We start from the raw sequence: 143,706 nt of genomic DNA on the forward strand, positions 1-143,706 counted from the left end.
TTTAAATTTTTATTTAAATGCAATATAATAGTATAATAAGTTATATTTAAAATATTATAGAGGACTGCTAAAACCATCATGGTGCCATTACAACTATTAAAAGTATGTTATTTTAAATAAAGAACTATGTTAAATGAGAGACCTACATAAATTGAGCCTCATTGAGCATTAATGCTGATTGTTATCGGCGTCCTAATATTGATTGAATATTAAGCTCATTGAGTATATTATAAAATTTTATCATAATATAGATATGGTGGTGACAATGTAATCTTTTTCATATTTGTAAGTATTTTTTACCAACGATATAATATTATCAATATTGTTACATATTAAAATTTTGATCTTATTTCATGCTATTTATAATAATTTTTTTATATTAATGTCATGATATACTATCACGGTACAAAATTGCAATGATATATGTATATATATCGATAAAATAAAATTATATTTAATATATATAAATGAAAGCAGAAACTGAAAGAAGATTGATTAGTTATTTAAATTGTTCATATAAGTAGCACGTTATATCCATGAATGTCATTTGGATCAAAATCAATCTGCAATATGTCATGTATTTAGACTTTTCTACCTAACAATTCTTAAAGCATTGAATTAAAGAATAATGTTATTAAAGCCCACTTATGTAATTTAAATGGTGTTCTTAAAGCCTGATATTATAATCTCTTTGCAATAAAAACTTTGTAGTTGAGAATATGAGTGGACATCAACAATTTGGATGGATATTATTTTATTATTTATAAATATTTTTTTTAAAATAATCCGTTATGTGACTTAGAAACCACGCGCAATGCGCAGGCTCAAAATTAGTTTATTATAAAGTAATAAGATCATATAATAATAAATTGAAAGCTATTGCATTTAGAGAATATTAAAATGCAGTATAATGAGATCATTAGTAGTTGTACTTTAATCATGATCATTAAAATATTATACAGATTAATAAAATACTAATATAAATTTAATGACTCGTGCAAGATATGTATAAGTACAATACAAGTGAAAATTTCATTAAGATCACCATACATAAGAAAATATGGTTATTAATAATATTATTAATTAATGTATTAATTTAGCAATACTAACGAAAATTATTTTATTCAACACAATATAATAATTTAATAAGATTCTTAATATAATTTACATATCAAAATATCATATTTTTATAAAGAACCATATTAAATAAAAATCTTAATCATTTCCCAAAATAAGAATTTTTATTACTAACGTCGTTGATATGGGTAACTGCACGTCAAATGGAGAGCTTTGTAAGTCTCTATTTTAATACGTATGTATGTACACACACATACATAAATGTACACACATACATACATATACACACATACTAGCATATAGTTTACATGATGAATACATTTTTATCAATATCTTATATATTAAATAAATATGATTATTAATAATATCATCAATTAGTGTATTAATTTAGTAGTACTAGTGAAAGTTTTTTATTTAATATTGTTTAAGAAACTATTAAGCTTCTTATTAATAATATGATATTATTATGAGCTATTATTTAAAATAAAGTGCTCTAGCAATATCGTTATTAATTAGGGATGGTAATTTTAACCGATGCATCGGATATCCGATCCAAATGGAATGAATTTTATCCGATCCAATTGAAATTCAGAATAAATATAAGTTCTGAAAAAAATATTTAAAGTGGATTTGAGTCAGATATGGATATTAGTGTGTCTTAATCCAAACTCAATTCAATATAATCTTAATATATATCTCTTTTCAAAATTATTATAATTTTATATTGTTTACATGGATCCAATCTAATATACATCTCTACTTAATTTGATTTGAGATGGATATGGATATAAAATTTTTACTTATGGGATGGATACCGATTTGGATCAATCTGATCTATATTTGAACCATTGCCATCCCTATTATTAATATAGATTATGTGGTGAGTGGAGAGTTTTGCACAGGTAAAATATATATGTGTGTGTATTAGATGTTGAATTAATTATCTTCTTGTCAAATAGTTACTTTTAGTTTCCAAAAAATTTTCAAATCAAAAAATATTATTTATATACAGATAATTAGTGTAAATGGTAAATAATGATAATGATAGCAGTTGTTTGAAAGCTAACGTAGAAAATGTAGTGGAATTCTTGCTCATCCAAAAATTAAAATTTATCTGCCCCCCATGTCCACAACGGCTATGAATTTTTTAGGACTCCCTCCAAACCCAGGGGGGCTCCATCAATCGCCTTCTACCTCTTCTCATCCGAAAAGAAAGAATCGCCTGCTACCTCTCCGGGCCCCACCCAGCTACATTACTTCCTCGCCAAGTCCCCCGCCAAGCGCTCTCGGCTACAGCATTCACGGGCCACATCACGCACCGCCTCAGGCCACCCAATTAAATCCAAGCGGACGCACTATTTCGTATTTGTTGTTTTACCCCGCCCGAGGAGGTTCTCGTCAGCACAAAGATTGAGGAAATTTTCGCGCGGCTCCCGGGCTCCAATTTCTCTTTCCGGAATAAACCAGCCAATAGGCGATTCAAATCCCGTCACCTTCCTTTCCGCACCACGTCTCCAAGAAATCCCGTCCCTTCACTATCATGACCAAAATGCCCTTCCATACGTACCCACTACCGACTGCATCTGGCTGCATGGAAGGAGTTCGGCCGTTGAAGATTCCGTGGGTAACGCATCATCCGCTCATTCAATTTCTTCCCGCTCCCTTAGACATGGTAAGTTATCATTCCCAAACTACTTAAAAAGCCGATTCAGCCTCACACAACCAGAAGTAGCTCAAATTTAATTTTTCTTTTCTTTTCTAGTCGCGATGCAAATATTAAGAGGCATGAGTAATGCCCAAAAAATATTGAAAACATCAACCTACTTGTAGCCAAGGTTGCAAGTTCTCGATTTGACTTTTTTTTTTTTGGTAATCAAAGTTCTCGATTTGATTAAAAGAGGACTCCAGGTGCAGAAGTTCAAAAAAACTGTGATACTTATGTAGCACAAATAAGGACCGACTTGAATGTAATTTAATTAACTATAAAAAAATAGTTTAAAAGTCTGAAGTAATGTTAAAAGCTTAGACATAATTGCAAGGGAGACCCCACCCAACCGAGACTCACCAAGAGAGAGATGAGATTTGGTGTTAAAACCTTAAACTAATCTAACAATGGCGATCGAAGGAGGACGGTCCGATGGAGCCGACCTAAGAGGACAGATCTAACAAAGCTGATATGAGGAGATCAATCTGATAAAGATGACCTAAAGAGGCCGATCCAATGGAGCCAATCTAAGGAGGCTAACCTAACAAAGCCGATCCGAAAAAGATGATGTAAAAAGCTGATCTAAGGAGGTCGATCTGACAAAAGCTGACCGAAGGAGACTAAGATAATTAACCAAACTCTTTTGCAGCGCCTGAACGTAAAGTTGGATTAGGCCGAAGATCGCGGATGACTATGAACAAAGAATACCGCTCATCCTAAGACTTGTAGAGTAGAAATCCTTGATCGTCCAAAAAGCGAGGGCTAACGACAGAGGACCCTTAGAGCCTTCAAGCACTCTCGGCCCGAAGATTTCGGATGATCATAAGTGAAGAATGCCACTCATCCCAAGATAAATAGAGCAGAAATCTTTGGTCGCCCAAGAAATGATGGCTAACCATGAAGGACTCTCGAAGCTCACAAATCCAAGTCATCCAGTCCAAAGACCTCGATGACCAAAAAGTGATGGCTAACCTGAAGGACCCTCATTTCTAAAACAAGCTTAGCCAACGAGAAAGCCTTAATCGTGCGAGAAATAAGGGTTAATCATGAAGCACCCTCAAAGCTCATAAATCCTAACCATCTGGTCCAAAGACCTCCACGACAAAAAATGGGGGCTAACTTGAAGGACCCTCGAAGGCCCCTTATTTCTAAATAAGTTGAATTGATGAAAAATCCTTGATCGTGTGAGAAGCGAGAGCTGATCTCGAAGGATACTCAAAGCCCACAAATTCAAGCTATATGGGCTAAAGACCTTGACGATTAAAAAGCGAGGGCTAACCTAAAGGATCCTCGAAGGCTCCTTGTTCATAAAATGAGCTCATCCGATGAAAAAGCTTTGGTCATGCGAGAAATAAGGGCTAACCATGAAGGATCCTCGAAGCCTACAAATCTCAGCAATCTGGACCAAAAACTTAAGCGATCAAAAAGCAAGGACTAACCTGAAAGATCCTCGAAGGCCTCTCATTCCTAAACGAGCTGAGCTAATGAAATATTTTTGATTGTGCGAAAAGTAAGGGTAAACCATGAAAAACCCTCGGAGCCTACAAATGCAAGTCGTTTGAGCCGAAGATCTTGACGATCAAAAAGTGAGGACTAACCTAAAGGATCCTTAGGGGCTTTTTGTTCCTAAAACAAGCTCAGTTGAAGAAAAAATCTTGGTCATGCGAGGAGCGAGGGCTAACCATGAAGGATCCTTGGAGCCTACAAATGCAAGTCATTTGGGCTGAAGAACTCGATAACCAAGAAGCTAGGGTTTAATTGAAAGACTCTTGAAGGCTCCTCATTTCTAAAACGAGCTAAGCTGATAAAAAATCTTAATCATGCGAGAAGCGAAGGCTAATTAGGAAGGACTCTTAAAGCCCACAGTACAAGTCATCCAAGCCAAAGATCTCAGTGATTAAAAAGCAGGGGCTAACCTAAAGGACCCTCGGAGGTCCCTTGTTCCTAAAACGAGCTGAGTCGATGAAAAGCCTTGGTTGTGCGAGATGTGAGGGTTAACCATAAATAACCTTTAGAGCCCACGAATACAAATCATCCAAATCGAAAACTTCGACAATCAAGAAGCGAGGACTAACTTAAAGGACTCTCGAAAGCCTCTCGTCTTAGACGAAAAGAATCTTTGAAAGCTCAAAACATCAGCAATGTCGACCTGACCTAAGAATCTCAAAAGAATAATCACACAAATACTTAAAGCCACCCTGAGAATGAGCCTAGCTAAAGAGTACACTACTTTCGAAAGACTGTCCAAAGAAGGTGCCTAAACACCTCGACTTATGCCATTTGACCTAAGAAAGCATAGGTCGGTTATCCAAATGTGACTTATTTAAAATGATACTACAATCTTCATGCATTGGACGTCTGAATCAGGATTAGCGTCGGCTACTACTTAAAGCTAATATATGATATATTTCCTTCATCCGACCTAATTCTAGTTCAGATTTGAGAGTAGGGGGCATATGATATACTCTCTTCATCCGATCTAATTCTTTTCTCGGTTAAAGCTGATACATAGGGAAGCTAGGTCCGATCCGACCTTGATGATGTCTGACCCAAGTTGATATTTTGAAAAAATATTATATTTGATTTATACTAGTTGAGAAAATCTCAAAATCTGTATGACAATCGGCTGTGAGCGAATAAGAAAAAAAATAATAAATATATCTCTTCAGATAAAATAGGAGAAAATAAATATATCTCGTCTAATAAGATAAAACTAATCACTTGATTCTTTTTTCTCCTCACGACTTCTCAGCAAGCTCACAAGGGACCCTTAATATATATAATTTTTTTTCTCATGCTCATTTTTTTCCATCTGTTCTAAATTTTTGATTTGAATATCAAAAATTTTTTATCGGATCCAACTCTTATAAGAAATTTATTTTACAGATTTAATCCTCAACTCCAGCTAACCCGATCCGAGCTAGAACCTTCAGCAATAGCTCTGAGTTGAACTAGACCGGACCCAACCAATCCCACTTGCAATACGGATTTGACACACGGTCGAGCTGTCAGATCTCAGCCGGATATCCATCCAATTCCCGGTCGATCCAGTGCAACTGCACCAGCCCAACGCCAAATCCGAAACGACCTCGCCCGCGAGTCTCGCCGGCTCGGTTGGGCATGGAGGGGTATTTTAGGCAATAAAACTCACCTCGGGATATCCTCCCAACTTGATCCCTCGTTCCAATTTACCTTTGCCTTTCCCTTTCTGCCCCTCCTCTCGTCGTCACCCCAACGCTCCCCACTTTCCTTTCCCTTCCCAAATTGCTGCCATTAATATCTATATTCTATACAATACATCTACATCTGGGGCGGGTTAATCCTATTCCCTCTCCGCCTCGTTTCTGCTCGCTTCCAGAAACCGTAGACCCTCTCCCTACCAACGATATAAAGCCGGCGCGAACCCTAATTCCCCAATTCATCTCCCGATCTTGGATTTCTCCCATCCCGCCGCTGGAGACCGCTCCCCGAAACCCTTGTTCGTTGGACGGTCCTCGTGGTGATGGCGAACGGCGACGGCCCCTCCGATACCGAGGACTACGTGCTCCGCTCCGGCGTCCGATCCGGCCTTAAGCGGGAGTTCGCCTTCGCGCTCCGCTCCCAGGCCACCCTCCCAGTGTCCCTCGGCCGCACCCGCTCTGGTAAGTCCCTCTCCTTCTCCCCCGCCGCCCTTTCTCGCGATTCCAAGAGGCCCAAGAAGGCCGATGCCCAAGATCTGGCGTCCAAGGCTGCTGGACTGCCGCTAGAGCCGGTGGCGCCGAATCCCGCTCCAAATATTTGCCAGATCGAGGCAGAAGCACCAGTTGTGGTCGATCGTACGGATGAAGCCAAGACAGAGGCCCCAATTGTGGTGGATGCACAGGATGAGGCGATGCCGGATTGCAACCTTCCAGAGAATTGGTCTGTTGTGGAGAATTCTTCTCAGATCGGCGTTCTTGATGAGGTTAAAGTGGATGGTGATACGCCCATTAAAAGTTTTACGGAAGCAGGATTAAAGGTTACATCGGAAGGCTCGCCAGTGCCGGCAGTGGCTTCTTCGCCTCCAATTGAGGCAACTGGATCGGTGATTGATGATAATGGGGTTGAGACCCCAATTGTGATTGACGATTACGTTGCCTGCAAGGCTAATGGTGACCGATTGGAGAATGGTTGTGCCTTGGAGGACCCAATTGTAATCGATGGTCAAGATGGACTGAGGATGGATGGCACGGCACGGGTCACGACGTCCTCATCGAAGGTCACCTTGCAAGAACCAGCGACTCCAACCCCTCTATCAACATTAGATCAGGCTGGTTCTGTGGCGGAGATGCCAATTGTAGTAGACGATCATGATGAATTGAAGAAGCCCGCCAGAAGGTTCACGAGGTCAGCATTGAAGGACCCCCCGATGGAGGATGAAGTCGTTATCCTGGAATTTCCGATGGTGATAAATGCTCATGATGGGTCTAAGGATGAAAATAGTCTCTCAGAGAAGCCTGTCAGGAAGTTTACAAGGCAGACAATTAAGGCTAAAGAGGAAGATTTTGGAGCAGGGGAAACCGTGACTACTAGTAGTGGGTCTGTTGGATCAGAGGACCGGAAGGCTGAGGCAAATATTGAGGATGGATCTTTGAATTCGACGCCCAAGAAGAAGATGGAACTGAAGATGTCCAAGAAAATTGTGCTGACGAAGCTTCCAGCAAATGTTAGGGACTTGCTCTCTACTGGTTTGCTTGAGGGGTTGCCTGTCAAGTACAATACCTCGAATGGCAAGGTATGTGCACCAATTTTGTTGTTCACATTGCATGCTGAAACATCGACACCTTTCCATAAATAGTAGCAATTGGCTTAATGAAGTTCTTCCTTCTAGCCTAGGTGTATAGATTGTTTAGGTTTCCTGCTAGACACCTGATAAGCCTTTTTTTTTTCCCCCAGTCATATTTATTGGCATTGTAATTTTGATCAGGATTTTTTTTTTAATGGTAATGTTATCACAGCAAGCGGTGCTTCAGGGCGTGATAAAGGGAAACTCTATTTTGTGCTCTTGTTCTTCATGCAATGGTTCCAAGGTGAGTGCTTCCTTTTCTTTCTTCACGTTGATATGGGACAGATCCCTGTGTGTGAATATGTTTAGTCATTTGGCATTGTTATGGGCATTGCAGGCTGTTTCAGCTTATCAGTTTGAACTGCATGCTGGTAGCACGAAGAAGCATCCATCAGATTTCATCATTTTGGAAAATGGGAATAGCCTTCGTGATGTTCTAAAAGCATGCACGAGTGCTCCATTAGACATGCTGGAGGCTGCAATCCAGAATGCAATAGGTCAAGCACCTCCAAAGAAACCAGTTACTTGCCAGAAGTGCAAAGGTAAGATTTCATGCTTTTTTTTTTGTTGGTAAGAGACTTCATGCTTTTGACTTTCAATGGTAGATTGTATTTGGGTACGCCTGGACCTGTTCAGATGATTACTTGTATCTGATTATTCACAGAGTCATTTCTTACTTCACTCTCCGGGAAGTTTGCACTGCTGTGTGATTCATGTCTCGATTCAAAGCAGCAACCAAAAACTCCAAGCCCATCACATGGAACTGCTAGTACTGTCAGGTATATCTCCTTCAATTCGTTTTATGCAATACTGATATAAGGACTTCTTCTTTCCTTCTTTCTTTATTATTATTATTATTGTTATTTTTGTTGTTGTTTTTTTCAAAACGATGCCAGTCTAGTTGTGTGTGGCTTTGTTAGAGAGCGAGAGAGAGAGAGAAATTAATTATTGTATTCTTAAATTGTTTAATGACCAAAGAAGAGGTGGGTACATGTATGTTGGTACTACCATATTGTGGGATAGGTAGTTATGTGTCCACTTCTACCTTTGACAAGTATCTCATTTTCCTTCATACACACACACACACATATAGATTTACCTAGGGGTGCAATTAGGCCAAGAAAAGTAAAGCAGCTAGAAGCTAAGCTCAACTTGATTCAAAATACTTAGCCTCAAAGCTTGAGTCAAGATTGATTAAGCCTTAATATCCCAAGCTTGACTCGATGGAAACAAAGGCAGTACTCTAGATCAATTAGACTTTTGGCTTAAATTGCAACGAAGCTATACTCAAGCTTGATTTCGAGACTTAACCTACTCATATTATATATATATATACATACATATATACACACACACACACACACACACACACACACATGCATGCATGCATGCATGTATAAAATAGGTTTGCAATCCTTTGAGCCGAGTATCTTGCTACTCGAGCTTGATTCGGAAAACTATTCGAGCTACTCAAGCTCGATAGTAGTGGAGTCGAGCTCGAGTAGCTTGACTCATTTGCAATCCTAGATTTACCTTTTTTCTTTATTCAGTTTCTCCACTATGATTTCTTGGCTCAATTTCAGTCACATTATCTTTTCTAGCTTTTAACTATGGAATTTTTTCCCTTTTTTTGGTCCATGACTTTATGTACTTTTATCAATAGGTCATTTGAGCCTATTGCTTCATGTGGTTTGATGCTTGGCTGGTTTGCCAATGGTTCTATTTGTGGTGCATAATTAGAAGAGGACAAGATCATCCTAATATAAAACAAGATAATGGGATGGAACATGTGACATTTGATGCTATGTTAGTTGTGTTAGATCTTTGAGTTAAAAAATCATTGGATTTACTGGCTGTGGTGTATTTTTATAGTGATCGCTGAAGAACAAGTTGATGGTAAATTAGCAAGGTAATTATCCAAGCTAAACAAAATGAGAGTAAAAGGGCATATGAAGGCTGTACTATGTACCTTTGTACCTCCAATTCCATGTCATATTTGGCGACGAGATTAGGTAAAAGAAAGCATAATATTTGTTGGCTTAAAGAAAAAGGGGAATAAGAGATTGAGCAAACAAAAGCTCTACAACATTGTTTTCCTCTTATTAACAATTGTAAACATAAAATTTTTACAACTAAACATATGGAGTCTAGAATTTTTCCAGTGTTAACCCTATAAATAACTTGAAAAAAATATTTTGAAGTTACATTATATATATGAAAATAATGTAATATATGGTAGAAGTGTCTTGCACGTTATCTGACTGATGTTTATGATAGTTGTGGAGAAAACTGAAACATTGCACTGCATCCTTGAGTTGAACATCTTACATGTTTTGTTTTTTCAATATTATTTTGTTGGAGTTAAAATTCTTTTCTTGATGCATTCTTACTTTATGATCTATATTCCATTCCACGAGGGATGCCCCTTTTTCTTCTGCCTTGGATGTATTTTTCTTCTTTTTCTTTACAATATGGTAGCAGATGTTCCTTTTATATGGCTTTCATATGATTGTTGTACTTCAGGTCATCAAAGACAGGGTCATTACAGGATCCATCAGATAGCTCAACCAAGAATCTGCCACCAAATAAGAAGAATAGTGGGGGAAAGTTGACCAGAAAGTTGGTATCTGAAGTTCATTTATTAAAGATTTGTTTTGTATAGCTGGTTCTCTGTTTGGGTTTTTTCCCTTATCTTGCCATTTATATCTGTTGTTGAAATATCTTTGTGCCAGGGACTTAGGGTTGCACAAACTGGTTTTTATGAATGACATTTTACCTCAGGGAACTGAAGTGGCCTACTATGTTCGTGGAAAGGTTGTTTTTTAAGATGATTAAATGATTCTTTTTGTGATTAGCAGCCTTTTTTGTGGTTATTTGTTTAATGTGGTTGTCATGGTGATTCGACAGAGATTGCTTCAGGGTTATATAAAAGAGTCTGGGATATACTGTCACTGCTGCAAGACTGTGGTAAAATATGGATTTGTTCAAATTTGTTGATTTTTGAATATTCCATTTGAAGGTTTTGACTTTCTTAATTCTAAATTGCAGGTGAGTCCTTCACAGTTTGAAGCTCATGCTGGTCGGGCTTCACGACGCAAACCGTGAGTTGATGATTAAAAATAATCTATAACTTGTTGCATGCTTCCAGACATCTTAAAATCCTTATTACTTTTACTTTTGTTCTGATTTTCCAGTTACAATAACATCTATACTTCCAATGGAGTTTCGCTTCATGAATTATCTGTGTTGCTATCTAATGGCCGAAAGTTGTCAACGAGTGAAAATGATGATCTCTGCAGCATTTGTGCAGATGGTGGGAATCTTCTCCTTTGCGATCTCTGTCCTAGGGCCTTCCACAAAGGTACTTACATTGTCACGAATCTTTCAGTTTAGAACATTAGTTGTCTTGTTTAAAGTTTCATGCATACAGCGATGTGTGAAGGAAATTGCAAGAACCTATTGTGGTGATTATTGGCATCTTTAATGAGTCATTCAGACATGAGATTTTTTTTTTTATCTCTATTTCTGCTTCTGAATCTGTATGCATTTGGGCTCCATATTTGGTGCAGTTTGTTATCCTTCATAAATATCATAAAAATCCAGAGCTCTAGCTCCATTTGATCTCCCTAAGGTTACCAGTCAATGTGTTGCCTTTCAATATTTTACATTTATTTTAATTTAATATTATGGAGGTCATTTTGAATTTATATAGCATAACCTTGCTTTATTTTTTTCCCCTGTTATTCTGGTAATATGCGGCTGGCTTTAAGTGATTATTGATGTTCTGTTCAAGATATTATGCTGCATTATCAGTGTTCTGTATAAGACATTGTTGCATATATTAATTATGGTCAGTGTAATGCTGATGCACAATTCATTAAAAAAGGACAGTGATTTACATTACCATTTCCTCAAGAACAAACATGAAAAAACGTCAGAAAATGTTGTCAATTGAATGGGTCTGATGCAACAACACCCATAATCTCTTTTTTTTCATCAGCTCTTTTGCTATTATCCTTTGAATCTATTAATAGACATGCCTATTGGAAGCATGCGTTCTTACACGAAGTAACAAAATGAGTTTCTTATTTGTGTTACCATACATATATACATACGTTCATACCTACACGCACACACACATACATACATATATACTAGCTTATTACCTCATGTGATGCATGGGATGCGATTTTTTTAAAGCAATATTTGACTTTATTTATCTATTTTATTATATCTATTCTGTATGCATTTTAAAAATAGTTAAAATAATTAAAAAAAACTATATTTTGTGCATAGCATGCATTATAATCTATCGGATAAATCTTGTGAAGATTCGACGATCCTAATTCCATGAAGCTTCTTCCTAAACCCATCATTTTTTATTATTTTTATCTTTAACCATTTTTAAACCCTTCCATCTCTCCTTCCTCTTCTCCTTCAATCCTCTCCTCTCATTACCTCCAACTCTCCCAATGGTAGTGCGGACAATGTTGCCCATCGATCAGCATTACCACTAATGGCAGTAGCATTTTTGAGCTCGGGATGGAGAGAATATACTAATGTACGAGAGTTGATCGCAAAAATATCTTCGACAATCATATTTCAGTCTCTTGTAGTAAGAGGTAGCGATATGTGGCGGCCTTGTGAGATCCCAATCAGAAATTGATTAGTGAGTGTATTTCTAACCGATGACTTGCAAGAGATCTCAACTTTAGAAATCAATGAATTTTTTTTTTCGGTATTGGAATTTTGAAGATCGAAACTTTAAAAATCTTTCTTTTTTTTTATAAAAAAGTTTGGAGATCTAAATTTAAAATTTTTTTTTCCATCTCTCCTACTTCTCTTTCGATGAGTCTTGGTCGGACTTATCCTTCTATCATTTTTTTTTGAAATATGGATTTTTTTTTGAGGAGGATTTTTTTTTTCCAAGTAATTTGTGATTTACAAAAACCTCAAATGACGATGGCGAGGAATTCCAAATCTATTTCCAAGTAATTTGCAATTCACAAAAACCTCGGATGAAGGTATCGAGGGATTCCAAATCCAGGATGGAAATGATTCTTCTACAGTGGCTCTTCGTTGGGAGTCATTTGTTGAGCAAACACATAAAAAGTCTGCCATGGTCTTTCCATGGTCTCTTCTCGATCTTGCTTAACGTGCCTAGCTGGTGCAATTTATTGATGAACGGTGGGGATTGAAAAGCGTAGGGAGCATATTGTTTGGCAGGGTGCCAGGGGCATATTTTTTCAAGTAATTTACGAAGATGAGTCTATTGTATTTTATTTTTTTGAAATAAGGATTTTTTTCTTGAGGACACGGCGAATGGAGGCTCTACCAACGCAGATGCCTCCGTTTATACATACATACATACATTACATTACATATATGTATATATATTATACATGCATTACATTGCATTACATAATGTATATGTATATATATATATATATATATATATATATATATATATGTTTATAGTTAAACTGCCCCTGTATGTACATCAAATACAGTTTATAACAATCTAGCATGAACAAAAAAAAAACTAGTGATTTAGGTTTTCAGATTGTACATGTTTACAGATATCATGCCAGACTGCAGAATACCTGTTACCCAATGAAGGCTCAATCTATAGTTCCTTTTAGTATGTCAATTTTGTAATATATGTTTTTAATATGGCATCTGAGACCATTTGAGATGCAGAATGTGTCGGTTTATTGAGCATACCCAGAGGGGACTGGCACTGTCGATATTGTCAGAATCTCCGTCAAAGAGATAGGAGTGTGGCACATAATGATAATGCTATTGCTGCTGGGAGGGTTGCTGGAGTTGACCCTATGGAGCAGATATCCAAGCGACAAATCCGTATTGTCTCAACGCTCAATGCTGATATCGGTGGCTGTGTCCTGTGCAGGTTAGCATTCTATCTATTCATGAACTTTGTGTACCAGTAAATGCTTTTAATTCCTAACAATTCAGCTAACTTGTTATGCACTATTATTCATTCATCAAACTTGTTTGCTAAGTTAATGTTTATGCTTCTTTGCGTGCATTGAACCCATGTAAGCTATGTGCTCAATTTGAAATTTTGTTTACCATAGACCTAGTTGCTAAAATAATTTTTGTTCTCTGCTGATCTGGCTGAAGTAGACATGCTGTTATTTATCGGTTTGCTTTGGCTCCATGGAACTATTCTGTCCTCTAACATCTTGTTTAACCTAGAGGACTCGCTGCCTTTTCGCATGTGTTGTTTTTGCTTCTTACTTTGTGTAACACACAGCTTTCAAGTAAAAATTGTGCATCTCTGCCCAAAAGTTTGTGCATGTCAGTTGGTCTGATGATTTGATTCATTGTTGGTTTTGGACTTTGGGTGCTCTAATGATTTTTCCTTCTGGGGATCCTAAATATGTCGCAGGTGCCATGACTTTTGTAAGTCAGGATTTGATGACCGCACTGTCATGCTCTGTGACCAGGTATGTTTTTGATTCTCGCTAGTTAAGCTTCTTTTGTTTAGTAAGTTGCATCCATTCTCCAACTTATACAGTTATTAGTAGATATTAAAGCTGATGTTCCCATTTCTTTTTACTCACTGAATTTTGTGTTTGTTGCAGTGCGAGAGGGAGTACCATGTGGGGTGTCTCAGAGAACACAAGATGGCTGATTTGAAGGTAACTACTTCTAAATCCTGTTATCCTTTCAATAGGTAGTTGCGTTATGAAGTCTTTTAGTTTGTTCAAGCCATTTTTCCCTTGTAAGTGGTGTCAGTGTGCCTATGATATGGAAATTTCTGAACAGACCATGACAGAGTGAATCTGAGGTTGAAAATCTTCTTAAAGTCTGACGCATGTACCCACCCTCTTAACCACATTACTCATTCACAGTTTTGAGCTTAACTATTAACATGGGTACAGGAGTTGCCCGAGGGAGAGTGGTTCTGCACTTCTGATTGCACTAGGATTCGTACTGCTTTGCATAAGTTGCTTCTTCGTGGAGCGCAGCCACTCCCTGTATTAGATGCAGATGTGATAAAGAAGAAGCGTGAGAGCAAAGGTTTCGACAAGGATGCCGATATCGACATAAGATGGCGTCTTTTAAGTGGCAAAACTGCTGATGCAGAAAGTAAATTATTGCTTTCAAAGGCTGTTGCTATCTTCCATGTGAGTGCTCATCGATCTGAAGTTTTCTGTTATCAGTTTGTTTTTGTAAAACCATTTTAGTGGCAAATAGTTTTACTCACAATTATCAGTAAATTGTATGTTGAGTAGCTACTTGCTTCATGTATTATAAGATTAATTAATTAAATTGCTTGTCAGAATCAGACTATGATGGGCAGGCATCTAGGAAGCATGAATATTTAAAATCACATGCAGTGTCTTTTTTTATCATAGTGTCTTTTTTTTTTATCATAGAGATGAGGTCATCCATAACATCAATGATTAACAATTTTAAAGCAGCAAAATAGTAGAAATGGAGTGAATCCATAGTGTATAAGGATCTATAGAAAGCATTGTGGAACTAAAGCGTATGCAGCTATTAGCTATTCAATTACTATAAGGAGAGGTGATCATAAATATAAAGAATGCATATAGGAGTTACAGATGCATGCATACAGCTACTAGGTTTGTAGGGTAAAAAAAATAAAAAAATAAATAAAAAACATCTATTGTTTGAAGAAATACTGCAAGTAATATCCTCGTCCAGGTGTCCGAGGCTACCTGGATGTAATGAATACTAAGTATTGCTTCATTACCCAATCAGGCTCTCTTAAATCTTGAGCCCGGAAAATCCTTGGCCCATGTAGGGCTTACTGTCAAATAGCCTCAGAAAGCCGAGGGTTACCGAGTGTCTCCTGAGAAGGGAAAGACGCAGAGAGAGGCTCGATTATGCGCCGTTCCATCAACCAAGGAGAGAAGGCAATCCCCAGAAATCAGCAAATTCTACTTTACAACTACAACAGTCCAAGATCCTCTCTGTAACTTGACCTAGATTTCTTGAAATGAGACTGATTTGTGATTAACATAAGATAACATGCACATCAAGTCTTAGTTCTTGAATCACGACTGGTTTATATCATAGAGGCATGATACGTGTGAAACCTAATTCTTGACTCGCAACGAATCTAAATCACACAGACATGAAACTCTACTTTCTTGAATCACACAGACATGAAACTCTACTTTCTTGAATCACATTTTATCTGAATCATAAACGAGAACCTGATCCAATGACAACCGATGTGAAACTCCAGCTAGATCGGAATCATGGCCTTCTTGAATCCCCTTCTCTGATCCGAAGAAATGATTCCAAGGCTTCTCTTGCTTTCTTTCCACGATGCCGGAGCTACTTCAACTGATGATCCCATTCCCAACCCATTGTTAATACCAAGAAATAGATCTAATCCCTCTACCAAGAAACCGAAGAGCAAAGAGGATAGCGAAAAGAAAAGCCAATTTTATTGGGATCGAAAAGAAAAGCCAATTTTTTGTAAAACCATTTTAGTGGCAAATAGTTTTACTCACAATTATCAGTAAATTGTATGTTGAGTAGCTACTTGCTTCATGTATTATAAGATTAATTAATTAAATTGCTTGTCAGAATCAGACTATGATGGGCAGGCATCTAGGAAGCATGAATATTTAAAATCACATGCAGTGTCTTTTTTTATCATAGTGGATGCCTGTACTCGTTGGACACTTCTTGGAAATGTGTCCTATATTTGTGTTAAAGTATTCTATTTTTCAAAATTTAAAAAACAGGTCATATACTGGATTCATTTGAGATACTATCTTGATACCGCCAAAATTGATGGGTAGGTTCATTTTTTTGTTTATGATATCAATTTTAGAATACAAAGTATCGATTGTAATCTAATAATGACTAAAAGAGGATCTTTCAAAAGTTAATGCTACCATGTATAGTATGGATTATGTTATCTTGAAACCTAACATGCTTTATGGGTGCCTTTTTTATAAACATGCATACACGCATAGCCATACATTCCTGCATGCATGTAAAGTTTTTAGCTTATATATACATGTATACGTTTTAGTGAATTCTACTCATTTCATGTCCTACCTTTTCAGAAATTTCCATATTGGTGCATGTGTAGTGTTCTATCTGTATCCTGTACCCATGCTTCATAGGTGGACATGGTGGCGCGTAGCTTAGATTACTTATTGGAGAAAATAATCTATTTCCACTGAAAGAGTTGCCTCTGAGATTTGTTTTTTTGAGAATAACATCATTAATTGTGTGTAAGTTCTTTCTGTAAGTGTCACAGGTTTGGCAGTATAGATATGATGTGTAGAATTGATTTTTCTTGTAACCATGTTTTGCTTGGATAACTGAGTTAATAATTATAGTTTCTTCATGTGAGGTATGAGTTTTGTTCTTTGTCATCTCTAAGATGTGCAAAGTTGTCTGTGGGTTGAAACTTCGAAAATTCTGTTTGTTTGAGGTTCATGATTTTGCTAGTGAAACATTGTATTTGACTAATGAGTTGTTTATAGAGAGTCATCATGGTGGTTAGCTTTTGTATGAATTATTAGTAGAGGATGGCTGGGCGGTCATTTTCTTCAGTTGATGTCGCTATAGAATTTGACTGTGTTATTGAGTGTCGATCTGTTCACATTTTGAAGATAAGATATGCATATACAGTATGTACATGCTCTCCAAAGATATATTAACAGATGTGTAGGTGCGTGGTTACATATATGTAATTATGTAAATATATGCATACATATATCATCGTGTGCAAGGATGATTTAGGTCTGTAGCTAGTGAGGTGTTGGCACAAGGCATGCTGGCTGGCATGCTGCGGGCATTATGTAAAGTTAATGTTTGCACTATTACAAGAAGTGATGTAGGTAACCTTTGCCTGGTTTTCAGAATAATGCGTTTTTCTTGTGGTTTGCTGTCTGTGAGAACACATATATCTTGCTAATTGCTGAACTGGGTCTCATTTTCTAGTCTGAATTTATGGTGGCTTACTTTAAGCCTAAATTTAGTGCTAAAGCCTTTTCCAGCTGTGCTTTGTTCTTGCTTTAAAATATACTGTTGGTTAGAGCCGTCAGTGAGCCAGGGCTAGTTTGAATAACTAGAAATGGTTGTGACCATATTAATTGCAATATTGAGAAGTTGAGCATGATGGCCATATATTATCGAGGAAGAGGAGATTTTGATGTGAATAAATATATTCTTCTAGCTTGCCTTTGTTCTTTAGTCTGTTGCGTCTTGACATACATCAGACATCTGATGGTGGCAATTGTAAGTAAGTTGAAAAGGAACATATACCATGCATGCCATCTTAAGTAAATGATACAAGAGGGATGGCATTCGCATGGTAATGTTCCTTGTGCTTGCAATTGTAGTAAAAACCAATATCCAAGGCATGGATGATTCTTTTAGAGTTAGGACACCAATACAAGATGAGTCATGGAAATTCTGGTGACGTGTTGATACGTGTCAGCCTGATGACTGCATTTTGCTTGTCCTTATTTTTTGAAGCTTTATTATTTTCTCTAATGATATATTCTCTGTTAAACTTTTGTTGTAAAATTATGGTTTTTTTTTTTTAAAGAAAAAAAAATATTGTTGCTTTGCAGGAGTCCTTTGACCCAATTGTTGATGCCGTAACTGGCAGGGACCTTATTCCTACAATGGTTTATGGGTGAGAAAATCATTTAGTCTGTCTTCACTATATTCTTTTTTCAGTTCCTCAAAATTTACTCTTTATTTATTTTTTACTTTCTGAATGAATTTTCTTTGCTATTCTATGACAGGAGGACTGTGAGAGACCAAGATTATGGAGGGATGTACTGTATATTATTAACCGTGGGGTAAGAGTTAATTGATACATGGGAGCTTATAATTGCTGTTAATTGTCTGAATAGTGTTGCAATGTCCCTGAATTTGGTTCCATTGCAGTACATCTGTGGTATGTGCGGGGATTTTACGTGTTCTGGGAAGTGAAATTGCTGAACTACCGCTAGTTGCAACAAGCAGAGAACATCAAGGGCAGGTGAGTTCACAAGAGCTAGTTCAGATATCTTTCCCATAGTGCTACTTATTGTGCATGCGTTCAGGAACATAAAAGTGGATGCAGTTAAGCTGGCTGGCTTTTACATATCTAGGTTTGTCAAGGTTTTTCTGTTGGTGACATTGAACTCATTTTTCCCCACTAATTAATTTTTGGGATTACTGGAACATAAGTAACCATAATAAGTTAATTATATTTTTAAGATGGTAGACTGAATTTGTTGTAGTTTGTCAGCGCTGTAATCTCAATTAGCTCCAGTTCAAGGAAACCACATTGTATGTAATTTGATTTGTTATGGAGTCTGACAGTATGTTTGTCATCAATTGATCTTTTTTTCTCTAAAAGAAATCTTCATTCGTGTTAATGGTTTTCTGAGTGGTTAGTTTTGTATGTGCGTGGCATGGAGTTTATGCAAATAAATTTCTATGTTATCAGCATGAACTATGGATTTACTTCAAGAAATAGTTATGATCATTTGTATTTCAAGAAACAGGAATTACTATAGAAGTCATTTTTGGAGCAACTTTTCTGTATGCTAGTCCTGTTCTCAGGACACTGGGTTTTAGACAGATGCCTTGTATTCAGGTGGAAGGTGTGCCTAAGATGGTGATTTAGCTGACAGTATCTTTGTGCTGGGGTTCTAATCTTATTTTTCAGGATATTAGGTTTTACCTTGTATTTTGATGGTAGGGCTGGTTAGGATTGTTGTGATCTTGCTGAAGGTTTCCTTTTGTGCCATCATTCTGTTCTAGTTTTATGGCCATTCATCATTTCATTGCTGATTGATATATTTCTTCTTTTTTTTTTTTAATCAGGGATACTTCCAGTCTCTCTTTTCTTGCATAGAAAGACTGCTGGTAACTTTGAAAGTCAATCATTTTGTGCTTCCGGCAGCTGATGAAGCTGAATCCATCTGGACAAAGAAATTTGGTTTTACAAAAATAACTTCAGATGAGGTAGGTACTGTGCATTTGAGTCAACTGGTGTATGGTAGTGTATAAAGGTAGAGGATTAATGAAAATTTATCTTTCAGTTGCAAAAGTATTTGAAGGGTGCCCGAACAACAGTATTCGAAGGGACATCGACACTCCATAAGCCAGTTACGGTTCCTCAGGCTTCTGGTCAAGGAAGGCAAGGGAGCAGATGAAATTTATTGTCTTTTGTTCGGTCATGTTAGAAGAGCCACCTTTTGCAACGCTTTTTCCATGACATGTACATAGGAGGATAGGGAATGTACAGGAATCAGTTGCCTCAAGCTGTTTTTGTGGCTAGCGGATCGTGAAGCCCAAAAGTTCGGGAGGGAACATAGGAATTGCTAAAATGTTATCGAAGTCCTGGAAGATAGAAACAAAAAAAAAAAATGAAATCAGCAAATTTTGAGTTAATGGTTGTCTTTTTTTGGTGTTTTATTGTTTGCTTTGTGATTCTGCTAAATTTAGAAAACAGCTTGTATGGCCAATATTTTGATTTTCAGCTTGATGCATTTTTGATGAGTTATGGAACTGTCACTATTTTTTTCGTGAGGCCTCTAGTTTGGATAAACATTAGCCAGAGCCAGCAAGTTCACCGTCAACATTTATGCATTTGCAGCTTTTTATATTATTGTCATATAAAGTTGTTCAGGTTCAGACTGTGGATTAGCTATTGGTTTTTGGGCCTTGCACATTACTATTGCTGGTTCATAGTGTTGCTTGCAGATGAATAGAACTGACCTATCGTTATAAAAAGGGCTGTATTCCCTCCAGCACTTTATCATCATCATCAACCCAAACTTGCAAATTAAAATTTAAAAATGGTGAATTATGTAGGAGTCTATAATGACAAAAGTTATCCAACTTGCACCATTGGAGTTGTGATCTTACCAATCCTATGGACTGGTAACTAATTTTAGGTATGATCAAACATTACTTAGAGAGAAAGAAACTAAAATGGTGGAATAAAATATTGTAGAGGGACAAATTTGTCAAAAGAAAAGAACGGTCAAAACAATGGTTTGTTTCTTTTCACAAAATTTCTCATGAAATCTTCCAACTCTAATTAGCATTACTCTCTCCTTTTAATAAAATCATACACTCTCTTCCATTATAAGACAAAACTTTTATCATTTCTTACTGAAAGATAAACATCACCATCCAACATCAACTAAAAATAAACTCAAATGTATAGCTAATATTCAGCCTAATTTATCATAGATCTCAATCCGGAAGTTATTAAAATTAATGACAAGTTAAACAAAAATCCTCATAAGAATCCAACACCCACTCCTGATGGCATCATGAAGGTGAATTTCAATGTATCATGAAAGGATGGTGGGGTTGGTGGTACGATTATCATTAGAGATCACATTGGCCGAATATTATATGCAAGATCGAGTCTTCCATACTCATACAGTGCTAGAAGCAGAGATGGGGGGGGTCTTATAATTGCCACCTTGAGATTTTACTAGTGGAATTCCACCATCCGACCCTCTTCCATTGGTGGGCATATGTACTCCCAAACAATCCTAGGTCAGAGATAGGAGCATGGATCCTTGCAGTGTGCATATACCTACGGATGGCCATCCTTATAGGATGAACAGCCATCAAACAATACATATGGCGTATATTGCACAGCTTGCACTTGTATGTGGCCGTCCATTCCATGATGAACACCATTCATTGGTGCACCACATCCTGCGGTGCCATGTGCGCATCGCACCGGATCCTTGCTCTAGAGCTAGAGCAAGGGATGAAAGCCACAGATGAGAGCAACCAGCTACAATTGTACTCTAACGTGCCAACCAACCAAAGGAGCTGCATGTAAATCACACGTATAACCCGCAAACCAATCTTTTCACGCACCTACTCAAACAGCTACAATAGCAGTAAGTGGAAATGAACGTAAATTATACGCATATGTATGCACACTCCACCCCCACGATCTTGCCTCCTCACACACTTACACAAACAACTACTCTATACTCTATAGCGGGCAGTGGCTGCCAGATAAACAAGAAGACTTACCAACTATAGCCCACAACGGAGCCCTTTATTTATAATTAATACACCGAGAAGAACGATATATCCTGCAATAACTTCTCAAGAACCCCGATCACCATGAGAGGATCGGAGTTATCTTCAGAGATGGAAATGCCAAAGGTATAAAGTTGCCCTGCAGGAGAGACCACTCTCCCTTTATTGGAAGCAGCCCATTATAATGGATGCCATTCCTTCCCCTTCGCATTACAGCGAAAATGCACCTGTGAACTAGGAAGCTGCAACGCCACCGATGAAATCAGCATCGTTGCATAGTTCCACCGAATGACTTCGTCTTGCAGCAATGCGTGCCTCTAAGGAGAGAATAATTAAGCCACCAGGAGAATTAGGAAGATCGATTGGCTTGCAAAGCCCCCACACTGTCTGATGGTCGTTGGCCATTGGTGAAGGGGGTGGCCAAGATGCCTCTCGGCGGGTCACATGATGGGATACTAGCGTAGCTGCGGAGTGGGGGAGAGGATGGAATGGGGAGGTCTATTTCAGTACTTATACGTGGTGGTAGTGCAGGAATCAGGGAAGGAGGAGAGGAAGGTCAGTTTCAGAGCTATAGGTGGTCATGGCTGCAATAAAGGTAGGGTGTGACTAGCTTGAAGCAATATGGTGGGTGTTCCCCCTTTTAAAGTGTGTGGAAAAGTTGGACGTGAGATGGACCTGGCGGATGGCATCTTCTCAGGATATGCGCTTCCACCACGCTCCTTTTTCACAACTTCTCTCTCGATTCCTTGGCATCTTTGGGATATACTACCGATGCTACTTGAGGGCTGGTGCATTTCTTTTTCTTTGTACCCTCCTCTTTCCGAAAGGAAAAGGGTTATGGATCTTCCCGGATGCCACTCGCCGTGCTTTTTCTTCGTGGAAACTCTAAATGTTCACGTGGTGTTCCTACTTTGTAGTGACAAGTCATTTGGGTCCACGGTCGAGGGTTTAGGTTTTATTCTATCAGTGGGCGGTTAAGAAATGGGAAATTGAGTGATTTTCTTTTCTTTCTTTTTCTGTTTCCCGAGGGAAAAGGAAAAACGATTGGATTGAATTAGCAAGCAAGCTTTAACATATGTTATTACCAAAGTGGTTGTCCAAAGGAATATGAGTAAATTGATGGGGCAATGCATGTCATCTGTAGAATGGTTAGATAGAATCATGCCCTAGTTGCATAGGAGTAACTTTTTAGAGGCTCTTAGAGGATATGGGCTGAACAGGTCAATAGGCCAGATACCTGCAGGATTACCTAAACAGGTCCTTGATTGTAGGAAATTCCTGACTTCATTTTACCCAGAAGACATTCCATGGCATAGAACTTGAGCTAATGGTCTTGCAGTTCTCATTTCTATAGAATTTTCTGCATTTGCAGTTGAGATTGCATGCAGAACTAGATCAAATTTCATAAGTTTTTGTAAGGACAGATTTTGATCATGTTTGAAGTAAGATGGATGATTCATTACTTTCATTTGTTTTTCCCCTTCAACAGAAACCTGAACCACAGTGGGCTCTTTTGCTAAACAGAGAATATATAAAAGAGATGATCAGATGGTGGAATTGGGGCTAGGGAGTTTGCATAGTAATAGTAAATATGATGCAGTCTATGAGTGGAAATGAACCAAAGAAAGTAAACAGAGATTTGATGCAAATATCAGAAAAATGGCTACAAATGAAAGCTTCTCCTCATCTCATTAATCTCATATATAAGCTCAGCTACAGACCACAAAAAGTTTTAATAGGACTCCCGGTGGCAATTCACAAGTTTCAAATGCGACTATAGAACTCATCAACATAGTAAGTAGGCATATACTAACAAAGCTTTTTGAGTAGTAAACCAGCCTATCTGTGTGACACCATCCATGTGAGCAAAAAGATGTGAAGAAACAGGGAAGGTTGAAGTGGACGGGTTGTAGGTGATGAAAATAAGAGATTACCTTTGACCCTAATCCTTACGTGAGCAACCACCTCTGCCTATTCCTCTTCTATCTTCCTTTTTCTACTCATTGCAACATAAGAGAAATCTAAAGAATAGGTTGACTAGGCGTCCAAACGGAAACAAAAATATCAGACAGACGTTTGCAATTTGTAGCTCTGTAAGCCTCAAAGAATAGTATGTCTAAGCATAGTTGTGAATATGCCTAAAATTACAAGCTGGTGTCAAAGAACAGCATCAATAGATTGAGTGATTGGATCTAAATTAAACCAAATGTGTTGTTTAAGTAATTAACATGTGTTGAGATACCAAGAAATGTGATACGATAAAGAAGACTTGCATAGAGATGAGGTCATCCATAACATCAATGATTAACAATTTTAAAGCAGCAAAATAGTAGAAATGGAGTGAATCCATAGTGTATAAGGATCTATAGAAAGCATTGTGGAACTAAAGCGTATGCAGCTATTAGCTATTCAATTACTATAAGGAGAGGTGATCATAAATATAAAGAATGCATATAGGAGTTACAGATGCATGCATACAGCTACTAGGTTTGTAGGGTAAAAAAAATAAAAAAATAAATAAAAAACATCTATTGTTTGAAGAAATACTGCAAGTAATATCCTCGTCCAGGTGTCCGAGGCTACCTGGATGTAATGAATACTAAGTATTGCTTCATTACCCAATCAGGCTCTCTTAAATCTTGAGCCCGGAAAATCCTTGGCCCATGTAGGGCTTACTGTCAAATAGCCTCAGAAAGCCGAGGGTTACCGAGTGTCTCCTGAGAAGGGAAAGACGCAGAGAGAGGCTCGATTATGCGCCGTTCCATCAACCAAGGAGAGAAGGCAATCCCCAGAAATCAGCAAATTCTACTTTACAACTACAACAGTCCAAGATCCTCTCTGTAACTTGACCTAGATTTCTTGAAATGAGACTGATTTGTGATTAACATAAGATAACATGCACATCAAGTCTTAGTTCTTGAATCACGACTGGTTTATATCATAGAGGCATGATACGTGTGAAACCTAATTCTTGACTCGCAACGAATCTAAATCACACAGACATGAAACTCTACTTTCTTGAATCACACAGACATGAAACTCTACTTTCTTGAATCACATTTTATCTGAATCATAAACGAGAACCTGATCCAATGACAACCGATGTGAAACTCCAGCTAGATCGGAATCATGGCCTTCTTGAATCCCCTTCTCTGATCCGAAGAAATGATTCCAAGGCTTCTCTTGCTTTCTTTCCACGATGCCGGAGCTACTTCAACTGATGATCCCATTCCCAACCCATTGTTAATACCAAGAAATAGATCTAATCCCTCTACCAAGAAACCGAAGAGCAAAGAGGATAGCGAAAAGAAAAGCCAATTTTATTGGGATCGAAAAGCTTACCTTGGTGGCGATCATGGAGATCGGAATCGGACCGCCCTTCGACGTCATGAGTTCTCGAAGCGAAAGGCGATGGGGAGAAGGGCTATTTATAGGGCGGGAGGGGAACACCCCAGTGTCGCCGAAGGGCGGGTATTTTCGAACCATTGAATTCAAATTCCGTTAATTATTACGTCGTGGGCTGAAATATTACGTGGATCGATTATTAATACTAACGTTCTTCAAAGGTTTAAATGAAAATAACTACCGTCCGGAAATATTTTCCCATAGGCCCCTACAAATGAGCAGATCCCTTTGCTAACCAGCCCATATATCTGCAAGAAAAAATTACACTGACCCCTCTTGATGTTTGAGATAATTACGTGATCCCATCCAATGTTTCAAAAATCCCATCCAATGTTTCAAAAATATACGCATAACTTCGTGATCAAATATAAAAAATTAAAAAAATTAAAATTATCAAAATAAAAAATATAAGATGCTTTAAGATTCAAATAAATTAGATAATAATGATGTTAATAAAATTATAAATTTATTTAACTGAAAGATATTTGTATGAATTTACGTATCATGTGTATGGCAAAAAATATATAGCAGAATGTATATTTTCAAAATATTGGATGAAAATCTATAATTACCTCAAACTTCGAGGGAGGTCATTATAATTTACTCTATCCACAAAATCTGTGTACTGGAGTTAAAGTTTTACTTCTACATATAAGACCCTGTCGTAGATTATAATCACATAAGAGTGCGTTGTGCTATAAACTATAGCCTGGACAGCGGTTTGTTCTTGCTCCCTCTACAGACAAATAAGAGGAACAGGCAAGCCAACACATCAGTGCAGTTATCAAGCATGGAGATTTTTGTAAGATTCCCGCAGCCATTGAGTGGTTACAGCTGTGCCATCTCAATACATTATGAAGAGTTACGACAAATGGATGGCAATAACTCCAAGAACAAGCTTGTCTGACGTTAATTGTTCCACAGACCACATACACGTCTATGAATCCTCTAGCACAGTTTATAACATAATAGCTGCCTATAAAGAAAATGACTCCTAGTAGAACAACCAGCAAAAATGAATGAGACGCAACTTATGAAGTTTTGACATGGGGGGAAGAAAAGGGAGATCCAGCAGGAGCAATGAGCCCAAGGTATCGCATTATCCTTAGACGGCGCACTCTTCTTTGTGGTTTCTCTGGAAAGCTCAACTCCTGAAAAGATGGAGGGTGGATTTAAATGCTAACGAGATATCGGACAAGGAATGACAATTTCTCTTTAAAACAAGACCGGTAGTCTTATTGCAATTAAAGGAAGCCAATAACCAAAACCTTCTGGCTGCCAAATATTAAGGGCCTGTCTGGGAACAAGCCACAGGATCCGGTAAGATCAGGATGGAAGAGAGGCCGGAGGGGGAGAGAGAAGGTAAAGAGAGAAGAGAGGAGGATACTGGCAAGTCATGAACCCTATCTGCAGCCTCCTCTTCCCCTCTGGCACTCTCTTCCCCTCTCAATCTCGCCAGATCTGGAATCATTTCCAAACAGATCCAACATAACATTTCAATCCCCTAGAACTATATCTGAAATTTACTATTTCTTCCAATCAAGAACAATAGGTATCAAGGTTCCACTTACATCAAAGTGAAGTTTCATTTTTCTTTTCCTTTTACCCCTCCCTTCTTCAATGAAGTCATCCTTTGTTCTACTTGAATTTGAAGGATTCTGTGCATCTGGTAGAGAATGTTGCATACACATCAAATAATGAGGTTTGGAGGTGGAAGATGAAAAATGAAATAAAATTAAATTGCCAGTTTTGTAAAGAAAAGAATTGTAGGAAAAAGAAAAGTACCACATGCGCCATTTTGGCTCGTACTCTTCACCTCATCAGAACATCTCAATAATGCTAGTGATTTTGTATGCACATGGTTAAGCAAGGCCTGAGAAGAGGAAAGATTTAACCAGGACAGTGATATCTAACCATGAAATAAGAAAGCTCTAATTCCAGGACGTAGTTACCTGCTTAAGAGCATCTTGAAACGCTTCTAAAGGATTTTTGCTCCTCTCTTCAAAGCACTGCACATCATTAAATACAACAATTTAGATGCATTCAAGAACTAGCTTCACTCAATCCTAAACATAAGTAATTAGTTGAAGGCAAGAAGGGCACATTCAATAAAACTTGGAAAAAAATATAAACCATGCAGACTATAATTTTAGAAAAGGAGATACCTCCACGAGTGCATGACCTTACAGAGAAGTTAATAAAAAGAAAAAAAATGCAAGAAGACAATCTATCCCAGTCAAAGCCTTCAAGAAGTTCCATCAACCATTTACAGTACTGGTTAGACAAGTCTTCCTTCACAGGTCTTTGAATATGTATAACATGGATGGCAAATAATTCTTCCCTCCTTTCCTTCTTGAGTAAGGGAAAAAGGATACCAAAGAAAGACAGTGAACTAGTTGTGTTAGATTTAGAGATCATTAAACACTTAAAAATTAAGGTTACATTTGCCCGCGACAAATTGGATAAGAACAACTTGGAGTTCTAGGTAGAAACTATAACTCATCATAGAAGAGGCTTGGTTCTAATGAAGAAAATCACCAGAAATATAATACAAAGACTGCAGTCTTCAGTGGGAAAGCTTTTGAAATCCATGTTAGTAGACTATGCTTCAACATCCAGAGCAGAGAAACATCTCATGGGCAAGCCAAGGTCTTCAAAGAACATGCTTTTGGAGTTTCTTGCAGACCAGACCAAGTGGATCCAATGATCCAGCTCAGTTCACTTTGTGCACTGGATGTTTCACGATCTATCATGATTAATATTTCACTTCTGAAAAAAATAATAATAAAGGCCTTCTACATTCCGCCTCCAAAAGGAGGTGCCTTTCTATAATCAACTCCCGGTTTATAAACATATAAAATGAATCGGTTCATAGAATTACTAACTAAGCTAGAGATGTTATGGTTTAGAATAACACCTTTCACAATGTAGTCTATAAATATAACTACAACAAAAGGCTAAAGATTTTCTACTAATTGCATCACAATATTGCCAAGATTAGTAGCTGGACAAAACTACTCACAACCATGAACTCAATTTCAAAAAACAAGGCAGCTTTGGGCAAAACAGGCAGCTCATTAACTCTTTCCTAACAAGAGTGGTGGCAAAACACCTAATAAAATGTGTTCACCAACCTGGATAGACACCTGATATTCATTGACAAAAGGGTTAATAGCATATGACACTCACAGGCACCAAACTAGCATAAAACTTCAAAGTAACCCACGATAAGAAGAAAATCATATCAGTGTAGGAAGAAAAAGAAATCCAAAAAGGAAACCACTCTTTCTATGACCAAATTCTCTAACAGCCATCAAATTGGGTTGTCCCATAACAGGCAATTCACGGAAAAGTTGTTGACCCTAGAAGAGATATCACACTAGTCTAATGCCAAAAGTATGTAGGATTTATAAACACAAGCATATAATAATAAAAACCCAAAGTGGGTATAACAGAAGTTCTACGGAATTGTATTACTCACATAATCAAATTGTGACAGGTCTTTGACTGGATCAAGCCACGCACTGCATAGTGGAAAAATAGGCTTATTTCAGTTTCAGCAGCAACAGGTCAGACAAAGTATAAGCAATTACAATCTTCAAAAATAAAAAACTGCACATATCGAAAAACATTGTACTCACGGTTCATGGTTCCCATAGAGCTGCACCAACACATGGCTAACGTGGTGATTGCTGGTGCAATCTAGGATATCTCTCACATCCATGACCTTAATAAGTTCATAGATCAGAGTAAGCATGGAAAAAATTATGCTGACATTTGAATTCAATGAAGAAGAAGAAAACGGTATGTATGTAAAGTCATTCAGAAAAGCAACAAGGCAACTGTCTCTGTAAATCACCTCTGCAGGCCACCACTCATGGGAAGGAGTTTTAGCCCATACAACATTTCCAGGAGCCAACCAAGATTCCATGTTTCCAGCAACTGGAAACAAAGATTTATCTGCTGTACTTGGTGATGGTCCTGCAGACAAGTGGGTACTAACACGATCAGTTAGATATGATCCATCATCCCTGCATAAAAAAACCAAAAACAATCATGTTTCAGAGTCTAAATAATTAAATTAATGACCAGTAATGATGAAGAATTCTCATTCAGATTCAGCCCCTAGCAAGCAACAATGAAGAATTCTCATGCAGATGCAGGTGTGAATACATGCACAGACATGCAGACATGGACACAAGCACACACTGTCAGACACTGTTATGACTACTCTTTGTGGACAACAGTTTCAGATGTGGATCACATAAACCAGTACAAGACAATAAGGAGGAAAATTTAATGCAGATTTTTATGGAAAATACCAGTAATTATGCTGTCATGCACTTGAAGGATCTAAACAAATGCATTTTTTTAGCATATTGCATTTACAGTTATACCATGTTGCATAAGAAGTTCCGTTTTTGCAAGAATCCATTGAAGAAATTTTAGTTACTGTTTCAACTTCAAGGGCTGGTACTTCTCCAGCATTCAAGAAAATCCTTTTGCCGTCTTCATTCCAAGACAGATTAGACTTAAACAAAGGAAACACTGACATATCTTCTCCATCTTCCAAAAAAGGTTCATAATTGCCTTGATCTGTGCTGGTGGTTGTGGTGCTGGAAGAACAATCTTTACAGACAGAGAACGGAGAAAAAGAACCTGTTAACCAAAATTAAATCAAAATATAGACTTTTCTCAAATTTTCTTCTAAGAATTGGAGGTAGAAAATTGATAACAGATTAAATGGTGAGCATGAAAGTCATCACTGTCTTGGCAAAATACATGCTCCATACAATTATAAACTTGAAAACAGAAATTGCAAAATACACTGCAGAAACTACAAGAAGTAAAACTCTAGGAGAAAAACAATGAACTAGTAAAAAATAAAAAAAGAATATACATCAAACATAAGTATCTATTCATGACAATAATAGGAGTATGAGGAGGGTTTCGACTATATCCACGTACCTATTCAAGTATCGTCTTACGCCTATCAGCAATGCAATCAAAACAGAGATTAAACATAATATTTACGAAAAGTGTTGCATCAAAAAAAGGTATTTACAAAAAGTGTGGTGTCGTTAATTGGACTCATTAATACAAGATTTAATTAGGGTCAAGATTATAAAACACTTTGCTTCAAGCATTAATAAAGACAATGTGGGTGAGGGGCTAAGAAATCTGACCACAGAAGTATGGAGATTGGAGGCCGCTTATTTTTTGAAAATCTGAACATGATATCGTTTCCCTTCTTCTTTTTCATCAGTTTTTATTTATTAACATAAATCTACAATTGAGGTATGAATTATGAACCAGTATTCATACCGCACCCAAAAAGAAAAAAAACGATGAGAAAGAAAATTTTCTATTCGCTCAAAAAATTCTGAAACTAATGTAAGAATGAGTCAACAAGTTGAAAATTTCATCAAAATCGAATAATAAAGTCCCACAAGGAATCCATCCGTAAGCAATAAGAATAGCCAAATTGCACACCGAATCGAAGCAATCAAGGTCCCCCTGGGGAAGGGAAGGAAGAGAGGGAGGGGGCGTGAGAGAAAGAACCTTTAAGGGGAGGATGGTGAGCCCTGCGGCTCCTTGGTTGCTGGCAGCACTTGGGTATATGAGGCGGGTGAAGCATCAGGCATCGCCCCTTCATGGGAGGAGGGAGGCGCGGGGGTTGTGAGGGGGGGTTGGGGGGCGCGGTGGCGGGGCGGATGTGGGGTTGGCGGAGGGAGGAAAGGAAGGGGAGAAAGAAAGACCTTGGATTAAAGCGGCATGCGAGAAACCCTGATCCGTAAGAATTGGGACGAGCAGGACACGCGAAGAGAGAGAGGTGGGGCAGATTTAATTTCCTCAAGAGGGAGCATCCACTACCAACTACCATGGCGGGTAGTAACGCAATCCGTCGATGGCCATACAGGTACCGAGTATAGAGCCCTGCATTCCCAAAATTTCCGTCTTACGATTTTCATGTTTATAATATTTTTTTATTTCCCCTTGAGATACTGTTGGATAGAGGGTGATATTTTACAAATATGAGTTAGGTGATATGATTATATTGTTTGATGTTATAAAATTTTATTTAATGATAAAAAAATTTAATAATAAATTAAATGATAGCATTGTTATATCGTATCGTGATACTATCATCATACTAGTATATCACTAAGTATTGATGATGTGCTGAAATTATTTTGAGATAAAGATATCTCTAGTCACTAAATTGAAGAGAAAAAAAAATTCTGCTCATCTCTTTCTTTCTCTTTGACTTTTTATTTTCGATAACATCAAATTGGTTTGCTTTTTTTTTATCTTTCATCTTCAATAACATTCTTTTATTTATCTACTAGACGTCTATTTTATTTTTATTTATAGGTTTAGTTAAATAGCATGGATGCCTTTCATTTATTTATTGGATGCCTATTTTATTTTTATAGATAGGTATAGTTAATTGGCATGAATGGATTATATTAAACCTTAATGCTTTTTTTTTATTTTATTTTGATGGACTAAATCATTTCTAACGGACAGCCCTGATATTGATGGTCAAATTGATTGCGTCTAGCCAAACTCGATTATATATAATATTATTATAATATCATTTCAATAATCTCATCAAAATGGATACCTATAATACTAATAATAATAATAAATATTATTATTATTATTACTATTACTACTATATTTTTTTGTGAGAAATTATGAATAAAAAATATTTAATCAAATTGTAGAGTAATTATTATATACTAATGTATAAGGCTATTTATGGTATTTTATATATTATCACTATCATTATTTGATGATATACCAAATATAGTAAAATTCTATTCCCAATAATATTTCAATGATATATTAAACACAATGATCATACATCATCTTAGTACCTGCACATCATCTCAGTGCTCACATTATCTTGATGCTCACATCACCGTAATAATCATATCACTGGTGACATACCAAATAGTACCTAAAGTGACACAATTACACAGCTCCAGTAATATTATCTAATCGAGTAGGTATTGTATGAGCTAAAGTCCAAAATGACTTAACTTGGGTGTTCAGCAACATGAGTACTCACTTTTGTACTATTTCTATTTAGTGATACTACCACTAAATATGTAGTTATTTTATACCAAAAAAAATATGTAGCTATTAATAGATAATTATTTTATTTAGTGGCACCATTGTTTTAATATGGAGTTATTAATTATAGGTGCATGGATTTAGCTTCTTTCGTGTTTGAACAGATTTAACACCACTTTATATATATATATATATATATATATATATATATATATATATATATATATATATATATATATATATATATATATATATATATATATATATAATTATTACTATTAGGGAAAAATCATGTATAAGTGGCAGGTTTTATAGGTTTTGTGACTTTATGATTCAAATATCTTTAGATATTTGAACTTTCTTATGATTAGATGGCACTTTTAAAATTGCAACACTATCAAAATAAAAATAAAAATAAAAATAATGATCAAGATATCTCAAATTTCATTGTTTTTCTTTATCAAAATCTCAGATCCCAAAATTACCACTCAAATCTTAGATAGGATTCCCTCCCCTCCCCTCTAACATATGTGCTTTCTCCTCCCTTTGTCCACCCTTCTCAAGTAAAATGTTGAATACTGGTCTTTTTTTTTTTGGCTGGAGCTAGAAGCTTTCATTCCATAAAACCAGAAACATGATACACATATAAATCTGCATGTTTGAGTTTACTATCTAATTATAGCTTTACATCTCAACTATTTAGCAAAGAAAAACACATAGAAACTCCCCACCTTGCGGTAACCCAAGCAGCAAGAATGCAGTCCATAACCACTGATTTCTAGATATTAACAACCCATCTATCTTCCAGCCAAGATTACCCAAAACAAAACAGAGTCAGGTTAAGAACCTAATACCCAACCATCTGACCATTAACTGGCTTCAATCAGAATCCATATCCCTGATAACGATAAGCTAAACGTAACACTGTAGGGCCAACCAGCTGTTGATCTTAAGTGGCTACTGTTTTATTCTATAAGCCATGCCCACCCTATCTCCCTGCAAAATAGAAGCCAGGTCATAGTGAATAAAATCATTTGCATTCCAATACTGGTCATATTTAATGATCAATTGTTCTTAAGATTGGTGAGACCATCCATCAGCTTGGTAGCCCTGCTATGGTTATCCAAGCACCCCATGTGTGGAAAGCATGACATAAAGAAACATTAGTTGATCTTGTAGTGTTCCATATGGTATCTTTTAAACATTCCTTGTGGATTGTAAATTAATTAATCTATCTGATTGACGAATGGAACATGCTTTGGTGAGTTCGTCCCCTAGTTGATGTATTAGACTATCAATACTCTCTATCTCCTGCTCTATCCAAGTGAAAACCAAGATGAAATAATATATGGACTGCTGAACATAATGCAGTCCTCTATTAGCGAAAATTCTTACTGAATTGAACATTGGTTGGTCAGTGTATCCGAACCCCATCGACCAATACTTGGACATAAGCTTTGGTCAATTCTAAAGTTCAAATAAACAGAAGTATTATTTAGCATATGACAATTTCTAATAAAAACAATATGCACTATGATCCAAACTTAGACATGCATAAATTAGTCGATTATTTAATGAGCAGCAAGAAAGCCAAGTATTGGAGTTGCCTTATAATGATTTGGCCAGCTAACGGAAAAAAGATAATCTAAGCTAACCATCAAATATTGCTTTTATTGATTCGAATGGTACCATCTCTTGTTAATCAAAGCAGGGATTGGGTTTGACATCCATGGAAGGGGAGAGAGAGGACTTCCTGGGAGACTTAGGAACAATGATGGAGGAGGGTTTTGGAGGAGGTTTTTTTTAATAGATAAAACAGACCATTCATACAGTTCTTATATGAATATATCCAAAACAATTAGAAAATAAAATATCCTTGAATGGATTAAGGATCTCATCTATATTTGTCTATAGTGATGGATCGGAGTGCTCCACAACAAAAGCCACCATCCAATCAACTGCTGAGTTCATCTTCCAAAAAGTATGTCTGATAGTGATGCTCGCACAGTCGGTCAGTAAGATTGTTGTGTCTCAAAAGAGGAGATGGATGACATCATCCTGTACATATCCCTAAATCCAAATTACAACTATGATAGAGTCATCCTCAACAAAGAGGAGGTTTTTCAGTGGAATTGTTTGCCGCTAAATCCTCAACAAATTTGAGGATGGATCGTTGCTGCCAGATGATGGGTACGACAATGATGTTGTTTATATCAAGAGTCTATGATCACGAAGAGCTAATATAATAGACAAAAATCTTAAAAATTTCGACCATCTGAATTTGATCGAGTGATGCGGGATCCATGCACCAATTTGTTTCTAGTGGACACAAATGGGCACACTCATAAAATTCTTATGTATAAACAATACTGCATGCAAAGTAATATTGAGGACGTCCTTATTAGAGGTCTAAGTAGAATTAATAAGCAATATAGAACTCACCTATGGACACAAGCATATATTATTTATGCCAAGAAAAAAAAAAAAAAACTATATAGAGGGGAACTTATTGACTAGTCTCTCAATAGACAGAAATAAAGAATTCCTCCCAACCTTTTATTTTAGCACCCGATCTATTTGACTTGTTTTTTAATTTTTGATCCCTCACCATATTATACGATGTGCGATGACAGCATAGGACAAGGATCACGAATTAAAGGGCTGGTCCATAGCCCTTTTTCCTTGCGAGTCCATTGGGGGATCACGTGTTAAGATGCACCGTAAAATTTAAGTATGTATATATCCGTGCGGACGGGCGTATAAACTATCCACGCAGAAGCAAAGCCGCATAGAACCATCTATGCAGACATCCGTAAAAGTTGTACGTATTCTAGGGTTCGTCTCCGTCACCCTGTTCCTCTTCTTAGCTACTCTCCATCGCTCTCTCCCGTCTCCTTGGCCTTCGGTCCCTTCCTCACTCCCTCCGCCTCTCATTCTCCGGCGGCGAACGAAGCTTCTGTCGCCGGCCCAAACTCTTTTTGGGGCTCGAGTCCACTATCGAGCACTCCATTGCCTCCCTTGCCCGCGGCCTTCGATTACTTGGATCCAGGGGAAGAAAGAGGAGGGTGGAGGCGCCCCACGTAACGGTCGCCCGGTGCGGCGCCGTTAAGTAGCTTCCCAACTCCTCTCACGTGCGTTCTGCTTTGAGATCCGTAAAAAAACGCTGACGTGGTGTTGTCGTAGAGGGCTCCATATTTGGAACACCCTTCATAGAATTTTTATTCGACCCAACCTCAAATCTCACTCTGTCCGTCATCATCTCTCCGTCCGTCCCCCGGTGGTTGAGGGCGGCTACCGGCGACCATTGTCGTAAGTATTTCTCTCCTTCTAAACCCTTTTCCATGGTTCCGAGAACCACAGAAATCTAGGGTTAGGTTTTCTTCCCTATTGAAGAAGATTACGACCGAACAACCTAGGGTTCGAGATTGCGGCGACGTCCGAACCGTGCCCGAACGCGACAGCGGTTCGGATCGGGTTATCGGATTAGGGATCCGAATCTTTAACCGTGTGATAACGGCTAGATTGATGCTAATCTCTTACAAACTTTTGAATGCCCAAAATACCCACTTTTCGTTCTAATTACCAAAATGCCCTCATCTCCTAGCTGCGAATTGGGGGAATCCCCCGGAAACCTAGGAAGAAAAGCCTAAGCGGAGAGAGAAAGAGAGCGATGGCGATTGCAAGAACGGGGGTTTTCGTGGACGATTATTTGGAGTGTAAGTTTTTTTAAAAAAAATTTCTTGATTTTTCTCGATGTTGATTGGTAGGTTTTTGTTTCTCATATTTTTGTTTGTTTGATTGGGCATCGAAGATTCGAGCACGTTGGCAGCGGAGCTGCAGCGGCTTCTCAACACGATGAGAGAACTCGACGATAGAGCCCAAGGTATGCTTGTTTCATTCTTGGAATGCCCCTTGTTGTAATGGCCATACGATGATTATTTTGAACTTTTCAATGGCAAACTTCTATTTCTAGTTTTTTTTAAAGATCGTAATATTACTTTACCTGTTGGATTATATGGTGATCTGATTATTTAATTTCCTTTCCTAAGTTTGATTATGTGTGGTGTTTTAAAGGTAGTTTATCCTCTTGTAGAATCTATAATGTATTTCTACCAGAAAGAAAAGAAAGAAGTATTATTCTTGGAGGTAAGACGTTCATAACGAAGCAAACCAGCTCCTCTAAGTGCTAGAATGGATGATGCTATTACATTAGTATTCTAAAATTACTAGCATTTGGCACATGCGATGTACATGACAGGACATATGGATTGCCGTGATTTGCTAGAAAAAGAAGGAGATCAATAACCAGAATGACTCTGACCTATGGTGATTAGCCTGGGCGGGTGGGAGGTCATTTTTCTATTGATTAATGTGGCACATATGATGCTGTGCATGGCCAGAATCCATCCTTTTGTGGTTGCTTGTAAGTATTGATACTGTGTTTCATGCAGAGGAAGCTAATTATAGACATAGAAACAGTTCAAAGAAGGAAAAATGAAAAATTTCCATAAAAGGGACAGCTGCAGAGCACACGTATAGTGGCACGGGGTTGGAGGATCATGGGATTGGGAAGTCCTAGCAACAAAAGAAAAGGCATTTCTTCATTTTGCTTCAACCATATTATCAATTATCATGAAGGAATTTTCCATATATGCTCTCTCCCAATTAGGAGACCTAATTAACTCATTCATTACACTGCAAAATCAAATAAACTTTTAGGCAACCGTATCTAGAGGATATTGCAACTTCCTATTTGGTTTTCCAGAGGCAAATCTCTTTGTATAAGAATAAATAGCTACAATACTAGATATTTATATGGAAACGTTTATTGCTCTTGTCTTTCTTATCAAGCTAGCAGTATTCAATTTCATCATTATGCTATCAATTAGTTTGTTTGTAATGTTTCTTGTTGAGTGTTTTCTAGACCTTGGGCTGAGCCATACTTTCACTAGGTTTGTAGGGTCAGATACAAGGCCTGCATCGGGCACGAGACTTGGGAAATGCCATATGAGGTAGAGCTACAAAAGTCGTAGGATCCTATAACATGGATGGTTATGTAGCATAAATAATGTTCACCTGGACAAGAGTATCAAGTAAAATGTGGGATAATTGAGATAGGGAGATATACGTGGGAAAAGGGGTGAAGGAATGGATGATATGTGCTTGCGATATGGAGAAATTTTAAGAGCTAGGTTAATGAAGAGCACCCTCTTGAGAATCCAATTTCCATCGGGCACCTTTTTTAAGCATTTAGCACTAGTGCCCATTCATTTCATTAATGGGGAATTGGGTAATCATCTTAACAGATGTGTCAAGGTCATTTATCAGCATGCACTATCACTAAAAGAGTTTCTTGTGAATTCCCTACCACTAAAAGAGTTTTTTGTGATAACCTATATGAGTGTAGAAAAGATATTGTAGAATATATGGTAGATGAGATAATGTTTTATAATAATGCACTATAATGCACATGCTGGTTGGAGTCACCTCATTTATTTTTGACTAAATGGATAAGCAATGATCACAAGGTACGCTCCATAATTTGATTTTGTATATAATACATATGAGAAAGATAAAAAATATATTATATTTTGAGAATGGTAAAAAGAACCTAAACAACTTGAGGTATTTGATGGAACATGTAAGATCAGCAAATATTTTGATTTTTTATAAAGATATTTAATGTACATTGGAACTGATTTTTTGCAATGTTCTCAATTTTGGTATAGGTGCTGTACCAGTACGTTACTATTTTGGTATCGTACAGTCAATATGGTATGGACTGTATGGTATGCACCCTATACTTATCGCTTCCAGCCCCTTTTTTTGTCACTTCTTATCATGATACTGCTTGAAACTAGGTGTACGGATCAATACTGAGCAGAACTGGATGATTCTGCTCAATTTGGATCGGTACGGACCAATTTCCATATCGAACCAGCAAACCGACCAGGTTCCACATGGTTTGGTATGTTTTCACCCCCAACTGGGTGCTTTTGGTTGGTTTTGCAATCCTTATTTATTGTATGAAGCGGATATAATTAATTTGCACATTTAAAATGGAAGGAGCAGTTTAGAAGGCAATAAACACATAAACATTTTGTTTCTCAACATGCAAATGATAGGTAGTGATGGTTTCGACATTCCACCCAGAGGAAAACAATTTTGTTTGAAATTGCTCCCAAGTAAAACAATCTTATGCATCTCTAAGAAGATCCGGTATTAAGGATAATACCAAATTATCTTTAGAGATAAGGACACTTCAAATGGGAAATGGTGAATAAAGATATTTTCTCGAGGGACAGCTGGCTCAGTTGTGCTAAGAGAGGAGGATAAGGAAAATCAAACCTGCACTAGATAGGCTGCAAGTATAATATGACTTCTGTTGTTGATTCCTTACTATATCCTTGTAGTTCTATGGCTTTGTTCATGATGCTGTATCTTTTTGTAATTCATTTGCTTAATGAATTGTATTAGACTTAGTCAAATCTTTTTCCTGAAAATAAAAAGGAATGGTATCAACTTAAGCAAAGTTTTCAAAAGCAAAAAGTGCCCTTGAGGCTATAGGACCCCTATATCGCCTAGGCACTGAAAAAGGCACTTGCTTGAAGAAAGCAAGGCGCTCATTTAAGAAAAGCTCAATAGATGTATTAGAAAAAGAACCATATATATTTATAATACAAGCACTATAAGATTAGTTATTTAAATTTTTAACATCAAAAAATATAGTTGTCTTGCATGTTAAATATCGTGTTTCGAATTTTTAGAAACATCACATTGAAATACTACTTTCATATCACGTTTTTAAGCAAAAGTCAGTAAAAATAAATCGTTACGCATCCTTTAGTAGCAAAATTTAAACATGATAGCCAAACACCCCCTCTCAAAACATATTTCATATTTCTAAACAAGACATATCATAAAAAAAGCAAATGATTAAAACTCTTAGAGTAGTCCTTTTATTTACAAGAACTCCAAGAGACCAAGAAGACCCTCAAAGTAAAGATTACAAAGCTACTAAAGAAGGGACAAAAAGGGATAGGGAGAATATTGTAGGACATTGGATAAATGCATGCCTGAATGCCTCTTGCATTATTCCAATTGCTCGCCTTGGTGCCACCTTAATAAACTTGCCTCCCCTAGGGATTAATAAGGCATCCATGGGCCTTTTCACCTCGCCTTAGTGCCTAGGTGAGTGCCTGGAGTGCCTTTGACAACACTGACTAAAAGAAATTATTTAAAGAATGATAGTTTTTACCATTTTATATGGACTTCATATATAATTTATTTTGTATGGATGCATGAATATATTTTGAGATATGCAGAATGTTATGTAGTTTCCTGGGTAAGATATCTTTTATGCTTACCAAGACTGGAAGCACTATATGTAGCTGCAGTTTGTAGACATAAAAAAGAAGAATTAAAGTTATGACAATGATAATGTTGGCTTCATGTTGATCAATGAGCCTGGTCTCTCTTCAAGTAACCAGGACTACTCTTTCTTTCTTAAAGGAAAAAGAAATTACTAGAGTGCATGTCTTGCAAGCAAACTTTCTGAAAAAGCTACCATGTTCAAATGCTTTCCCGTTCACCTGTTGTTTTTACCATCTTCTGTGAATTATGTGGGATCCAAACCAGTCCAAGTACCCTGGGCTTTTTTGTTATGTACAATACATAGATAATCTGCTAGTATGTTTGTTTTCTTGACAAACATTTAATCTCTTCCAACTCATCCTTTTAATTTATACTCAATTTGTTCCTTCGGTCAATTTTATCATAAGCTTTAAAATAAACCTATTTCATGTGTCTGTTTAAACAAATGCAGAATAAGCCATAACAGTTGAAGGCTTAGTACCAATTGCACATTTGATTTTGTGTTGTAAACATATAGAGATTACCATCTAAGGCACCTTTCTGTTGATATGTCATAATACGTCTTAATCCTGAACAAACTCTGAAATATGATCTCAAACAAAATTATAAGTACATTTTTTTTTCAATTAGTCAAGTTGCCTTTTATGTGCATTTTTTGTATCTTTATTTTTTTTTGCTTTAATTTAAACACAGGTATAATCAACCAGACAAAGGAACAGACAAAGTACTGCTTAGGTATGCCTCATAGCTCAAAAAAGGTTGGGCATGAAGATGAAGAAGCTGCATTTGAGAAGATGAAGAAGGAGATTGAAGCTAGCCAGGAAAGTGCATTGAGCCTTTGTACTGAGAAAGTTTTGCTAGCACGACAAGCGTATGATCTGGTAAGCTTATTTTTGCAATATTGTGATAGCTTAAAGAAAATATCCCTGGCAATAAAAATGTAGCAGTGTAAGACAATAGATGGATTGCAACTTTCAGTTGGGATATTTTTGAATGGTTATAAGTCACATGATTCCATCAAACTAGATGCCTTTCCTCTAGGAATTTTCTGAGTGTGGCATAGTTTGGGAATGCTGATGACCCATTCACATTCTCCAGTGTCCTTTCTCCTGGGGCAAATTCAGGCATTACTAGACTCAGCAGGGTGCCGTAGAGGAACTGCATTTGCATTCTCCATAGGGATATTTTAAAATGAACCATTATCATCATTCGGTTTCTTGATATAAAATGACTAAACTAACTTGGCTCTGACATTTATCTCTTCAGATTCAATGTCTGCATCGATTTTTTGTGACATGTCATTTACCTTCCATGGTGTTCAGGGAGGCATTTTATTTGGAAGTTTTAAGATATATAAGGCTTATTGAATTGCACTTTAATAATTGTGAAAGTCAATGCTAATACCCATAGCCATATTACTTTTACATTTGGAACTCTCTAATCAACAGATTTTCTATGCCAGATGGTGAACTAACATGAATTGTCTTAACTGAGATTTTTCTATATAGGCAACCATTATGATTGTCTGCTTAATCTTGGGTATTCATGGTCATTGATTCAAGTTTGGGCTATAATTTCATTATGTTCAAAAATTTTCTGCAGTTGACACTGTTCTAAAGCGGATGGTCATTGATTCAAGTTTGGGCTATCATTTCATTATGTTCACAGATTTGCTGCAGTTGACACTGTACTAAAGCATATGATCATTGATTCAATTTTGGGCTATAATTTCATTTTGTTCACAAATTTGCTGCCATTGATGCTGTACTAAAGCGTACATGTTCTATGCCAGACAACCATTATGATTGTCTGCATAATCTTGGGTATTCATGGTCATTGATTCAAGTTTGGGCTATGATTTTCATTATGTTCATAAATTTGCTGCAGTTGATACTGTACTAAAGCGTACTTTTGGAGCTTTTTGCAAGTAGCTTCCTTTCTTCTAAAACTTATGTTTATTTAAAGAACTCAATCATCCAATGTAATCAAAAAATTCTTTTCTTTAAACTTGTCAGATGGGTTATGGAATATTACAAGTTTATATTCTGCTCTTGAAAATTGCTCTCTCTAATGGGTTTTAAATGTTGGCAGGAAAAGTTAGTCTCAATATTTTAAAAGACTATAGATAATACTAGTACACTGGTGGCTGGTGAGCCCCTAGCACCTAGGGGCTAGGCAGGCACCTAGAGTTCAGCCACCTCTGATATAATTTGCCTGTCAAGCAGCAACTGTCAAAAGTGATGCACTGCAGTAGCAACTACTGCAGTGCATGTAGCTAGCTGTAGCAGCAGTTGCCACTGGCCATGATGGTCACTGCTGGGGCAGTGGCTGTTTGTGGCCATTAGCAACTACTACACTTTTCTGATGGATGCTTCTGCATCAGCTGCTTTAATTAGTGGTTGTTGTTTTTTGCTGTCATCATGGTAGTGCTAGATGCAGTCCTCTCATTCTCTTACATCTCTCTCGCATACATCCCATGATTTGGAGAGGAAGGGGATGAAGGTGGAGTGAGAAGGGCTAAAAGTACAATTGTTAGGTCTTGAATGGGTACCTGACTTGCCTGAACCATGCTATTCAATATGGCAACTACATGTTCTGGATCAGTAGGGCACTTGCTTAAGGCTAAGTGAGTCACTTAAGGGCCCACCTAAAGTCTAGGCCATCTACATAGGATGCTTAGGCCCTTGGCAAGCTGTATATGTGGCTGCCCTGTCTAAGATGTTTGCATGAATGCCTGCCTGAGATACTTGTGAAAGCATTCATTAGACTTAAGTTTGTCTAATGATCATCCTGTTGGACTGTAAGGCCCCATTCTGTTGTTTTTATTGTTGATATCTCCTGACAAAATATTGAACAAAATTGAACCATGCTAGGTCTTGAATGGGTACCTGACTTGCCTGAACCATGCTATTCAATATGGCAGCTACATGTTCTGGATCAGTAGGGCACTTGCTTAAGGCTAAGTGAGTCACTTAAGGGCCCACCTAAAGTCTAGGCCATCTACATAGGATGCTTAGGCCCTTGGCAAGCTGTATATGTGGCTGCCCTGTCTAAGATGTTTGCATGAATGCCTGCCTGAGATACTTGTGAAAGCATTCATTAGACTTAAGTTTGTCTGATGATCATCCTGTTGGACTGTAAGGCCCCATTCTGTTGTTTTTATTGTTGATATCTCCTGACAAAATATTGAACAAAATTGAATTTTTCTTTGAAACTTTATGGATCTCTGTGCACGGTGGCTCGAGTTATAACACTCCTGCCATAGTTTTGCTTGGATCCTCCTTGCTACTACTTTGAATTTCTCCTGCTTACTCCTGCCATGAATCTTAATTGTGATGGCTCATGGAATACAAACAAAAGTTGAAAAGGCTCCATGCAAGGACCACACAGACTTTTTACAACCTGACATCATCATCTTCTAATTATATCTCAAGTACATTAGTAGCTATTATCTGTACTGTGGTTAATGGCATCAGTCATATTCATTCATCAGAAACAGGAATAAAGGGCCATCTTAATATATCACAGTTGTTTTATTGCTTCAGATGTTTTGTAGTCTGAAGTGTTTATTCCTAATTATTTAAGAGTACTTTGCTGAATGATGGACTACTATCTTAATTTACAGAGGTTTTTTAGAGAAAAGAATATTAACTTCCAGAAGTTTAAATGTTGATGTATTATGATAACTAATCATGGAATTTGAACTTCTCTTTTCCCTCTTAATCATCTGTGGCTTGTCTTTCTTCTGTTCTTCCCTTTCCTTCTAAACCAATTGGGATACCATGCAGATAGAGAGCCATGTGAAAAGGCTTGATGAGGACTTGAACCAGTTTGCGGAAGATCTAAAGCAAGGTATGGATAATTACCTTGAAGTTTGGGTTAGAAAAAGTTTTACTTCAGCAACTTGTTAACTATTTAGAAACCTGCTTTTTGAAAATATTTGTTCAGTAACGATTTTTATTCTCATAGCTTTCCGTCTTGGAAAGTGGATTTCTGATGCAACTGGATCATGTTTTATGGTTGTGTAGAAGGAAAAATACCACCAGATGAGCCAGCAATCCTTCCGCCACTACCTATAGTCACCAGGGATGAAAAACGCAAGGCAGGTTATATAACACCTCAATCAAAACGGTTGAAAGAAAAGGATTGGGAGAGAGAGCGAGATATGGATCTTGAGCTGATGCCTCCTCCTGGCAGTCATAAGAAAAATATTCCTGCATCTGTTGATGTTGATCAACCAATTGATCCGAATGAACCAACATACTGTATCTGCCATCAGGTTGCAGATCAATCTTTTCTTTAACTTTCTTGGTTTCTACTCCCCATAATCATGTGCATTTGACTTTCAAGACTGGCACCATATTGTTGTCATGTCTAAAAATCCTCATTCTCTCTCTATATTCAGGTGTCTTTTGGAGATATGATCGCATGTGACAATGAGAATGTAAGTTTCTTTTAACATTTTTAGTATTGTATTCCTAGCAGTTATCCATGGTGCTTTGCCATGCAGCAGTATTTGATATATTGTTGCGCTGCTTCTGTGATAAATTTTTCATGCTTTGTATATTTTTTAACTGCATTTTCCGTGTGCTCCCAAGATTCTCCAAACCATTTGAATGATCATATCAGAGATTTCTTTTGAGAAAAGAATATTCTTGTGCTAAGTGGCTTTAGAATCACATGTATCCTTTCATTCCTATATGCAATATGCTCTAGGCTGAGTACTATTTAAATTCTCATCTTACTGCTGCCACTTCGGTCTTTTTATGTCTTCCCTCCAGTATTATAGACTCGAGGGACTTTTTCCAAGCCTCTCATTTTTAATAGAGCATTCTCTAGCTTGTTTTACACAAATCATCTTAGAGGGTCATTGTCTCATCTAATGGTTGGAAGTTAACAGTCTAACTGTGCTATTTTCGCTATATGCTACCACGGAGTTTGAATTATATAAAACATAATCTCTGAGGTCCCAATGGCACGTACACAGTGCAAAAAGTAACTCTTCAGTTCATCTGTCTGCTCTCATTATAATTGTTTCAAAGCCATCGGTTTTGACAACAGTTTTCTAATCTGTTAGTTGAAGAAACCTACATGTAACTTGGATGCGCTTGTGATTATTTATTTTGATCGCTTTGCTTCTTGTTGACACCTTTTCCAAGTATTTCGTATTTGATTTGGACAAAGAACAAGCAAGTACTCTAGAAAAACTCGTGCTTGCTAGCTTTACCTCCGTGCACTTTTGAGTATTTAAAAAAAAAAAGCCTTCTGTGAAGCTACATTGCGATCTTCTTTATCATACAAAATTTTGATCCCTCATTTGATCATTCTATTTTTGTTTGACAGTGTGAAGGAGGTGAATGGTTCCACTATTCATGTGTTGGCCTCACCCCTGAGACTAGATTTAAGGGCAAATGGTTTTGCCCAACATGCAGGAATCAACAATAGTGGTTTGATGTAGCTCCAGCCTAGGTGCAAGGTTCTGCCTTCCTGCAATCAGCATGGCCACTGCATATGAGCAATACTATAGTTCTTTTCTGTTCTAAATTTTAAGCAGGTTGGAACATTTCGGTTGATGTATATTACGTGATAAAAAAGGTTGGAACATTTCTGTTGATGTATATTACCTGATAAAAGAAGTGCCTTCTTGTGTAATTACTTTTCTGAACGACGAGTGCATATGCCAGTCTTATCACAAAAGTCAAGGAGGGTTTGTGGGTCTATTGTTGTCTACAGAAATGCAGTGCAGGGTGGTTTCAATTTCTTCTTCAGTTGTCTCCTAAATGTGCCTCTATGCGCCTAATAAGCATTGTGATCTTGTTCGATGGTTGTTGAGTGGTTGTCTGATCTTACAAAGAACAGTATTATATCAGTCGTAGTCAGGATGCCTAGGTTACGACGATTGTCTATGGCTTTAAAGAGCTTCTTAGATGTTTTTACTTTATTAAAAAATAAAAAATATAGCACTACAAGGTTTTGACCCTGCTTATAGTCATGTCCTTTTCCCATCTCGTCTTCCTTTTGTCACCAGTGGAAGGAACGCTTCGCTAAAGTATATTTAACTTTTTTTCTATATATCATATTTTATGCTTGGTCTTCACGCATGGTGTTTCAATGCCCCAATACAAGAATAACATTCCTGCAAGGCCCTAGGGCTGTTGGTGTGGGTTAGTCTGCAGTGCAATTGGAACCAAATTTATACGTTACGGCAGATGTGATGCATGGTAGACTCTGTGATTCTTATTTTGCTAGCGCTCACTTCCGAGAGCGAATGTGACGAGACAGCAAGGATTGCTCACATCTTTGAAAGCATGGCACTAAATCAAAAGCAATATGGAATATGAACAGGTAAATCAGAAAATTGGAGCTTTTATATTATCTCAATGGGGAATACATCAAATAGATCATGCCTTCTCCGTTGCATGCCAACTATGTAATTCTCTCTACTATGTTATATCATGTCAGCAAGCCCATAACATTAACCACTGTATAGACCATAAGGCATCCATTTCGCATTACATATCTGCACTGGTTTCACGGCTGTTACTAGGATCATCTATCGATGATTGATAGGTTTTGATGAGTTCTCTGTAGCGACCATGATCACATGGATTAGACCAACCACTGCAATAAGGAGGGAGCACCCACTCGCTACCATCAATGTATGAAATGTCCATGAACTGAGCTGCTTCGCACTGGTCCAATTGTCTAGCATACGCTGTTCTTAATGTGTAGTTGGCTCCTGGTCCCATGCACTCATACTCGCCGAAGTACACCGACCTGCAAGATGCAAAAGCACATGCTCACAATAGCACCTTTCCATGCTTTAGGCTTAACCTCAAGGCCTATAGAAACTTTATACCACAAAAAAGGGCCTATAGAAACTATAATCATTCACTTGGAAGATGACTACGGAATGTTTTGTTGATCTCATCATTTGATAGATGAAAGAAGTTTAAATTATTTTCAGAAAAGAGGCATTACAAACCTATAAAAGAGTACTGAGGATATGATGATTATTATACTGTTTGGATTCCAGCAAAAAGTTTAAAAAGATGGACAAATGACTCCTATTCTTGGACTTCTTTTTGTACTATTTAATCCATGGGAGGTGCATTTGCACATGCCCTTAACTTTGTACTTCACAGCTATAGCCACCTCTGTGGTATGTTCCAAAAGTAACATCCATTGAGAAAATGATAGGTTGGGATTGGCTTTACCTTGCGTGGGGCTTTTTTGGGGGAATATGGATTATGAATTATTACGATTATTATATATTCTGTTAGCAGGTTTAATTAAGCCTAAGGCTTTTTTTTAATAATCTGCCCATCGTTAGTACTCAATAGTCCAGCTGGCGTTTGGAAACAAAGGAGGAGGCTAGTAAGAGTAAGTGGTAGCAAGGATCAACCACAGACTGGTCTCTGGAAGGATCATTCCAGTCATTCCATCCTTCAGGAGCTACGATGCTGGATATGTATGTCCTCGAGAAGACCACGGTCGCATACGGTCCCCATGCACGGCCGAGCCACACCGTCCCTGTTCCGCTGATGCTGCAATCGACGAAGGAAAACCCTGTCTTCTCGTTGGCCGATTGCCTTCCATGGGCTGTGATGCATCCACTGATGGATCCCACGCCATCAGGCACTTGCTTTGCTATCGAATTAATAGTGCAATCCTGACGACCAAAGTGCATAGAAACACAAGCTTTATTACCGTTTCATGCTACTATCAATGTACCTAGTGATGCTCAGTCTCTGTACCTCATAGATAGACCTGGCGTTGCCGAAGATGAAGTCAATGGACCCCTCGATGAAGCATTGTCGAAAGTAATGCCTCCCATGGTCATCGAGCAGAGTGTCTTGTGCCCCGTAGAATCCACAGCCATAGAAGGCTGCTTGGTCTCCGGAAATTCTAAGTGCAACTGCTTGTCCACCGACATCCCCAGGTGATGCCGGAGGGGCTGTGTTCTGCGTATGTTCCACCAATAACGATATAGAAACCACAATTAAGTTAGAGGTTCTTTACATTAAACCTGGAAACAGATTAAAGTAAGAACACACACACCATGTGTAGCCTAGACAAGAAAAATGTGATCATATGGGTCGTTTAGTCATGAAGTTCTTGCCTGAAAGCTGATATTGTAGGCTTTGAAATTGAAAGCCAAGATGGAAGTACTAGCACTATAAACTGTCCCTCCACTGGAGTTGGCGGTGGCATTCCAAGCAATGGCTGTGTTGAGGTAACCTTGGCCTTGCATTGTGATGTTGGTCTTGTTTGCCCATACAACCACCTTTTCCCTGCAATGCACACGCATGCCAAAACCCAATCACAAAGCTAGTTCAAATCAGCAACCTAGAAATAGAAAAATAGCATTGCGAATAACTAAGACAATCGAACCATGATAGGTATTAGGAAGAGTAAGTGGAACTGATGACCTATATACACCAGAATCAATGATGATGAGAGTCCTACTAGGACTGTAGTCTGGGACAGCATCGACCGCCTTCTGCACACTGCTGAAGTTTGCGCAACTCTTGAGATCAACAGTTAAGATAAGGGCCACGTTCGGATCAGATGCAATTGGAGACACCCATTTTGACTTGTCACAGTCTGTCTTATGCTTTTTCCGGTGGTGGTGGTGGTGGTGGCCGCGGCCTCTCCACAGAAAAATAAGTTTGTCAATGATGGTTGAACCTGGGCTTGCTACTCTTTTGACAATGTCATGCACAAGGCTAGCACTAGTAGTCTCAGAAGGGGTGTTGGTAGTAGGAGGAAGGGTGTTGAGAGCTATTAGAATGGAGATGAACGCAATGAAAATAGCTGAAGTCCAGAGCATGGGCTTGTTAAGTCTCATAGTGGTGTTGGTAGGTTGGTCCGTGCTGCTTTTGAATAGGTTAAGGGAAGGTGGGCTATTTATATTTGCAGGGGGGATGTGGAGGCTTGGAGGGTAAGGAAGCCGTGTTTGTATGATGACAATGGAAGCTTTCCAGATAGTGGAGGTTGGAGGATGCCTACGCTAAGGCCTTTGGCAACAAGAATAGTGCCACTGTGATGATAGAAATGGCTGATGTTCGGAGCAGTTGTCAGAAAGTAGGACTTTTTTTTTTTTTTTTTCCCCTTTTCGAGGGAATGAAATGGGCTTCAGCGGTGGCCAACGGCAATGCGGGGTTCGGCACGAGAAGGTCCAAAACCAAATGGGCCGGGCCTGATATGGAACGTTAGGTTAAGCTATTGCCACCCACCTCCGCGGCACCACCCAAGACGCGTGTATATATATAGCACGGCCCAGACATGTTTAGGTACGTGCGTGCCTAGGTCATGCCAAGCCTGTCAGATCCATTTTCAATTTTTTATTTAATATTAAGTTTTTTAAAAAAATTATATTAATTTTTATTTTTTTAGATTTAAGAATTATTATTGATTAATTGAAATATTAAAGACTAAGTGGTAAGTGTAGAGGTGGGCAATAGGTCGGGTCGGGCCTGGTCCGACCCGTAATGAATAGTAACGGGCCGAGCTAGGTTTGGGGTTCGCGAGCGCACGTCCGACACGATTGGAGCTGTTACGGGCTTATCCATGCTCCTAATGTTAACATAACGAGCAAATTTTTTTTTTGAATTTTAAATGGTAAAATTTTAGGAAAATATCATTTTTACCCTCCCCAACAGCCATATAACAGCTATATTTGAGGATAGGGAGATTATTTGATAATTTACATAATTTTTTGAAAAAAAAAATTTCAAAAGATCAATATACCTCCTATAACGGTCATAAATGACTAGTTTGTGAGGGTATTTTGGGAAGCGTGAAAGTTTTTAACAACTATAAATAGAGATTCATTTTCACCATTTCCACCATACCAAATCCAATCTATTCTCTCAATACTTTCTTACTCTTAATCTTCTTCTCTGTACAAGCTTTTCCTATTTACTTGCTTACAGCCAATTTTACTCAAGCTACTAGCATCGACTATCAAGCTCTCTCATCCTCTATCTTCGGTGAAGAATATATTGTTCTCAACATAATCTTTTTATTTTTACTTCTTTTTATTAGTATAAATGGATTCTTATTATGAAAGCAACTCTAGTATGACCCCTGACGAGGAGACGAATACTTTTGAAGAAACCACTAGCGCTCAAGTACGTAGGACTAGAAAGAAAACTGTGAGGTATGGAGAGATTTTGATGAATCTACAAATATCCAGGGTGAACCTATGATAGTTTGCAAGAAATACAAGGCTGTCTTGATCGCTAAATCATCTAGTGGCACTGGCCACTTGAAACGCCACATAGAACAATATAGGACATATGATGCAAAAATCCAAGCCCAGTTGAATTTAGCTGGGGGCAGTCTTAGTTTTTGAAAATATTGTCAAAAAATACAATATAGAGAGCTTGCTAGATGGATAATTCATGAGGAAGAACCGTTTATAAGAGTTGAGTCAGAAAAATTGGAGTGATATATCCAACGGGGTCTACAACCCCAATATAAATGAATTAGTAGAAAAATAATTCGTAGAGAATCAATGAAGCAATATATTGAAGTGAGAATTGAGCTTCAAAAATTATTAGAATCCTTAAATTATAGAATGTCAATGACCTATGATATTTGGATTGTTAATTATCAATGTGCAATTATATTTGTTGCACTGTACATTTTATAGACGATAAATAGAACATAAATAAAAAAATTCTGAATTTTAAACTACTTAAATTTTCACACACTGTATCTATAATTTTGAATATTATAATGACAACTACAACATATTATGACATTCAAAATAAGATATTATCTATTGCTTTTGATAATGCATCTAATAATACTGCTGTTATTTCTTTACTGAAACAATCATTAAATCTAATTTTGGATGATGAGTGTTTACATATTAGATGTGTATGCCATATATTTAACTTTTGTGTGCAAGATAGATTAGGTATTTTAAATTGCTCGATCACTCGAATTAGAAATGCCATCCGATTTATCAAGCATTCTTCTTCGAGAAAATAAGATTTCAAGCAACTACGTAACTCTCATGATAAGACAAACAAAAAAATTAAAATTGATATTGTGCATAGGTGGAATTCTACATATCTTATGTTAAGTAGTGCATTTGAATATTCTGAGTTGATAAATGCTTTTGTAAATTTTTGATTGTCTTTTGAGGAATCTCTAACTTCTAAGGATTGACGTATTGCCAAAATTTTATAAGATTTTTTAAAAATATTTTTTAATATAATATTTTTTTTTGGTGTATATTATTCCACTTTCTGTAAATTTTTGACATATATTATTCAAATTGTTGAAATTTTTTTTTATATAGAAATGATGAAACTTTGGCCCCTTTAGTTCACGCAATGGAGGCCAAGTGGAGAGAATATTAGCCTAGGTTAAGTATTATACACTCTATTATTGTTATTTTTGATCCTATAATTAAATTGAATGGTGTTCTTTATTTACTTGATGAATATCATGAGTATATATTGACCAATTCAACTGGTGATAAAGAAACAATTGAACATTATTTGTATACCATGTATAGTTTGTATGATATCAGGTTTGAAGGCAGTAGAGCTGGTGAAACCACATCTAGACAAGCAAGTATAAGTAGCAGCGAGAAGCACAATGTATTGCAGTGGATAGTCCAATGGCTACGGCAATTGGGCAGTAGTTTGTCTTCATCGTCCCTATCGTCGGAATTAAATTTCTACCTCACCAATGACATCACTGCTGCCCTCAATTCCAATTAGCTGGATAATTTTGATATACTGCAATCATGAAAATCACAGTAAAATATCTTTTTGGTGCTTGCTACTATGTCACGAGTTATTCTGACTGTGTCAATATCTACTGTCGCTTCAGAGTCTGTATTCAACACTGATAAATGAGTCTTAAATGAGAAGAGAAGTAGAATGAATGAAGAATCTGTACAGATGTGTGTCTATTTCAAAGATTGGCTAGATGTGGAGAACCGACTCTAAGATATTGGAGGATATCTAATAAGTTTCGAAGACGATATGAATACAATCATCACTAACGAATCCACAACCTCTGTTATCGAGATAGGATTTCAATAATTGTAATTTGTAAACATATCAAGTCTCATTTTTCAATATGAATAAAAATTATGATATATTTTTTTTAATTATTCTTTTTTGAATCTTTGCATTCTCTATAATTTGAACAACAAGCAATTCAATTATCAATAAAAATTTTAAAATATTTTTTCATAATCTTTTCATAACATATTGGCATAGGATGTTATAATTTTTTTAGAAAGAGAGGGGTATTTTCATCATTCAAAATTTTAAATAAAAAAGTGGAATGTGAGCATTAAATATGCGTTAAAAAGTGATGGCTACATGATCTAATCAGACGAGATGGTGTGCTCCATGTCGGATTTTCTACACTACGGGCGGTGTACAAAGCATTTCTCATCATTGTTATGGTGAGTATTGTATTTAGAGGGCCTCTCTTTGGGCTCGGCCCGTAGGGTCTTCAGCCCACCGAGAGGGGTGTGCAGCTTGAAGAGTGGTCCCATCCTCCCAGCAAAAAACTCCAGATATTGAACACGTAGGCAAATGGATTGCCTTGCATCATTCTGCTCAGACTTCTCTCCCTGACCCCAAGCCTTAAAATGGTAGCCTCCTCCTCAATCAAATGAGCCGGCCTTGATTCGTTATAGCCGAACATGCTATGCCCAACATGTCATGTCCTTGGCCCATAAAGGGATTTAGATGAGAAGAGAAGTAGAATGAATGAAGAATTTGTAGAGATGTGTGTCTGTTTCAAGGATTGGCTAGATGCGAAGAACCGACTCTAAGACATTGATGGATATCTAACAAGTTTCAAAGACGATACGAACACAATCACCACTAATGAATCCACAACCTCTATTATTGAGATAGGATTTCAATAATTATAATTTGTAAACATATCAAGTCTCATTTTTCAATGTGAATAAAAATTATGATATATTTTTTTAATTATTCTTTTTTGAATCTTTGCATTCTCTGTAATTTGAAGAACAAGCAATTCAATTATCAATAAAAATTTTAAGATATTTTTTCATAATCTTTTCTATATGTATATTTCAATAATAATTTTTTTTAAAAATTTTTTTCGAACCAAAGGCTAAAAAATTAAACATTGATCTTAAAAGTTAAAAATCTTATTTTTTTAATAATTTAATATTAAATAAAAAAATAAAAATAAACTTGACGGGCTTAGCACGGCCCAGGCCCCCACGGGCCTAGACAGGCCCGGGTCAGGCCTAAAAGGGTATTTTACTAAACGAGCCAGGGCAAGCCCAGTATATTTATTTCTGGGCCTTCCCATGGCCCAACTGGTTCGTTGGCTATGTCTAGGTAAGTGACATGAAACATATTGTGAATTAAAAAAAATCAATAATTAAAAAGAAGAAGAAATAAGTTAGTTATTTAAGTTTCATAACTTATTATTGTTTTAATGTTCATTTTTGGCTGGCATCAGGTCGCCCATAGATGGCCCGACCCGTTGGCCATCTCTATGGGTTTATAGTCCTAGTTGGTTAGACACGGAGGCCCCGATACATCTGGTAGAAGCAAGCTGAGCATAAGGGCTTAGTCTTTTTTTCTTTTCTTTTCTTTTTTTGGTACAAGCGGCCACACTGCTTTAGTATGAGGACAAATCATGAAATCAAGATACAAAAGATCCCACAGGTCTGGCAGGCATAGGTCACCCTATCTCCAGATCTAGTCTCCAGAGTGATCCGTCACATAAGAAGCAACCCCATCAGTTGTATTATTCATCTTTCGATAAACATATTGGATCATCAACATAATAGAATGATGCAGAGAAATCCAAATATCACGGAGGAGGGCTTAGTCTTTCTTCGAAGCAACTCTAATACCAATATATGATTAGCAGTATTAAAGATATATTTGGTTGGAGAAGTTAGACTTAAAATAGAAATGAAAATGAGTGGCTCCTATTTCAGTCATTTGATTGGAAGAAATCCCGTTCTCATTTCGATTTCAGCATGGATGGAGGGGAATACTCCTATTCTCTAAAATCAAATTTCTATTCTTTTTTAATATCTAAATTTTATTCCAACTCTAATTTTAATTTCAGTCACGAACCAAACACATCAGGAGATATAGCCATTCCAATTTTTATTCTAATTTATTTTGAGTTCGATTTCAGTCGCGAACTAAATGCACCCTAAATAAATTTAATATATGATACAAGGATGTGGATAGGCTTATGAATGTAACTTCCATGACCTTGGTAATTAATGATAGGTGTGGCACTTGCTCTATCAGCCAAAGGAAAAAGCTCTATTGAATGTCAAAGGCAAAGTACTTTATAAAGAAAAAATCTAAATTATTGTATTATAATTTACTATGTATGATGTATGTATATATATCAGGTGAGGTTATAATCCAAAATGGGTGTAGAGGAAACACTTCACACTCGTTACCAGCTTGACAGTTAGTGATGAAAACCAGAAATATAAACCACTAGATATGATCTAGAAGGTCTAAAATATATATGTATAATAAAAATCATATGTTTTAAAGATCCCTAGCTAATGTACTAAGTCATTCCAAAATCAACATGCTACATCATTCCACTATGACTATCTACTTGGAATAACATGATGCATAGGCTAGAGTTTTCTAATAAATACAATTTTTTGTATGTAGATATTTTAGGCTATGTAGATCACATCCTATGCTTTAGATTTTCATATTTTAACTAGAAACATTGAATTTGGTGATAGGCATAAACTCTTCTCTTTACACCCTTATGTGTAATATGACCACATCCTTCATAGTATGGAAGCATATATATGTTCCTAACAAAAAGAGATCAGGTGTTTGCATCTCTCTAGTTTAAAACTAAGACTAGAATATTTAAATCAAAAAATTCATACTATTGTTCGTGATTTGTACCATTAAAATATACCATAAACTAAATATTTGATTTTTTTTTACTAGTCTCTAATCTATACATGATATAAAAATATATGATTTTTCTTGTGTTGGTATGCTATAATATATAATAAAGCATTGAATTCATCTTATAGTTCATAATCCACACATGTTAAAAATCTCGATTGGAAATAAATATATTTCAATTTAATACTTGTATATAACAAAATGTGGTCTTATATAATTTAAAATTCTTATTTTTGCACATATTTGATGCATAGGTTAGAGACTTCAAAATACATAAATTTTTGTTTTTAGCATTTTTGGTGCTATAGATCATGATTAATTAATAATGTGGATTTTTATTTTGTGATCCATTATTGATTTTGAAAAATATGCATAGTCTCTCCTTTCAAGAGGAGAGAGGTCCATCTCATACATATATATATATATATATATATATATATATATATATATATATATATATATATATATATATATATATATGTGTGTGTGTGTGTGTGTGTGTGTGTGTGTGTGTGTGTGTGTGTGTGTGTGTGTATATGTATATATATATGTATATATATATATGTGTGTATATATATATATATGTATATATATATATATGTATATATATATATATGTATATATATATATATGTATATATATATATATATATATGTATATATATATATATGTATATATATATGTATATATATATATATATATGTATATATATATATATGTATATATATATATATATATATATATATATATATATATATATATATATATGTATGTATGTATATATATATATATGTATATATATATATGTATGTATATATATATATATATGTATATATATATATATGTGTGTGTGTGTGTGTGTGTGTGTGTGTGTGTGTGTGTGTCCATATATAGGTATTAATTTGTGATGTATATCATAAAAATTTATTATCTTTCCATTTAGTTTTAAGTTGATCGACAAGATAGACATCAAGTGTCATTACCTTGTCATTAAGTTTTTATTACATGAATAGATTAAGAGATCAAGTTTAACGTAAAGAATGTGTCTGGGTTGCATGCACCTGTAGCGTATCTTAGGAAAAAAAGAGGAGAAACAAGAGAAAATATTTTATTTAATAACTAAAATGTTTAAGATGATAATTTATGTTGTTTTACTTTTTATTTCATAATTTGTCTTGAAGCACATATTAGAACAATGCAAAGAAACTATTTGCCTAAAATATAAATTGTTGAAATAAATAGAAAAATTAAAACAAGATCTAAAATTACTCAATATTTTTAGAAAAAACAGTAATAAAAAGACACCATTAGTGTCTATAGAATATGAAATATATCGAAAAAGATTTTTAAAGAATTTAGCTAGATGTTCGCTGATGAAAACTTTGCTTGCTATTATTTGTAGAGGAAGAGAAGAGGTGAAAATAGAGGAGAGAAAATAGCGAGAAAAGAAGAAGAGGAAGGAAATAGTTGGAGCTTACCATTTTACAAAGCAACCATCCTCCTTTTGCTTTTGAGTCCATAAGTATTGCCTTTTGGATCCCTTGGATAGATTAGATTCTTTCTCTTCATTATTTTGCTGCTTTCTCTTATTGGATCATCCAATTCTCTATAATATTTGTCAAGTTCTGCATTAGAGTGGATGAGTAACTGAGTGAGAAACCAGTATAAGATCAGTGACTTTTAGTTCTATTTATTATTCAACCATGATTTCTTCTTTTCGGATTCGAATTGGGCTGGGTCATTGAGTTCTAAACACTGATTCAATTTTCTCAAGATTTTAACAAAGTAGTAATTAAAACTTCAATTGAGAAGGTCAAGGAGAAAACATCTAAATAGAGGTAAAATATAAAACCCATGCTTTTACGAGGGTTTCCAACTTAATTTCCCTATTAAATTTAAGAAGGCCAAAGTGGATCTCTCTCTTCTTTTCATGATATTTTCATATGCAAGGTTAACTATCATGATATGTTCTTAGCCTCTAGTTATGTAGGGACAAGACGATGCTTCAGAATTAGTTATATCCTTTAGGCTCATGTCATGAGTTTAAGACTTGACCGATTGATTTAGGTGATCCCAATTCAATTGTGAGGAGCATTTTAATTTTGATGTTTGTTATTCCTCCAATGTTTTTCATTTCTTACTTGAGGTGGTTACTAGTTGGTTTCTTGTATTGTTAAGGTGGAGCATGAGCTAATTCTATCTTCATTTGTTCTGATAAGGGTGAAAGCCAACAAAGCTATGAGTTTTTTCTCCTTGGAAACTAATCGTACAACTAAGAGCTTGTTTGGATATTCTAAAAGACTGGGCTAAAAATTATATAGGATTCATGATCTGAGTTGTCCATTTAAAAATGGTTCTATTTACCAGGCATCTTTCATCCCAAATCCTATACCTTTTGCAGCCTAAAGGCTAAGATTTTGTTTGGGATTTAGGCAAGCCCTTGGAATAGGCAAGTTAGATGGGCTACAAGCTCGATTCTTATAGGATTTTCAGTCCAATCTTATAGGAATATCTAAATAAGCCCCAAATCATGTGACAAATAGGGTTCTCAAGATGGACTTTATAATTCAGATCTTGAAAGTTAATTACAACTAATCTATTCAGCATATTTTAATGGAAATATTTTGAACTACCCATCAATGTATGTGGTATACTGGACTTGGCAACTCACTTGACATCTGGATACTCAACTACCTCTATATATTATATAATGCAGCAAATAATGCTCAACCCCTCTATGCCATATGATGATATGAACCTTTGGATGCGCAAAACAGATGCATTAATCAATCTTGATCCATCATAAATTTTTTTTAAAAAAAAATCTTATCATTTTAACCTACAAGTAGAGATGCAAATAATTTTTTCTTTCAAAAATCTAATGCAGGCAATATAAGAGTTAGTTCATAGCTAGTCCATTTTAATCCTTGAAAACAAGCTTTTACCGAAGAAAAATGCTTTAGGATGCTTGTTATGTACCCATAAGAAATTCAGCAGATTGAAAAAATGTTAAATCTATTTGTTATCTTGAAGCTATGTGCATTGGCAAAAGAATTGTTTGTGTGCATATAAAAGGAGCCATGTAGCATTATTCTTTAGTGAATTTGGATAAGACCTAGGGGTCTTTACAACTAATAAAAATATATTATGTATAATACTTGGAGGAGTTACCTAATGTTAATGTTTAGGACACTTCCGATACAAATACTAATAATTCATTGGATCTATGTATGCTAGCTTGCTAATTTCATATTTAGCTATGCATCACAATGATTATTAAAATTAAAAAAACAACATGTGGCAAGATAACTTTTGATATGTACAGTATGAAATAGTGAAACATCAATGGAAGAGTGAAAATTTGATTTGTTATAGGATCGAACTCAAGTAAGACTGCAGTCATGTACCACATGGAGGTTGGTTGTATGGGCCTCATACATATAGAACAATGTACTGCATGAAGCCATGTAGGGTCTCCCACGATCGCACCATCGTGTGATGCATAGATAGCCATAATGATGGTTGCAAGGCTTGTCATTTTCGGTTTGAGTATTCAATCTCGCACCATTAGGAAACCTAATTAGCTGGTATTAATTCGAACACATGGATACACCCATGCGCTCATCCGCATGGTGGTATCTGAATTGTGTCCTTTGTAGGGCCCAAAGGGGTGGAAGAAGGAAGTTGGTTTCCTCTCCGGGTCAGCCTTACGGGTCTCCTAATTGCAGTCAGGATTGGAAGGACGCTGTGTATGCGATACACAAAGAACAATATCGCAACGGGCCCCGGTCGCGACTACCTCTCCCTTTTTCTCATGACACGAAACCTAAGGTGGAGAAGGATGGTTCGAACTCCTTGCCGTTCGCCAACAGCTTGAGAGACGCTCTTCGCTTCTCCTCCTCTCTCTCGCCCTCGCTTCCGCCGCCGAACTCCGCCGCCGCCGTCATGGAATCCCCCGACTCGCCCTACGCTTCCTCCCCTGAGGCCGCTCCCAAGCGATCGCAGCACCCCAAATCTCCAGCCCCCGGTGAGATCAGACGATGCCGATCCTGTCCTCGTCTTTCTCTACTGTTACCTCGCTGTTTTCTTTTCAATGGTTGTCGTTCTCGTTGCTTGGTAGATCAATAGAGGAGATCTGGCTTCTATTCGCCATTAATTAGCTGTTGTTTAGTTGATTTGGTTTCTAACGGAAGGACGACTGCAGTGGTGAAATTGATAACTCTAGTCTTGTTTTGGTGTCTGAAAAAATGTGGTTGTATCGTGTGGTAGATTAGGCGGAGACTTGTGTGGTTTATTTGTGTTTTGGATAATTATTCTGGGAGAAAATAGGATTCTGTGTGCTGTGAAGAGCCTGAATGGCTGAATGTGGGTTCTTTCGAGATCTTTCAAGATCATGGTTATGAACTTGTAGAAATTCATAATTTCATGTCTTCTTACCTTTTCTATTTTTTTTAAAAATAAAAACTTTAGGTTCCAAGCACTTTAGATGAACGTTGTGGAGATGTGAGTGTTGTCAAACATATCTAAAGAGGAAGTGCTGCACCGGCATTATTGACAGCAAGGCAGTAACAAGTCTATTGCAATCCTTGCCTCGTTTAATAGCAATACTGCTCATCCTTGCATACTTGTGTCAACATGATATATGATACACGAGCCTTGATTTTGTCAAGAAAATTCTTGAGTTAAAATCTTGGAAATATATGCTCCTTCTCAAACTTTATCTCATTTATCTTGTGCAAAAGACCTACAAGATGGTGTAAACATTAAGGGAAAATTTGTTTTATGTGATTTGGAGGAAATATATGAAAATTCTTTTGCATATTTTGTTTTTACTAGGTCAATTTGTGCTCACGTTACTAAATTTTGTTTGAAAGTAGCAAAACATCGCATCAACTTGTTTAAGTAGAGTAACTTGGAGCAAGAAATGGAGGGTTAAAGCAGAAAAATAAGTAGTCCTCCTTTTTCAACAGAGTAGATTCATTCCTTATTGTATGGGTTAACTAGCTTAGAAGAGAAGGAAAAAAAAATCAAGTGAAAAATGCACACTGATTTTTGTGAAATACCTTCTCTGCCTCTCAATTTAAGTCCTTTAACCCGAGCATCTTTTGGTGGGTTAGTGGGTTTTATCACCGCCTAACTCCAAAACCAAGCACAAGCTAAGAAGCTGGCTTGTTCCTCCCAATGACATATGACAATACTGGGTAATCTGGGAAAAAGAAAAAAAAAAAAATACAAGACACTACTTGCTGAATCTTGGGAGTCTTGGAAAGCAGTCTTCGAACAGTTAACATCACGCCTGGATCCTTAGGCCATCTTTGGATGCCTGACAATAAGCTTGTCTTTCGATGAGAAAGCTGAGGTTAAAAAACATGCTGGAAATGGGGTCTGCAGGGGAGATTGTGGCAGCTGGCAACACAATTAATCCATGCTTTCAAGGATAAGTAAGTCCTTTTCCAAGGTGGCTTATCTTATCCCTTTAAAAAAAGGGATAGATTGTGTCGTGGCTGCCCTGTTCTCTTTTGACAGTCCAACTCCCAATGGATCTTTAAAATAGCTGAAGCACGAGGAAGATCTTATTGGGCCGATAGATCTTGTGGTGTCCAAACAAGCGCCCCAATGAGCACCTTATACATCTTAATTCGCTTGAGTGTCATCTAAACTAAGCACCTTTCCAAATTTTTTGGTAACTAAAGCTGGTAAGTTCTTTCTTAGTGGTGAAACTTGATTCAACCAGATGATTGATATCTAGGTGCAAGATATGGGCTTTACAGTTGACTTTCATTTTGGTTATTAATTTATCTAATTTTGAGAAGATTTAGTCTCCATCTTTGAGACGATGAACATACATTCATAGATATGTTGTTGTTTTACTTGCTTGTCTGCACTTCTATGGAAATAATGAATTTACCAGAAAGCACCAGCATGTGGTGCGAAATACTTGTTATAGTACAATATTTTACTTGTTCTTGGTTGTTCTTGTCGAGGAACTTAGCATAATCAGTTGCCAACCAATGTAGTCTTCCTGAGCTTGAATCAATCAGCTAGAATTAACCTGTTGATGAAATTTGACGACAATAAGGAATAAGTGGCTGTGAGTAACAGGAGGAAATATATTTTTATTACCATATCTAATGGTACAATTGAAAACCATATTTGGTGGAAGGAAGAAGTATATGCCTAATGGGGTTGGTATATATTCCTTTTGTAGCACTAAAAACTTCATATAACAACTATTTTGGACAAAAATTCCTGACACCATTTTGTCTTTTGCTTACTGAGGTTTAATTAAGGACCATCAGCCAATTTATTGTATATCTGAAACATGATTCAATGAGGCAGGAGATGGACACTAGAAGTGCTTTTTTACATCCTTATCATTAATGGCTCCAACAAACCTGAGAAAATAGTTGACAGAGCTCTTATGGAAGATGTTTTGGAAAGAGCATAACCTTTGTCTGATTATGAGTTCTGGCATATTGATAGTATCGACTTGCTATGTGGCTGTTAGAATGAATTATTATTGACATCAGGTTGGCAAATGGATGGGATACAAATATTAACCAGATGCTAAACTTCATATCCATATTTGTTTTAAACAGACACAGCTATATATATATATATATATATATATATATATATATATATATATATATATATATATCAGCTTTTCTTTGATGAACATGAATATGTATACAGAAGTTAGTTAGAATAATAAAATTTGTATCCATATCCATAAAAATTTGGATATGGAAACAGATCCTGACAGATAATGTCTGATCCATTTTCACCCAATGGACATGTAATGGTTTTGATCTAGTCTAGTTAGAATCCTCTTAACTTAAGTTCATGATAGATCATGTCACTTTTTTTTTCTGCCTTTTGCCATTTATACTTCATGGAGATCATTTTATTCCCCCTTTGTAAATTCCGCCAATCATATTTGTGCCTCTTTGGTAATCTAACTCTTTTTGTGGGTGCGTGCATTATCATTCTTGTTATCAGATGGTAAGGGGAAGCCGACACACATTAGGTTTCTTGTGTCAAATACTGCAGCTGGCTGTATTATTGGAAAGGGTGGATCAACAATTACTGAATTTCAGTCACTGTCTGGAGCTCGTATTCAGTTATCACGTAGTCATGAATTTTTTCCAGGAACATCTGATAGAATAATCATGATTTCTGGAATGCTTAGCGAAGTAATAAAGGCAATGGAATTGATCTTTGAAAAATTGCTGACCGAGGTATACTTTGTCTGTGCTTAATTTTGTATCTTTTTGCACTTTCATACCTTATCTGACATTTGTTCTTCTTGCATAAACAGGCAGAAGAGAGTAATGATCTTGAAAGTGCACCAAAAGTGAGGCTTGTTGTTCCAAATGGTTCATGTGGTGGAATAATTGGCAAAGGGGGATCGACAATAAAGTATGTTTTGTCCAGACATATTCATCACTAGTAATATTTTCATTATAATTTTTAATATACTTTCAATTCGGAAACGGTCTTTCTGCAAGTCTTGCTTTGGCCACAAGACTAGAGTAAACTTGGATTAAGGACCAAATGAGAAGCAAGGTTCATAAAGAAAAATTTAGGTTAATGTGATCATTTTTTAATTATGTTCTGTCTGTTCTGCGATTTGGTCAGTCTGAATTGTGTTACATTACATCATTCCACCATGTTTTGCTAAAACATCACTCAATCTGATTGTGGCTTGTCTCCCTCTTGTGTCATGTTGGTAAAGTACAATAATAGCATACAGGCACATGCAGTGCATCTTTGTTGTAAAAAAAGAAAAAAATAACGATAACCATCGATCTTGTCTCAAATTATTTCTTGCTAGCTTTGAGGAACCTTATACCCATAGTGTTCCTATTTAGGGTTACCACCGTACAAATATTCAGTAGTATCAAATGCAAACCTGTTTCTTAGTTTGCATGCTTTTTTGCAATTGGCAATCAACCTAATGTCCCCATCCAATCTTTTTCATATGGGCTCAGAACCAACATTGGTGGTGTTATACAGGAAAAAAGCTACTCTAAAGATGCTAGCGAAAATTTTCAATATAGAATATATGAGTAAGAGAAATAAATTGAAAATTTAAGCAAAGTCTTTGATTAGAGATAAAAGGTTCATGATATACTATCTATTTTTTGCTTAACCCTTTTTTTGTACTTTTTAATAGAAATAAGTTACAATTGTTAGATATGGGATCTTTAAATATCTTCCTAGTTAAGATAAGAGATGTATTTGGAAAGAGTTGATCTACTGTAGAGTTCACATTCAACATATATATCTTTTCTAACAACTCAAGTATGCACATGGGAGAGTGAGGGAGAGAGGTCCCGATCACATCTTAGCAGACAGATGTAATGGTCTGGGAATATAAAGGCATGCAAATCTCTTTTTTTTTTTTTTGTCCAAAACTACCTATACCACATACTGTCATACAGCAAAATGACTAGTGCTAAGCAATTTTTTTTCCCAAGGACAAATTACCTGTCAAAAGACTCAATGTGCTTTTTTTTTCCCTTTGTTTTCAATTTAGCATAGATACTTAGAATTTTTTCATTTGATGATTTATTTTCTGAGATGTACTGATGGGTTTAATCATGCATTTATGCAGGTCATTTATTGAAGATTCCCGGGCTGGCATTAAGATATCACCTCAGGATCATACTTATGTTGGGTTGAATGATAGGCTAGTTACATTGACTGGGTCTTTTGAGGAACAGATGCGAGCTGTCTATCTTATATTATCGAAGTTAATAGAAGATGCTCATTATCCACAAACTTTAAATTCACCATTTCCATATGCAGGTGTGTCTTCAAAAAGTTGATGCTCAATTTGCTAATTTCTTGCTTTGACAGCCAGTTTGGCATGCATTTACTTCGTGTGATTTATGTTGTCTAATCTTAATTCTTTTTATATTCCATGAAGTTATCCACCTAATAATTGTGAAAAGTTTCTTTACCTTTTGTCTGCAACTGGTGCCTTAGAATTTTTAAATATGATTTTGTGTATTTTATGTTTTTCGGTTCTAAATATCTAAGGGCTAACTTAGTTGAAAGAACATAAGATGGATGCCAATTCTTTGTTCTTTGTTGGTTTACAGCATTATTGTGCATATTGGTTGTTGTTTCGGTTCTTCCCTTGAAAATGAAAGGGCTGGTGAATGAAATTTGAAATGGGACATGCTGATGGTCATGTTTGAGGGTAGGAGAGTACTCTATCAGCTCTTTACAATTTTTTTTTTTCTAAATTTTATATCTTGAATGGATTCTAAGATAAGCTGCAAGCAAGAACAACTGACCTAACTTTATGGATTCATGCATGAACAAATATATGTACATATAATCTTATTAGTAGCTATTAATCTTGCTTTCAATGATCAATTGGATATATCGGAGTCACTTGAAAAGTTATTGGTCATTACTTTGAATGAAGATATTGGATTGTTGGAAGACTGCATTGATTATAGACCGGCCTTGTAGCTGACAATGGTGGTGAAGGATCATTAGTTGCATCTTTGAACTTGATGTCATATATACCCAATGTTCTTGCCTATACCAACTAGTGCACCAGTTAGAGCAACAGGAATTCATGAATGAGAGGCTGATGAGAAAAAGGGAGAAGAAAAGAAGTTGATGGATGGAACCTATGAGTTGTTAAATCTTCTACCAGGTACCAATGAATCAACCTGGTCAATACAGCATTAAGTTCAATAAGGGGATGTTGATATGAAAATTGAAAGAGTGGGCACATACCTTTAGTGCTTGGAGCTCATCCTATTATCTTGCTATCAATTTGCTGCTGTCTTATCTGAATAATATGACAGTCGATCATTAAACATTCATGAACAATGCCCAACTACAACATTGACTTAAAGAATAAGTCTCATCTGTTGTGCAAAAGCATGAGATTTTATGACAGATGTCAAAATCATGATAGGTGACTGAGATCATGCGCCAATCCAACAGTAGTCTGAATCTGAGCTGACGCTATGGGTTGGTGAAGTTTGTTCTGGAGCATGGTAAGAAACTGTAAATGGTGAGGTGGCAGACAGATATTGGATGGACATCAGTTTTTAAATAATGTGTGATGGAGGTTCGATTTGTGGATTTAAGGAACGGCTGTTAGGGTGAATTGTATAAAAGTAATTCTTTTGCTGGCATCATACCCCGATATATATGCATGAAATAGACTCCATACCTTTATTTGCAGTAGATTTGATATACACTTGATGAAAAATTATTTGTGCAGTATACATTTTTTTACAACTATTGCAAACAAGATAGAATAGGTGATCACTGGAACTTTGTATGAAAAGTGGAAAAAGTGTCCAAGTAAGACTTGAATGAGATTGCTGCAGGGAAGCTTCAGGAACTTGATACCAATAGATGTGACTTTAGATCGAATCCAGCAAAGGAGCAGATTTACAGTAGATCTCAAGTAAATGAGGTAAAATTGGTTAGATCTGGTATATTCACATGTTCTGTTAAAGTATCTTTCTTTATGTATGGTTTCATGGAACTTTTTTCAAGTTTTTCAACCATTTAATTTGTTGGAGTAGAGTGAATGTGATGAATGTTAAGGCACAACTTATGTACATCTTGTGGCTTTCTCTACATCATGCTCCTTGCATTCACTCTCTGATATTGCTAGACAGTCAGTACCTCTTTTTTTGAGTTGACGGTGGGAGGAGAGGGGCCAGATTAGTTGAGTTGGGATGGGTATAACAAGGAGAAAGTTAGGAGGAAGGACATTGATCGGTCAAAAATGGTGGGAATGATTGCAGGAGTGGATCAACTTGGGGATGCTACTACAATTGTGGCTAGGTATTGGCAGCCAGCAGAAATGATTAAAAATAAAAAAGTTGGCTATGTTTGGTTGGACAGAAGGGCATGGCATATATTAGAGATGAGTGGAGAAATTGGAGGGTGCTGAATTTGCAGAAACTATTTGTTAACTACATCCTGAATCATACTTCATTTGCTACATTTTTTTTTAATAAGCCATCATATGATGATAAATTTAAGCAATCATAAGCATAAAGAGGAAAATGAATGGAACTACAAAATACCAAACCAAGAAAATGAATCATATATAAAATAGCTATTAGAGATAGCAATAATGATTGTAGTTATGTAAAGTCCATGACATTTTTGAAGTCAACCAACTATATTTTGAAGATACGAGAAGAGGCCAATTGTAACATCTCATGTGGCTGAATATTTATTTCCTATGAAAAATATGGTTCCATGTGTTGGGGTTCACTAGAACTCCTGTTAGATACCCATTTTTCAGAAATAAGAAATGAAAATTCAATATGACATGCAAAAAGGCTAATCTCATTGTTTAGAGTTGAGATATGTTCCGGACTCCACAGTGCTGTTGCTTTTATGTAACTAGGGTTTTTGTTATGTTTTTTCCCTCTCTTTTGGTGGTTTGTTATGATTTAATGTCTGCATGCATATGACTCTTCACATTTATTTTCAAAAAAAAATAAAATTCTTTTTTTTTTTGTCTGAGAAACTTATTTGTTTGTTTCAGTGCCTTTGTTCTTTTCTCTTTTCATTCTATTTTTATAACCTTATGCTCATGACAGCTTAGTGAAGATCTAAGGGCATTAACATTAGGGAATAAAAAATGTTATCTTTTCTAAAGTAAGATTGAGCTAAGGTCACTGGGTTTGCATAGAATCATCTTATATGTTAGTCAGAATTGAAATAATCTGATTGTCATGTTATTTTTTATTTATGCAAGTCTTGAATCTTTTTTCCGGTCATTCTGATTTTACCGTTTGCCATCCAATTGACTAATTACTGATACATGCTGCTGATGCTATCTGGAACATTTGTACATGACATCAGAAGTTCCTTAATTTTACCTTCTACCCTTCATCCCCCCCACCCCCAGCCCATCCTTATCTCTCTCTCTCTCTCTCTCTCTCTCTCTCTCTATATATATATATATATATATATATATATATAATTGGTGATGGTAATTCTATAGTCAGTTAATCAGTTCATTTGTTGACACCACTGCATCTGTTTCTTCTCTTACACTTGTATGCATCTTGTATGCATGTGGATTATAACACATGTTTAATGTACATCTAATTCCTATGTTTTCACCCTCTCTTTTGAACTTTCAGGTGCTAATTTTCCAGGTTATCCCAGTGTACCTGTGGGCTATGTGATCCCTTCAGTAGCATACAACACAAATTATGGACCAAATGGACTGGGGGGAAAATACCCAAATAACAAGGTTAGAAATTATATCAGTGCATGTGTAAGTTCCTGACAATGGCAGGAAAGTCTGTTCCATAGTTGTTCTTTGTGCACCTACCCATCTGTTTAAGATGGAATACTAATATTTCCTCTGTTAATTGTAAAATTTCTACCATATGAAAGTGTATGGTTATTGAATATCGGTCATGGTATTGATATTAGGATGCAAGTTCCCTATATTGATCATACTTGTGGTGCACTAAAATCAACCAAAAGTATTTTGAAAGTTACTTTTAGTTAGAAACATTTACTTGATAAATATGTCATGATATGGATCTAGACCCGTTGAAGACAACAAGCATTATGAGAAACTGAAACTGCATCAAAAACCACTGTAATATATTCTGATTGTTTGTTGCTTGTCATTGTCAAGTATGTAATTTCTTTAAATTGTTATGGATGCAGAAACTCTAAACTCTATGAATTTAAGATTTTCTATCTTTTCTGCAAATGCAGTTCCAATTTTTTTTCTTTTCTTTTAAGCACGATCCTATTTGGACACTGGTATCAATCATGGTTGCTTACAGAACCCAGTGATTCAAGGGAAGACATTTAAAATATTAATCGGCCCTAGAGTGTCCCATATAACATTGATGACCAATCCTACAAAAGAAGAGAACATTTTTGGTGCATCCAGATTCCTTTGTATGGAGCTTTTAGATTTATGGGTAAAGAAATCAAAGAAATTGTTTGTATGTATTTATTGTGAATTTCAACATAATGATCAACTACATCTGCTCAAGAAACTTCTGTGGCCATGTTTTGTTAGCTATATTTGCCAACCCCTTCCAGCTCATCTCCACTACTTCCTTCTATGGTTCTACCTCTCCATCTTGAACCACCTCTAACCACTTCTCATTTGTTAAGTTCCATATATGAGTTGTGTCAGTTTTGGGCATAAGTTTAATTGATGTTTGGTATATTGTGTTTCTGCAATCAAAACTTATGAATGTGCATGAGCCTGTCAGGCCACACTTAAAAGATACCATGTCATTTTTTGGTGTTCCCTTTTTGAAGTCCCATTTTATGATCTCGTTCTTTTTACCCTATTTTTTGGTTTATGGTAAACACAATCAAGAAGCCTTATCTGGTATAATAATGTTGGTTACTATCTGTTTTATGATGCTTTTGGGTTGTATATTTTCAGAGTATGATGCCACAAGCAATTCCCACAAGGCCACCTGTGGGGTCTCATGAAGGCCAAAGCAGCTCAGTCACAATTGGTGTTGCTGATGAGCATATTGGTGCTGTTGTTGGTCGTGGGGGAAGGAACATAACGGAGATCAGTCAGGTTTATAATACATCCAGTCCCTCCATTTGCTCTCATCTTTAATGCATCGATGCAAGTAATCAGTCCACATAAACTGGTCCTCTTGTATGAATGAGCTGGTAGAAAGGGAAAATTTGACCCTAGATAAAATGATGGTTTCTCTGCTTTCATTCATTTGTGAGTTCTTTTGTAAAGAAAGGAACTTGTCACATCATAGAGAATAGTTATTCAGATATAGAAAAATGTCATCAACTCCTTTCATTTACAATTGACAATGAGACTTTTTGAATAGAAAAAACATCTTGACATGAATTTGTGGGAAAAGTCTGATTGAGGCTATCAAACTGCATTATGAATATTGAAATCTTAATCTGTCGCCGTTCCAAAAGATCTGAAGATGGTGACACTTCGTTGCTAAAACTGCCATGTTGTGAGTTATCTATGTTTGTCATTCTTAGTATGTGGGAATTATTGATTGAATATTATCACTGATAAAGATTTCAATTATGCAGGTTAGTGGAGCTAGAATTAAGATATCAGATAGAGGTGATTTCCTTCCTGGCACCTCGGATAGGTATTACAACTCTTTCATCCTCTTGCCTGTTTCTTTTCCCTGTGTCCGGGCATGTTGTTTTCTAATTCCTTTTTCAATGTGACACGCAGGAAAGTAACAATCAGTGGATCACTGGAAGCAATTCGGGCTGCTGAGGCTATGATTAGGCAAAAGGTTTCATCTAATTCTGAGAGGTGATACATGTTGACCAATAAGTTCTGTGCAATTCAGGTGGTTGCTGCAATTGCACCCATGCTAGATCTGTACATCAATTATTCTGCTGGATTAGATTCGTTAGACTAATGTTGTGGTAGAGTTTTTCTGGGTACAAAGGTGTTTACAAGGCCTGTAGTTAATGATACAAAGGGAAAGATAAAGTGTATGTTTCTGATAGCCCAGGATGAGTGCCTTCTGCACAACAGTTTTGTTGGGCATCTGCAAAGAAAAGGAAAAGTGGCTTTCCGAAACAGAAGTTACATTTTGGTGTCTGTGGCCGGATTCAACTGTAACATACTGTCTTGACCATTTTGATTAACAGAGGTGTAGTTGATATGCTCTTCCATGCAGCATGAATTCTTTATCAGATGACCCTTGCAAATTCTCATGCACAAACATACCGATGCTGCTGTGTTGAAAATGTGAGAATAAATTTCAAGTATCTGGTTCCAGGACTCTTCAAAAAAATATATATTTCTTGGGTGAATTGTTGAATAATTTATACCGGTAGTGTTGTTCTTCCGTCTATACCAGATCCTCGATATTCTGGACAGCTGCTCTGGCTGCGGGCTGGGAATGAATTCCGTGGATAGGATTGCTTTCGTTATTGGACCTTTCATGTGCTGGACTAGTTCACCCACACCAACCGGCCGGCCATTAGAGCCGAGGCGAGTGGGATGTGCATTCAGCCTAATTTCATTGGATATTTTATGATTGTTCGGTTCCCCCAGGATACAAGTATTGTCAATGCAGATACTACGTAGTTCGTTCTATCCTTTAGATATTACTGAGTGTAATGGAAGCATTTATTGATAAAGGAATCATCTTAAGATGAGAATGAATCGAGCTAATGGTTTTAATTCTCAAATTTTTTTTGGCCTTGCTTTTATGGAATCAAGATCGAAAGGATTGAAAAAGTGAATAATTTGTGGAGGATTTTTTGGAAAAGTTAAGGATTAATAAATTATTTTTTAGAAATCGAATAGATACAGTCTTTTATATATATATATATAAGATAATTAAAAAAAAAGAAAGGAGATGAGTTCTTCTTTCTTTGAGAGCTGTACAAGCTGAGAGTCTCGTGCATAATTTTAAATGAGAGAAAAAAAAAAAATGAGGAATTTCTTTTTGACTTTTGACTCTCCTACTCCCTTACTTGTATAACCTGCATCAAGGAAATCCTGCCAAAAAGAAATCGCTGGTTTTGCAAAGAACCTACAACAAATCATTGGTTTTGCAAAGAAATCGAGGTTCCCGCTTAAACCTCTTCAAACGCTTCCCTCATCATTGAGATCATACTAGTGTAGCGCGCTGCAATTCTATATGAAAAATCTTGACTCGCAAATAAATAATGGTCTGGTCCATAAATTCACATCCCACGACGGCATTATTTTTACCAAAATCTTTTTTCCTTGCAAATCAATAATCTCTCGAGACGGCAAGCAGAATCTGCGCTTGCACTTTCATGCATGCTTGGTGTGGGCATCATTCAACATCCACATATCCAGCAAATCAAGAAGCATTTGCAGCGTGGACTCAAACAAAAGAATTATAAATATTAATTAGATTTTTAATATTCAATATACAGATGGTAATATCACAAACAGAAAAAATATAAGGTGTTATCATATAAGTATTTTGATCAACAACCGTTTGCTTATTCCTCTTTCTAGGCCTGTTAGAGTTAAGGGAAGCAAGATATTGAGGACAATTTTTCTTTCAGTATCCCAGATTCTTACAAAAAAGTATTCTGTCCGACTATAGTCTACTTTGGACTACTTGGTCTGAAGTAAGCATTTCGGAGGTGGAATACTCAATTCAATGATGTATTAAATCGTTTGGTTTCATCAAGAACGAGGAGAAACAGTACGTGTTCAAGAAGATCAGTGGGAGGGCTGTCACATTCTCGTATTGCATGTAGATGACATCCTTCTAATTGGGAATGACATTTTCATGATGACTTCGATAAAACTTTGGTTATCCAAAGAATTCTCCACGAAAAATCTTGGAGAAGCATTCTATATTGTAGGAATAAAGGTTTATAGAGATAGATCTAAAAGGATGCCAAGTTTGTTACAACAAATGTACATAGAGAATGTGCTGAACCGCAAAGTACAAAGAGAATAAAAAAAGAGATGCAAGAACTTTATTTCTTATTCAATAAATGAGTAAGAAAAACTATCTTTTCTATAATTTTGGATGCAAACAAATATAAAGATGCATAGAAAATTAAAAAAAAAAGAGTTTCAAGGCTTCGATAAAGTTGTTTCTATTAAGCTTCAATTTTTATAGAGAGATTTTGATAATTTAGTAATGAAAAATCATAAAACAATCAAGACTTTTTTCTCTAGAATTGTTAAAATTATTAATCAAATTAGAAATTATGGTGATACTATTCAAGATAAGAAGATTATTGGGAAAATTTTGAGAAGCTCCACTACCAAATTTGATCATATTGTTGTTGTACTTGAAGAATCAAAAGATTTTTCTATTTTCACATTGCATGAACTAATGGGGTCACTTGAGATGTATGAACAAAGAATGAATAAGTTTTTAGTTCAATTATTAGAGCAAGCATTTCAATCCAAGCTTATTGTTGAAGAAAAGAAATCTTCAAGTACGAAAAGAAAGAGATCATTTTTAAAGAAAAGATCAAAAAAAATGGAAGCAATCTTGTATGGAAATACGAGACAAAGCAAAATGTAGATAGGTTCAATCCAATCAAAGAAATGGTAATACCAATTTCAATGCTTTATTTACAAAAAATCTAGATATGAATCTAAATCTTGTTGTTGTAGATGCAAAAGATGCAAAATTTCAAATCATTGTGAAAAAGATTGTGGATTCAAAGATAAAAAAGAAAAGAATGAAAAGCAAATTTTTTTAAACATGATGATACTGAACAACTATTTTATTCTTACATAAATTTGCAAAAAAAATCACATGATATTTGATATTTGCATGATAGATTTATCAATAAAAGTTATTTCTTGATCATTAAAGAAGTAAAAGATGATGGTACTTTCATTTGTTGAGACTGAATATATTTCAACAATTGATGCAATTGGCTTAAGAGAAGTCTTTTTGATTTATAGTATAATGAATAAGGTTTAACAATTATTCGATATAATAATATGTCCTCCGTCACCATATAATATATTTCAACAATTGATGTAATTGGAGTTTATTAATACTAATGAATAGTTGGCCGATGTCTTTACCAAATCAGTTACAATTAAATATTTTAGCAAGCAAGGAGTATTATAAGAATTATAAACTGATGGAGGTATTAGAAATTAATTTGTAATTAAATTTGTTATTAATATTAGTAAAATCTAAGAGTCATGACTCTAATATTTAATATATTATAGATATCAAAAAGTCAACTTAAATAAACTAAGGTCGTATGGAGATTAAATAGCCACGTTTGCATTCATTAAGGGACACCTTTGTACCTATAAATAGGTGGAGTAGGCCTTTTGACAAGTCAAGCAATTAAAAGACTTTTGTACCATTTTACTATTCATGATTGAAAATACCCCATGCTGTTCATTAAAAAAAATTTTATTTTTTCACTCGGTACATTTTTTCCATTCGGTAACTCTTCGTACAAGGGCCCCAGAAGGTTCTGCTGCTGTCTCCATGAGTTGGTGCCGACTGTATGCCCTTCACGGCCGATTTCGAAACCCTCCTTTGCGTTGCGACGGTAGAGGCGGTCCAACTTGCAGGCCTTTTTAGGGAAAAATTATTGGTTGGACCTGCTACAGTGGACCACGGATAATTTTTCCTTCTTAGGTTCTCACACATATTCCGGGTTGAGCAAAAATAGCAGTCCCTCCGTTGTACCCGTCGGTGAACACCAACCCGTTATGGATTCGCTTTGTGGGCGCGCTAGAGGTGGGCGTCGATCAACCAAGGCTCGTGCATTTGGAGCGCCAAAGTTTGCACACCAACCTGAATCTCTGGACAGTGCTCGCAGGGAGATGCAGTAGAATCTCGGTGATGATGTCGACTGTGACCAAGTTTTGTGCTTCTGCGCATGCTGTTATCATGGTTTGGCGTTCATTTCTTCTCAATCAGAAGAAGGTTGGCCATGCTTTTAGGAAGGGGAGAGAGATGGAGGAAGAGAGGTGTACGTAGCTGAAGAGGGAATTGATAATTATAGAGTTTCTTGAAGAGTTGTATATATGAATATTTAGTCTCTATGCTTCTTCTTTGAAGATGGAGTATGAGTTTGCTGCAAATTTGTACTTTTTGTTGCAACTTCTTATTGCCAGTAGGAAGCTAGAACACTGATAGCACTCTTCTGGTTACCATGCATAAATAAAGGCGAGTAACAGCTCTACCTCTAGCCCAAACAAGACTATAAAGTTTTGCCATGACAACATATGGAGGCATGTTCAATATGTTGTTTCTCGATTCCTTATTTAGTAACATGCATACAAGAAAGTAACAATCATCTATGGTTATGCAAGAGGATTCGTTTAATTCTGAAAGGTGATACAATTAATTGATGGATGAATTTTGTTTGTCTTATTCAAGTGTCTGCTCTTTATCGAAGATACGTACATCAACTAATCTGCTGGATGAGATTCTTTAGGCTAACATTATGGAAACATTAGTTTCTTGGAGGTATAAGATCCTAACAAGGCACGGTTACATAGGTGACAGAATTTAGAGGACTCGCTAATAAGATTTAAATATATCAGGCTCATTTACCACACCAGTAATGTCTTGTGCTATCTAACAGACAGCCACATCCCGACGCTACTTTAAACTTCTGCCACCTGTGCGCTAACCAAAATATATATTGGCCACAACAAAGAGAAGTGCACCCAGCTTGAGAACGAGTCTCGAATGAAGCGGGCTTGTCAATGCAGTGACTAACAACTAGTAACCCCATTTTTACCCAAAAAAAATATATAGTAACCCATATACTATTCCCCATTCTAAAAGACCTCATCTCACTATCCAACAGTCCGAATCTTTTTTTTTTTTGGTTAGAAAGTCCGAATCTAATTTGCTGGAGTATGCCGCGTCCTTAGCACGGCAGTTGCCTGTTCCCACAGAGATCTCGAGCGTACGCCCTTTGGAACGGTCGAACCATGCAATCACCCTGACAAATAAATCAACCTAGGGCCATCATATGAAGTCCAACATGGAAAAGTAGACACATTATGGGCTTTAAAATATTTGAGCTCGGTCATTATTGGAGTATTTTAATGCTTCGCCACTCTAGTTTATTCCAATAGATTTGTCCCATTTGGGCATGGTAGGATTTGAGGGAGGCTCAATTAGGGAAGTTTACATGCGATATCCAGATTGACTTGAAATAAAAGAAAAGAATGCTTGTGCTCAGATCTCACCCTCATCCCAAGCTCCATGTAAGGATATGCATTCTATTGGTGAAGCAAAATTCATCTAGGAGGAGGTTATACTCTTGGACGGGCCTAAATAAAGAAGATGATCCCAGAGCGTACTCCATTGATCCCAGGGGGTACTCCATTCTTCCAGAGCAACGACCCCCGAGGGTTTCAGATGAGCAACGATCCACAAGGGTTTCAGATGTATGAAGGAATCGAAAGCTCGATTCCTTCCTCATCGGCCGGTCTGACCTCCGGTGCTGGTACCTACTCCCAAACTCTCCTGTACAGCTTTTCACTCCTTAGGGACAAGGTCCAAGAGGTGCAGTCCCTTGTTACACTAGTGGTCTCCTCTGATCCAATCCAACAACAACAGTCTGTAGCTGTGGCAGCCTCTGGTGCCGGCGCTATCATTCAGGAGATCATCACCGCAGCCTCCTCGATGATGTATGCCTTCCAGCAGGTGGCAGTTGGTGCAGTACCTGCCAACACCGGCCATGGCAGTGTCTCCCATCCTCATGGCATGAAGGCTTCTTATGATGGCACATCTCGAGGTAATGGAGTAGATGATATAGCTCATGTCCTCAATGACTTCGAAGGTGGTAGGATAGGCATCGTTGGTGCTGTAACTCATCACAGGACCAATACTACTCTTAATCCTTTTGACGGTGCTGAATATGGCCACAGAAATAAGGATAGTAGCAACAAGCTAAAATCCCCTTCATCAACAACAGCAGGTGATATAATCGAATTGGATGCTGGTATATTATTAGCCAAGTATACACACTACTGCCAAGTTTGCGGGAAGGGATTCAAGCGGGATGCGAACGTAAGGATGCACATGAGAGCCCATGGAGATGAGTACAAGACAAACGCAGCGCTTTCTAACCCCATGAAGGGGGGCGGTGATGGTTCCATGAGGCACAAGGAGGACCCTCCCTTTGGCTTGCCAAGGAAGTACTCATGCCCTCAGGAAGGGTGCCGGTGGAACAAGAAGCATGCCAAGTTCCAGCCTCTCAAGTCAATAATATGCGTCAAGAACCACTACAAGAGGACCCACTGTCCGAAGATGTATGTGTGCAATCGGTGCAACCAAAAGCAGTTCTCCGTGCTGTCAGATTTAAGGACACATGAGAAGCACTGCGGGGATCTCAAGTGGATGTGTTCATGCGGGACAACCTTCTCCAGAAAGGATAAGCTCATGAGTCATATAGCATTGTTTGTTGGGCACACTCCTGTGATGAATTGCCTCCCGAAGCAACAAGGGAATTTGAAGTACCAAGCGATGCAAGTTCAAATGGATGGGAGGTAAAAGTATTTAAAACAAGTAATTAAAGTTCCGGGAAGTTAATATGTAGATTAACATACTTCCCTCAAAAAAAATATATATGTAGGCTAGCATGCGTTTTGAGATTATGCACATTATGGACACTAAGCTTCTGGAGTTTTTATAGAAATAATTGAACTACACATGTATGCTAAATTCTATTTTGAGTGTGAAATAAGGAATTTCGTTACTTATTCCCACATTCTCCCTCGTTCTCTTCTTTTGTTCTTTCTCATGAGATTTCTAGATCATCTGCAGTTAGCTTACTGAAAATTAATTTGAAGGTTTGGAGACTGATGCAATAAGGCAATAGTTCCTAACATTTATATTTAAACATTTTATGTGATCATCATCATTTAGGGAATGGTTTCATGGGACACCTTATGTTGATGGGACTCAGCTGATAAAATTGGATGAGATGGCGCCAATGGGCAGAGGGTCAAAGTTAGCGAGCTTTACACGAAGTGGACCCCAAAGGGATGCAGCGTAGGTCTGGATCAAGGCAGGCGTTCACCTAAGAGTGGTTCTGTTTCTCCAGAAATTGGCTTGGGATCAATTACTATGTACAAAGACTTCATCATAAAGGTATTCTTATATCCCCTTATTTGTGAGCAGTGCACCGAGAAATGGAAGAAACAATGAACCATGTGTGCTCTTTGACGGTCCAAAGCAGTTTAAGTTTTGAGTCAGACTTTTAGCTGTACGCCCCAACCCACCCGTCCATGGAATTTGAAGACTTTCATCTAGTCTACTAAATTTGGTAGTCTTATTATGAGAGATGCTGATCAGAGGTATCTGGCTGTGCTATATTGCCTTTCACATATGGTTGGCCAGGTAGTCCTCGAGTTGTTGTTTTGATAGCTTTATTCCATGCCTTAGACTTCATGGGGGCTAAATTATTAGAGAGATTGATGGGTATTAGGAAAATCTGAGGTTTCGCACCTGTAGCTTCTACATCTCATTTGATTTATTTCATTTGGGAATCCGAGCCCCTAATTTTTTTCAAAATCAATTTCGATGATAGCGTGAGGAACATGGGTCAAATTAGTGGACATTTGTGATTCTAGGATAGCCTTGTAGAAGCGTGTGGTTTTCATGCATCTCCTAGATGTGACGGTTCCACTGGCTGAATTGAGGACTGCATTGGAAGGGTTAGTACATGCTATCACTATTCTACAAGTGGATCACATTCCAATTTCATCAAAAAAAAAAAAAGAAAAAAAAAAGAAAAAAGGATCACATCATATTGGAAAGGGATTTAGAACAATCATCTCTTAGATCCCGACAGAAGATCACTGGTAGAGGCCTATTCATCTATTGATGATGGATATTTGGAGACTTTAAATCGATAATCACATCATGTGTGGTCATATTTTTACTTTTTAGAGAGGCAAATAGGACAGCTGACTGAGTGACTTCTTTGTTGCTGATCATTGTGGATCTGAGTTTTGGGATACCTTTCGTTGGCATTATCTGCTTATCTTTGGAACGTTTTGATGGCTGATGCAACTGGTTGCATTTACTCAAGGGCTGTATGAAGCCGCCAACCCAAAAAAAATAGTGCCTAATATAGCTATAGAAGAAATGATGAGTTTCCCATACATATATAGTAAATTGTACGCAGAGAAATATCCCGAAACATGCGAGATGGATCCATGAGCAACAGTTTTGGGAACTACAGAGACATGTGATCAAGTTAAGGAAGCAGCTCCTTTCACAATTTTGTATGACCCTCAGTTTATCTCTTCACTCCTCAACTTCAACTTCCTGAGCTAAAAAACTTTATACCAACTTATGTTTGAGCAAGGCGGAAACCCACCCATCTCATATACCAGGAGAAAAGAAAACAAGCTCTTGATCTCAGAGAAGCAGGATCAAAAGACAACAATTTATATAAACTTAACATAAATATTAGCATATCCATGAACTGCATTGTTAAAACTTCTCGGATTCCCTTTTTCCTTCTTTTGAGAAAAAAGATGGGCACCGTTCTGTTCATTCATGAGGCAATGAAATGAGTACAAAGAGTTACATATCTAGTAAGTTCTTGACATAACATAGATCCAAGAAAGTTTTTGAAGCAGCCAATCTAATCCATTCCGCCCAGTTCCACTGAACATTTTTCATGATGGTTCGAACACAGCCAACTTTTTGAATAGAGATCTTCCTGTTCCCCTCTTTCCATACTAACCACCAAGCTTTCATGACAATCTAATCCGAGTCAGCTTTAAGTTTTTAAAAATAACCCTTCTCTGTCTGCATTCAGACCACACCAAATGCCATAAACATGCTTGAAAGTGCTGAAGAACCTGCATACTTGATTCTCTTTTGAAGGTGCACTGATGGACTATAAGCAAGTTGTCTAGATAGCATTTATTATTGGTTTATTCTATTAAATAGAGATGATTATTGATTTTTCAAGGAAGATCTTAGTTTCTAAACGACTTATCCACTATTCTGGATTTTTTGAGCAAGGACTGCTCTTGATTTATGAAATTGTCCAGCAAAATTCCTGTCAATTTGAAATGCAATAATATAACTAAGCTTCCACAGCTTTCTGGATAATCTAGAAGTTTGCCTTGTAGCTAATGATTCTCTTTTTTTGAAGTTATTTTTCTTCTTAATAGATATCTTGTTCATCTTTATGCATGCCATTGCATGATAAACAATGGTTTGATTCTTAATCATCAATGCTTGAATCCTCATTAGATGTATTTCATTCTTGGAATTCTTTTTTGCTCATGCACTTTGCTTTCTTTATCTCCACCAAGCTTTGATCATCAATTTGATGTTTATACTATCTTAATTTCTATCTTGCGTTATCAAATGATCAACTGCCAAATTGTTGCAAATGTTTGGTACCGAAGTCTTCTGGCTTCTAATAAGAATTCTTGCAGCTTCAACTTTTGCAAAGATACTTGTCAAATGATACAATACAAGCATTGTCATGAGCTTATCCTATCATAACTAATAAACTGTAATATCATATACTAATCCTTTTGCCGAAACATTATCAGCATGCCACATGACATCCCTTGACAAAAGTTGAAATATCATATATAATACATAGCTCTTGACAGACTCAGTAATTCTAGACCACTGCATTTTGAAAGAGGATAGCACTAAGTGATGCACCAGTTATTGGATGACCACTATGTGATAAAGACCCTAGGAACTCTTAATGATGCATCAGTTGAGCATCTTATGGAAGGTTCATTAGAAGTGAACTGACTGATAAAATAGGGAAGCCATTAGGCTCGGCATGAAAATAGTCTCCTTTAACTCAGTAATTAAAGAGATCTTGATATATAGAAAGTAATTTTAGCCTCCAGAGAAACCTAAGGGTGCGTTTGGTTATACTTTTTGATTTTTGATTTTTAAAAAATATTTTTTATTTTTTTTTAATTTTTTAATTAAGTAAAAGCAAAAAAGTAAAAAGTATGTTTGGTAACTAGGATGTTATGAAGCAAAAAGTAACATTTGGGGATAGCGAATGAAGAGCTCGATGAGGGAGAAGGGTTCGAAAAGAGAGGAAAAAAGGGGTGGAGAGGTGAAGAGCTCGACGAGGGAGAAGGATTCAGGTTCTTTACTCATTGGTTTGGCGTTTTAGACGTGAAGAAGCAAAAAAAGTAGAAAAGTAAATTTTGAAAAACAAAAATTTTTTGCTTTGCATATAAAGTAATTATTTTACTTTTTGCTTTTCATGGTGTTATCAAATATTATTTTTTAATTTTTATTTTTTAAAAATTAAAAAATAAAAAAATATTTTTTAATGACTAACCAAACGTACTCTAAATATGCGGTGGTATACATCTCAGCAGTGCCCTGAACTTTATGAGATCAGCCTCCCGGATGTCCGTCTACCAATGATTAAAAGCATTAGATTATTGTGGTCAAAACAAGAAATCTTTGTTCCTACAAACTTTTTCTTGGAACTCAGGTATCATATATTACAATCTTCTCTGCACATTGAAGGCTATCATGTAAGTAATCTTCGTTGGACTCCAGCTCCTAAAAACGATTCAAATTTTCACAATATTGTTGATGCAGAATTGATAGGAATACCAATGGCTTGAGAATTTGAGCGGTTCCTCATAAGTCTTTCTGCTAACCTCAGGGCAATACGTCCATGGAACAAAAATCCCAGAAGCCACGATAAATCAACAACCAACCAAACTCCCCACAGTGGATCTAAGAAATATATCCCTCGTCTTATTCTGATGTTAAAATCCCCATAATAACATGAAGAAATACTCTTTAACTGCAGGGTATTGATTTGCTGCAGATATGAATTGCTATCTTAAGCTAAAATCTCCATTGTTCTGTATGTACCTTAAAGATCCTCTGACTTCTTTTCGTTTCGAATTCTTCGTGAGACAGTACGATAGTTCTAATTCATAGCGGTTTAAATGCAATTATTTTATTAAGCAACTTTGAACTAGTCCCGGGAAGCAGCATGAAGAAACTATTAAAACCTCTTAAAAACATGAGGACTTAGATATAAAGTTGTACCTTTTAGGGTGTTTAATGAAATTTCTCCATCCTGCAAGTTTATAGTAGTGTAGGGCTGAAGTTGGATTAAATAATAGCCATCCGGATCTACTTTCGCATCCGAATAAAAATTTGAGTATCCAACTAATACCTATGTCCTTATTCATTAAAGAAAAATGGATATGAATGTTGATAGACAATTATCTGTTCCATATCCAAAAATATAATTATATTTGTAATCTTATTTAATTTTATATACCACTTATGAATTTTTAAGAGAAATAAATAACTATATTAATATATCTATTAATTTGATGTATCATCTATTTAATAATATCTTTGATTCTATAGTTATAAAATTTAATCATCCAACATATAACAATATTTATATTCATATTTTCAATATTCAAATTATATTTCTATCTATCCAAAATAAATATGAATATTAATTTTTAAATCGGACTAACATCTATATTTATATGTATATTTATTTAATAAAATAAATATGAATATGTATACAGTAGCATTTAGTCATTGTCTATGCCTATAGCTGTGCCTTAATGCGACTTGGCGGGACGTGTTCAGTATGAAACATCTCTTAAAGACAGACCATAAACATTTGGATACTAATTGTAGTTACTCCATTCCACTGATTTGGAGCTGCCATAGCACACAGGATGATGGGCATGATGGGACTCTTATAAACAAAGAATGGGCTTTGTCAAAAAATTGCAAAAAAAAAAAAAAAAAAAAGGAGTTAGACATAATATACCTGATTCATAGTGTGCCTAAATGTAATTATCTAATCCTACAATTAGTGATTAGTCTCCAGTACTAAACATAATAATTCCCTATAAATTGATTTAACTATATAAATGTAATTATAAGCAACTGCAGCTCTGAGCTATTGCCGGCACTAGACTTGCCGAGACTCAGTGTGGTGGGACTTCGGAGCACTACTTACAAACAACACCCTCTACGTATCAAATATTACAAAAGAGTTGCCTGCTATAAGCTTGAAGAAACAGTAGTGAAATTTTTGTGAGAACACACTCGACCATCCTAAGCTAAATCTCCACCGTTCTTCAGTTCTCAGATTTTCTATTATCCAAAATACCTTCAGAGCTAAGCTACCAAAAACTAATCTCTCACAATTAAATGCCATACCAACTCTACCAACCTGCCTTTTGACCATTGAGTGGTTGTAAGGAAACATTTGAATTCAAAACTTGAACTTATCCACATATATTTGCTGTATAATTTTGGTCCAAGTTCTGACGGTCATGCTATCATCTTTAGGGCTAGATCCGCTGCACCAAAATAGATTACTAATAAATAGCTGGTTGATAAGATGGGACTTAATTGTTTAGAAACCAATCGCTGGAACTCCTGTCACAAGGCTTCAGTTAATAAATATATAAAAATTATAAATGCCATGTGGTCGATCTTAATAAAATAAGCATCTCAGATTATGAAAGGCCAACCTTTGGAATGGTCAATAAAGTACGCATATCCACATCGAACGGGCTGTTCCTACCGGGTGCAACATCGCCGTCGGTCACGTCAAATATTATATTGGCTGGTCTTGGCGTGAAGTTTTGGAGTACTATTTTAGAATAATATAAAAAAAAAACTTAAATATCAAAATAATTTAAAAGTCAACTTTTTTTTTTTTTATCAAATTAATGTAAAAAAAAAAACGTCATTTTGAATCGCGTTTTTCCCCCTTTCACGTCACTATTTTTTTCCACGATGGCATCGTTCCAAAAAAAAAAAATAATAAAACGCCAAGTGGAATGGCGTCTTTAAAAACGTCATTTTGAATGGCGTTTTTAAAAACGCCATTCAACATGGCGTTTTCAATTTTTTTCATAAAAAAAAAAAAAGAAAAAAATCGTAAAATAATAAATTTTTTTTTAAAAAAAATTTAAAATTAATAAATAAATAAAAAATTTAATTTTGATTGAAATTTAAAATATAAAGATTTGAATTTGTAATTCATTAAAAAAATAAATTTAGATTTTTTTTTCAATTTTTTTTAAAAAATGTCAAAAAAAATCTTAAGAAATAAAAAAAAATTTATCATAGACAATAAAAAAAAAGAGAAAGAAATATGAAAGAAATAAAAATTTGAAATTTAATTGAAAAACATCATTCCAAATACTTGTCCCAAAAATTTTAAAAAAAATTTAAAAAATAAAAATTTTTAAATAATAAAAAAAAGAATTATAATTTAAAATTTTAAAAAAATAAAATTTTAAAGATTAATTCAAATAAAAATATTATTTCAAATTACTTTCCCAAATTAAAATTAATTTATTTTAAAAAGATTCAAAAAAAATTTAAAAATAGCCTAAAAAAATTTTATAAAAATATAAAGAATTGAAAAAAAATAGAAATTATAATTGTAATTGAAGAACAAAGTTTATAATTTTTAATTTTAAGAAATAAGAATTATAATTGTAATTGAAATTAAAAATTACATTTTAACTAACTAAATTAATTTAAATATAATTTTTTAATAAATATTTTAAATAAAAGAAAAAAATACGTAATAGAATGTCAAAAAGATAAAAATGGAAGAAAACTAAAATACAAATTTAAAATTATAAAAATTATAAATTAGATTAAAAAAATATATCATAAAAGAATAAAATAAAATTAAATTAATTACAATTTTTTAGGGTATTTTTAAATGTGACTTAAAAAAATTTAATTTGAATTAAATTTTGATAAAAAAAGAAATACATTAAAAAGTTAAAAAATGAGGAAAAATATCAAAAAATAAAGTTTGTAAATTGAGCTTTAAAAAAAATATATATTTTTTAATTATTGTAAAAAAATTATCTCAAGAAAAGAAAAAAATATTGTAAAAAAATAAAAAATACCCTAAAAAAGAAAGAAAGGAAAAAAATAGAATTTAAAAAAAATAGGAATTGTAATTGTAATTGAAAAATAAAATTTTTTAATTTTTAATTTTAAAAAATAGAAATGATAATTATAATTGAAATAAAAAATACCATTTTAATAATTAAATTAATTTAAATATAATTATTTAAAAATTATTTCAAGTAAAGGAAAAGAATACGTAATAGAATGCTAAAAAGATAAAAATAGAAGAAAATTGAAATTATAATTTCAAATGATACAAATTTTGAAATAAATTTTAAAAAAATATCATAAAAAAATAAATAAATAAATAGTAATAAAATAGAAATTATAATTATAAATTAATAAATAAATTTAAATTTTAATTTTGATTGAAATTTAAAATATAAAGTTTTGAATTTGTAATTCTAATTAAAAAAATAATTTTAGATATTTTTTTTCAAATTTTTTTTAAAAGAATGTGTAAAAAAAAATTTAAAAAATAAAAATGAGGAAAAAGTTTGAAAAAAAGAAATTTGTAAATTAAATTTCCAAAAAAATAAGAATTTTAATTATAATTCAAATAAAAAATATAATTTCAAATTACGTTGTCCACTTCAAAATACTTTTTAAAAAATAATCTCAAGAAAAGAAAAAAAATATTGTAAATAAATAAAAATATCCTAAAAAAGAAAAAAAGGAAAAAATAGAATTGAAAAAGAATAGAAATTATAATTATAATTTAAGAACAAATTTTATAATTTTTAATTTCAAGAAATAAAAATTATAATTTTAATTGAAATAAAAAATAACATTTTAAATAACTCAATAAATTTGAATATAAATATTTAAAAAATATTTTAAATAAAGGAAAAGAATTATGTACTAGAATGTCAAAAAGATAAAAATGGAAGAAAACTAAAATTATAATTTTAAATTATAAAAATTATAAATTAAATTAAAAAAATATATCATAAAAAAAGTAAATAAAAGAGAAAAAATGGTAATAAAATATAAATTATAATTATAAATAAAAAAATTAACTGTAATTTAAATTAAAAATTATCATTCAAATTACTATCCTCATAAAAAAATTTAATAAATAAAAAAAATAGAAAAAAATAATTAAACAAATTATAAAAAAAAATTAAAAAAATTAAAAAAAAAGAAAAAGCATAAAAAAATGTCGAAGGGAACGGCGTTTTCTCCTTTCCCCCCTTCTTCTCTCCTTCTCCCTCTTCTCCCTTCTCCCTCTTCTCCCTTCTCCGGCGTCTCTCCGACAGCACGGCGGTGAGCTGCCTCCTCTCTCTCCCTCTTCCTCTCTCTCTCCCTCTTTTTCGTTGGCCACCGACGTCAGAAGGTCGGTAAAAAAATATAAAAAATAATTTTTCAACTTACTTTTGTCATTTAAAATTAAAATTTAAAAAAAAAATAAAAAAATTAAATTAAAAAAATAAAAATTACCAGAAAGAAAGCCAAGGGGTCGACTCACAGAGTGTGGCAGCCAAAAATTTTGCGTGCCGTTAAGCCCTTTTAGCCATAAGTCGATTCATGGGGTCGACTCAAAAATATAAATCTATTTTTCTTACAAAATAGGCTTCCAAAAATGTTGAAATTGCCTCCAATAGATTACACATCTTTTGTTCTTGCTTTTGAGACTTCAGAATCATATCTGATAAAATTACGATTTTATCCCTGAAATACAATAAATCTTTTTTCAAGCCAAAATCATTAGTAATCTCCTCAAATGCTTTATAACCATCAAAATTAATTCAAAGAGCAACATTCGATATATTATTATTTACGTTATAATTTTTATAGTCCTTTCAGCATAACTTTTTCTCTCCTAATGTTCTGAGACACGTTCGAGTATGTGTATCCATATGCACAAATCATAATATCCAATCATCTAAAATTAAATAATATAAAATAAAATCAATATTTAATATTATTAAATAGAATAAAAATGTCAAACGTACAAAAAAAAATAGTACAATAAAAATATAAAAATACTAAATACAAATATAACAAAGACTAAGTCCCACAAGGAGTCGCGGCACCCGTGGTCGCTTGGACCTTCTCAGGAAGGTCCTCGCCGGCTGCTCCTGCTGTGATGGCTCCTCCCCTATATCAGTGGAGGAGATCTGCTGATCATGCTGCTCAGGAATAACTGATGCTGTCGGATCATCTACGGACTGAGAGACCCGTTCAACTCTCTCATCTGGATACACGGATGGACCTGAAAAAAAAGTATCATACTCATATGGCCAACTGGTATCCGGTGATGGCATCTGGGGGATGTAGGAAGAAGAAGACGCTGCCATCTATGGATGAAAAGGCGGTGGCATCTGTGCAGCATCAAATGATGACATATGCGGAATATGCGGTGATGGCATATGTGAAACATATGGTGACGGCGTATAACTCATATCTGGCGCCCGAACTGCTCCATACCAAGGCGCACATGTATGTGGATCAACACCAATCGCCACCAATGTTTCGGAACTTATTCTCTCCATCTCCCGCAGTATCTGAATCCGCTCGTCCTCATCAGTCATAGATAAAGCACGACGAGCGTCCAACACGAGATCCGACATAGAATCAGTCTATAAAATAAAAAAAGAACAGTTAGTATAAAACAGTCAGTATAGTGTAAAATATAAAACAGAAATATAACACAAATAACATGAAGTAATTTTCGTAATCTTACCAAAAGACGTACAGTAGAACTCTCACCCTCGTATCCAGAAACTGCATACTGAGACTGTCCAATGACTCGCACCGTAATACTAAAAAATCAAGCCATGTAGTCATCAGTATATGAACGGCCTCTCAAAATAGGATCACCATGAACAATGTGATCTCGACGTGCATCCCAAATATCGATGTACTGTGCATGTCTGATACGCCAGTCAATACGAGCTCTCCCTCGTCGATCAATACGATGAAGTCCCTGGCTGGTATCAAACTGCTCTGGGATGCTCTGAGTCTGACCAAACTGCCACAGGACACGATCGGGAAGATGCCACTCTACCACATCAAAATAAATAAGTGGCACCCTAGCAGTCCATATGTCGTGTCCAACTATACATATCTGCGACAGTATAGCCAATATCCCATATGTATATGGCTCCCACAAAAATTGATATAGCATAGTTAAAATAAAAAAAAATTAGTAAAAAATTCTAATAGATTATGAATACTGTAAATTGATATTTGTAAAAAATTCAAAATTTATCCGTCTAGATGTATCGACTAATGTATCCAACTGGCACCTATAAACCCGTGCCACTCTTGTCGATACGTGATGAACGTTGAATGCAACGTTCCATCTGTTTCACAATGTACTAATATTAAATAAATTTAAAATAATAAATTTTAAATAAAAAAAATAATATTTCAATATCTGTATCCTAATGGTCCGTCTAGTCTGAATGGAACATCAGGATCTCGCTGCTCTGATGGCATCTCGAGCAACTGTCGTCGTAATGGACTGATAGTCGGCATTCGCTCCCATACCCAAATCTGCAAATTTTAAAAATTAAATAAATGATATATCCAATGTAAAATATAATTAAATATTAAAAATAAAAAATTTTAATTCACATACCTGTAATAATACAAGATAACCGCCAATCTCGCTCTGATCAGCATAGGAACCCCGACACATAGCTCGGTATAGACAAGCTAGTACTGCACTGCCCCAACTGAGTCGACGAGCGAAGTCTAAATCCTCTAATAATCGCAAAAACATCAACTTCATCTTATTCGATGAAGTATCAGGTAACAGGACACCACCTAACAACCGCAGCACCTGACCCCTAACATACTGCTGCACCATCTCCTCTGGTGCATCATCCGCAATATGAAAATGGTGATAACGATCATCCAAACACTCAATCCTGAGTCGTGAATGATCGAAAAAATATGCGTCGGGCTCAAACCCTAACAATCGCAAGCACAAAGCCTGCCACTCCGGAATGGTAAGTGTGGGATCAACTCCGGTAACTGGATCTCCATCAACTGGTAGTCTAGTAAGGATGCTGACATCCTGTAAACTGATGGTCGCCTCACCAAATGGAAGATGAAATGTGTGTGTCTCTGGACGCCATCTCTCAAGCAAAGCAGTAATAAGCCCAACGTCCATCTGTATACGACCAATCTGATATACTCCATAAAATCTCAGATATCGTAAATAATCTAACACTCTATCTGGGATGTCCTCTGTCCTCCAGAAATCTGCATCAGATCGTCGTAGACGAAGATGTCTGGGCTCCTGCAATAAAATATAATAATTAGATAACGTACATAATTTTTAAAATGAAAATTTAAAGAGTTGAATGCTGGTTAGCTTTGAAGGTTGAATGCTGTTATTCGGTGCTGGTTAGCTTTAACTTGATCTTCAGTAATTTTAATTGCAACATGAGGAGTAAAAAGATTATTTGGATTCTCCTCTACATATCTCAAGACTTGGGCATGCCTCGTATTGAAATATTTGACAAGACGATAAAATGTCATTTGAACACAAGCTGTAATTGGCACATTTCTAGCTCTTCGTAAAACACTGTTACAAACTTCCGACAAATTTGTAGTTAAAACACCATAGCGTAGGCCATCATCATGTGCCAATGTCCACTTCTCCTTTTCTATCTCGGACAACCAGCTCCAAGCTTCTTCATTCACTGTTCTAATCCTACCCATGATAAAATTGAATTTACGAACTTGATGAGCACTTCCTGCTTGCCATACTGCTCTTTTCAGCTGCATATTTTTAAAATGAGTGTTGAAATTACTGCAGATATGTCTTAAACAGTATCGGTGATAGGCACGTGGTGGACTCTATCCAATAGACTCATCTGCGATGGCATTTAATATACCTGGATGCCTGTCAGAAATTAAGCATATTCCATTTCTATCTTTAACGATATGTGTTCTGAGCTGGAAAAGAAACCAACTCCAACTTGCAGTCGTTTCCTCATCGACAATTGCATATGCTAATGGAAATATCCCATTCTCTGCATCAATGCCTGTTGCAATTAACATCTTACCTTTAAATTTTTCATACAAGTGCGTGCCATCAATGCTAATTACAGGACGGCAGTGCATAAAACCCTGAATAGATGGTTTGAAAGCCCAAAAAATATAATTTAAAATGCGAACATTGGAATTCACAGCTTGAAAAAAATTCCATGAAACAACTGTACCAGAATTTGCATATTGAAGTGCAGCCATATAATAAGGTAATTTAGCATAAGATGGCTCCCATTCTCCATAAATATCAACCAATGCCTTCTGCTTTTCACACCATGCTTTCCTGTATGATACTGTATATTGAAATTGATCATTAACGGCTGCCACAATAGCTTCAACTTTAACACCGGGATCTTTCTCAACAATATGTCGGACGAATGTGCTAATCATCTTTCCACTGACATGTTTGTGGTCTCGACTCAATCCCGTAAACAAACAAGTGTGAGGACCCTCATATTTTGTGATTTGAAAATATCCATGTTTTTTCAATAATGCAGCACGAAGCCTCCATTTACAATGCTGAACATTATCTGATGATGCGCATCGTACGGACCATAATTTCGAATGCGACTGAACTACATTGTATGTCCGATGCTTCATAATGTGATAAAGATCAACAGCTCTCCTTACATAATCTTTACTCTCAAACATTAAACCTTTAGAAAATTCAGTCATCGAAGAGTCCCAAAATTGATTGTCAGAATTCAATCTTCGACCAGCACTAACACAACCACCATCATCTAAATTTATATCATTAAAATATTATGGAGGTTCGTGCAAACGAGGTTGAGATTCTTCCACATTAATATTAGTTTGAACATCTTCATCATCATTCTCATCTTCATCATCATCATCATTACTGCTACTGTCCTCATCCATCCAACTGTCTTCATCTTCATTTTCATCTGACTCAAAACCCAGACTATCAGAATTTATTCCACCGACTACCCAATCATCATTTCCTATATGAGTGTCGTCTCCCGCACTTACCACTACCGGAGCCCATGGACCCCACCGTCATCGCAGCCCATCGCGTCGGGCCCATCGCCACGCGGGGCCCGCCGTCAGGGCACGCGGCCCCCGCCGACCGTCTGTGGCCCACCGCCAAGATGCGGGGCCCACCGCCGGGAGAGGAGGGGGCCGAGGCCCATCGCCGAGATGCGGGGCCCGCCGTCGGGGCGCACAGCCTGCGGCCTGCCGGCGGCAAAGGAGAAGGGAGAGAGAGAGGAAGAGAGAGAGGAGGGGGTCGGGGCCCGCCGTCGGGGCGCGCGGCCCGCCGCCAGCCGTCTGTGGTCGGCGGCCGAGGAGAAGGGAGAGAGAGAAGAAGAGAGAGAGGAGGGGGCCGGGGCCCACCGCCGGGATGCGGGGCCCGCCGCCGGCCGTCTGTGGCCGGCGGCCAAGGAGAAGGGAGAGAGAAAGGAAGAGAGAGAGAGAGAGAGGAAGAGAGAGAGAGGAGGGGGCCGGGGCCCACCGTCGGGATGCGGGGCCCACCACCGGTCGTCTGTCGCCGGCGGCCAAGGAGAAGGGAGAGAGAGAGGAAGAGAGAGAGGAGGGGGCCACGGCCCACCGTCGGGACGTGGGGCCCACCGCCGGCGGCCAAGGAGAAGGGAGAGAGAGAGGAAGAGAGAGAGAGGAAGAGAGAGAGGAGGGGGCCGTGGCCCACCGTCGAGGTCCGCGGGGCCCGCCGCCGGCCGTCTGTGGCCGGTGGCCAAGGAGAAGGGAGAGAGAGAGGAAGAGAGAGAGAGAGAGGAAGAGAGAGAGGAGGGGGCCGGGGGCCACCGTCGGGATGCGGGGCCCGCCGTTGGGACCCGCGGCCCACCGCCGGCCGTCTGTGGCCGACGGTCAAGGAGAAGGGAGAGAGAGAGGAAGAGAGAGAGAGAGAGGAAGAGAGAGAAGAGGGGGTCGGGGGCCACCGTCGGGACGTGGGACCCACCGTCGGGATGCGCGGCTCGCCGCCGGGACGCGCAGCCCGCCGCCGGCATGAGACTAAGAGAAAAAGAGAGAGAGGGGAAGAGGGAGAGAGAAAGAGGAAGAGGGAGAGAGAGGCGGGAAGAGCTCACCGCCGTCGAGACCTCGCCGCCGTGCCGCCGTGCTGCCAGAGAGACGCCGGAGAAGATCGAGAAGGGAGAAGGGAGAAGGGAGAAGGAGAAGAGGGAAAAGGAAGAAGGAGGGGAAAAAAGGATTTGGGGAGGGGAAAACGCCATTCTCTTTGGCGTTTTCTCCTTTTTTTTTAATTTTTTTTAATTTCTTTAATTATCTATTTATAATTTTTTAATAAATAAATTTAATTAAATAATAAAAATAATAATTTAAATGATAATTTTTAATTTAAATTTAAATTAAATTTCTTTAAAATTTATTTTTTCTAAAGTTCAATTTACAAATTTTTTTTTCCACATTTTTTCTCATTTTTTAACTTTTTAATGTATTTATTTTTTGATCAAAATTTAATTCAAATTAAAATTTTTTAAGTCACATTTATAAAATATCCTAAAAAAAATTGTAATTAATTTAATTTCATTTTATTCTTTTATGAAATATTTTTTTTATTTATAATTTTTATAATTTTAATTTTTAATTTTAATTTTCTTCCATTTTTATTTTTTTGACATTCTATTACGTATTTTTTTTTCTTTATTTAAAATATTTTTTAAAAAATTATATTTAAATTAATTTAGTTATTTAAAATATTATTTTTAATTTTAATTATAATTATAATTTTTATTTCTTAAAATTAAAAATTATAAACTTTGTTCTTCAATTACAATTATAATTTCTATTTTTTTTCAATTCTTTATCTTTTTATGAAATTTTTTTAGGCCATTTTTAAATTTTTTTTTGAAACTTTTTTAAATAAATTAATTTTAATTTGAGAAAATAATTTTAAAAAATATTTTTATTTCAATTAATCTTTAAAATTTTATTTTTTAATAATTTTAATTTATAATTCCTATTTTTGGTGATTTTTTAAAAATTTTTATTTTTTAATGCTACATCTTATTTTATAAATTTTTTTTAAAATTTTTTGGACAAGCATTTGAAATGATGTTTTTCAATTAAATTTTAAATTTTTATTTCTTTCATATTTTTTTCTCTTTTTTTTTATTTTCTATGATATTTTTTATTTTTAAATTTCTTATGATTTTTTTTCACATTTTTTAAAAAAAATTGAAAAATAAATATCTAAATTAATTTTTTTTTGAATTACAAATTCAAATCTTTATATTCTAAATTTCAATCAAAATTAAAATTTTAATTTATTTATTAATTTTAAATTTAAATTTTTTTTTTATTATTTCTCGATTTTTTTTCTTTTTTTTTTGGTGGAAAAAATTGAAAATGCCATTTTTAATGGCGTTTTTAAAAACGCCATTCAAAATGGTATTTTTAAAGACGCCATTTCAATTGGTGTTTCTTTTTTTTTTTTTTTCGGATGATACCATCGTGGAAAGCAGGGTGACGTGGAAGAGGAAAAAATGCCATTCAAAATGGTGTTTTTCCATTTTGCATTAGTTTGGTAAAAAAGTTTGATTTTGAATTATTTTGATATTGAAATTTTTTTTTTTGTATTATTCTGGAAAAGAGCTCTGAAGTTTTGGTTGGTGGCGGTGAGAAATCTAGTATTCAAATTACTTTTCAAGCCATGCATCCAGTATGATGGGCCACTAGATTACAATGATGCCAACTCACATCAAGTGGCCCCTGGTTAATTTTCTTCGCCTACGTGTAGTGATTCTCTAAGCCTGAGTTTTTGGCAAGTTTTAAATAGATTAGGATGATGCCAACTCGCATCGATAGGCCTCAGGTTTCCTTCTCCGCGAAGTGATTCTCTGAGCCTTGAGTTTTTGGCAAGTTTTGATGAGGGTGCCTCAGCTTATAAGAATAGATTATTATACTGAAGTTGTATTGAAAGTTCAATGTTGATCTAGTATATTTGAGTCTCTAATCCATCATGAGTCATGACGAGAGACCTGACCTCTATTAATTCTACCAAGGCTTCCTGGGTACTTGTTTGGTATTACTCACTCAACCTTTAATAGGTTAAAAAAATATATATCGTAGCGATCCCTTATTGTAAATTATTATATAATTGAATCCAGATTGTTCATACAAAATTACTCGCTTTAGTTCATTGGGCTGCAAAGGGCCTTCAGGCTCAGACAATCATATAAGTGCTCGACCTCATGACCATCTCGAGCTGAGAACGGCTGTAGATTCGCAGGTTTGGAAAATTACGGTAGCTGAAAGTCGAAACAAGTCTGTATCTATTTTTTTCGAGTTAAATACTAAGCAGACTGCATTTCTTTGCCAGCTAAGCTTTGAGTCGTGGCATGAACGTGGTTAATTATTTTAGTTCAAATGGGCTTTTCATGATCCACTATGTAACACAAAGTGAAGTTGTTCGTGGAACACTTGGTTCTTCTTTGGCTATGGCAAACTGGGAAATGACAATTATTCGGGAGCTAGCTCTGGTGACATCTATGATGGTCGCATTGTTGGTATGTGGATTTGTGAGTTTGCTCTCAACAGTTGATACTATATTGGGCGGGGATTCTAAGGCAGTGATGATAAGGTTGTTGTGTTCAAAACATTAATCCTAGATTTTTATATGCGAGGGAGCACCAGTGGCTCAAGTTATAGCTATGGTAGTGGAATTTGATCGGATTATGTTCTGGAGAAGTTTATGGAAGTGGTGGAGGTAGCAAAGGTGGTGGAGGTGGTAGTAAAGATGGAGATGGCTCTATGTATGGGAGTGGGTCTAGATGTGGTTCTAGCAATTGTGGGCTAACACATGGCATAGCAAGCGACTAATTTTAATTAGATTCATATTTTAGGTTGATCTATATAAGGAAAGCCTAAAGATAGTTCTTCACTTAACGCTAAAGTCTAGAGGCTAAGTTCGATAGGACAAAAACTCTTCATTTATAAAAAGAAGTCCAAGTTACCAAGTCCACACCACAAACATATATACATACCCTCTATTCTCTCTCTAATTTCGAGATTTTCTCCACTATTTTTCAAAGGCCTTGTCTGTTTAAAGCATTGGAGGGCCCCCTGGTTGGATCAGCTCTTGCAACTTGCAATCTTATCTTTATTCCCTATGTGCAAGTCATCTAGTGTAGGATTAGATCTTCTTCTTCACACATAGGTATGCTAGCGGCTGTCCACCTACTAGATCAGATTTTGGTGGCAACAGTTGTGAGATATTAAGAATATTGGAGGCAACCATTGTTCTCCTACCTTTTTCACAAAACAAATTAAACATGGGAGAGGATTGAATGGATAGAAATCAAGAATGCCATTCAATAGTATCATAGTTATATTTAAGTCACCAATTATCAATTTACTTTCAAAAGAGCATGGTTTTCTCAAGCTTCTCTAGCGCAACAAAAATGGGCCAACCCTTTATGAGGAGGTATCTACTTCATATACAGTCTCAAAATTTCTATGTAAATTGATCATGGTTACCTCCTTGGAACATAATTTCTTACAGACCACCGATGTTTAAGTTAGCTGGAACTTGAAAACTATAGAAAAAAAAAGAGAGAGAGTGTGGATCTGTTCTCTTGAAAAAAAACTTGACAGAGAGGACTGTGGTGATAATAAGATGGTAATTTTTAACTTGTTATAGCAACCAGTAGAGGTAGGCTACAAAGATCATTAAATTATGTAGAGTTGTAGTTCTTGATTATATTTGTTAGCCATGTGGTGCCTTTCTAAATTATAAGTAGCTGCATAAAAGCATTTAGAGGACTCAAAAAAGATTTGTAAGCGAGGCATTAGGCATCTCACAATTAAAGGCAAATTGCTTTGATTTCATTATTAGAGGCTTGCAAGCTAGCATACAACAAAGTCGTGAGAAATATTTGAGTATCCTCTGTAGTGTGCAGTTTGCATGTAGAGTGATATACACCACTCGATGGCTGCTATTAAGAGATGGATGACTATCAAATAAGATGGCTTTACGTGCTATACACGGTATATTATTATTGATAGCCATTCATCTCCATATGGTGGCCATTGAGTAGCCCACCATACTAAGATTCGGAGATAGTCTTAGGATCTCGAGTCGAAATATTTTGTCTTAGGTTCCAGTACTAAGATAATAATCTAGTTCTTAAATGCAACTATTTATAATAGTTGACACCGTCTCTGGAGAAATGAAGATTCCACTCTAATAAAAACATGGTCATGAAGGTTGATTGACATTGAGGGAGCTGGAAGATTAACATTGTAATCAATAATGAATTTGATTCGGATTACTAGCTAATGGTTCTTACTTTTTATTGTTTCATTTCTATATAATTTCTAGGGGAATAGAATTAATTAGGTCAATTAATCAATACTTGTCAAAGTAGATTAGCTCAATCTACCGAATTTGGTTGATCAGATAGACAGTAGGTTTTATGGAATAGTTAAAGGCATAGTTCTTGAAAAAACCATTAAAGCAACCAATACTGGATGTAGGCAGGTCAACCACTAATGATATAACTTATCTATTCCGACTCCAGAGAAATGGACGCTCGGTGTCGTATGCGCTTGAGGATGTTAGGGATTCACCAAGGTTTCCTTTTCTTGGTCATAGTTACATCAATTGTACTCAATACTTAAGCACTTATTAGGATTGTGCATTCGCTTCACACACAATCGAGTACCATCATCGGCATCGATCATGTACTTATGCAATCATGCGCATCTTTGCATGTTTCACATGTCACAATGCTTGAAACCTGATTGTTTGGTAATAACTTGAGCATAAACATCATCTTCTATCATATCTAGTACAAACTATTCTTCTAAAATATATAAGTAAACTAACTTGCGAGGTTAGGAGATATTACAAACTGATTAATAAGTAACATTATTTGAATAGAAATTAGATACAGGTCGATATCTATTATCTATTGTAATATATTTGACAAATTTGGGAGCACTTTGTTATGAGGCATCGCTTGTTCTTTGTGAATCTCACCGTTTTTTCCATATCGAAATAACTACCACCTTTTTCTCTATTTTTCCCTCCATCTATACATGATAATCCTCCACTTCTATCCATGTCTCAAATCTCCAACAATTCTCATTGTCTCCTCTAATTGAGAAAGCTCTGTGTAAACAACAAATTACAAAGAGAAATTTTTCAGTAGCCAACTGACACTTCAGAGCATTTTTCTTTTAAAATGTTCATTTCAAAGATGGTTTGCATGATCTTTGCTTATCGACACCTATTGATATGTACCTATGTAATTTGATATATGCTTCACCAGCCTATACTATTGCCCTGCCAGGTTCCTTTTTTTTTTTTTTTTTTTGAGATCTTACCAGGCCTGTTCTTCCCTTGATGTTTTGGGTAGATAATCATTAACTTAATAATCCATAGATTCACACCTTAAATAATCCATATTCACTCCTTGAATAAACCATAGATTCACTCCTCAAGGCAAAGATCCTTATTTTCAATTTAACCCTCCATGAACAATACTGCTTTTTAAAATACGGGCTAAGGAATTCCATCAAACATTCAATCTGCCATTTGAAACGCTCCTCCAGCTTATCCTTTGGATCCACGTTCCATCACCCCTGGCCAACATCTCATCTACACATTACCAATTTTGGATTATCTGTTCATTAGTGCGTATCTTCGGTCACTCCTCAAGGCAAAGATCCTTATTTTCAATTTAACCCTCCATGAACAATACTGCTTTTTAAAATACAGGCTAAGGAATTCCATCAAACATTCAATCTGCCATTTGAAACGCTCCTCCAGCTTATCCTTTGGATCCACGTTCCATCACCCCTGGCCAACATCTCATCTACACATTACCAATTTTGGATTATCTGTTCATTAGTGCGTATCTTCGAAATCCTTGACTTGTCCTAATTCTATTTAATATGGGAGAGGTTAATACATCCTTCGTGGCATTTGCGGGAAGAATATCGCGGTCAAATTATCACAGGTTCACTCCTTTAATCCACCGTATCAAAATTAACGTAGGTCTGACGCACGCACGGAGACCTTTAAACAAATGGCTATTGTATACCGTCTATCTGTACATGAGTGGATGAGATGACTTCATATGGATAAGATGAACGGCGGATCCGTCGTCTTCATAAAATATTGTATACAGACACTTGTATCATCGAACCAAGCAGAGCAACGAACATACCCAAAATTCCAAGCCTCGGGAGTAAATATAAAAACCCCTCGAGCCCCAACCAAAGTTGCCCTTCGTTCCTTCTTGTCCAAGGCTCCTCCATTGCCTCTTCCCCTCCCCAAAACCTCGCCGTCGCCTGCATCCCGCCCCAAACCCTGCCTCAAGAATCGAAAAGAATATGTGAAGAAGAATCCGATCTCCGATCGAAACCCACTTCCTATCGCTTCGATCTCTCCGATTCTCCGACGGCGACGACCTCCGATTATACGATGAACGGCGGCGCATCGTCCTCCAATCCGCGACGGCCTGTGGCTCCCGCCACTCCGGCGGCCGCGACCCAGCTTGCTCCGGGCTTCCGGTTCCACCCCACGGATGACGAGCTTGTCAGCTACTACCTCAAGCGCAAGGTTTCCGGGAAATCCCTCCGCATCGATGCCATCGCCGAGATCGATCTGTACAAGTGCGAGCCCTGGGACCTCCCGCCGCTGTCCCGGATCGTGAGCCGGGACCTGGAGTGGTACTTCTTTAGCCCCCTCGATCGCAAGTATTCTAATCGCTCCCGGATGAATCGCTCCACCGCCCAGGGCTACTGGAAGACCACCGGCAAGGACCGCCCCATCCGCCACAACCACCGCGTCGTCGGCATGAAGAAAACCCTCGTCTACCATGCCGGCCGGGCACCCCGTGGCGAGAGGACCAACTGGGTGATGCATGAATACCGGCTTGAGGACCAGGAGCTCGCTGGCACTGTCACTTGCACTGGGATCCCTCAGGTATAGAAGTTAGAAAGATATGTGACGGGATTTCTTTTTTCTTTTTTTTTTTTCGGGGGGGTTAAAGGTGTCATCTTGGTTCGATTTGCTGTCATTTAATTGAATTTGGGCTTTGGGTGGGGAAGGATGCGTACGTTGTATGCAGGATCTTTAAGAAGAGCGGCCAAGGGCCACAGAACGGGGCTCAATATGGGGCTCCATTTAATGAGGAGGAATGGGAGGAGACCGATGGTGGTATGATTATGCTGAGAGATGATGGCGACGACGACTTTTTTGATGCTGGAGAACAGGAACAGGAGTACTTGCAGATGAATGATTTTCTTCAGGTAAATTCTGTGCATAAAATGTACCTCTTTGTTTTTGTTTTGAATGATTGTTGAATCCGTTATTCTTTATATATGTTTTATATATTTTGCTAACAGATCCACACGATAACAAGTAATAAAAATGGTACAAACTGCTAAGTCTTGTCACCTATAAATTTCTCATTGCATTTAAATAGTGGCTGTTAAACCTTAGATGAGGTCAAGAAAAGATAAATTTTGGGAAAGTGAGTATTGCATGTATTGGACATCATGTTGCCTTTCTCGTTGCTTTCCTGTTTTCATTCCATCTGAATGTGATTTTCTGTGAAGTTTCCAAGAATTGTCATTTATTGCTTATTTTGTATTTATCAAATACATCTTTTGGTTGTATTAGCTTACCTATTTTCCTGTTCCCCGTTTGATAGAGTTATGGTTGGGTTACCCAGATAAAGGAGTAATGCAATAAACCATAAATCTGATACATATCATGATGCATGGTATGACGGTGTATAACACTTTATTGTTATGATGCACCACTGTGCCTCCTTGAGTCATACAACACATGCTAGTTTTGTAGTGGCTTATGGCCCCTCTCTTTCCTCCCCTTCTTTTTTTGGTCAATGATAGATTGCCTTAAGTGTTCTGCAAAATTGTTTTTCTGTATTAGATCATTTTTTTTAATAATTTTTTGGTTTTATTTGGGTAGCTTGTATTTTCTTTTTCATTCAGAGCAGACAGTTCTGGAATTTTTTAGATCATTCTTATTAATTAGGACTTCATTTCCAAGAAACCAAGGAAAAAGTTCATTTCCTTGAGATTTTAAGGATCTTGGGATGTTAAGAGCTTTCTTGAGGTCAAAAAAAAAAAAAAAAAAAAAGGGAAGTTCATGTATTGGCTCCCCCTAGAGGGCATTCACAAGATTTGAGTTTGGAGCAACAAGATCTCAGCTCAAATCATGTATAACATTAGAGTGATTTAAATATAGTTATAGCACTATTTCAATATTTTGTATATAGTTGGAGTAACAAGATTTCATCTCAAATCATATACTGTTGGATGAGTTACATAATTATAGCACTATTTTCAATATTTGTTGGTAATAGTTATATGCTGGTATTTGGTAGGAAAAAAGATATGATGGTAATTGTCATGTGATTTGATATCTGTATGTGGTTTTGTGCTTGTAACTTTCACTGTTTAGATATATATGTAGTTAAATATTAGATTTTTAGCTATGGACTTAAACATCCCAGTTCAAATTAGTATGTAACACGATTTTTTTGTAATTTATAGGTTTCCAATATGATTTTGTTCTCCATAATTTTATATTTGTAGCTGGACAAATTAAATTATGTATCAGATTGAACTGAAAAATAATAATGTCTAAAATATCATCCTATATGTCTTTTTTGGATTACTATTTTTAATTATTTTTAGCCTCTTTTGCTGAGACTTTGAAGCTCTATTGAACATGTTGAAAATATTGAAACTTGATAGGTACAACAAAAACTGAATCAAGTTTTTGAACCTTGTTTATACATGTCAAAAGATTGCTACAGGAAAATGATGATAGCCTTGAGGAACTTGTTCCAAGTTCCAAGCATCTAGGGCTTTTTGTGGGTCAAACATACATGATTTAGCCACTTTGGCCCAAAGCGCTTCTTATGTATGGTTTCGTCGCATGGAAGGTTAGTTATTCTTATGGGCTTAAGCAACCTACATGTATGGTAGGGCCTTATACCCATGACCAAATATTCTTCTCATTTATTCGCAATCTAATAAATGCCAGATTTTTATGCTTCCCTGGCATACGGAAAAGTTGACCATAGAATCTTGGGGGATATTGGTTTTTCCCTCAATATTTAGGTGCCATGCCAAAGTAGGCTGTCTAATTAGTGTGGAAGTGTGTAGTTAATTTTTATTAGTGTGGAAGTGTCTAATTGGTGTGGAAGTGTGTAGTTAATTTTTATTTTCTCCTTTATATTTAGTTATATATTTCTACTTTTTTATCTCATTTTTCGTGTAAATATGTGAACCTAATTTATTTATTCATATTTCTAAATACCAACTGCATATGTGCCTGCATATTCACCTACATATTGCATATTCAGTTTGACGGTACTCTAGTTGCTCACATACCTTAGCTGCTTTTAAAACACTGAAAACAGGTTCCTTGTGCTATTATTATTATTATCTTTCTCCTGTTCTTGTTATGCTAACTATGCATGATGGTACTTTGAGCAAGTTCTCAGAACCCCATCATATCTCAAAGAGAAGGTTTCTTACAGGTGAAGCATCATTTAAGTATAATTTGTGGTTTAACAGGTTAAAAGAGGCTATTTTGTTACAACCAGAATGGATTAAACTTAGCAATGATGGACCTAACAGTTGCAATGCCCAAGCTGGAATTGTGGGTGTTATAAGGAATGACTCAGGGTTCCCCTTTTCTTGTTTATTGTTCTACTAAGCTAAAAGTTCTTTGTTGACAGAAGTTCGCTTGATATTCCAAGAATCGAGGCTATCTTATTGGAGCAAGTGTGACATAAGGTGTGTTTTGTGGAAAGCAGATTGTATTGATCATCGACATGATAAGGGTTGAGCTGCTGGTGCCTTGGTACCTTAAAACTTGTTGAATGAGATGTTGGTTTTGGTTACAAGATGTCAAAAGTTGTAGAACTAGTCCTAAATCCAAAGAGACTAATCAAGTTGTTGATTGATTAGATAACCTTGGAAGCTGGTTGATTCCTTTTTATGTATGAAGTTTTACTAAACTTCCCATGGGTTTGATCTCCTAATTGAAGCTAACATGAACCATCGACCATGTAACTTTCATGGATAATGAAACTATCCTTCAAATAGTGAAAACAAGGAACCAAAGTTTTGATGAGATGATTCAAAAGTTTGTCAGCCTATGAACCCAAACTAGATCATCTCCTTCTTAAAGTTTACTTGGCATGAATGATCTATGTGGTTTCAAGTCGAACAACAATTTTCCCCCTTTTTGTGTCAATTGTTGAGGGTTTTTAGTAGATAATTGTACATGGTTCTATAAGTAGGGCTGGACATGGGTCGGTTGGGCTAGGCCATGTTCCTATCCAAGTCTGGTCAGAAATAATTTTTCAAGTTTGGGGCCGGGCTTAGGCTTGAAATTTTTTTAAAAATTCAAGTTCGAGCCTGACCTAAGCTCAAGTCCGAGCTCGACCCGAATTACTTATTTGGGCCAAATATTAGGCTGGCCCGAATCTACAAAAATGAAAGGATAATACATGAACAAGAAAAGTAAACAACAATCTAAAAGTTCATAAATATTCTATCGGACATTCGGACTAAGACTCTTCGAGATGACGAGATTTGCTTAAAATTAAAATCAATTAGCTAACTGGCTAGGGATCAGACTAACTTATGACTCATTCTAAACGGCAAACCTATTTGGCTAGGGATCGAGCTCGGGCTCGGGGCAGATCCGGACCAGCCCAAAGGAATATCCGAGTCCAGCCTGAAAGATAAACGGGTCCTATAATTAGGCCCAAGCCTAGCCTGAACTGTTTCGAGCCTAGCCGGAAGCCCGACCCGAAGTTGGGTCGGCCTGAGTCCAGTTCCATTCCTATCTATAAGAGACAATTCACAAATACCAAATAATTAGGGCTGCAAACAGGTTGGGTCAGATCGAGGCATGCTTGACCCCAACCCCTCCTAGCTTCATGTTTGGGTCTTGATCTTGTACTTGGTCTCATCCCATTAGCATAATTGGGTCGGGTTGGTTTGGGTCTATGGAAAAGATTTTAGATTTGGTAGGTTATCAAGGTCAGCATAGCTCAGACCCCTAACTACAAATGTTTGGCTTGGGTTGTCTACCAGGGTGGCTCAACTCTGCAAATTGAGTCAAACATTGAGCTATTCTTTTATAGCTAAAAACGTAATAGTTGATAATCAAATAGAAAATCCTCAAAAATTTCTAAATAAAACTAAAAAAAGCCAAATTAATCGTAGATTTTCATTCATAAAATTTTTAATGTCATCCATGATATTGATCATTCTTACGATATAAGTTACAATATTCAATTCTTAGAAATATATATCGATATATTGAAGATCCTTATTTATATTGTTCCATCAAAACAAATGATGAATGTTTATGTATAATTAAGTGAAAGTAGGTGAGAGGAGATGGGGTTGTTGTGATGAACAAGGAGGAATTAATTGAGTGAATGACTGATGAAAGTAGGTGAGGGGAGATGGGGTTTAAACAAGTATTAATTCAATGAATGAATTGAGAAAGATATTTAGGGTTTATGTATTCTATATTTACATGCATTTTATGTTAGACACATCTACATATGTTTGGTAAAAGCAATCCATAATGCATTGTAAGCCATCAAATTAACATGGTCCCCACATTTGCAAGTTCGTCGTTTAGTGATGATTCAAATATATGGACCCCGAGGTCTGTTACACTAGTTGATACCATACCATATTGGACATACTGTACTATATGGGTGCTGAATCAGTACGCAGTCTTATACCGTACCAACACTCGGTATGTCTCGCTATCTCGTATTAGACCGTGTATCAACACTATAATAGGATGGTATTTCAGTATCAAGATGGTGAACCTTGATAAACCCAATCCACTTTATATTTTAATTGTTAACGTAATGGACTTGGAAATTGACTATTTACCATTAAAAGATTAAATGTAGAAAATGCCCTTCCCCTCTATTTTTAGGGTATTAGGAAGTGCCTTAGGTGTTTTTGGGCGTCCCTAGCATTTTTTTTATCTTAGAAAAAAGATGACATGAGTATCGGACATGTACCCAAGGGGTATCGGTTTTGTCTTTTGCAAAAAATTTGGGATCATAAACAGACATTTCTTATTGAACTTGCAATGATCCGGTGAATGTTAAAGAGGACTGCCTAGTCAGATTGATGATCGATTGTAAACCCAAGGTCTTTTTACCACTCATCGTGTATACAATTTTTTTAACATGTTGCCTTTGTGTGAAATTTGAAGGTTGGTTGGTTCATGGTTGGGTTCTGCTTAATCAAGGCAACTAATTTGAACAGGCAAGTCTATCTCTACTAGATATGTTGTCCACATCAACGATCATCCAGATAACATATGGATAGGATAAAATCCTTTATTATCTGAAAGAGTATGTTAAGCCTTCTATAGGCACATAATGTAATATATGCACTGAATGAAACCAATTTGAGCCTTCTATAGGCACATTTTATAGGACTTGTCTGAGTTGGTCATTCATATGTTTCATAGCCTAAAGTTTGATAATTGGTTAGTTTTGTTATAGTCAAGTATGAGTTTTGTTGGGAGTATACGAGTTAGGAGAGTATTGTGGTTAGGATGGAAACAGATTAGGCTGAAACTTGAAAATTTTTACAATCGTTGGATTGAGCCTGAATCCTAGCCTAAAGCCCTATTGTTACGAACCTAACTAGGTCAAGCTCTCCACCTTCCCTCATTCTTCTTCCATCTTCCACTCGGTTCATCTATCTTTCCTCTTAGCCTCTTTGCCAATCCATCCCTACATGGAGGAGGCAGAGGTGTTAAAGGGTCGGGCAAGGCAAACATCATGGTTGTTGCTAGCTAAGTTGAGGGCCTTGAGGCCATTGGGAATTGGGAATTGGGAGGAAAAAGATGAGGAAGAGGAGCTGATTGGGTGGTGGAGGGCATGACATGTAGCTGAGAGGAAGAGGGTGGTACGGTGGGCATGGTGGCATGGCAAGCAAGCCAACGAACAAGAATGGGAGAGTGTGAGAGGTTGGTGGGCCCATTTCCAGCCCCACCTATTGTTTTCGTTTCATTTTTTCCATTTTGTGATGCCATTTTTGTTAGATTTTATGAATAAGTTTAGGTATAATTTTATTAAGGTGTTTTAGATTTTTAAATATTAATTAGCATAGGGGATCTACAAATTTAAACTGCTTGATTAAATTAGTCGATGCCTACTATTTTTCTTCATGGTTTTAAATACTAGATTGCACTGGTTGGTATGATAAATGCTGTATTGCGCCTATAAGAAATTGATATCCAGTACCACCCTTGTATCAAGTGTTCGATACCAAGAGTTGGTACTGTACAAATGCTTAAGACATGAGGTACCGGTTAGGGTTGGGAACAAGTTGGACAACCTTCTTTTCCAAGCTCAAAGGAAAAAAAATTTTTGGGCTTTTGGACCGTGCCTAGTCCTATAAAAAACTTAATAAGGTCTTATCCAAGCTTGGCACAAGCCCAAACAAGACCCCATTTGACTCAAGCTTGAGATTGAGGGAACCAAAGCCCAAACAAGTATGACTTCAATCAGGCCCATGAGAGCAAGCAGGGTGAGAGATCAGGTGTCGAGGAGAGATCCTTTTTTTTTATTTTTTGGTTGGGTGGGGGGGGGGTCTCAGAGAGAGAAAGATCAAAGGGTGAAGGTGGTTGAGGAGGGGAGGGATCAGGTGGGAGTAGAGGGTTCATCTGGTGGGTTGGTGGAAGGGTGAGAGAGCTTGGGTGGGAAAGGGGTTGTGGAGGGATCGTGTGGGGGTAGGAGGTCAATCCCCATTAACGAGGGAAGGTTGGGGGGGGTGGGGGCATGGGGTGGGGAGGGGGCTCAAGGAAAGATGTGATAAGGGGAGAGGGTCATCAGTCTCCCACTGTTTGCTGTGTTCGCCATGACATTCGCTGTTTTTGGAGAGGAGACACTAGGGTATTGGGAGATTGGGCACCGAGCATGGGAAAGGAGTGTAGAGGCATCAAGGCACTTGGGATGGGCAAGTTAAAGTCCTCGATGGGGGTTCAGCATTTAGCTTCAAACTAGGAATTGGGTGCAGGCTTTGGGTCAAGCTAAGGCTTGCTCAAAATTGGCCTGCAACTTATTCGGGCTTTAAATTCCAAAAAAGCTTGACCAAAATTTCTTTGGGCCAGGCCTGAAGCTTGGCCTAAGGCCGACCAGCCTGGATTGACAAGCTTGGGCTTGGCTTAGACCCATTTTCATCCCAAGTACCGTTTTGGTACTAGTATTGGTATGAAAATTAGTACTTAAAACCTTTGTTTTCTGTCGTGAATTCCTTGCAGTACTTTCTTTGACTTTATTTGGGTTGCATGAGTAGGTTACAGAGCATCTGCTCTAACCAAACTACATGCATTAATGATGCTAATGAGCCGTGGGTCCGTTTATTAATTTGAAGAGCAAGTGGTATCTATATGTGCATTTATTTTGCATCAAGTGTTTGCAAAGCATAGGTTTTGAGAAACAATATTTAATGAATATTTTATTTTTGTACAATTTTATCACCATTTGGTTTAATTTTGACTACCCAAAAGATATGATTGGCGTACATTGTACCCCTGCGGTAAATAAAGTGTCTGTTTCCAGAACTCTTGTTTTGTGAGTTTATTCTTTTCATTTTAAGTTTAATTAGCATCCGTACAGTCTGCTACTAACAGGTAGTGATTAAATGGAGTCCTTATTGAATGTGCATGTTTGGTGTGTGCATCCAATATCCATAGTTCCATCAAACTGACAACTATGGTTGTTGTTCATATTTATGTCAGGTATTGCTGGAAATGGAATGCATAATGGCCTTGTATATTGCCACTATTTTTCTTATATTTGCAGATAATGGCCATTTCTATTACTATGTGGGCAGCGTTGGCTACATTCTTTTGTTTGTCTTCCAGTGTTCCATTACTATAGCATTAAGGTCGCCATGGTTATGCATTTTTGATAATGATCACTTAATTTCTGGATATTCTGTTTGGCTGATCATGTAATATTGAATTTTTTTTAAAACACATTTATTCTTTGTTGTGGGTTGCTACTATTCCATGAATTGGTGATTTTGAAATAAACAAAACATAAGGTTCATCCATTTTTGGGTGACATTTTATTGATTTTTTCACCATTGTCATTAAAATGTTGTTTGAGTTTCGCATTTTAACATTTTTTACTGTTTTCAGAACCAATACCCGGACAATCAACATGCAAATGATTCTGGTTTTGTGGTGGATCCTAATTTACAGGACAGTGGCAGCCATCAGGAAGATCCTTCAGTTTTACTGGAGGAGATATTGAATGACCCGAGCTTCGGTAATGACATGGTGGAACATACTGATGAACGTGGACTGCAGAATGGCCCAGCACTGGGTAATGACATGGGCCAAAATATTGGCATGGCAGATTCGTCTTATACTGCAGGACAAAATGAGGGATATGTGGAGCTTAATGATCTTGCTGATACTGTAAATGCTGAAGACCCTCCTAGTGAAGACTCTGTAGGTTGCTCTTCATGGACTTGTAATGATTGGAAACCTGTGGATGGAGTAGATGATATCATCAATTTTCAAGAAATCCTTGATGTGGACGAATTCTTTGACACTGTGAATGAAGATATAAACCAGCCAGAACTATTTCAGATGTCCCCGCCACTTAGTGATAACTATGATATGCAACCGATTGATATCAGGAATTTCTTAGCTGGTGATTGTCCTTCCGGTCAACTGGCTGAGGGAAACACCATGTTTTATGATGCAGATAGTAATGATCTAGCATTTGCTCAGGATAATTTTGCAGAACTGAATCATCTTCTGGACTTGCCTATTTCGGATCCATCTCGGTTTGATATGGTGGATAATTTAATGGCGTACTTTGATGCCATGGATGATAATTTACATGTTGATACTGCAGGCTTTTTAGAAAATTCAGGGTGTATGAATTCTTCTATCTTGGACCAGTTCAACCTCACTCCAGAAGTAAGCTCCATCAAAACCTCAAATGAACTTGCCCTATCTTTCAATCAAGCAAGCATGTACCTGTTGCAATAGAAATGAGGTGACATATCATATGTTTTTTTTTTTTAAACAGTTTGATGGCATCAATGCTCAACCAAACGAGGTGATCCCCTGGGCATCAGAAGCAAATGTTGCAAGTGGCCCATCATCCTCTCTTAGATTACCTGATGCCGATAATCAGTTAAAGACTGAAAATGATGTCAATATTAAACTAGGTATGCTTTTTGGGATCTGATGATTTCTCCTAAGATATTAACTACACTTTTTAATCACTACTGTTTAAGCTGTTTCTAATAAAATCTTGACCTGGTTAAAGTTTGATTCCTGTATGGCTTGTCCAAAATATTCTTATTTGTGAGTTGGTAACTATTTTTCCTTGTAAACTATAACATCTGAGGTTTGGGTTTGCAAGACCAGAATGCACTTTTGGTAAACAGTCTAGATGGTTCAGGGCATCTATTTGAAAAGTCATATCTCATGGACTGGGCCTTCTTTCGAGTCATATGCTGTTCTGAATGCAAGGTTTTTCTTAAATTTTTTGGTGCAGATGTCAAAAGAAGTGAGAGTAATGGTAAAACTATCACAAAACGTCTTGTGAACATGCTGGGCTCAATCTCAGCTCCCCCTGCCATTGCTGCAGAATATCCTGTTAGGTCTGAGAAGCCTGTTGGACAAATCTCCGAAACCCATTCAGCCAGCTCGATACATTTCACTGCTGGGATGATCCAAATACGTGGTTTAACCGTGACAGGAAGCACGGAACATTGGTCTCTGCAGAAGAATGGAGATGTGGACTTCCTCCTCTCCTACGGTATGGATGGTGATGAAGCTAGAAAATCTATAGGTTTTGAGCCAATTTCAAAGATACAAGGCGGACTGGCGTCCGTGGTGCTGCGTGGTGGCTTCTATCTTTTCTTCCTCTCAGCCTTGATTCTTACAGTAAGCTATGGAGTAGGATTGTGCATTTGTAGCAGGTAAGGTTTGCCTATTGAATTGACTGTTTCAACCGTGAAAGGGCAGAAAATTTAAAACTATCGAGGGAGAGTGAAGGACTGACAATGCTGGACTATGTCTATTTGTATATTGTGGCATCTGTAATGACTATGCTTATGATATTTATAAGTAGCTTTTTTCAACTAATCAGAGGGTGCACAGACCAACCTCCTTTGCACCTTTATAATAATTCGTGTTTGTTAGATACACATAGTTTTGCCTCTTACCATCTGTGTTCTCTCTGCAATTTCGGATATTTAGCATGTAATTTTCAATGTGGAAGATTGCTGAGGCAGAAAAATTGACTTGATTGGCATCGTTGTGGTTCCAAGAATTAATGCTGCGCTGTTCGACACCAAATATGTACCTATGGAAAATGGAGGCTTTTTGTTTGATAATATATACTACTTTAATCTTGTGAATTGTGATCCAGAAGTTGGATATGCTGGGATTAACAGCATTTTCTGTCCATGGTGCTGAGAAAGCTTGGCCAGCTTTTGCATCGCCCCAGTAATTCAGGGTCTGTTTAGTATTGCTGTTTCTATTTTTGTTTCACTAGAAATTAGGGAAATGCCAGATGGAGATTAACCATGTTGAAGGTAGCATTTCTACAAACGTTTTTGAGAAGATTTCTGCAACTTATGTTATTCCATGTTTCTATTCTCACTCTACGTGAAAGCGGTAAATCTTTCCTACCAAAAGCTCCAAAAATTTTACAAGTAGTTTGAATATACATGTTCTATCTAGTCCGATTTGTCTTTAACAGAAGCATTTTTGTATCTGGAATTATTTTGTTCGTGTATCCAATGTTTTTTAATCAACCTGCCAAGGGGCAGGATTTCAGGAAGATTACTGAACGAGCATATATTGAAATGAGATATCTATTAGAGGGGATGAGAGGAAGAATTTCAACAATTCTAGTTTACATTATTTATTCAGAACTGATCAGGAACTTGTGCAGGTGAATCGTATCAGGCATGCATTCCACTTATCTCCCATGCAAGACGTCCTAACTTGCTCACTTTGTTTGTACTACTTAATTGGTAGCAGCAGAGCTGCAAACAAGCCGAGAAGCAGCTTGGTGTCTTATTTGATCGTTCAACATTAGCTCAGCTGAAAAGGTTCCAAGCTCAAACATCTCTTGGAGCTCCATTCCAAATGGGGGCTTGGTTCGAGAACAGTGGGAATGCTCTGCTTGACAAAGGCTTTTTTTTTTTGAAAAAGAAAAAATGAAATGCTCGGCTAGGTCACAGCTTGGCTCCAAGCTTAGCTACCATAGGTATGCAAATAGGCTGAGCCGATAGCTGCTCGAGATTGGGAATAAGTAATAATTTGTATCGGCGGCTTTTTGTTTTTCTTAGATTACACATCCCAAACGGAGTTCAATTCCCTATGACAAAAGCAGGAGCAAAAATGTCAGCGACATTTGGAAGGAAAAAGGATCACCTTCAAATTTGGATTCTTAGCATAGTGGACATATAAAGACTTATATTGGGAATATGAAATTCATTTTTATATTGGCTATGTACTGAGAAGGTCTTATATACTTATATAAAAATTTAAATAATAACTTCTTGGCTAGTCTTGGATGAGACCTTAGATTATTATAGCATGCACCTCTAAACAGTACTAATAGAACTAATCACTAATTCAATAATATGTCCCATCTCCAAATAAGGCTTCTTCCAAAAATAAAGTAATCCCGAAAATCCTGTCTAGGATAGAAAAATACGAAGCACAACATCCAATCAAGTGTTAAGCAAAAGTAAAAAGATGATGCCTCTTAGCATATGTTTGGATGAATGGGCTAAAAAACTCGTTGGATTAATGGATTGAGCCACTAAAATCAGTTAGATAATATGTTTACAGGCTGGGCTAGACTTATATTCTTAACTATTTAGAATTGATTTTTGAGTGAATTGGTCTAAATCCTATAAAAAGAAAAAAAAAAATTCATAGATTGAGTCAATAAAATCAGTTAGATAATAGGTTTACAGGTTGGACTAGATCTATATCCTTAACTATTTAAGACTGATTTTGAAGTGGGCTAGCTTGAATCTTGTAGGAAGAAAAAAAGATTTGCTAAGAGCTTGTTATGGGATTCGGGCCAGTGCACTCTAAAATCAATCCTAAAAGCCTAGCCCGGCCTACAAGCCTATTATCTAACTAGCATTGTTAGCCCAATATATCAATCTTTTTTTTTTTTTTTCGCTATGAGATTTGGTCCAATCCACTCCAAAATCGTTCTTGAATCATTAAAGGTATAGGCCTAGCTCAGACTGTTATCCTATTTTCTAGATAGTGGCCCAATCCACATATCTTTTTTCACCTATGAGATTTGGGCCAGCCCACTCTAAAAAATTAATCCCGCTAGTTAAAAATATAGACCTATCCTAGCTTGTAAGCCTATTATCTAACTGGTTTTACCGTCCAATTCATAAATCCAATAGAATTTTCAGTCTATACACCCAACTAGGCCTTTGGAGATACATTTATCCTGTCACAAATAATCAAAACAACCAGTTGGAAGGATGAGGGCAAAACGAACATATAAGTCAACAGTAAAAGCAGACATAACATGATACGATTAAAAATGCAGGAACGTTAGAGGACAAACTTGCCTCCACATCACCGTGCTGGAATTAAGCCCTTCATGTCCATGTATCTACCTGCCTATGCTCTTGACAGACTTACTGCGAGCAGAAAATTCATTATTTTTAGCAAGACAGCTGATATACATCTACATAAATAATCATGTCGAGGCCGTTAGCTATGATGCAATTCGCAACGAAACCTCCAAATCCACCTTTCAATTGCAGTTGGCTTACAAACCTGATGACTCGGTCACATATATCTACAGAAAAGAAATGAAATGTTGGAAACGAAATCCAGCTTGCCTACATGGATTCCTGGCATGGTCGACTTAATTTGCAAAGACATTCAATCTCACTTGGGCTGACTGCTGGGTGTAACCTAAGCTCAGCAATACGGTCACCAGTTCACTGTTCACCACATAAAATACCTAGTAGGTTTGACAAATTAAACCACCATCATCATAAAGTTATACAACCATACAATATAAAAGGCTTTTGACTGTGGCTTCTCTTGCCTTTTATTTATTCCATATTATTTTGTGACCAAATATCTCTCCAACACACATTCACCGGCCACTGCTCTTTCCACATCTATAGCCAGTCCCATCTTTCATAAATACATATCATTCATTAATTTATATTTTGATATGAGAGAAACAAGAGAAGCATTCCTCCCAAAAGCTGTATTACATTTGTATAAATTACATAAATGATAGAAAATATCTTTCTGGGAAATCACAGCCATCCTTGCTTCCTTTCATGTGCATCCCAGGAGGCAAATGGTAGCAGAACACCCATAATTTTGTAGTAGAAAAGCTGCAATTTAGAATGAAGCCACATGGCCGCTTATATATAAGCGAATCATAGCAATAAGCAGCTTTCGATGGCCTTCTACTCCTCCCAATAGTTTATCCACCAGATTATTAAATGTGGTGTCTCACTAATCTTACTGCTCTCCAGGGAGCATAGTGTCCTCCGGAAGATCACAAAATGCATTACCCTGGGAAACAGCACACAACAGTACCTGTCTTAGATGCCTACCATGACTGTTATCATCCAAGATGCTGCACAAATAAATTGCGTACCTCTCCAGTAAGATGGGCTACACATCTTTTCTCAGCAAGCAACTCAGCTTCAGTCTGTACAGATTGCAAGCTTAGATACACAAGATATGCAACTCCGATAGATTGAGCGTCTTGCAGGTGTTTAAACTTTGAAGTAAACCATACCTTTTTTATACGTTTCCAGAGGTAATCATCAAAAGTTACCTCCTTGACTAGTTCATAATCACCATTTCCCTGATAAATAATGGCAAGCTTGTCAGAGACGCTTCTCAGTGAAAGCTAAGCAGTATAAGAACTAGATTTTGAAAACCAGCAACCTCTGATCTACACGGCATGCTGAACACAATGTCCTCCGCAATGCCATAAGGATTGCCGTTGGTATAAACCTATGGATGCCATGTAAAATGTGAGACTACAAATATTTACAGTGAAAAAGATCAAGATTGTATATATATATAAAGTAATATCTAGAGAAATTTAAATCCTGACATCCTGATATATGCGAGGACTGTCTCTGGGAATTTTGTCATAATACAAGAGTTCTATTGGGGTTTCATAACTATTTTGGGCTCTGAGAAATATACATAGCCAAGAATGCCAGCTTGATTTTATCGAACATAAGGGCTCTTCAACCCAATTAGGTACATCACTACTCTGATTTCATACTTGACATCTGACAGTAAGATATGAAAAAAATTTGAATGTATTTTCTTTAAAAAGATGAAGTTACACAACAAGTGCATCTTGACAATTCTCGAGTCTAGAATGCTAAAAGCCGACTACTGTAAAAACAAAACAAATGGCAGGTGTACAAACTAATCTTTTCTTAATGCAACTTGTACTGGAAAATTTAATTTTAATGGAGATGGGTAGGCTCCAAATTTACCCCTGAAGAGAACCAATCCCCTGGGGGAGTGGGTGTGATAAGAGATCTTATGGCATCTACAATTGACACGGCAGTTGATGCAGCAGAAGATCTTCCCCATTTTTGGATCAGCACACCTCCACGCTGCAAATCAAGCAACATGCTTTGACTAGTAAACGAAACAAATGCTTCCAGAACTATGATATTCATCTTTGCATAAATATTGAAATAATGATTGTATGACATCATATCATTTTGTGGTCGGTATGTACCTTCTGAACTCTTTCTGTGAACTCTTCCTCTAACCACTTGCTATCAGTGATAACTTCCTTTACAGGAATGCCATTAATTTTAGCATTTAAAAAATCAGGAACCTGCTAGAAAAAAAAGATGTATTTGTTAACTTCATAAAGCTGTTCTTTTTTCTACAATAACCTTTCATTTTGCTTTAATAAAATTTAAAAGTTCTCTACCCCAACGCCCGCTCCCCCCCCCCCCCACACACACACAAAAAGGGCCAAAGTTGATTTACTTCAAAAGTAGTAGGAGATTCCTAGAAAATGAAAATTTAAAGTCATCCCTATAATAAGAATATTCCTTGACCTGAGTGGTTGAGTGGTTTCCCCATATGGTCATGTTCGACACTTTATCATAAAATACACCTGCTTTGAGGGCAAGCTGCAGAAATTGAAGAAAATTTTTGATTCATCATCATCTGATGAATGGTAGAGGCAGTTACAATTTACAGCTAAAGAACCAGTACACACAATGTGCAGAACTGTTCACCTGGCATTTGGCTCTATTTTCATCCAATCTTGTCAAGGCATGGAAATTTTTTGCAGGTAAGTCTGGTGCATTCTTTAAACAAATAAGTGCACTGCAGAGAAGATATTTAGTAGACCAGAGGTGACAATGTGCATAGCACTAAGTAAGGCACATATCTGTAAAGATAGAAGTTATAATAAATAAAATGTATGTCTTGTACTTTGTATTGCATGGGTTTCCAACAACCATCACTTTGACATTGCGGGATGCTACTGCATTGAGTGCTTTTCCCTGAAATTCATTTGATTCCAAGAATCAATATATGCAAGAAAAATATAGCAATGATCACCCTCTGTTCATATGATTGGCGCATGGTACAATACTTATCAGAAACAGCACCTGTTCAGCAAAAATTTGCCCATTAATATCCAGTAAGCCAGCCCGTTCCATTCCAGGTCCACGGGGCTTTGCCCCAATCAGGAGCGCCCATTCGGCATCTTGAAACACCTCATAAGGATCTATGCCTATGTTTACCTCCCTCAACAGAGGATACAGAGAGTCCTCCAACTCCATGGCCACTCCTACAGTTGTAAAGGCAAAGTTAAGGAAAAAGACAAAGAAAAGAAAGAATGAGAGAACAAACCTCATAGTATAGTTAATGGCTTCTAAACAGAAATTCTACATGAAAACTGGGTTATCTGTTTGACATATTACTGCAATCAAATAAATCTTACCTTCAAGAGCTTGAAATGATCTTTCGGATCCCAACAATTTCAAAGCAATGGGTTGTTCTGACCCAAAAACTTCGCCAGATGCAAGCTGAAATTTCAAATAGGTTCATCAGCATACTCTTCAACTTTGACATCAGGTATGCATAGCAAAACATATGGAAAACATAAAAACAAACACATAAGACAATCATAAGAAACTTCATCATATGGTACTATATTGTTTTTCATCGATTCTAAATTTATCATTTATTACCTATAGACAGGCTATGCTAGAAAGCTAAGTTGATATGTAGATATAACACCAGTATACAACGGTAGCATTCAGATAATTGGGTATGTTACTGTTGCTCCAAGGACCATGACCATAACCAGCCTGTCCTTTTCAAACTTATTTGCTATCAGCTTTACTGATCTAATTCATAAGTAAACTGAACCTTCTAAGCATCTACCTTATTGCTCCATAGAGACTTTTATATTATATTTTTCTCTTTTCCTGTTAAACTCTTCATGTAAAGCAAAGCCCCGATCTTAATGAGCTGTGAGATTCATACACATGACAATGCCTTTAAATTAGTTTCCTAGTGCATGAAAGTCTAGCACATAGGACCTAATACTGATATAGTTGGAAGTATGGGAATGCCAACTATTAACGTATTGTAGATATATCTACATATCTATGATTTTACTTTTTAAGACAGTTGTATCTACAGTGTTGGGGCAATACAACCGACCCCCGACTCCGACTCTACATCAGCTGAATGAACATATTATACCGACTCACAATCGGCTGACCGACCAACAGTCGGCTGACCGACCAACAACAGATGACTTAATTAACCTTCGACCGAAGACCATCGGTATATTAGAGCTACCAGCCGATGGACATTCGGATCTTCTACCGATTTATCAGTATTACCGATATACAGTCGGCTTATCTGCTCAACATACCCTAACCGTTAATGAATGGTAATCAACTACGTGTCACGGCCATTAGTGGGAATAAACTACCCACTAACTCCACAATTATAGCCCAATAATTTAGTGGTGTAAAAAGCGGGATCACGCATTTTCTCTTCACTTTTCCTTAAAGGTGCATTTCACTTGCCTGGTTACTGGCATAACAAAAAAAAGACATATTAACAATGATATAAAGTCCAGTTGCAACATGGTGGGCTTGGTCATAGAAAGCATCTTCCGTTAGGTAACAGAGATCTAGCAAGAATACGAAAAACATAGATCTAGAGATGATTCAAAATTGTAGAAATTTATTTTGAATTAGATCAAGTGCTCATAATTTAGCTAGGATGAGTATGTTGCATGTTGCTATTAACAAATGGGTTACTTTGGTCCATCAGTCACTTAAAATTTTGGTAAACCCTAGCCTAACCTGGATCAGACTCATTTTCATGATTAGCCATGACTAGATTTGGTTCATGTTTGTTGATGATGGAAGTAAATTAAGAGTGTTTTTATTGTAAAGTTGAGATTTCTTTCATTTGCATGTGTGTTTAATTAAGGCTTTGAGAATGTGTTATTTTCATCACATCCTTTGCTCCTTAATATGATTTTTGGTTCTTGATATGCAGTTTGAAAAGGAGAACCCAAATGTAGTGACTTTTCCCCCAGTCAAAATAGGTGAGAATGAAGACATTACAAAGGAGGCAGTGCTGGCAACCTTAAGAAGGGTGTTGATCCGTTATGCTACTCTACAAGCTCATGATGGGCATTGGCCCAATGATTTTTCGGGTCCAATGTTCACTTTACCTCTTTGGGTAATCCTTGATCTACAAACAGCACGGATAAGGCAATTTTGGGCCAAGACTCTGCCACACTAATTCTTTGATTAGCTGTTCACCAACTCCTCTCTGACTTAAGCATCGGAGGGTCCTCGCCGGATACAACTCCGGTCTGTGAGGACTTGATTTTGCAGATGCTCTTCACCGACGACAGGCGAAAAGGAGTTGGCCGCAACAAATTGACGCGCCAAGTAGGGAAAAAACTACAATCAACTATGCCGAGAACTAGAGCTTAGCATTCGACTGGATCGACAAGGTAGTCCTCCCGTCGGAAAGACGTTTCTCCCCCACCTTCGGTGGCAGAGCCCAGTTCTTCGCGTTCTGTGGTCATCACGGACGCACAGATTGCTGCACTCATGCGGCAAATGAAAGTTTTGACGGAGGCGGTGCAAAGCCTCCAGCAGCAGCAAATCCAACAGCAACAGCAGCCACCGATGGAGCAATCGGTGGCTTAGTCAGTGCCGTCTAGGCACAGCCGCCGTCCTTTGCGATGCTCGCCCTCTTCATCTCCGGAGCAACTGTCTCGACACTCCCACCGAGATGGACAACCACATTCTCAGCACTCTCACCGTGCCACCCATCATTCGCGGCGTTCTTCCTCTCCTTCTCGTGCACAGTATCAAGAAGGGAAAACGGCCGCGGACACCTTCTGCTTTTCCTTCTTCGAACTCTTCAGGGGGTTCCACCCTCGGAGTTTTCCGGCAACGACGTCTTAACGACTATGAATGCAAGTTTCGAGAAATTGATCGTCAGCTCGCCCGACTTCAAGTGGAAGATCGGAAGTCTTCCAACGACTACGACTTTCACATGGCTCAGCCTCTCTCTCGATGCATCTTGGATGAACCGATTCCCTCTTGGTTCAAGATGCCACAGCTGGAGTCATACAATGGCTCCATCGATTCGATCGACCATCTGAAAAGCTATAAGGCTCTTATGATGATCCAGGAGGCAACCAACGTCCTCTTATACATTGGCTTTTCGACAACTCTTCGAAAGGCTGCTCGAGCTTGGTATTTCGGACTTCAGTCGGGGAGCATTAATTCTTTCAAGCAGCTTGAACATTCTTTCGTGATCCACTTCAGCACAAGTCGAAGGTCGTCACGGACATCCGACAGTCTCTTCTCAATTAAGCAAGATGAGAAAAAGACACTGAGAGACTTTGTGGCTCATTTCAATACAGCCACGCTTGAGGTTAGGGACCTCAATGAAGACATGACTATATCGACCATGAAGAGGGATATGAGGAGATCCAGATTCACCTACTTTTTAGATAAAACTCTCTCCTGGACCTATGCTGAACTTTTGGAGTGCGCGTACAAGTATATTCGCGCGGATGAAGCTGCTTCTGATCGATGCCAAACAGACGAAAAAGATCAGAAGAAAAAACAAAAGAAAAGTGAAGCTCCGGTCAAATCAAGTAGGTCGACTGTCAATGAGCGAGCTTCACCTCGACGATGGAGTCCGAAGCCGAACTATGACAGGTATGACTCCTGTACTCCTCTCTTTGCTCTTCGTGCGCAGATTCTGATGAAGATCAAAGGAGTAGAATACTTACAACACCTCCCACCAATGAAAGCACCATCGAGGAGCCGAGATAGGAAGAAGTACTGTCGGTTCCATCGTGATCATGGTCATGATATCGAATAGTGCATCCAGTTCAGGGACGAGTTAAAAGTCCAGATTCGACGAGGCTATCTTAGGAAGTTCCGAAGGGATCAACCGACTCAACCTTCTGCTGACCGACAATCTCAGCCACAAACTGAGAAGACTATCAACAATCGATCGACTGCAGGAGTAATCAACATGATCTCTGGGCAACCAAACTGGGGGGCAACTTCCGAAGAAGAATCGACGAAGAAACGACGACTCGACGATGTAATTACTTTTTCGGAAGAAGATGTTCGAAGAATTCAAAATCTCCATGATGATGCTGTCGTTGTTTCGACAACGATAGCTAATTATGATGTAAAAAGAATTCTTATAGATAATGAAAGCTCAACAGATATTTTGTTTTACTCGACTTTTTCCTGAATGCGACTATCGACTGATCGACTTAGAAGAGTCTCGACGTCATTGGTTGGTTTCACTGGAGATGCTGTTACTGTGGAAGGAAAAATTACTCTTTCCTTAACCATAGGAACTGAACCACAACAGAGTACTGTACTCTTGGCATTCATAGTTGTCCGAGTTCCTTCGGCTTATAATGCCATACTCGGATGATCTTGACTTAATGTCCTGAGAGCAGTAGTCTCGACATATCATTTATTAGTCTGATTTCCGACAAAAAATGAAGTCGGAGAGATGCATGGAGATCAACAACTTGCTCGACGCTGCTTCTTAGTTTTCACACAAAATAATAAACCTGAAGACTCTTTATCCGTTGATAAATTGGACCAAAAAGAAAATGAACAGAGGGGTGAACCGACCGAACAACTAGTTTCAATTTCATTAAAAGAAGAAGATCCTGAGAAGACGGCCCAAATTGGATCGCAGTTGTCTAATTCGGAGCGGCAGCAATTAATAAATCTACTGAGGGTAAATGCTGATGTTTTTGCTTGATCGACAACAGACATGTCAGGAATTTCTTCGAAAGTAATAACTCATCGACTCAATATTGACCCAAAGGTCAAGCCGGTGAGATAGAAGAAAAGATCTTTTGCTCCTGAAAGGCAGAAGATCATCGACGAAGAAGTCGACAAGCTCCTCGTAGCTGACTTCATCAGGGAAGCTACTTATCCTGATTGGCTCGCCAATATAGTGATGGTGAGAAAGGCCAATAAAAAATGAAGAATTTGCATCGACTACACAAATTTGAACGAAGCTTATCCAAAAGACAGTTTTCTTCTGCCAAAAATTGATCAATTAGTTGATACAACTTCGGAACACCAACTCTTGAGCTTTATGAATGCCTTCGTTGGATATAACCAGATTCGGATGGCACCTGAAGATGAGCACACAGCCTTCGTAACCGACAAGGGCATATACTGCTATAAAGTAATGCCTTTCGATTTAAAAAATATCGGAGCCACTTATCAAGTGCTTGTCAATAAAATCTTCAAGACACAGATCGGGCGAAACATAAAAATTTATGTGGACGATATGCTAGTGAAAAGCTCTCAAACTTCAGATCATGTTCGAGACCTGAAGGAAACTTTCAGCACACTTCGACGACATCAGATGAAGTTGAATCCGACTAAGTGTGCATTTGGAGTGACTTCCGAAAAATTTCTTGAATTTTTTGTGTCACAACGAGGAATCAAGGTCAATCTCGAAAAGATAAAGACTATCATCAACATGAAGCACCTAAGTTGAAAGAAAGAGATACAACAACTCAATGGAAGAATTGCCGCACTCAGTCGATTCATTTCAAAGTCGACAGAAAGATACTTGTCTTTCTTCAAGACCTTGAGGCAATCGAACGACTTCATATGGTCAGATGAATGTCGATAGTCCTTCGAAGATCTGAAAAAATATCTTGCTTTTTCACCACTACTGACAAAACCGAAGGAGGGAGAAACTCTGTATCTCTACTTAACAATTTCAACGGAATCCTGCAGTTCGGTACTCGTCCAAGAAGATGAAAGCCAAATTCAACAATCGATCTACTACACCAGCAAGGTGCTTCACAATGCTGAAGTGAGATATTTAAAAGCGAAGAAAATGATCTACGCTTTAATTAGATCATCGCAACGACTTCGCCCGTACTTTCAAGCACACCCGATCGTTGTCTTGACAGACCAGCCATTGAAGGCAATCCTGCATCGACCTGATACATTGGATCGAATGGCAAAGTGGGCAATAAAGCTTGATGAATTTGATATACAATATCGCCCACGGCCATCAATGCAGATGCAAGTTTTGGCCGACTTCACCGTCGAATATACAATATCTAATAATAAATCTGAAGACGAGCTGATGACAAAATAAAATAGACCACGACTCCTGAATCCGACTCGACGTCGGTATAGGTGCTACATATTGATGAAGCATCTAATGCACAAAGCAGTGGAGCTGGTCTCATCCTTACAAATTCTGAAGGGATTATTACCGAATACGCCATTTGATTCAATTTTAAAGCTTCGAATAATCAAGCCGAATATAAAACACTCTTAGCTGGCTTAAAAATTATCAAGAAGCTCGATATCAATGATCTGAAGGTCTTCACCGACTCACACTTGATTGCTGGACAGGTTAAGGATGAGTTTGAAGTCTGAGATCCTATTAAGTACTTTCAGAAAGTGAAAGATCTTACCTAAATCTTAAAATATTTTGAGATATTTCACATCTCAAAAATAGAAAATGCTCGAGCCGACATACTTTCATGACTCACAACTACTTCCTTTAACTCGCTGGGTCAGACATTCGTCGAATGCCTCGAACAGCCAAGTATTGATAAAATCGAGGAAATACTACAACTCACTGATGATTCAAGCTGGATGGATCCGATTGTCTAGTACTTGACTGATGGGACTCTCCCTGTGGATCTCTCAGAAGCCAAACAACTTAGATGGACGGCCTTTCAATATATTTTGATGAATGGTTATCCATACAAAAGATCGTTCTCTTTTTTCTTACTGAAGTATTTGAGACCGACAGATGCCGATTATGCACTCAGGAAGGTTCATGAAGGAATTTGTAGAAATCACTTCGAGGGCAAAGCTCCAGCTTACAAGATCCTACGACAAGGATATTATTAGCCTATCATGAAGAAAGATGCGGCTAAATTTATCCGAAGGTATGAACCATGTCAGAGATATGCAAATATACAACACCAACCGGCAAGTCAGTTAACATTAATTGCTGCGTCATGGCCCTTCGCACAACAGGAGATTGATATACTTGGTCCTTTCCTTCCAATATCTGGTCAGAGAAAGTTCATAGTAGTCGCCATCGACTACTTCACCAAATGGGTAGAAGCTGAACCTCTGACACAAATCACTGAGAGTAAGATGGAGAACTTCATTCAAAAATCAATCATATGCAGATTCGGTTTACCACACACCATCATCACTGACAATGATCGACAATTCGACAATCAGAACTTTAAAGAGTTCTGTGCGAAGTTTCATATTACGCACAAATTCATATCAGTCGGTCATCCACAATCTAATGAAAAGGTGGAAGTAACCAACCGAACAATTCTGCATGGACTCAAAATCAGACTGAATGAAGCTAAAGACCTCTGGATAGAAGAACTATATCCTATCTTATGGGCATACCGAACGACTCCTCGTATACTAACAGAAGAATCGCCGTTCAATTTAGCCAATGGAACAGAAGCGATGATCCCACTTGAGATCGGATTACCTTCAACAAGGGTTGAGCAATACAGTGAGCCGAGCAATTCCGAATGTCGAAGAGCCGATCTAGATCTACTTCCAGAAGTCTGACAGCAAGCTCAACTTCGGATGACAGCTTATCGGCAAAGGATAGCCTGGTATTACAATGCAAAAGTTAAACCGAAGGTCTTCCGTCCTGGAGATCTGGTCTTACGGAAAGCAGAAGTCTCAAGACCTCTTGACCAAGAAAAATTATCTCCGAACTAGGAAGGACCCTATAGAATAACAAAGACACTTCGATCGGACGCATATCGGTTAGAAACTATGGAGGGAATAACCATTCTCCGAACATGGAATGCAGACAACTTGAAAATATATTATCAATAAAGTTGTCCGTATATATATTATTCAGAATGAAACATTGAATTTCAGAATTATAAGTTTCAGTCACCTATAAAGTGATAATAGATCGACAGATGGACGGTCAATTCATCGACTATCGACTATATTTCGATTTTCCACTGTAAAAACCGACATATCAATTATACTCCGGCTTTCATTGTAAAAGCCACAATACCGACTGTGTCTCAGTACTGAACATATCCCGACTTTTCACTGTAAAAGCCGATCATTGTCAAATGACTATTATGCTGACTTAGTCTTAACTAAGCGGAATGCTATGCCAATACGACCAAGGTCAGATTGAAATTATACCAACTTGACTACAATCGATCGAAGAATTTTCGACTTGCCATCGATTATCAACTAACTTAACGTACTAAACCGACTAAGATCGAAGGTAGGGTATTCGGCTTATTACCATTTACCCTAATGCTTCAAAGTATGTCAAATGGATATCCGACTAATGAACGATTCTACAAGTACTATCGAACGTTCAGTTTACCGATTGATATTCGATAGTTAAATGATTACTCTACAACATTACAAACACATAGAAGAGAATTTATATTTAGAAAAATTCTTTTCATTCATTTGAAAGAGAAGATTACAAAATTGGACCGAAGTCCGAGTATAAGTATTTGATTACAAAAAGAAAACAAAATTGCACCGATCATCAGTCGCAGTCTCCATCTCTTTGCTCCGGTGTAGCATCTGAGACTTGGACAATTTCTGGTGCTGTCGATGCTCCATCTTGAGTCGGTGCATCTTTTTCTTCTTCAGCAGCTCCATCTTCTGATACTGGAGGGACAATGCTGCTCAAGTCAAAGTCTGGATATAATTTTTCGACCGCATCTCCGCCGTCCTCGTACCCGACGTAGTAGGAAGCGAATCCGCCTTCAAAGATCTCTTCTTTGAACTCTTCTGAATTCTTGAAATCCTCGATTGCTCGGTTCAGGGCCTCCTTTGCCGACTCTGCTTCCGCCCTAGCCAACTCTGCATCAGCTTTTGCAGATGCCGATTCCTCATCGGCCAGTGCCAATCTTTTCAGGCTGGCTCGATGTCGTCCACGTTCGGCTTCGAGTTCAAGGATGCACCCGTCTCTTTCTCGTCGAAGTCGGTGGATGGAATGTTTCTTGCTTTTAATCCACAATTCAAGAGCCGAAGTATTTTGACAAGCCAACTCAAGTTCAACTCTAGAGGATTCAAGGTCGGCGGACAGACGGGAGACTTCCTCTTGAAGCTTCACCTCCCGTTCGACCGCCGCCTGAAGTTGCTCAAGGGTAGTCGCCTTCTCAGCATTGGCGGCCGCCACTTTATTCATCCATGTCCGACGAAAGTTGGCAACTTTTTCGTAGCCGGCCTGTAGATCAAACATGTCATGTACCAACTACAATCAGAGGACAAGTCGGATCAGATTACAAAAAAAAAAGCGAAGGAAATCTTACCCCGAGTATCATCGGGTAAAAAGAAAAGAACATCTCGACGACAGTTCTGCTCTTTCTGTGCTCCTGATCGGTCGGGAGAAGAACAGCTTGGATGAGCCGCCTGGCCAATGTCGGATTGACCAAGACCGACTCATCCTAGGACACTGATGTCACAGTGAACCGTATGACCCATCGACGTTGCATCATTCGTCGAAATCGCCAGTGCCTTCCCTCGATCTTCTGTCGGTGGTCTCGCATTTGAAAATACGAGGAAGCTGGAGCTTGACTGTGCCTGTGAGAGCCCCACTGGGGGAGCGACTGGCGTAGCCGCTGATTGTTCGGGTTCAACCGCGGCCTCCACCTCGGCACGAACCTCAGTTGATGGAGCTACCAATGTTGCTACAGCAGCCCTGTCTTCTCTTGCCGCTCTTCAGCAGACGGCACGTTGAGGAGCACTGTCGGAGCCGACAGCCCCAGAATCGGCTCGAAAATCGATGCTGATGGTACGTCGGGTTCCCTCGCCGGCACAGATGTAGTTGCCCGACTCTTCTTCGGCGGTCGAGAGGGTCCAGCCTTGGATGCCGCTGCCCTCTTCTTGGCAGCATGCTGGCGAATATTGACGGTTGATACTCGCGCCCTCGGTTGCATAGCTGCGATCGGAACAAAGAAGTCAGTACAATTCAGAAAACAAACAAAAAAAAAATAAAAGTGATCGACTATGCTATACCTAAATTGGTGATCGAATTAAGACCGGCATCGTAGAGAGCTTGTTCGGTCATCAGCTCTCTGCAGTGGGACCACCATGTCCTTCAACCGGTGGAAGTCCTCCCAATCGCCGACCTCCACCTGATTGTTATCGTTGGGGTCGGTCCTTGGATCGCCCTAGCATGAAGAAAAGCCTCAGGGAAGAGAGGAAGCAGCAAAGAAGAACTGATTCTTCCATCCATGAATAGACGATGGAAGATCGGTAATGAAAGAAAGACCCTTTCTTGGGTTGAAAAACCACCAACCTTTGGCCTTTGGATGGAGACGGAGAACAAAAAAGGAATGAAAAAGAGAAGGACGAGGCTCGATCGGTATTAACCAACACAACAAAAACTAATTATTAACCGGACCGAATTCGGTGCCAGCTGAGTGGGACGGAAACCATAATAGTTCAGAAAATTCTTGACGAACTACGGAATCGAAAACTGAAGATCCATCCAAAGAACTTCGACATAGAAGGCCACCTGACCCGAAGGAGGGGAGTTCACCCGACCATCGACACCAGACGCAAAAAGTTGATATTGCTACGGGATACGATATTGTTTCCGAAGCCGCTCAACATTCAGTTCAGAAAGTGAAGAAGCCTCTACTTCCGGACCCGATGGAAAGTCGTAGGTCGGATTCTCCGACCGACTACCCTGAGAAGAAGAGGCCCTAACCATTGGAGAAGAAAACGAAAGAAAATCAAAAAGAAGATGGACCCAAGGACAAAGACTTAACCTGAAAACCAAAAAGAAAGACGAAGGAAAAGACTGGAGTTTTTTTATGCTGGGACGACTTTCCGGTAGAGTTTCTGCAGCAGAAGATAAAATGCAAAGTAAAAATTTGATCGAAAGCGACCTTATATATATAGGATTCCTCAACGGCCAGGATGAAAGCGATCAAATCAGAGTCTCATCAGATAACGATACGTGGTAACATCCGGACCGACCATTGATCGGACGATTCGATGCACCTGCTCTTGATCGTGCCACCTCACCGTCATCCACGTGAACAGCTCCGATCCAATGACATTCAGATACATGGCCAAAATCTACTAGTCAGGATCATATCGTCTGGCACCGAATTATCTTTCTGAAACGACGTCCGATACAAACGTCTGATATCGAATCGTCCTATCGATATGACAGTCCAATAATGATTTTACAGCCATCGAAACGACAAAACAGTCGGAGAATTCTCAACTAGCAGTCAAGTCGGGGCTCGAGGCAACACATAAAGACTCCCATTGTCCAACATGACAGACCATGTAATAATATACACGTCGGATCACTTTGGACTTGGAAGTGGAGGATAACTATAGGGGCAATACAACCGACCTCCGACTCCGACTCTACATTAGCCGAATGAACATATTATGCCGACTCACAGTTGGCTGACCGACCAACAGTCGACTATTATCGACCAACAACAGATGACTTAATTAACCTCCGATCGAAAATCATCGACATATCAAAGCTACCAGCCGATGGACATTCGGATCTTCTACCGACTTATCAGTATTACCGACATGCAGCCGGCTTATCTGCTCAACATACGCTAACCGTTATGAACGGTTATTAATTACGTATCACGGCCATTAGTGGGAATAAACAACCCACTAACTCCACAATTATAGCTCGATAATTTAGCAGCATAAAAAGCGAGACCACGTGCTCACGGTTACATCAGAATCATTTATAAAAAGAGAGATAAACAAACAACACGGGTAAGCCAATTTTGGGCTAAGACTCTACCACACTAACTTTTTGATTAGCTGTTCACCAACTCCGCTCTGATTTAAGCATCGGAGAGTCCCCGCTAGACATAACTCCGGTCTGTGAGGACTTGATTTTGTAGGTGCTCTTCACCGGCGACAGGCGAAAAGGAGTTGGCCGCAACATACAGATACAAAAGGAATTGATGTATGTTCCTCATCTTTTTGTCCAAGTAAGTTTTATGCTAAAATAAAGATATAGAGAATACAATGTTAGTGAGCCATTAAGGTCAACATATAAAACTTCATGGATCATTACAACAGTCCGCAGGAGTTTTTTTGTGCAATTTTAATAGAACTACCACAAACAGAGCCAACTCATCAACGTAGAGTACACATATGGCATGCCCTGGAAAAAAAAAATGAATGATTTCAAAATGATAATATCATAGAAACTAGAAATCCTTTTTTCTCCATATCCACTTTGGCTGTTTTGAGCAAGAGATAGCACAGTAACATATTAACCTTATACATTATTAGCTAATATGTTTTCTAATTTTAGAAATAAGATCCAGGAAAATTGAGGCCCTAGTGAAGGATAGATTACAATAACATAGACAATACTACTAATACAAGGATTTTTCTTATAACATATGATAAGCAATAAGGAAACCTAATGCATTGCATTGTAACTTGAAAACCTAGGCAATATTAAAGGGGGGAAGTAAAGGGTGGACTCCTTACTTTGAAAAGTAAATGGTTAGATATCATTCCAGCTGCACCTGAAACTGCAATATTAATTAAACTTTTCCATGACTTTGTCTTCTCATCCTATAGAACATCAGGAAAAAAAATATCAAAATAAGAATTAATATGATTTAAAAGGTCAGATCAAACTCATAGTTGCACTGTCAATCTCATGAAAAGTTTGATTCTAGGGAATGAAAGTATATATCATTTTCTGATTCATACCTAAATCAAGATCAGTCATATTTATGAAAATTGTCACTTTATCTTGTGAAGGTCAAGTGTGCTTGATTTAAAATAGCTTATTTATCCCTCGAGCCATTTAGGTCAAGTTGAGAAGCACAACCAAAGAAGAAAAGTTCATAACCTGTATTTATAAGAGTAAGACCAACACTGAGAACAAAGAAGGATCACGTGAACTGATAATCCTTCCTGGTGGATGCCAAAGGTTTCTTCTTGAGGATTTCTACTTTATATTGAAAAAGGTGCATTATTGCTAATTTAACGGGACAAAGAAGAATCCAAGAGAGACTGTTGCTTCAAGAGAGGAAAGAAAGCGAACCGTAATTAAGGGGTCTTCTTGGCACCTCTCTAGGAGATGAAAAGAAGAGAGACTTTGCACTCTTAAACTGAATCATCTTTCACTTCGGCACCATTGGCAATGAATATGATGAGGGGAAAGAAAATGAACAAAAGGAAGAGGGAAGAAGAAAATAATGCACTTGCTGCATTCAGCTTTCATATAGCTTTCTTAGCTACCCTTTAAGCATGTCACTTCTCTTCTGGCCAAGTTATGGCAGGTGTATAGCATGAGGGCCTATTTGTGCATTTTACAGACACATATAACATGCATATGATATCGGAGCTGATGAGGTGAACAAACTAAATATAAACACATGCAAGTTCAGGTGCACCAGTCATGCCAAAGCACAGGCACATGAGACAAGTCTCTGTTTTGGTGTACCAAGAAATGCCAGATTATTTAAGGGGTTTGGAATTCCCAACACAAACTGAAAGACTCAATTGCGTGTTGCATGTGCAGCTGTATTGTACTTTGAATGCAGAGCACAAGCCACAAAATAAAGTGCACTGGAAAATGACATGAAACTTAGGGCTAAAGGTGACAAAATTTTGATGTTTCCTGCATCCAGCAACAGGTATTTTTAGAGCTCGCTATCCATATGTGAGAAAAGTGTCACCCAAAGTGAAGAGTTGATAAAACAGCCAAAACTTGTATCACTTTATTGCTACGAGTAGATAATCTCAAATCACCTTGACCCATAGATTACCAATTCTAAGGTCATGTATATGCTTTTGTCCACTCTGTTTATGTTTATCCTTTTAGATAATAGGCTGGATACCTATAACACCTAAGAATGAGAGTCTAAACCTTTTTCCTTCTCCTTTTTCCTTGTCCCTGTTCTTCTTATCAGTAATTTCAGCAAACAACTTTGCTGCCCAACTTACTCCTCCACCAACCTTGATAAGAAGCATCATGCCTTCATGATTCTACCGATTTAAACTAATTACATGATGCAGCAGTATTATCCAACCTAGACCAACTCTCGAGTGGCCTGTACAACATCAAATCAGCAGCACATTTTCCATCATTTAATAACCGGTGCTTTGGAAGTGATAAACCTTCCCATATATTCTTTTCAGACAAACCCAAAATGTACAAACTTACTCATCTGGAACGAAAAATCACCAAATCCCTGTCATTTGATCATTTATTGACAATCAAACAGCAAGATTGGTCACTCCAAGCAACCAGGTAAACACGAAAATTACCGCCTTGAGGTCATATGTAGTACAGAACACACCGAAGCATTCTCTCCTCTTCTCAGCGTCAGCTGGGGTGGCGGGGGCAATTGGAGCCTGGACTTGGCTGCCAAACAACGACCAGAAAATTATAAATCAAATGCGAGATAAGAACAGAAAGAAGCAAACTTTGAGAGAAAGGAAAGAGAAGAAGGTCTCACTTTGGTGCTATGGAGCAGAGGATTCCCGGCGTCCGGCGAAGTGGAGGCAAAACAGAGCATCGCCGATTCTTGTAAAAGTGAAGAGGGGTTGCGAACTTGGAAGCGAGGTTGGAGGGAAGGGTTTGGGTTCTCGGATGGGAAGGAGAAATGTCCGCTAAGGCCATGGAAGGATCGGAGAGGAGTGGAGGAACAGGGGAGGTAAAGGGGAGAACTTGGAAGAGATGAGAGGTAGGGACGGAGAGAGGAAGGAATTAAGGGGGATTGGATTTTGTTTTTAAAAATGCAAATAATGGACATAAGGCCACCATAAACACACGTGGCACGACAGCATGGTCCAAACCCCGGCAAAATCAGACTAGCTGCTTAGAATATTTTTCGGCTTTTTTTTCCCTAGTCGATTTAATTACTCATTTGCTCAGCCAAAGCCCCCAAGTCTTTTTTTCTTTCTTTCTTTCTTTTTCAAATTGAAGGAAATGAAAGGGAAGGCAGAAGAGAGTAGACCGTTGAGAGTTTCCTACTACCATATTTTTAGTTATTTCATCTCAAGAATTTTTTTTTTGGTAGTCTATTATATGTATTTAACTGGTATTTTGATTCCAGTTGCAAAAAGATCAGGGGTGCATTTGGTTCGTAATTAAATTGAAATTAAAATTAAAATAAAAATTTGAAATAATCCTAATTCAATCGGAATCGAATTTAAATGCCATGGACAATTTAGGATTGAGTTTTGGGAGACTGACATTCTCTTTTTTTTTTTTTTTCTAAATTTAAAATCAAAATCGGATCCCCTCCAACCAAACTATCGAAATAGGAGTCACTCGTTCCTGTCCTATTCCAAAGCTAAGCTCCCCTCTCAACCAAACAGATCCCAAGTTCTTTTTCTTATAAGCTTTCGATTGCAGCTCAGGTATATGTATTTTTTTTCATTTACTCTTCTTTTTTCCCTGAAACACAGAATTAAATGTTTATAAGTTGAAAGAAGTCAAGATTGGGCAAAAAAAAGAAAAAAAAATTGTGTTTATATAACGTTTTCTTCAAGAGTTGAATTCAGAAGACATTTCTAGGAAGATAAGTGAGACAACGTTGCAATACGAACTGGATATTTCTGAAGATTAGTATGCGGATTCAAGCTTAGACCTTGAAGTTCTTGCCCTCGAAGGTCTGGCCAAACTGCCAATCTTTTAGGGTGATATGCCAATGAGGTCGATTTGTGACGGTCACTTGTCATAACTCCGAATGACAAGGATTGCCCAGTTTAGTCCTCACCACTCTCCCAGTACTGACCCCAGTTTCGCTACATCGGCGTCCACCCCAGCTTGTTTCCTTTTACAGGACATCTCCAGCGCCATCGACGTTCCACACAAGAATAAGTTGCAGTAGCGGTTACCTGTGATGGCGAACCTGATCCCACCTTGCCTCCGGCATGGAACCCCTAGACATCATTTACCAACTACTCAATCAACCATTCACTTGACAAGATGTGCTTTTTGATACAAAGTAGTACATTGTTACAAACATGGATAGGATATGTTGTGGCAACATAATCTACAACACGAGTTGTAGAAGTTGTCTAGATTATTACATATTGTGCTTATCATGCTGATACACTCCTTCTTTATTCTTTTGTTGGAGAAAAAAATAGAAAATTATGATCAAAGATTAGAAGTCTAACCTGCAATATTGGACAGCTACAATTCCAGCCTTGTACTCGGCAGTAGGCCGGCATTGCGAGATCAAAGTGAACGCAGGGGGGGTTGCACCAACCACCATTGTCACTAGGCAGGTACCAGTTGGGAGGGCATTGGTTGGTGCCAGTGACAAAGATGGAAGGCTGACCAGGTTTGCATGACTGTGGGGCATTGACGCACTCGATCTCAAAGCATGACCCACACAACCTGTGCCATCGTTAAACAGAACGTTGCACTGGGCCGCTGTCATGAGGCCACACCCTTGGCTCATTGTATCTGAATATACCACATGCTCCCTCTACACAAGTCAGGAAAACTCGAATCACTTAATTACTCCCTTTGAACTCAAATATATGTTTATGATGTTTGATAGGAGTTTGAGATGGTAGGTTGGATGCACAAGATCCGGCTGTCTCTAGACGAATATATATATTGATAGGAATGTTAACGTAGGCAAGAATAAGCGAATGATTTTGATGAAATTCGGATGGCAGCCAATCTCTCATCTAGTCATCTTTTTCAAAAATCTCAACCCATTAACAAGGGGTTCACATATGTTAATCCTACCAAATAAAAAGGGTAAAGCACAGATGCGTCACCACTCCTCTTTTTATTTGAAGGTTTTATATTAGAAAATTGAGGCTTCATCAAAGTGTCTGAAATAACTAATTTGGTTATTTCTTTCTCCAACAATAATTCTTCAAATAATGAAGAAAAAAAGATCGATAAATAATTGATGCTCGGAGACCATACATAAAGCTCGGTCATGAATTCCAAGTTAAGTGAATTCATAGCGAGATCATGTAGGGCAGAAAGTGACAATATGTAAGCCAAGTAGATTTTTCTTTTTCATTTTTTTTTTTTTTTAAAGCATGGTCTTCACCTCAAAATGTGTAGGTTTGAAAGGAATACATTGAATCGTAGCGCCAATATATATAATAACTCACTGAAGTCCAAATAGATGCATATGATTCAACTAGGCTCTAACGCATGGCTAACTTGAGTTGGATTTGCTGCATGACCCAGTAGAATCAGACTTTGTTCTATGAATTTTGTGAGCCATGAAATGAATTTGTTACCCTTTGCCTGACAACCATCGGCGCCTCCATGGAATGTGGCATGGGCATCGTTCCATGGCCCGGCCCCGAACATGTCATGGCTCATGATAGGACCATGATCGCTAGTGGCCACACCAACTTCAGTGTGCGCCTCCAAGAGCACCAAAGCCACTAGCACAGGCAGTAGGAGAGCGTGGGATGGCAATGCTATGGCGCGACTGCAGCGATAGGCGGCAGGGACTGGAGTGCACTAGAAGCTCTTTCAGACGTGCTTTGGCTCATGGAATTGGAGCTTTATGTATGGGAGTGTTTGCGTGGGGCTTTGTTGAGCTTTAGCTATGTTTAGCTAGCTTAGCCTCTTGGCTTATCGCTAAAAGAGAACATAGAAGAAGGAGAGGCTGAGAGTAATTGGTGAGGTTTGGACTCAAACGGCCATTTCTCTCCCTGCCTCTCTCTGGAGCCAGAAACGCCCAATTCTTTAGGTTTAGACATGGGCCAGGTAACCAAGTAGGAATGAAGGACGGCTGTTTCTTGTTGACATGGGAACATACTGCCTTGCCGCTCTTTTTGACTGCTTAATAATTTGATGCCATATGAACATCACATTGCATACAAAAATGCATGAGACGTAAAATAACTTGCGGATATGACATGGGCACGAGCATCACTGAACGACACATCTCATGAATCTCAATACAGAGTGTTCTGATGATGCTTCATTTGATTGTTATAATGAATTGACGAGTGTCTGACCAACTCCCATGCAAGAAGGTTTCTGAGGCAGAGCAGTGGGCCAAACTTTGAGCTTGCTTGAGCATTGGTTTACAGGGATAGCTAATGTTTCTCTTTTAAAAAATGTGTCAAAGGAAAATTTGATTTTATTATTATACCAACGAGATGAGCGGTAGTTGTTCACTTAGTGACGACAGTGATCGCACCAAATTTCGTGAGAAGCGTTGCATGCCAGTATCTACATACGCTTGAAATTTTTAATTCTGGGGCAGGATGCGTAGTATGCGTTGCAAAAGTCGGGAGAACAACTTCAGTTCAAGGAGTACCAGAGTTCAGCACGTGCTAGTGTGCATGCAGCTAGCTTCAGGCACGGGACCGGCTGCGAGAAAGGGGCCTCAGAGTTTAGGAGTTTGGAGCCCAGCTAGTGTTGGTTGGGCCTTTCGGATTATGTAACCAGAGACCAGCAGGGTACCGTTTCAGTTAGGTGCCTTTGGCTCCTTCTCAATTAAACCAATATGAGCCATCTCTCTAAGTTGTTCTATATGGGAATTTCCTTCTATTTCCACTTCATGCCAACCACATACCCAACAGGGCTCCCCTGGACGCAACTGAGTTTAAATGCCTAGTTTCGGGCAACAAAACATGCATGTAGCCTGACTCGGTTCATTACGGTTTGACCTGGTTTAGCTCCTACTTTGCTGTAGCAAAATGTTTATTGCAGGACCTGAACTCATACCCTCCAATAATAAGTTTATACAGCTATTCTCATGGATAATAACCATATATAATATCACTCAAGTTGGACGTAGGCTGGCTTCATGACTAGCAAGCAAATATTTTCCTTTTAATAATGAATGTCACCAATCCTGCTTTAAGATACATGTCTGGTGCTTTAAGAAGTGCACCAGCAGCATTTTAAGAATAAAATGTACGCCAGTCCAGACCTCGGTGGAAGTTGAAGACAATCATCTGCCGGCTCTACATTCTTGTAATTGACAAAGAAAACGGGTAAACCCCAGAATTAAGAGTATATTCCCGAAAATTTTCGGGACAGATCTTCGTAATATATGTACAAAATAATGTTTTCAAGAACTAAAGATGAGAATACCAATCACACGAGAGCTCGGACGGCTTAAACAGACGATTCCAGGTTCACAATCACAATGCTGGCATGGCCCACTACACAGAAAGCCAACAAAGGCTACTACAAGGCCTCCTCCCGAGTCCTCCGCCATTTAAAACCCCATCAAATTCCCGCTAAACTCACAATTCTCTCACTCCCAATCCTTCTTTAATTTTCCAATATCTTCTTTGATCACCTCTATCGTATTAACCAATAATGGCAACGTTGGAGGAGGACGCCAACCAACACCACCCGGATCCTGACTCTCAAAACGGCAACTACTGCCCCCGCACAGGAATCTACCGATCGCCACACCGCCCGTGCCACCAACTCCCCGCCAACCCCGCCCTAGACGCCGCCTCCTTCGTCCTCTCCCAGTTCCCCCCGCCCCACCTCGCTGAGATTAAGATCGCCCTCGTTGACGCCGCCACTGGCCGCCGCGTCACCTTCTCCGACCTCCGCCGCTCCGCCCTCGCCCTCGCCGCCACCCTCCGCCACGCCCTCGGCATCCAGAAAGGTGATGTCGTCCTCCTCCTTTCCCCGAACTCCATACTCTATCCCGCCATCGTCCTCGGCGTCCTCTCCGCAGGCGCTGTCGTCACCACCGCCAACCCCCTCAATACCGCTGCCGAAGTAGCCAAGCAGGCCCGCGACTCTGGCGCCAAGCTCGCCATCGCTGCCCCTGAGGAGGCCCACAAGACCACCGCCGCCGGCGTCCCCACCATCCTCACCACCCGCTCGGTGCCGGTTGAGTCCGGCGTGGGCGGGCCGCTGTCGGCGGAGGATCTGATGGAGGCCGGCGACCCGGAAGCGGCGCCGCCGGTGGCGGGAGTGGTCCAGTCGGACGTCGCGGTGGTGCTGTACTCATCGGGGACGACGGGGGCGAGCAAGGGGGTGGTGCTGACCCACGCGAACGTGATCGCGATGGTGGCGCTGGTGAGGTGGACGGCGGAGGCGACCGGTGCGGCGGAGGACGTGCACCTGGGGTTCGTCCCGATGTTCCACGTGTACGGCCTGGGTTTCTTCGCGCTGGGGCTGCCGGCGGTGGGGGCCACCACCGTGGTGATGCCCCGCTTCGACTTCCGCTTGATGATGCAGGCGGTGGAGAAGCACGGGGTCAGCAACATCCCGGCGGTGCCGCCAGTGGTGCTGGCGATGACCAAGGCCGGGAAAGGCGGCGGATGGGATTTGTCCGCGCTGAGGAGGGTGGGGACGGGGGCGGCGCCACTGGGGGCGGACGTGGGGAGGGAATTCCGGCGGCGATACCCGTGGGTGGAGCTGAGGGAGGGGTACGGGCTGACGGAGAGCGCGGGAGCGGCGACGTTTTCGGCGGTGGCGGAGGAGGCGAAGGGGAGGCCGGGGGCAGTGGGGCAGCTTCTGCCGGGGTTCGAGGGGAGGGTGGTGGAGGTTGGGACGGGGAAAGGAGTGGGGCCCGGCGGGGTCGGGGAGCTCTGGCTGAGGGGCCCCACCGTGATGAGGGGCTATCTCGGGAACGACGAGGCCACGGCGGATGCGATGGCCGGTGACGGGTGGCTGAAAACCGGCGATCTGGTGTATTTCGACCAGGACGGATACCTGTACGTCGTGGATAGAATCAAGGAGCTCATCAAGGTTAAAGGCTTCCAGGTACTTATTTAATATTTATTTAACCAAAGTTTTATCCTCTTATAATTAACAACCGTGCGGAGTTAATATTATTGATTAACAACGTCATCTAAAAATTACTGTTTCGGAAGAAATATATATGTATCCGCGGGAAAATAAAAAAAAAACTTTCGCTGTGTAAACGGTCAAAAGTTTAAACAATGATCATAATAATTGTTACGTTATGGTAAATACTGGTTCTAACGTGGTGGAGATGCCTTGATACTGGTACATACTGGTTCTTATGCTGTCGTATGACTGTCATATAGAGATTTCACACAGCACACCTTCCAAGTATACAAATAGCTGTGGTTTATCTCGTTTATGTAAAAGCATAGAGATAAGTAGATAGGAAATGTATATACCAGGCTGGGATGTGTTAGGTCCACGTACCAATCGGCAGATTCTTTCATTTCTCTTGCAGGTCCATTTACATTTCAGGGCAGACTTTAAGAGTCACATTAGGAATATGATGGTAATTTTAATAATCAGAAAATCTCTAGCACAGATTCCTGTTTTCACTGCACAGTAAACCGAAACCACGAGCATCGGGATCCAAAATCCTGCGAGGATGCTTCACTCTATAAATTTTCAGCTTACCTCTTGAGGTTGTGGGATCCACCCTACAGTCTACACGTTGTGCATCTCCGGTCCCTGGAAATTTCATCACAACGACCAACCATCCATGTATGGTGGAACAGATGGTGATTGGATTGGGTGGAATGCACATGCCCTGCCCTGGCCAGTCCACTCATTAGCTGTTCCACGATGGAAGTGGCTGGCGATTTGCACCGGATCTCTCGGGGTTCAAACACAAGCTGGAGAATATACAAAATCGTCTGCATCTTTATTTGTAGATATCATCAAGATAAACAGCATACTTTTGACAACCAAGTCATACATTTCTCGGCCTTTTAGTTAAGATCAAGTGTAGGTTTTTTTTTGACAGCCAAGTTTTAGAATAAGTCAATGACTGAATGTTCATATGGAAGTACAGGTGGCACCAGCTGAGTTGGAAGCCTTGCTTCTCACCCATCCTCACATACTCGATGCTGCAGTAATACCGTGAGCATATCAACATCAACTAAATCGTCATCATTATTATAGCACTATGATATCCAGTAATATTGTTGAATACATTTCAGGCTTCAGGATGAAGAAGCGGGGCAAGTACCTATGGCTTATGTGGTGAGATCCCCTAACAGTAAACTAACAAGCGAAGAGGTCATGCAGTTTGTTGCGACTCAGGTATAAGTCTGCTCCTATACAGATTACAATTTTCTTTCCCTAGTGTCCATGTGGCAGGAATTTTCGCTGCCAAATATTCATAACGCAGTCACTGCCTGTCCATATGATACTCAGATTCAACCCTGCAATCCTCTTCTCTACCTCGCCATTCCTTTTTCACTTTTCCAGAAAATGACATTCAGGTTTCTTTGCCTTTTCTACGCCAGCTTCAACTTTGTGGGTTACCTGCTTGGCAGTTTGCAACTCCCACTCATCATATGCAAAGCTTGCACTTGCCTGCTTCATGTTTGGTTTGAAATACATAAAAGTTGTTCATTCAGATACATAACATACACCCATCTTCTTTCTTTCTTTCTTTCTTTTTTGATACACTCATCAAATTTTCAATGGTATAGTTTTGGTTAGTTTTGCAACAAACTTCCCAGTCATACTGACCTTCACAATGCAGATCATATTGAACACCTCTATCACCATATTCTCTCAATTCACTGTAATTCAAATCTTGCTACACTGCGTCTTAGGATAGAACCAATAAGACATGATGAATGAAATATCTTGGATTTTGTATTGCTTTCTTTTCATGATAGTCCTATTCAACAATTTAAATAATCATAATGATCTAGGTTTTATCATGGAATGCACCCTCCAACTAAACTACACAAATGGCTCACCTATATGCATTTGATTTAGTGTAATGTTTCAAGTAGACATGACTAAACGTTCATGCGCTATCCTGTGGCAACATCATCAGGTCGCTCCTTACAAGAAGGTTAAACAAGTTGCTTTCATAGAAGCCATCCCAAGATCGACTGCAGGCAAAATCTTAAGAAAGCAGTTGGTGGCTCAAAACCATCAGGCTATTTCCTCCAAGATGTAGCAGCTTTCCTCTTCCATTATAAATCTCCTCAGAACTTACTGAATACAACCATGTGCTTGATGATGAATTCTTGTCTCCTGGGACCCCTGAAAATTATCCAATTTCTGACATATGATAAGAAGGTGCTTCACTAATAAAACAAAACTTTACAGGATATTGGGATATTTTGAATTGCATGATGTGTACATTGACAGGCATGCAAATAATCAGCATAAAAACATCCAGAACTGACTAATAATGTATAGTAAAAGGAATAAGCATATTAATGCAAACATAAAAAAAAAAAATAGCATGAGATGGAAATAAAAGCAGATAATGCTGTAATTGTCCATAGCCCCTGAAAGCTTGCTCAAATTTGAGGTCATCTTCTCTTAGAGATAAAGTAGCATGAAGCATTGCACAGATATTAATCAAAATTCAACAGAAAACAACATAGTGGAGAGAAGTTTTCCTGGTATGGTTTACTTCTGTGAAGGTCTCTTACCAACTAGAAAACTACAATGAAATACATCCCTCATACTAAATCGAATGAATGTGAGGAATAATGTATCTGAAAAATGCAGCTGTATCTCACTTTATTGCTGTAACTAGAAATGCCTCCTTCCATGCATCTTCCAGAAGCAAGTCTCTTCTGAAAGCTTCATGAAAAATGTATAAGATTACAACAACATTTTCCAGCTGACAGTGATGGCAAGCATATGCATGCAGTCTGCCTGTTGTAATCGCTGTTGACAAGGTTTATACCAGCCGAAGGTGAACAACGTGTTTGCTAAAATACTCTTTTTACAAGAAGGTTTCAGGAAGGTTTAAAAAAATTCAGTCATGATGTTGTCACCTCTGCCGGGCTCTATAAGTTCATCATTTGGCTCCTCATGATTGATTTGGACTTCCATGCAATGCTAATCTCAACTATTACACTTCAGGAGAATTTTAATGCCTCTAGTTCATAAATAAAGAATATTTCTTCTACTTACCAAAAAAAGAATCTTTCTACAATACAATTATTCTAGTATATGTCTATAACGTGGTTAGTTCATAAAAGCTATGAAATGATAATGCTACGTTTGATTCACTGAAATGAGAGGCTGGAATGGAATGGGGATTCAACTTTGGCCATATTCCAATATTTGGTGTAGCCATAAATGATGGAATCGTGTCTTTTGGAATCATGATTCGGAATGGCAATTCCAATCTCACATGAGAGGAATGGTATTTCCATGAAAATGGGAACGAAGGATATTTTTGGAAATTAACTACTTAGAAATATTTATGGTATAAAATAATAACAAATAATATATTTGATGAGTTAATTATCAATAATTATGATACAAAATAAAAACAAACAATTTAATTAATCTCTAATTAGACATATCATTTTATGAGAAAATAGTGAAAATGTATAATATACTAAAGATGAGCATTTTGCAAGACATATTAAAGGAAAACACTAAATATAAATACAAATTATTAGATAATATTGGATAAAAACAAAAAAAAAGAAAATGTTAAAAACAAACAAAATGATAATTAAAATAAAATTAAAAAAAATGATTAAAAATTAAATAAATAAATAAGTTTAAAATTAAAAAAATCAATTTGCAATATCATGAATGAATAATATTGAATATAAACCAAACAAATAAAATTAATAAAATATAAAGTAGAAAATAAAGAGAATATAGAATTACAAATCATAATAATCAAATAAAATACCAAAAATAAAATATTAATTAAAATTGAAGTAAAAAATAACATAAATAAAAAAATAATAACTAATAAAAATAAACTATAAAAACGTAATATAATGGCCATTGTAACATTAATAATGGTTGTTACTTAAAAGTTCATCATATGTCCACATAGTATAACAGAAGGGTCCCAAAATAATTATTGCAATCACTATATGAAATTAGTTTTATTCCTAAATTAATGATATACAGAAAATTAATATATCAAATTCGAACATAACTGTTGTTCCTTTGCTATGCATTCCTTTCATTCCCATTCCAATTCATTTTCAGTCTTGGGAACCAAAAGTAGCATTATTTTATTGTTGATTCGATATTTAGGGTGTAGGCTTAGTTATTTCTTAGGTTGGAATTTCCCTGCATGACCAAAAAGATTCAGTTTCATAACAAAGAAATAGAGAAGAGAGGATGATTAAATTTAAATCACGAACACTCAAAATTTCTAACACACCTGAGAACCTTCATGGGAAGATCTGTCCAATCATGCAAAAGCTGTTTGTTTCCATTTTCTAGTACTAGCTTGGAGGACTGAACTAGCTCACCAGTAGTTCATTATTATATTATTACTCATGTAATTCGCATTGTTGATTCCGCAAATGATAACTCCAATTATTGTCCACTTTGTCCTTCTTATCAAACATTCTCTCTTACACTACTTGTCTTTGATAACATTTATTAAGCTCCCTCGATGAAGGCTGATGATCCTTCAAACTGACCATTCACTGTTGGCTCCTGTGTTTTACTCTTTCGTTTTCTTGATTCTAAACCATAAAAAGGATTGCAATCTAGTTGGTAGTTTAAATTTCTTGCGTATTCTGACACCATCATACGAGTTTAGTTTTGTCATGTACAAATTCTAATACCCTATTTTAACCATTTAATTCTACTGTAAAAACCAGAATGCCATTCAAGTAGTCACTAAACTCATGCTTCACTAGATATAAAGCATGTAATATTATTTACCTTTTTACAGTAGTATGGTGCACTCTAATCATTTGTTGTTTTGCAGTACCCCATGATCAACACTTTGCATATTCTTGGCTTTGGACTAGCACAAGTGTAAAAGCTTGTCTACGGTGATGTATCTTGATGTATTATGATGTCTAGGTAAACCACATCCACTGAATGCCCTAGGCATGAGAATTAGGGCTATCAGGCCTATTGAAGCACATGATTACGTGGAAGAGGATTAAGCTTATCCAGTGAGCAGTAATAAACGATGTTGAAGACTAGCCCGCCAACTCAAGACACGATTGCAATATTGTAAACAGGGGCCATGAAAATGCTCTCCCTTCTCCCTTCATTGAGGCCACCTCATGGCACTAACACTCTATGTGGTTCTCAGAGGAGACAATGTAAAAGCCTCCAGCATTTAAAACCCAAGAGTACCTAGGGGAGGCAAGCTAGGGAAACATCCAGGTAAACCCAATGGAAAAAGGTGCTTACCGGTCCATCTCCAACACTGGAGACACAGAAGCACACCATTTATCACAAAATTGACAGAGACATATTGCTCGGTTTTTTATTATTCTGCCATTTTATATGCAGAATGTTCAGGGAAACCAAGGACCAGAACATAGTTCAGAACTCAGAAGATTGAGATCTCAAGAATCACATAATAGGCACGAAATTATGTTTGTGCCATGGAACCATGCCTACAGGTTGGAAAGAGGAATGAGAGAGAGTGAGAGAAAGAGAGAGAGTAGCATCACAAAATTGATCTGATTGCAGAACATTTCTTGCAGCACCACAACCCTACAACCCCAGAGATACAGTTAGCCTGATGCAGTGGAGTGAATTTACCTTTTACTCTTCAAAGTTCTGAGCAGAACTAGTCATCCACTGCCAAACACCCCCTGATGGTTTCCTCTGAGCAGCAGCCATATCTTGTTCCATTTGAGATTTCTGATGCCGCAGGACTTCAAGCTCGTGCTCTATAGAACGAAGTGCTTCCAACCTATTCTGCATCACTGCAATTTGTGCCTACAATGGGAAGAGTAAAAAAGAAAAATAAAGCATAAATCATTTGGTATCCAGCAAATCCAGAAATGCTAAACAAAAGACCATCCCAAAAGCACAGAATAAAAGGTAGAAATTATTGCAACCTCTAATTTCATGCATCTTGCACTCTCAGCTGCCAGTTGACCTTGGACTGATTTTAGTTCCTTAACCAAGGATAATAGTAGAATTAGAAGATTCGCAATTAGATACTTGAAAGTACTCATTGTTCTCCCATAATGAAAATTTACCTTTAATAATTCAGTATGGGAATTGTTCATCTCATCAAGACTGGCTTGTAGTCTTGAGTTTTCGTCTCTTACTTCCACTAGCCTGGACTCCAACATCTTCTTTTCTGCACTAATAGCATGAGTGTCAACAGCAACAACCTCAGGAGACCTCTCAGCTTGGGCTCCCTTGATATTTGATTTGATAGTAGTGGTATATATGTTCTTGTCATCGGTTGCAGTTATCACAGCATAAGCAGCAGTGACAGAAGCTGCTGCAGCAGCTGCAGCTGGTGATTGAAGAAGCCTCGGACGTATTGAATCTCTTGGCTTGTGTTTCAAAACAAACACCTGAAGAAGTGCAGAATTGTGGTTCAAAAAAGTACACATGATGACATGCATTCAAAATAGGGTTATGGCAAAAAGATGGAAAAGGATCTTGGTGTACAGCCTCTAATACCCATAGACTAATTCACAAGAAGAAAAACAAAAGTAGATATATGAAGATATGCATAGATATGTATGTAAGAAACCTGGAGACAAAACTGACTTGCACACCAAAGAAAGACCACTGTGAAATGAGAATTTTCTTTTATTGATAAACTAATATATTGAAAAGCACTCCATGTATGTGGCATTAATAGGACTTGTTTAGTATAACTAATACAGTTCAATTTTCAAATGGTAATCTTGAGTTTCATTTTGCAAATAGACAACCTACTCCTCCAAGATCATATTCAGGCTAGCTTTAAACATCAATATATGCTTTGTACATGAGAATTTCATTGCATACCTCATTGTTGTACTTTCCATTGTAACCACCAAAGGCAATTAAAAGCTTCTCCCCATCTATTGTTGTTGAGCAAAGAGTAAGGCCCTGTCAAGCACCAGTTGACATGAAATTATGATCTAGAGATGTTGTAAAACATTTTTTTAAAAAAAAATTTTGATGTTGCCTTATCATATGATTAAAATCTTAAATAAATTGATTATTCTTTCACATGCATCCAAGTTACAGTACACATCAAATACTTTATATGTTATACATATATCATGCATAAACATGTCTGTGTAAAGTCCTGTAAGGAAAAAAGAAAAGGTAGAAGACAATAAGTTAAATCACCTACTCATTCAGATAATCTTGCTAAATTACTGAGGCAAGAGAAAGGAGAAAATCTAAATTTAATATTAAAACAAAATTATAGAACAGAGTTAGGGATTCCCAACAAACGTCCTCTTTCAAATCCCCATGCTTCACTTCTCAACACAAATCTTGCTAACCACCTCCTCCTCTCCCCTGACCTTTGGGTTTTGCACCTCTTTTCCCCTTATGAACATCAGACATGCCTTTTTGCAGTTTTGCTTGTATGATAAGGCCTTCAGATTGCCGCTACCATTATCATTCAGCAATAGAACTTTATCGGCTGTGCTCATGGTACTTCACGGCTAAGTGATAAAAACCAATAAGGTTATGATATTTTAGATGCAGTCATGCACCAGACAGTGAGCGATTCCATGCAGCATTTAGCTATGGAAAAATCCATTTCATGAGCTGTCACTCAATGTTAACAACAACTAGTACTGTATGTTCTCCTGCTGAAGGATGAAAGTTCAAGATAATTAACATGAGCTGAGGTTCACATTTGTGTATATTGATAATAACAATATAGTTGTTAAGTTTAACTGCAGAGTTTATTTAGATAAATCAGCGGTTGATATTGGCCACCACGTTGTATATCATTAGAGAGACTAACCTCAATTAATGCATGCGCTAGAGAAAATGATGCCACTCTACTATCTCAAGTAGGAAAAGAAAGTGCTGCCAATTACTCATGCTATACCCAGCCAGTTCATAATGCTTTTTTACTTCTCAATAAGGGCATAGAAATCAACTTTGCAAGATAAATAGCTTTGAAAAAGTCCACACTGAAAGCCAGACAACTTTCATGCCAGCAAACAAAGGCATTGTCAAATTGTTGGATACTTGTATGATAACATATTAAGAGGAATATCACATTGCCCTTATACATATGTGGAAAGAAAGAAGGCATAGAAATAGGAAGATGAGATAAACAAATAGAAGTATGTTGCTTTTTCAAAGTTTCATGCCTTCAAAATCTTAAAGTGATGAAATTTTACTCCATTTTTAGCTTCTAAAGGCCTGTCAACAAGAGGATCATTAAAATGGTAATAAAGCTATCACACAAGCCAGGTCAAAAGAAACCATTGCTCACCTCACTGGCAAGTGGATCTCGTTGCTTTACACTTGTGGCCACCGACCACACAAACTTCGATGTGTTCAAGACAATGGTATCGGTAGCACCTGAAAACATTTTTTTTGGAGGGTCAAATTGACAATTTATAGAAAGCAAGAGCAGAATAGAGGAATTAATATATTTCCTAGCAAAAATAAAAACTAGTCAGGAGAGATTCAATTACCACTTTGATTATCTCCACCGCCAACTATATACCAGCTTTCATCAACAGTAGCGCCAGCATGACCTCCCCTAGGTGTCACATATGTACCCTGAGTCTCTGGCCGAGACCATTCCATCTGCAATGTCAGACTACTAGTCGATGAAGAGCAGTAAAAAAAAAAAAGAAAAGAAAAGAAACAAGGAAAATCTTCCTCTAATTATGCAGCAGATAAGTTCAGCTCATCTTCACAGCCAATAGAAAAACAACAGTAGTTTCATCTGAGAAGGCGCTGGATACACTCATAACAGGTTATACTGCATAATATTCCATAACAGCATATTTCTATCCTGTATTTCAGGATTTCTTCAGCTGTAAAAGCTTCGCAGAAAAGTGACATGATAATGATAGCACATACCTTGAACTTCAGCCCTATTTTACACCGAATAGTGAATCTGCAGACGTATTTTGTTTAACAACTGATCTATATATTTACTCAACTACTCTTTGATGCCAGAATACACACAATGAAGGATGCACTGTGAGAGTAAAGAAGTGGGTTTAAAAGTTTATTCTTGGCTTATCAAGGATGAGGTTTTAAGCAGTTTATGATTATACTATGCATCTGTTAGTCGACAGGTCAGTTAAACTAGTCCAGCAAGTCTATCACCAACTGCATGTTCATCTAAATCATAAAAGTAGTAGAATATGTTAGTTTTACTAATGGAAGGAGAAGAATTGATAAAAGAGCTCAAGTATGATTGATGGACTACTAGGAAGTCAAACGTCTTCAATGTCTATTTTTCTTCTTCTCCTCTTTCTTTATGAGACAAGGTGGAAGAATGCTGCCTGATATCATGAATTGCCAACTACATCCTTGTTCCAAATGTAATTTTGATTTTAACCAGACCAATCTTCAGACCCTCTTACCATTTTAGGTCAATATACCAAGGTTTGCAATCTCGATACTCGATCTTGTACTGGTACCATGTTGGGCAGTATCTGCACATCCGACATTGGGGTCAGTTCGGCATACCAATACTCAGTGCGGCCGCCATAACATATACAGGTTTAGTACCAGTACGGTATGGTGTACCTAGGATGCAGCGATACTGACTAGTATGGCATACCATACCCAATAATATCCTAGTTTAGATTAACTGCACCATACTTTCAACAACTAATTCATAGGGTAGAATAATTTCTGCAATATGAATCTTTTTATTGTGAGCCAAAACACGAATATTATGATCCACACCTCCAACTATCAAAGAGTTATTGCATTTTCTTTGGGCTAGAAACTCTTTACTTTTAGAAGAAAGCTTCGAGCTGTACAAAGTTCAGTCAACATCAGGTTTTTTTTAAAAAAAATAGCATTTTACATCTTCAAAATTTTGTATCATAATAAGTTCCATATTACACTAATTGGCTTTAAAATATTGAAGAGTAACAGCACTTCCAGGATGCTAACACGTAAACATTATCCAAGATTTAAATTAAAGCTCCATCAGATCTAACAAGGTAGAAGATTCAAGAACAATAATTCACCTAAAACAGATGTATGAGTCTTGATATATTTTGGAAGCTACTTAGCCACCCCCACTCTGGGTTGGTGACCAATTTTCCTCTTTGATTAATAATCTGTCCTGAAAATATGAATATGATTCTTGATATCAACCTTGATTTTCACCCTTTCTTGACAAGTCTAATCTTGGAAGTAGCTCCTCCAGCAAACGAGCTTAGTGTGCCTAACCAATAAAATAGGTTTCTCTACTCGCCAACCAGTATGATTGGTTTAGTTGCCCGGCCCTATCCTGCAAAATGATGCCTGGGCCATGATCTCACACCAACATATAAAGTTTTAACATCAGACTAAGTTGCATGGAAAAAATTTTAAAACTTCAATAAATCATACTTTGACCACATTTCTGCATTATATATGGCACAGAGGTTAATGTTAAGATAGCCAACTCATTACAGGTACATTCT

At 37.5% G+C, this 143,706-nt stretch overlaps 10 protein-coding genes across 20 annotated transcripts in view; 6 read left to right on the forward strand and 4 right to left on the reverse strand.

The window, feature by feature from the left end:
• The first annotated feature begins 6,146 nt into the window (after window positions 1-6,146).
• Window positions 6,147-20,006, forward strand: LOC105055615 (uncharacterized). The gene is made up of 18 exons (XM_073246457.1): window positions 6,147-7,535; window positions 7,759-7,830; window positions 7,924-8,128; window positions 8,251-8,365; window positions 10,110-10,205; window positions 10,319-10,400; window positions 10,494-10,553; window positions 10,635-10,687; window positions 10,781-10,947; window positions 13,287-13,497; window positions 13,999-14,056; window positions 14,195-14,251; window positions 14,495-14,740; window positions 18,188-18,252; window positions 18,365-18,421; window positions 18,510-18,603; window positions 19,437-19,577; window positions 19,655-20,006. The coding sequence occupies exons 1-18, from the start codon at window positions 6,285-6,287 to the stop codon at window positions 19,766-19,768; spliced, it is 3,144 nt and encodes a 1,047-aa protein (XP_073102558.1). The 5' UTR covers window positions 6,147-6,284; the 3' UTR covers window positions 19,769-20,006.
• Window positions 20,007-25,818: 5,812 nt separating this feature from the next.
• LOC105055617 (uncharacterized) lies at window positions 25,819-30,979 on the reverse strand. 2 transcript variants are annotated; one of them, XM_010937506.4, is made up of 9 exons: window positions 30,600-30,979; window positions 29,435-29,666; window positions 28,897-29,068; window positions 28,679-28,764; window positions 28,519-28,561; window positions 26,990-27,046; window positions 26,823-26,910; window positions 26,609-26,703; window positions 25,819-26,188 (listed from the first exon to the last, which is right to left on the reverse strand). In XM_010937506.4, the coding sequence occupies exons 1-9, from the start codon at window positions 30,919-30,921 to the stop codon at window positions 26,069-26,071; spliced, it is 1,215 nt and encodes a 404-aa protein (XP_010935808.1). In that variant the 5' UTR covers window positions 30,922-30,979; the 3' UTR covers window positions 25,819-26,068. The 2 variants fall into 2 exon arrangements, with proteins under 2 accessions (XP_010935808.1, XP_010935807.1); XM_010937505.4 differs by having other exon boundaries at window positions 29,435-29,696; window positions 30,600-30,977.
• A 4,054-nt stretch (window positions 30,980-35,033) lies between these two features.
• On the forward strand, window positions 35,034-45,146 carry LOC105055618 (PHD finger protein ING2). Of its 3 annotated transcripts, XM_010937507.4 has the most exons (8): window positions 35,034-35,429; window positions 35,725-35,836; window positions 35,932-36,003; window positions 40,188-40,375; window positions 43,283-43,346; window positions 43,523-43,773; window positions 43,900-43,938; window positions 44,838-45,146. In XM_010937507.4, exons 2-8 carry the CDS (start codon window positions 35,791-35,793, stop codon window positions 44,937-44,939), a joined length of 762 nt encoding a protein of 253 aa, XP_010935809.1. In that variant the 5' UTR covers window positions 35,034-35,429; window positions 35,725-35,790; the 3' UTR covers window positions 44,940-45,146. The 3 variants fall into 3 exon arrangements, with proteins under 3 accessions (XP_010935809.1, XP_019709502.1, XP_073102973.1); XM_019853943.3 differs by lacking the exon at window positions 35,725-35,836 and having other exon boundaries at window positions 35,171-35,429; XM_073246872.1 differs by lacking the exon at window positions 35,034-35,429 and having other exon boundaries at window positions 35,558-35,836.
• A 717-nt stretch (window positions 45,147-45,863) lies between these two features.
• Window positions 45,864-48,362, reverse strand: LOC105055655 (putative pectinesterase 14). Of its 2 annotated transcripts, none has more exons than XM_010937565.4 (5): window positions 47,927-48,362; window positions 47,617-47,788; window positions 47,252-47,458; window positions 46,907-47,166; window positions 45,864-46,271 (listed from the first exon to the last, which is right to left on the reverse strand). In XM_010937565.4, the coding sequence occupies exons 1-5, from the start codon at window positions 48,343-48,345 to the stop codon at window positions 46,007-46,009; spliced, it is 1,323 nt and encodes a 440-aa protein (XP_010935867.3). In that variant the 5' UTR covers window positions 48,346-48,362; the 3' UTR covers window positions 45,864-46,006. The 2 variants fall into 2 exon arrangements, with proteins under 2 accessions (XP_010935867.3, XP_073102913.1); XM_073246812.1 differs by having other exon boundaries at window positions 46,109-46,271; window positions 46,900-47,166.
• A 9,840-nt stretch (window positions 48,363-58,202) lies between these two features.
• On the forward strand, window positions 58,203-69,107 carry LOC105055619 (protein BTR1). Of its 2 annotated transcripts, XR_012135848.1 has the most exons (9): window positions 58,228-58,457; window positions 61,433-61,671; window positions 61,752-61,852; window positions 63,051-63,244; window positions 66,583-66,695; window positions 67,866-68,009; window positions 68,281-68,418; window positions 68,501-68,562; window positions 68,652-68,721. XR_012135848.1 is itself a non-coding variant. In XM_073246719.1 (8 exons), the coding sequence occupies exons 1-8, from the start codon at window positions 58,376-58,378 to the stop codon at window positions 68,737-68,739; spliced, it is 1,023 nt and encodes a 340-aa protein (XP_073102820.1). In that variant the 5' UTR covers window positions 58,203-58,375; the 3' UTR covers window positions 68,740-69,107. The 2 variants fall into 2 exon arrangements, 1 of the variants encoding a protein (XP_073102820.1); XM_073246719.1 differs by lacking the exon at window positions 68,281-68,418 and having other exon boundaries at window positions 58,203-58,457; window positions 68,652-69,107.
• A 5,001-nt stretch (window positions 69,108-74,108) lies between these two features.
• On the forward strand, window positions 74,109-78,349 carry LOC105055656 (protein SENSITIVE TO PROTON RHIZOTOXICITY 2). Its single transcript, XM_010937566.4, has 2 exons — window positions 74,109-75,428; window positions 75,808-78,349. Exons 1-2 carry the CDS (start codon window positions 74,221-74,223, stop codon window positions 75,935-75,937), a joined length of 1,338 nt encoding a protein of 445 aa, XP_010935868.2. The 5' UTR covers window positions 74,109-74,220; the 3' UTR covers window positions 75,938-78,349.
• Window positions 78,350-96,047: 17,698 nt separating this feature from the next.
• LOC105055620 (NAC domain-containing protein 53) lies at window positions 96,048-107,039 on the forward strand. Of its 2 annotated transcripts, none has more exons than XM_010937511.3 (5): window positions 96,048-96,763; window positions 96,889-97,089; window positions 105,089-105,817; window positions 105,930-106,071; window positions 106,404-107,039. In XM_010937511.3, exons 1-5 carry the CDS (start codon window positions 96,260-96,262, stop codon window positions 106,832-106,834), a joined length of 2,007 nt encoding a protein of 668 aa, XP_010935813.1. In that variant the 5' UTR covers window positions 96,048-96,259; the 3' UTR covers window positions 106,835-107,039. The 2 variants fall into 2 exon arrangements, with proteins under 2 accessions (XP_010935813.1, XP_010935812.1); XM_010937510.3 differs by having other exon boundaries at window positions 96,049-96,763; window positions 105,026-105,817.
• Window positions 107,040-109,926: 2,887 nt separating this feature from the next.
• LOC105055621 (malate dehydrogenase [NADP] 1, chloroplastic) lies at window positions 109,927-127,208 on the reverse strand. The gene is made up of 14 exons (XM_010937512.4): window positions 126,960-127,208; window positions 126,769-126,865; window positions 124,975-125,061; window positions 112,872-112,956; window positions 112,537-112,718; window positions 112,358-112,428; window positions 112,159-112,249; window positions 111,976-112,050; window positions 111,645-111,746; window positions 111,394-111,516; window positions 110,825-110,893; window positions 110,673-110,741; window positions 110,529-110,582; window positions 109,927-110,443 (listed from the first exon to the last, which is right to left on the reverse strand). The coding sequence occupies exons 1-14, from the start codon at window positions 127,121-127,123 to the stop codon at window positions 110,390-110,392; spliced, it is 1,323 nt and encodes a 440-aa protein (XP_010935814.1). The 5' UTR covers window positions 127,124-127,208; the 3' UTR covers window positions 109,927-110,389.
• A 4,511-nt stretch (window positions 127,209-131,719) lies between these two features.
• On the forward strand, window positions 131,720-138,220 carry LOC105055657 (peroxisomal OPC-8:0-CoA ligase 1-like). Of its 2 annotated transcripts, none has more exons than XM_073247146.1 (4): window positions 131,720-133,186; window positions 134,202-134,269; window positions 134,350-134,452; window positions 138,087-138,220. In XM_073247146.1, exons 1-4 carry the CDS (start codon window positions 131,777-131,779, stop codon window positions 138,138-138,140), a joined length of 1,635 nt encoding a protein of 544 aa, XP_073103247.1. In that variant the 5' UTR covers window positions 131,720-131,776; the 3' UTR covers window positions 138,141-138,220. The 2 variants fall into 2 exon arrangements, with proteins under 2 accessions (XP_073103247.1, XP_010935869.1); XM_010937567.4 differs by lacking the exon at window positions 138,087-138,220 and adding an exon at window positions 135,204-135,341.
• The window catches only part of LOC105055622 (acyl-CoA-binding domain-containing protein 4), an 11,827-nt gene continuing 3,112 nt past the window's right edge, over window positions 134,992-143,706 (reverse strand). For 3 of the 4 annotated variants that reach the window (XM_019854170.3, XM_019854169.3, XM_010937514.4), the window contains 7 exons: window positions 141,742-141,856; window positions 141,537-141,625; window positions 140,096-140,179; window positions 139,327-139,653; window positions 139,183-139,242; window positions 138,881-139,060; window positions 134,992-135,415 (listed from right to left, as the gene is read on the reverse strand). In XM_019854170.3, coding sequence (XP_019709729.1) covers window positions 138,884-139,060; window positions 139,183-139,242; window positions 139,327-139,653; window positions 140,096-140,179; window positions 141,537-141,625; window positions 141,742-141,856 — 852 coding nt within the window. In that variant the 3' untranslated portion in view covers window positions 134,992-135,415; window positions 138,881-138,883. Of the gene's footprint in view, window positions 135,434-138,880; window positions 139,061-139,182; window positions 139,243-139,326; window positions 139,654-140,095; window positions 140,180-141,536; window positions 141,626-141,741; window positions 141,857-143,706 lie in introns of all 4 variants that reach the window. The other variant, XM_019854171.3, reaches the window with a different exon arrangement.

This window comes from Elaeis guineensis, chromosome 12 (genome assembly GCF_000442705.2).
Source record: "Elaeis guineensis isolate ETL-2024a chromosome 12, EG11, whole genome shotgun sequence".
In the NCBI taxonomy this organism is placed as follows: Eukaryota; Viridiplantae; Streptophyta; class Magnoliopsida; order Arecales; family Arecaceae; genus Elaeis; species Elaeis guineensis.

Bases quoted from the DNA above. Each gene is read 5' to 3' on its own strand.
- LOC105055615 (XM_073246457.1), top strand. From the start codon at position 6,285: ATGGCGAACGGCGACGGCCCCTCCGATACCGAGGACTACGTGCTCCGC. The intron at 10,401-10,493 runs GTTGTTTTTTAA...GTGATTCGACAG, and splicing joins CCTACTATGTTCGTGGAAAG to AGATTGCTTCAGGGTTATAT. The intron at 10,554-10,634 runs GTAAAATATGGA...TCTAAATTGCAG, and splicing joins GTCACTGCTGCAAGACTGTG to GTGAGTCCTTCACAGTTTGA.
- LOC105055617 (XM_010937505.4), bottom strand. From the start codon at position 30,921: ATGGTAGTTGGTAGTGGATGCTCCCTCTTGAGGAAATTAAATCTGCCC. The intron at 28,562-28,678 runs GTGAGTACAATG...TCCACTATGCAG, and splicing joins CTCTATGGGAACCATGAACC to TGCGTGGCTTGATCCAGTCA. The intron at 26,704-26,822 runs GTACTTTTCTTT...ATTCTCTACCAG, and splicing joins GAGCCAAAATGGCGCATGTG to ATGCACAGAATCCTTCAAAT.
- LOC105055618 (XM_010937507.4), top strand. From the start codon at position 35,791: ATGGCGATTGCAAGAACGGGGGTTTTCGTGGACGATTATTTGGAGT. The intron at 36,004-40,187 runs GTATGCTTGTTT...ATTTAAACACAG, and splicing joins ACTCGACGATAGAGCCCAAG to GTATAATCAACCAGACAAAG. The intron at 43,347-43,522 runs GTATGGATAATT...ATGGTTGTGTAG, and splicing joins TGCGGAAGATCTAAAGCAAG to AAGGAAAAATACCACCAGAT.
- LOC105055655 (XM_010937565.4), bottom strand. From the start codon at position 48,345: ATGAGACTTAACAAGCCCATGCTCTGGACTTCAGCTATTTTCATTGCG. The intron at 47,789-47,926 runs GTCATCAGTTCC...TGTGCATTGCAG, and splicing joins ATTGATTCTGGTGTATATAG to GGAAAAGGTGGTTGTATGGG. The intron at 47,167-47,251 runs GTACAGAGACTG...TTTGGTCGTCAG, and splicing joins ACGCCAGGTCTATCTATGAG to GATTGCACTATTAATTCGAT.
- LOC105055619 (XM_073246719.1), top strand. From the start codon at position 58,376: ATGGAATCCCCCGACTCGCCCTACGCTTCCTCCCCTGAGGCCGCTCCC. The intron at 61,853-63,050 runs GTATGTTTTGTC...GCATTTATGCAG, and splicing joins AAAGGGGGATCGACAATAAA to GTCATTTATTGAAGATTCCC. The intron at 68,010-68,500 runs GTTTATAATACA...TCAATTATGCAG, and splicing joins ACATAACGGAGATCAGTCAG to GTTAGTGGAGCTAGAATTAA.
- LOC105055656 (XM_010937566.4), top strand. From the start codon at position 74,221: ATGATCCCAGAGCGTACTCCATTGATCCCAGGGGGTACTCCATTCTTC. The intron at 75,429-75,807 runs GTAAAAGTATTT...ATCATCATTTAG, and splicing joins CAAGTTCAAATGGATGGGAG to GGAATGGTTTCATGGGACAC.
- LOC105055620 (XM_010937510.3), top strand. From the start codon at position 96,260: ATGAACGGCGGCGCATCGTCCTCCAATCCGCGACGGCCTGTGGCTCCC. The intron at 96,764-96,888 runs GTATAGAAGTTA...TGGGTGGGGAAG, and splicing joins CTTGCACTGGGATCCCTCAG to GATGCGTACGTTGTATGCAG. The intron at 97,090-105,025 runs GTAAATTCTGTG...TACTGTTTTCAG, and splicing joins AGATGAATGATTTTCTTCAG to AACCAATACCCGGACAATCA.
- LOC105055621 (XM_010937512.4), bottom strand. From the start codon at position 127,123: ATGGCCTTAGCGGACATTTCTCCTTCCCATCCGAGAACCCAAACCCTT. The intron at 112,051-112,158 runs GTGAACAGTTCT...CAATTTCTGCAG, and splicing joins AAAATAGAGCCAAATGCCAG to CTTGCCCTCAAAGCAGGTGT. The intron at 111,747-111,975 runs GTCAAGGAATAT...TTTTTCTAGCAG, and splicing joins GAAACCACTCAACCACTCAG to GTTCCTGATTTTTTAAATGC.
- LOC105055657 (XM_010937567.4), top strand. From the start codon at position 131,777: ATGGCAACGTTGGAGGAGGACGCCAACCAACACCACCCGGATCCTGAC. The intron at 133,187-134,201 runs GTACTTATTTAA...ATGGAAGTACAG, and splicing joins TCAAGGTTAAAGGCTTCCAG to GTGGCACCAGCTGAGTTGGA. The intron at 134,270-134,349 runs GTGAGCATATCA...AATACATTTCAG, and splicing joins CTCGATGCTGCAGTAATACC to GCTTCAGGATGAAGAAGCGG.